Here is a 144,179-nt window from a genome sequence, read left to right as displayed (position 1 = left end):
AACTTTTTATGTGATTTCCGGAGAATTTTGTTCCGGGACCCGGAATCCCGAAAAACCGTGTATTATACACTTCAATTTCAGCCGTTCGGAAGGTAAACTGCACTGTTTCTTTTTCTCCCTGTTTTCCAATCACGCGTCCGAGCTCATTTCAGGAATCAACCTGTTCGATTTCAGCCTCAAATAACGAGCTTTAACACATTTTTCACGATAATCCGAGTTTCGGCGAATGCTGGTTTGTGGCACACCGGCACCCCCAAATGTCTTCCGTTGGTGCTCAAACTTTGCGGGGCCGCTTTATCTGACCCGAGGAACATTCTATGTGATTTCCGGAGAATTTTGTTCAGGGACCCCGGAATCCCGAAAAACCGTGTATTATACACTTCAATTTGAGCCGTTCGGAAGGTCGACGGACCTGTTTCTTTTTCTCCTGTTTTTCAATCACGCGATCGAGCTCATTTCAGAAATCAACCTTTTCGATTTCAGGCTTAAATAACGAGCTTTAACACATTTTTCACGATAATCCGAGTTTTCGGCGAATCTTTGGTTTGGGCATTGGCAGCACCCCCAAATGTCTTCCGTTGGTGCTCAAACTTTGTGTCGCCGCTTTATCTGACCTGAGGAACTTTCTATGTGATTTCCGGAGAATTTTGTTCAGGGACTTCGAAATCCCGAAAAACCGTGTATTACACTTTAATTTACCGTTCGAAAGGTAAACGAGGACCTCGTTTCTTTTTCTCCCTGTTTTTCAATCACGCGTCTGAGCTCATTTCAGGAATCAACCTGTTCGATTTCAGCCTCAAATAAAGAGTTTTAACACATTTTTCCCGATTATCCGAGTTTCGGCGAATGTTGGTTTGTGGCACACCGGCACCCCCAAATGTCTTCCGTTGGTGCTCAAACTTTCCGTGGCCGCTTTATCTTACCCGAGGAACTTTCTATGTGATTTTCGGAGAATTTTGTTTCGGGATCCCGGAATCCCGAAAAACCGTGTATTATACACTTCAATTTCAGCCGTTCGGAAGGTCGTACCATACCCTGTTTCTTTTTCTCCCTGTTTTCCAATCACGCGTCCGAGCTCATTTCAGGAATCAACCTATTCGATTTCAGCCTCAAATAACGAGCTTTAACACATTTTTCACGATAATCCGAGTTTCGCGAATCTTTGGTTTCAGGCACACCGGCACCCCCAAATGTCTTCCGTTGGTGCTCAAACTTTGCGTGGCCGCTTTGTCAGACCTGAGGAACTTTCTATGTGATTTCCGGAGAATTTTGTTCCGGGACCCCGGAATCACGAAAAACCGTGTATTATACACTTTAATTTCAGCCATTCGGAAGGTCGTACCGTACCCTGTTTCTTTTTCTCCCTGTTTTTCAATCACGAGTCTAAACTCATTTCAGGAATCAACTTGTTCGATTTCAGCCTCAAATAAAGAGTTTTAATACATTTTTCACGATAATCCGAGTTTCGGCGAATGTTGGTTTGTGGCACAACGGCACACCCAAATGTCTTCCGTTGGTGCTCAAACTTTGCGTGGCCGCTTTATCTGACCCGAGGAACTTTATATGTGATTTACGGATAATTCTGTTGCGGGACCCCGGAATCCCGAAAAACCGTGTATTATACACTTCAATTTCAGCCGTTCGAGAGGTCGTACCGAACCCTGTTTCTTTTTCTCCCTGTTTTTCAATCACGCGTCCGACCTCATTTCGGGAATCAACCTGTTCGATTTCAGCCTCAAATAAAGAGCTTTAACACATTTTTCACGATAATCCGACTTTCGGCGAATGCTGGTTTGTGGCACAACGGCACCCCCAAATGTCTTCCGTTGGTGCTCAAACTTTGCGTGGCCGCTTTATCTGACCTGAGGAACTTTCTATGTGATTTCCGGAGAATTTTGTTCCAGGACCGGAATCCGAAAAACCGTGTATTATACACTTCAATTTCAGCCGTTCGGAAGGTCGACTGGGACCCTGTTTCTTTTTCTCCTGTTTTTCAATCGCGTCTCGAGCTCATTTCAGAATCAACCTGTGTTCGATTTCAGACCTCAAATAAAGAGTTTTAACACATTTTTAACGATAATCCGAGGTTCGGCGAATGCTGGTTTGTGGCACAACGGCACCCCCAAATATCTTCCGTTGGTGCTCAAACTTTGCGTGGCCGCTTTATCTTACCCGAGGAACTTTCTATGTGATTTTCAGAGAATTTTGTTCCGGAATCCCGAAAAACCGTGTATTATACACTTCAATTTCAGCCGTTCGGAAGGCCGTACCATACCCTGTTTCTTTTTCTCCCTGTTTTTCAATCACGCGATCGAGCTCATTTCAGAAATCAACCTTTTCGATTTCAGGCTCAAATAACGAGCTTTAACACATTTTTCACGATAATCCGAGTTTCGCGAATCTTTGGTTTGTGGCACAACGGCACCCCCAAATGTCTTCGTTCGTTGCTCAAACTTTGCGTGGCCGCTTTATCCGACCCGAGGAACTTTATATGTGATTTCCGGAGAATTTTGTTACGGAATCCCGAAAAACCGTGTATTATACACTTCAATTTCGATCGTTCGAGAGGTCGACGGACCCTGTTTCTTTTTCTCCTGTTTTTCAATCACGCGTCCGAGCTCATTTCAGGAATCAACTCGTTCGATTTTGACCTCAAATAACGAGCTTTAACACATATTTCACGATAATCCGAGTTTGGCGAATCTTTGGTTCAGGCACAACGGCACCGCCAAATGTCTTCCGTTGGTGCTCAAACTTTGCGTGGCCGCTTTATCTGACCCGAGGAACTTTCTATGTGATTTCCGGAGAATTTTGTTCAGGGACCCCGGAATCCCGAAAAACCGTGTATTATACACTTCAATTTTAGCCGTTCGGAAGGTAAACAGGACCTGTTTCTTTTTTCCCGGTTTTCCAATCACGCGTCCGAGCTCATTTCAGGAATCAACCTTTTCGATTTCATCCTCAAATAACGAGCTTTAACACATTTTTTCCGATAATCCGAGTTTCGGCGAATGGTGGTTTGTGGCACACCGACACCCCCAAATGTCTACCGTTGGTGCTCAAACTTTGCGTGGCCGCTTTATCTGACCCGAGGAACTTTCTATGTGATTTCCGGAGAATTTTGTTCCGGGACCCCGGAATCCCGAAAAAACGTGTATTTATACACTTCAATTTCAACCGTTCGAAAGGTCGTAACGGACCCTGTTTCTTTTTCTCCTCGTTTTTCAATCACGCGTCCGAGCTCATTTCAGAAATCAACCTGTTCGATTTTGACCTCAAATAAAGAGTTTTAACACATTTTTCCCGATTATCCGAGTTTGGCGAATGTTGGTTTTGGCACACACCGGCACCCCCAAATGTCTTCCGTTGGTGCTCAAACTTTGCGTGGCCGCTTTATCTTACCCGAGGAACTTTCTATGTGATTTTCGGAGAATTTTGTTCGGGATCCCGGAATCCGAAAAACCGTGTATTATACACTTCAATTTCAGCCGTTCGGAAGGTCGTACCATACCCCGTTTCTTTTTCTCCTCGTTTTCCAATCACGCGTCCGAGCTCATTTCAGAATCAACCTATTCGATTTCAGCCTCAAATAACGAGCTTTAACACATTATTCACGATAATCCGAGTTTCGGCGAATGCTGGTTTGTGGCACACCGGCACCCCCAAATGTCTTCCGTTGGTGCTCAAACTTTGCGTGGCCGCTTTTTCTTACCCGAGGAACTTTCTATGTGATTTTCGGAGAAATTTGTTCCGGGACCCCGGAATCCCGAAAAACCGTGTATTATACACTTCAATTTAAGCCGTTCGGAAGATCATACTGCACTGTTTCTTTTTCTCCCGTTTTCCAATCACGCGTCCGAGCTTATTTCAGAATCAACCTGTTCGATTTGACCTCAAATAACGAGCTTTAACACATTTTTCACGATAATCCAGAGTTTCGGCGAATCTTTGGTTTGTGGCACACCGGCACCCCCAAATGTCTTCCGTTGGTGCTCAAACTTTGCTTGGCCGCTTTATCTGACCCGAGGAACTTTCTATGTGATTTTCGGAGAATTTTGTTCAGGGACCCCGGAATCCCGAAAAACCGTGTATTATACACTTCAATTTCAGCCGTTCGGAAGGTCGATAGGACCCTGTTTCTTTTTCTCCTGTTTTTCAATCACGCGTTCGAGCTCATTTCGTAAATCAACCTTTTCGATTTCAAACCTCAAATAACGAGCTTTAACACATTTTTCACGATAATCCGAGTTTCGCGAATCTTTGGTTTTGTAGGCACAACGGCACCCCCAAATGTCTTCCGTTGGTGCTCAAACTTTGTGTGGCCGCTTTATCTGACCTGAGGAACTTTCTATGTGATTTCCGGAGAATTTTGTTCCGGGACCCCGCAATCCCGAAAAACCGTGTATCACTTCAATTTCAGCCGTTCGGAAGGTCGTACCGTACCCTGTTTCTTTTTCTCCCTGTTTTTCAATCACGCGTCTGAGCTCATTTCAAAAATCAGCCTGTTCGATTTCAGCCTTAAATAAAGAGTATTAAACATTTTTCACGATAATCCGTGTTTCGGCGAATGCTGGTTTGTGGCACCACGGCACCCCCAAATGTCTTCCGTTGGTGCTAAAACTTTGCGTGGCCGCTTTATCTGACCCGAAGAACTTTCTATGTGATTTCCGGAGAATTTTGTTCCGTGACCCCGGAATCCCGAAAAACCGTGTATTATACACTTCAATTTGGTCGTTCGAGAGGTCGTCAGGACCCTGTTTCTTTTTCTCCCTGTTTTTCAATCACGCGTCCGACCTCATTTCAGGAATCAACCTGTTCGATTTCAGCCTCAAATAACGAGAGCTTTAACACATTTTTCACGATAATCCGAGTTTCGGCGAATGCTGGTTTGTGGCACCACGGCACCCCCAAATGTCTTCCGTTGGTGCTCAAACTTTGCGTGGCCGCTTTATCTGACCTGAGGAACTTTCTATGTGATTTCCGGAGAATTTCGTTCCGGGACCCCGGAATCCCGAAAAACCGTGTATTATACACTTCAATTTCAGCCGTTCGGAAGGTCGTACCGTACCCTGTTTCTTTTTCTCCCTGTTTTCCAATCACGCGTCCGAGCTCATTTCAGGAATCAACTGTTCGATTTGACCTCAAATAACGAGCTTTAACACATTTTTCACGATAATCCGAGTTTCGGCGAATCTTTGGTTTGGGCACACCGGCACCCCCAAATGTCTTCCGTTGGTGCTCAAACTTTGCGTGGCCGCTTTATCTGACCCGAGGAACTTTCTATGTGATTTCCGGAGAATTTTGTTCAGGGACCCCGGAATCCCGAAAAACCGTGTATTATACACTTCAATTTCAGCCGTTCGGAAGGTCGTACCGGACCCTGTTTCTTTTTCTCCCTGTTTTTCAATCACGCGATCGAGCTCATTTCAGAAATCAACCTTTTCGATTTCAGGCTTAAATAACGAGCTTTAACACATTTTTCACGATAATCCGAGTTTCGGCGAATGCTGGTTTGTGGCACAACGGCACCCCCAAATGTCTTCCGTTGGTGCTCAAACTTTGTGTCGCCGCTTTATCTGACCTGAGGAACTTTCTATGTGATTTCCGGAGAATTTTGTTCAGGGACTTCGAAATCCCGAAAAACCGTGTATTACACTTTAATTTCAGCCGTTCGAAAGGTCGTCGAATCAGGACCTGTTTCTTTTTCTCCCTGTTTTTCAATCACGCGTCTGAGCTCATTTCAGGAATCAACCTGTTCGATTTCAGCCTCAAATAAAGAGTTTTAACACATTTTTCCCGATTATCCGAGTTTCGGCGAATGTTGGTTTGTGGCACACCGGCACCCCCAAATGTCTTCCGTTGGTGCTCAAACTTTCCGTGGCCGCTTTATCTTACCCGAGGAACTTTCTATGTGATTTTCGGAGAATTTTGTTTCGGGATCCCGGAATCCCGAAAAACCGTGTATTATACACTTCAATTTCAGCCGTTCGGAAGGTCGTACCATACCCTGTTTCTTTTTCTCCCTGTTTTCCAATCACGCGTCCGAGCTCATTTCAGGAATCAACCTATTCGATTTCAGCCTCAAATAACGAGCTTTAACACATTTTTCACGATAATCCGAGTTTCGGCGAATGCTGGTTTGTGGCACACCGGCACCCCCAAATGTCTTCCGTTGGTGCTCAAACTTTGCGTGGCCGCTTTGTCAGACCTGAGGAACTTTCTATGTGATTTAGGAGAATTTTGTTCAGGGACTTTGAATCACGAAAAACCGTGTATTATACACTTTAATTTCACCATTCGGAAGGTCGTACCGCACTGTTTCTTTTTCTCCTGTTTTTCAATCACGAGTCTAAACTCATTTCAGAATCAACTTGTTCGATTTCAGCCTCAAATAAAGAGTTTTAATACATTTTTCACGATAATCCGAGTTTCGGCGAATGTTGGTTTGTGGCACAACGGCACACCCAAATGTCTTCCGTTGGTGCTCAAACTTTGCGTGGCCACTTTATCTGACCCGAGGAACTTTATATGTGATTTACGGATAATTCTGTTGCGGGACCCCGGAATCCCGAAAAACCGTGTATTATACACTTCAATTTCAGCCGTTCGAGAGGTCGTCTGCAGGACCCTGTTTCTTTTTCTCCTGTTTTTCAATCACGCGTCCGAGCTCATTTCAGGAATCAACTGTTCGATTTCAGCCTCAAATAAAGAGCTTTAACACATTTTTCACGATAATCCGACTTTCGCGAATCTTTGGTTCAGGGCACAACGGCACCCCCAAATGTCTTCCGTTGGTGCTCAAACTTTGCGTGGCCGCTTTATCTGACCTGAGGAACTTTCTATGTGATTTCCGGAGAATTTTGTTCCAGGACCCCGGAATCCCGAAAAACCGTGTATTATACACTTCAATTTGAGCGTTCGGAAGGTCGTCAGGACCCTGTTTCTTTTTCTCCTGTTTTTCAATCGCGTCTCGAGCTCATTTCAGAATCAACTGTTCGATTTCAGCCTCAAATAAAGAGTTTTAACACATTTTTCCCGATTATCCGAGTTTGGCGAATGTTGGTTCAGGCACACCGGCACCCCAAATGTCTTCCGTTGGTGCTCAAACTTTGTGTGGCCGCTTTATCTTACCCGAGGAACTTTCTATGTGATTTTCGGAGAATTTTGTTCCCGGAATCCCGAAAAACCGTGTATTATACACTTCAATTTCAGCCGTTCGGAAGGTCGTACCATACCCTGTTTCTTTTTCTCCCTGTTTTCCAATCACGCGTCCGAGCTCATTTCAGGAATCAACCTATTCGATTTCAGCCTCAAATAACGAGCTTTAACACATTATTCACGATAATCCGAGTTTCGGCGAATGCTGGTTTGTGGCACACCGGCACCCCCAAATGTCTTCCGTTGGTGCTCAAACTTTGCGTGGCCGCTTTTTCTTACCCGAGGAACTTTCTATGTGATTTTCGGAGAAATTTGTTCCGGGACCCGGAATCCCAGAAAAATCGTGTATTATACACTTCAATTTAAGCCGTTCGAAGATCATACTGCACTGTTTCTTTTTCTCCCGTTTTCCAATCACGCGTCCGAGCTCATTTCAGAATCAACTTTGTTCGATTTCACCTCAAATAACGAGCTTTAACACATTTTTCACGATAATCCGAGTTTCGGCGAATCTTTGGTTTCAGGCACACCGGCACCCCAAATGTCTTCCGTTGGTGCTCAAACTTTGCTTGGCCGCTTTATCAGACCCGAGGAACTTTCTATGTGATTTCCGGAGAATTTTGTTCCGGGACCCGGAATCCCGAAAAACCGTGTATTATACACTTCAATTTCGGCCGTTCGGAAGGTAAACCAGGACCCTGTTTCTTTTTCTCCTGTTTTTCAATCACGCGTTCGAGCTCATTTCGTAAATCAACCTTTTCGATTTCAAAGCCTCAAATAACGAGCTTTAACACATTTTTCACGATAATCCGAGTTTCGGCGAATCTTTGGTTTAGGTACAACAACGGCACCCCAAATGTCTTCCGTTGGTGCTCAAACTTTGCGTGGCCGCTTATATCGACTCCGAGGAACTTTCTATGTGATTTCCGGAGAATTTTGTTCGGGACCTCGCAATCCCGAAAAACCGTGTATCACTTCAATTTCGGTACCGTTCGGAAGGTCGTACCGTGCACTGTTTCTTTTTCTCCTGTTTTTCAATCACGCGTCTCGAGCTCATTTCAAAAATCAGCCTGTTCGATTTCAGCCTTAAATAAAGAGTATTAAACATTTTTCACGATAATCCGTGTTTCGGCGAATGCTGGTTTGTGGCACCACGGCACCCCCAAATGTCTTCCGTTGGTGCTAAAACTTTGCGTGGCCGCTTTATCTGACCGAAGAACTTTCTATGTGATTTCCGGAGAATTTTGTTCCGTGACCCCGGAATCCCGAAAAACCGTGTATTATACACTTCAATTTGATCGTTCGAGAGGTCGGACGGACTGTTTCTTTTTCTCCTGTTTTTCAATCACGCGTCCGACCTCATTTCAGGAATCAACCCGTTCGATTTCAACCTCAAATAACGAGCTTTAACACATTTTTCACGATAATCCGAGTTTCGGCGAATGCTGGTTTGTGGCACACCGGCACCCCCAAATGTCTTCCGTTGGTGCTCAAACTTTGCGTGGCCGCTTTATCTGACCCGAGGAACTTTCTATGTGATTTTAGGAGAATTTTGTTCCGGGACCCCGGAATCCCGAAAAACCGTGTATTATACACTTCAATTTCAGCCGTTCGGAAGGTCGTACCGGACCCTGTTTCTTTTTCTCCCGTTTTCCAATCACGCGTCCGAGCTCATTTCAGAATCAACCTGTTCGATTTCGACCTCAAATAACGAGCTTTAACACATTTTTCACGAAAATCCGAGTTTCGGCGAATGCTGGTTTGTGGTACACCGGCACCCCCAAATGTCTTCCGTTGGTGCTCAAACTTTGCGTGGTCGCATTATCTGACCCGAGGAACATTCTATGTGATTTCCGGAGAATTTTGTTCCGGGACCCGGAATCCCGAAAAACCGTGTATTATACACTTCAATTTCAGCCGTTCGGAAGGTCGCACAGGACCTGTTTCTTTTTCTCCTGTTTTTCAATCACGCGATCGAGCTCATTTTAAATCAACCTTTTCGATTTCGGCTTAAATAACGAGCTTTAACACATTTTTCACGATAATCCGAGTTCGGCGAATCTTTGGTTTGGCACAACGGCACCCCAAATGTCTTCCGTTGGTGCTCAAACTTTGCGTCGCCGCTTTATCCGACCCGAGGAACTTTCTATGTGATTTCCGGAGAATTTTGTTCGGGGACTTCAAATCCCGAAAAACCGTGTATTACACTTTAATTTTACTAGTTCGAAAGGTCGACAGGACCGTTTCTTTTTCTCCTCGTTTTTCAATCACGCGTCGAGCTCATTTCAGAATCAACCTGTTCGATTTCACCTCAAATAAAGAGTTTTAACACATTTTTCCCGATTATCCGAGTTTCGGCGAATGTTGGTTTGTGGCACACCGGAACCCCCAAATGTCTTCCGTTGGTGCTCAAACTTTCCGTGGCCGCTTTATCTTACCCGAGGAACTTTCTATGTGATTTTCGGAGAATTTTGTTTCGGAATCCCGGAATCCCGAAAAACCGTGTATTATACACTTCAATTTCAGCCGTTCGGAAGGTCGTACCATACCCTGTTTCTTTTTCTCCCGGTTTTCCAATCACGCGTCCGAGCTCATTTCGTGAATCAACCTATTCGATTTCAAACCTCAAATAACGAGCTTTAACACATTTTTCACGATAATCCGAGTTTCGGCGAATCTTGGTTTGTGGTACACCGGCATCCCCAAATGTCTTCCGTTGGTGCTCAAACTTTGCGTGGCCGCTTTGTCGACTCCGAGGAACTTTCTATGTGATTTAGGAGAATTTTGTTAGGGACCGGAATCACGAAAAACCGTGTATTATACACTTTAATTTTGACCATTCGGAAGGTCGTAAACGTGCACTGTTTCTTTTTCTCCTGTTTTTCAATCACGAGTCTAAACTCATTTCAGGAATCAACTTGTTCGATTTCAGCCTCAAATAAAGAGTTTTAATACATTTTTCACGATAATCCGAGTTTCGGCGAATGTTGGTTTGTGGCACAACGGCACACCCAAATGTCTTCTGTTGGTGCTCAAACTTTGCGTGGCCGCTTTATCTGACCCGAGGAACTTTATATGTGATTTACGGATAATTCTGTTGCGGGACCCCGGAATCCCGAAAAACCGTGTATTATACACTTCAATTTCAGCCGTTCGAGAGGTCGTACCGGACCCTGTTTCTTTTTCTCCCTGTTTTTCAATCACGCGTCCGACCTCATTTCGGGAATCAACCTGTTCGATTTCAGCCTCAAATAAAGAGCTTTAACACATTTTTCACGATAATCCGACTTTCGGCGAATGCTGGTTTGTGGCACAACGGCACCCCCAAATGTCTTCCGTTGGTGCTCAAACTTTGCGTGACCGCTTTATCTGACCTGAGGAACTTTCTATGTGATTTCCGGAGAATTTTGTTCCAGGACCCTGGAATCCCAAAAACCGTGTATTATACACTTCAATTTGAGCCGTTCGGAAGGTCGCACAGGACCTGTTTCTTTTTCTCCTCGTTTTTCAATCGCGTCGAGCTCATTTCAGAATCAACCTGTTCGATTTCAGCCTCAAATAAAGAGTTTTAACACATTTTTAACGATAATCCGAGGTTCGGCGAATGCTGGTTTGTGGCACAACGGCACCCCCAAATATCTTCCGTTGGTGCTCAAACTTTGCGTGGCCGCTTTACCTTACCCGAGGAACTTTCTATGTGATTTTCAGAGAATTTTTTCCGGACCCGGAATCCCGAAAAAAACCGTGTATTATACACTTCAATTTCAACCGTTCGGAAGGCCGTACCATACCCCGTTTCTTTTTCTCCCGTTTTTCAATCACGCGATCGAGCTCATTTTTAAATCAACCTTTTCGATTTCGGCTCAAATAACGAGCTTTAACACATTTTTCACGATAATCCGAGTTTCGGCGAATGCTGGTTTGTGGCACAACGGCACCCCCAAATGTCTTCCGTTGGTGCTCAAACTTTGTGTCGCCGCTTTATCTGACCTGAGGAACTTTCTATGTGATTTCCGGAGAATTTTGTTCGGGACTTGAAATCCCGAAAAACCGTGTATTACACTTTAATTTCACTGCCGTTCGAAAGGTAAATCGGACCTGTTTCTTTTTCTCCTGTTTTTCAATCACGCGTCCGAGCTCATTTCAGGAATCAACCTGTTCGATTTCAGCCTCAAATAAAGAGTTTTAACACATTTTTCCCGATTATCCGAGTTTCGGCGAATGTTGGTTTGTGGCACACCGGCACCCCCAAATGTCTTCCGTTGGTGCTCAAACTTTGCGTGGCCGCTTTATTTTACCCGAGGAACTTTCTATGTGATTTTCGGAGAATTTTGTTCCGGGATCCCGGAATCCCGAAAAACCGTGTATTATACACTTCAATTTCAGCCGTTCGGAAGGTCGTACCATACCCTGTTTCTTTTTCTCCCTGTTTTCCAATCACGCGTCCGAGCTCATTTCAGGAATCAACCTATTCGATTTCAGCCTCAAATAACGAGCTTTAACACATTTTTCACGATAATCCGAGTTTCGGCGAATGCTGGTTTGTGGCACACCGGCACCCCCAAATGTCTTCCGTTGGTGCTCAAACTTTGCGTGGCCGCTTTGTCAGACCTGAGGAACTTTCTATGTGATTTCCGGAGAATTTTGTTCGGGACCAGGAATCACGAAAAACCGTGTATTATACACTTTAATTTCAGCCATTCGGAAGGTCGTACCGTACCCTGTTTCTTTTTCTCCCTGTTTTTCAATCACGAGTCTAAACTCATTTCAGGAATCAACTTGTTCGATTTCAGCCTCAAATAAAGAGTTTTAATACATTTTTCACGATAATCCGAGTTTCGGCGAATGTTGGTTTGTGGCACAACGGCACCCCCAAATGTCTTCCGTTGGTGCTCAAACTTTGCGTGGCCGCTTTATCTGACCCGAGGAACTTTATATGTGATTTACGGATAATTCTGTTGCGGGACCCCGGAATCCCGAAAAACCGTGTATTATACACTTCAATTTCAGCCGTTCGAGAGGTCGTACCGGACCCTGTTTCTTTTTCTCCCTGTTTTTCAATCACGCGTCCGAGCTCATTTCGGGAATCAACCTGTTCGATTTCAGCCTCAAATAAAGAGCTTTAACACATTTTTCACGATAATCCGAGTTTCGGCGAATGCTGGTTTGTGGCACACCGGCACCCCCAAATGTCTTCCGTTGGTGCTCAAACTTTGCGTGGCCGCTTTATCTGACCTAAGGAACTTTCTATGTGATTTCCGGAGAATTTTGTTCCGGGACCCCGGAATCCCGAAAAACCGTGTATTATACACTTCAATTTCAGCCGTTCGGAAGGTCGTACCGGACCCTGTTTCTTTTTCTCCTGTTTTTCAATCGTCTCGAGCTCATTTCAGAATCAACCGTTCGATTTCAGCCTCAAATAAAGAGTTTTAACACATTTTTAACGATAATCCGAGTTTCGGCGAATCTTTGGTTCAGGCACAACGGCACCCCAAATATCTTCCGTTGGTGCTCAAACTTTGCGTGGCCGCTTTATCTTACCCGAGGAACTTTCTATGTGATTTTCGGAGAATTTTGTTCCGGGACCCCGGAATCCCGAAAAACCGTGTATTATACACTTTAATTTCAGCCGTTCGGAAGGTCGTACCGTACCCTGTTTCTTTTTCTCCCTGTTTTTCAATCACGAGTCTAAACTCATTTCAGGAATCAACTTGTTCGATTTCAGCCTCAAATAAAGAGTTTTAATACATTTTACACGATAATCCGAGTTTCGGCGAATGTTGGTTTGTGGCACAACGGCACCCCCAAATGTCTTCCGTTGGTGCTCAAACTTTGCGTGGCCGCTTTATCTGACCCGAGGAACTTTATATGTGATTTACGGATAATTCTGTTGCGGGACCCCGGAATCCCGAAAAACCGTGTATTATACACTTCAATTTCAGCCGTTCGAGAGGTCGTACCGGACCCTGTTTCTTTTTCTCCCTGTTTTTCAATCACGCGTCCGACCTCATTTCGGGAATCAACCTGTTCGATTTCAGCCCAAATAAAGAGCTTTAACACATTTTTCACGATAATCCGAGTTTCGGCGAATCTTTGGTTTTCAGGCACAACGGCACCCCCAAATGTCTTCTGTTGGTGCTCAAACTTTGCGTGGCCGCTTTATCTGACCTGAGGAACTTTCTATGTGATTTCCGGAGAATTTTGTTCCAGGACCCCGGAATCCCGAAAAACCGTGTATTATACACTTCAATTTGAGCCGTTCGGAAGGTCGTACCGGACCCTGTTTCTTTTTCTCCCTGTTTTTCAATCGCGCGTCTGAGCTCATTTCAGGAATCAACCTGTTCGATTTCAGCCTCAAATAAAGAGTTTTAACACATTTTTAACGATAATCCGAGGTTCGGCGAATGCTGGTTTGTGGCACAACGGCACCCCCAAATATCTTCCGTTGGTGCTCAAACTTTGCGTGGCCGCTTTACCTTACCCGAGGAACTTTCTATGTGATTTTCAGAGAATTTTGTTCCGGGACCCGGAATCCCGAAAAACCGTGTATTATACACTTCAATTTCAGCCGTTCGGAAGGCCGTACCATACCCTGTTTCTTTTTCTCCCTGTTTTTCAATCACGCGATCGAGCTCATTTCAGAAATCAACCTTTTCGATTTCAGGCTCAAATAACGAGCTTTAACACATTTTTCACGATAATCCGAGTTTCGGCGAATGCTGGTTTGTGGCACAACGGCACCCCCAAATGTCTTCCGTTGGTGCTCAAACTTTGCGTCGCCGCTTTATCCGACCCCAGGAACTTTCTATGTGATTTTAGGAGAATTTTGTTCAGGGACTTGAAATCCCGAAAAACCGTGTATTACACTTTAATTTCACTGTTCAAAGGTCGACTAGGACCACTGTTTCTTTTTCTCCCTGTTTTTCAATCACGCGTCTGAGCTCATTTCAGGAATCAACCTGTTCGATTTCAGCCTCAAATAAAGAGTTTTAACACATTTTTCCCGATTATCCGAGTTTCGGCGAATGTTGGTTTGTGGCACACCGGCACCCCCAAATGTCTTCCGTTGGTGCTCAAACTTTGCGTGGCCGCTTTATTTTACCCGAGGAACTTTCTATGTGATTTTCGGAGAATTTTGTTCCGGGATCCCGGAATCCCGAAAAACCGTGTATTATACACTTCAATTTCAGCCGTTCGGAAGGTCGTACCATACCCCTGTTTTTTTTCCCTGTTTTCCAATCACGCGTCCGAGCTCATTTCAGAAATCAACCTATTCGATTTCAAACTCAAATAACGAGCTTTAACACATTTTTCACGATAATCCGAGTTTCGGCGAATCTTGGTTTGTGGCACACCGGCACCCCAAATGTCTTCCGTTGGTGCTCAAACTTTGCGTGGCCGCTTTGTCGACCGAGGAACTTTCTATGTGAGTTCCGGAGAATTTTGTTCCGGGACCCCGGAATCACGAAAAACCGTGTATTATACACTTTAATTTCAGCCGTTCGGAAGGTCGTACCGTACCCTGTTTCTTTTTCTCCCTGTTTTTCAATCACGAGTCTAAACTCATTTCAGGAATCAACTTGTTCGATTTCAGCCTCAAATAAAGAGTTTTAATACATTTTTCACGATAATCCGAGTTTCGGCGAATGTTGGTTTGTGGCACAACGGCACCCCCAAATGTCTTCCGTTGGTGCTCAAACTTTGCGTGGCCGCTTTATCTGACCCGAGGAACTTTATATGTGATTTACGGATAATTCTGTTGCGGGACCCCGGAATCCCGAAAAACCGTGTATTATACACTTCAATTTCAGCCGTTCGAGAGGTCGTACCGGACCCTGTTTCTTTTTCTCCCTGTTTTTCAATCACGCGTCCGACCTCATTTCGGGAATCAACCTGTTCGATTTCAGCCTCAAATAAAGAGCTTTAACACATTTTTCACGATAATCCGAGTTTCGGCGAATCTTTGGTTTTCAGGCACAACGGCACCCCCAAATGTCTTCCGTTGGTGCTCAAACTTTGCGTGGCCGCTTTATCTGACCTAAGGAACTTTCTATGTGATTTCCGGAGAATTTTGTTCCGGGACCCTGGAATCCCGAAAAACCGTGTATTATACACTTCAATTTGAGCCGTTCGGAAGGTCGACAGGACCCTGTTTCTTTTTCTCCCGTTTTTCAATCGCGTCGAGCTCATTTCAGAATCAACCTATTCGATTTCAAACCTCAAATAAAGAGTTTTAACACATTTTTAACGATAATCCGAGTTTCGGCGAATGCTGGTTTGTGGCACAACGGCACCCCCAAATATCTTCCGTTGGTGCTCAAACTTTGCGTGGCCGCTTTATCTTACCCGAGGAACTTTCTATGTGATTTTCAGAGAATTTTGTTCCGGGACCCGGAATCCCGAAAAACCGTGTATTATACACTTTAATTTCAGCCATTCGGAAGGTCGTACCGTACCCTGTTTCTTTTTCTCCCTGTTTTTCAATCACGAGTCTAAACTCATTTCAGGAATCAACTTGTTCGATTTCAGCCTCAAATAAAGAGTTTTAATACATTTTACACGATAATCCGAGTTTCGGCGAATGTTGGTTTGTGGCACAACGGCACCCCCAAATGTCTTCCGTTGGTGCTCAAACTTTGCGTGGCCGCTTTATCTGACCCGAGGAACTTTATATGTGATTTACGGATAATTCTGTTGCGGGACCCCGGAATCCCGAAAAACCGTGTATTATACACTTCAATTTCAGCCGTTCGAGAGGTCGTACCGGACCCTGTTTCTTTTTCTCCCTGTTTTTCAATCACGCGTCCGACCTCATTTCGGGAATCAACCTGTTCGATTTCAGCCTCAAATAAAGAGCTTTAACACATTTTTCACGATAATCCGAGTTTCGGCGAATGCTGGTTTGTGGCACAACGGCACCCCCAAATGTCTTCCGTTGGTGCTCAAACTTTGCGTGGCCGCTTTATCTGACCTAAGGAACTTTCTATGTGATTTCCGGAGAATTTTGTTCCGGGACCCTGGAATCCCGAAAAACCGTGTATTATACACTTCAATTTGAGCCGTTCGGAAGGTCGTACCGGACCCTGTTTCTTTTTCTCCCTGTTTTTCAATCGCGCGTCTGAGCTCATTTCAGGAATCAACCTGTTCGATTTCAGCCTCAAATAAAGAGTTTTAACACATTTTTAACGATAATCCGAGTTTCGGCGAATGCTGGTTTGTGGCACAACGGCACCCCCAAATATCTTCCGTTGGTGCTCAAACTTTGCGTGGCCGCTTTATCTTACCCGAGGAACTTTCTATGTGATTTTCAGAGAATTTTGTTCCGGAATCCCGAAAAACCGTGTATTATACACTTCAATTTCAGCCGTTCGGAAGGTCGTACCGTACCCTGTTTCTTTTTCTCCCTGTTTTTCAATCACGCGTCTAAACTCATTTCAGGAATCAACCTGTTCGATTTCAGCCTCAAATAACGAGCTTTAACACATATTTCACGATAATCCGAGTTTGGGCAATTGCTGGTTTGTGGCACAACGGCACCGCCAAATGTCTTCCGTTGGTGCTCAAACTTTGCGTGGCCGCTTTATCTGACCTAAGGAACTTTCTATGTGATTTCCGGAGAATTTTGTTCCGGGACCCCGGGATCCCGAAAAATCGTGTATTATACACTTCAATTTCAGCCGTTCAGAAGGTCGTACCGGACCCTGTTTCTTTTTCTCCCGGTTTTCCAATCACGCGTCCGAGCTCATTTCAGGAATCAACCTGTTCGATTTCATCCTCTAATAACGAGCTTTAACACATTTTTCACGATAATCCAATTTTGCGAATCTTTGGTTTGTCAGGCACAACGGCACCCCCAAATGTCTTCCGTTCGTGCTTAAACTTTGCGTGGCCGCTTTATCTGACCTGAGGAACTTTCTATGTGATTTCCGGAGAATTTTGTTCCGGGACCACGGAATCCCGAAAAACCGTGTATTATACACTTCAATTTGGCCGTTCGCTCGGAAGGTCGTAAATCAGGACCTGTTTCTTTTTCTCCCTTTTTTTTCAATCACGCGTCGAGCTGATTTCAGAATCAACTGTTCGATTTCAAAGCCTCAAATAAAGAGTTTTAACACATTTTTACCGATAATCCGAGTTTGGCGAATCTTTGGTTTCAGGCACACCGGCACCCCAAATGTCTTCCGTTGGTGCTCAAACTTTGCGTGGCCGCTTTTTCTTACCCGAGGAACTTTCTATGTGATTTTCGGAGAAATTTGTTCCGGGACCCCGGAATCCTGAAAAACCGTGTATTATACACTTCAATTTCAGCCTTCGGAAGGTCGTACCAGACCCTGTTTCTTTTTCTCCCTGTTTTCCAATAACGCGTCCGAGCTCATTTTAGGAATCAACTTGTTCGATTTCGGCCTCAAATAACGAGCTTTAACACATTTTTCACGATAATCCGAGTTTCGACGAATCTTTGGTTTAGGCACACCGGCACCCCAAATGTCTTCCGTTGGTGCTCAAACTTTGTGTGGCCGCTTTATCTTACCCGAGGAACTTTCTATGTGATTTTCGGAGAATTTTGTTCGGGACTCGACTCAAAACCGTGTATTATACACTTCAATTTAAGCCGTTCGGAAGATCGTACGGCACTCGTTTCTTTTTCTCCTCGTTTTCCAATCACGCGTCCGAGCTCATTTCAGGAATCAACCTGTTCGATTTCAGCCTCAAATAACGAGTTTTAACACATTTTTCACGATAATCCGAGTTTCGGCGAATGCTGGTTTGTGGCACACCGGCACCCCCAAATGTCTTCCGTTGGTGCTCAAACTTTGCGTGGCCGCTTTATCTGACCCGAGGAACTTTCTATGTGATTTTCGGAGAATTTTGTTCAGGGACCCCGGAATCCCGAAAAACCGTGTATTATACACTTCAATTCCAGCCGTTCGGAAGGTCGTACCGGACCCTGTTTCTTTTTCTCCCTGTTTTTCAATCACGCGATCGAGCTCATTTCAGAAATCAACCTTTTCGATTTCAGCCTCAAATAACGAGCTTTAACACATTTTTCACGATAATCCGAGTTTCGGCGAATGCTGGTTTGTGGCACAACGGCACCCCCAAATGTCTTCCGTTGGTGCTCAAACTTTGTGTGGCCGCTTTATCTGACCTGAGGAACTTTCTATGTGATTTCCGGAGAATTTTGTTCCGGGACCCCGCAATCCCGAAAAACCGTGTATCACTTTAATTTCAGCCGTTCGGAAGGTCGTACCGTACCCTGTTTCTTTTTCTCCCTGTTTTTCAATCACGAGTTTCAACTCATTTCAGGAATCAACTTGTTCGATTTCGGCCTCAAATAACGAGCTTTAACACATTTTTCACGATAATCCGAGTTTCGACGAATGCTGGTTTGTGGCACACCGGCACCCCCAAATGTCTTCCGTTGGTGCTCAAACTTTGTGTGGCCGCTTTATCTTACCCGAGGAACTTTCTATGTAATTTTCGGAGAATTTTGTTCCGGGACTCCGGAATTCTGAAAAACCGTGTATTATACACTTCAATTTAAGCCGTTCGGAAGATCGTACCAGACCCTGTTTCTTTTTCTCCCTGTTTTCCAATCACGCGTCCGAGCTCATTTCAGGAATCAACCTGTTCGATTTCACCTCAAATAACGAGCTTTAACACATTTTTCACGATAATCCGAGTTTCGGCGAATCTTTGGTTCAGGCACACCGGCACCCCCAAATGTCTTCCGTTGGTGCTCAAACTTTGCGTGGCCGCTTTATCTGACCCGAGGAACTTTCTATGTGATTTTCGGAGAATTTTGTTCAGGGACCCCGGAATCCCGAAAAACCGTGTATTATACACTTCAATTCCAGCCGTTCGGAAGGTTTTACCGGACCCTGTTTCTTTTTCTCCCTGTTTTTCAATCACGCGATCGAGCTCATTTCAGAAATCAACCTTTTCGATTTCAGCCTCAAATAACGAGCTTTAACACATTTTTCACGATAATCCGAGTTTCGGCGAATCTTTGGTTTAGGCACAACGGCACCCCAAATGTCTTCCGTTGGTGCTCAAACTTTGCGTGGCCGCTTTATCGACCCGAGGAACTTTCTATGTGATTTTCGGAGAATTTTGTTCGGGACCCCGCAATCCCGAAAAACCGTGTATCACTTCAATTTCAGCCGTTCGGAAGGTCGACTGCACTGTTTCTTTTTCTCCTGTTTTTCAATCACGCGTCTGAGCTCATTTCAAAAATCAGCCTGTTCGATTTCAGCCTTAAATAAAGAGTATTAAACATTTTTCACGATAATCCGAGGTTCGGCGAATGCTGGTTTGTGGCACCACGGCACCCCCAAATGTCTTCCGTTGGTGCTAAAACTTTGCGTGGCCGCTTTATCTGACCCGAGGAACTTTCTATGTGATTTCCGGAGAATTTTGTTCCGTGACCCCGGAATCCCGAAAAACCGTGTATTATACACTTCAATTTCAGCCGTTCGAGAGGTCGTACCGGACCCTGTTTCTTTTTCTCCTTTTTTTTCAATCACGCGTCCGACCTCATTTCAGGAATCAACATGTTCGATTACAGCCTCAAATAACGAGCTTTAACACATTTTTCACGATAATCCGAGTTTCGGCGAATGCTGGTTTGTGGCACCACGGCACCCCCAAATGTCTTCCGTTGGTGCTCAAACTTTGCGTGGCCGCTTTATCTGACCTTAGGAACTTTCTATGTGATTTCCGGAGAATTTTTTTCCGGGACCCCGGAATCCCGAAAAACCGTGTATTATACACTTCAATTTCAGCCGTTCGGAAGGTCGTACCGTACCCTGTTTCTTTTTCTCCGTTTTCCAATCACGCGTCCGAGCTCATTTCAGAATCAACTGTTCGATTTGACCTCAAATAACGAGCTTTAACACATTTTTCACGATAATCCGAGTTTCGGCGAATCTTGGTTTGTGGTACACCGGCACCCCCAAATGTCTTCCGTTGGTGCTCAAACTTTGCGTGGCCGCTTTATCTCGACCCGAGGAACTTTCTATGTGATTTCCGGGAATTTTGTTCAGGGGACCCCGGAATCCCGAAAAAACCGTGTATTATACACTTCAATTTCAGCCGTTCGGAAGGTCGTACCGGACCCTGTTTCTTTTTCTCCCTGTTTTTCAATCACGCGATCGAGCTCATTTCAGAAATCAACCTTTTCGATTTCAGGCTCAAATAACGAGCTTTAACACATTTTTCACGATAATCCGAGTTTCGGCGAATGCTGGTTTGTGACACAACGGCACCCCCAAATTTCTTCCGTTGGTGCTCAAACTTTGTGTCGCCGCTTTATCTGACCTGAGGAACTTTCTATGTGATTTCCGGAGAATTTTGTTCAGGGACTTCGAAATCCCGAAAAACCGTGTATTACACTTTAATTTCAAAGTTCGAAAGGTCGGGACCTGTTTCTTTTTCTCCCTATTTTTCAATCACGCGTCTGAGCTCATTTCAGGAATCAACCTGTTCGATTTCAGCCTCAAATAAAGAGTTTTAACACATTTTTCCCGATTATCCGAGTTTCGGCGAATGTTGGTTTGTGGCACACCGGCACCCCCAAATGTCTTCCGTTGGTGCTCAAACTTTGCGTGGCCGCTTTATCTTACCCGAGGAACTTTCTATGTGATTTTCGGAGAATTTTGTTCCGGGATCCCGGAATCCCGAAAAACCGTGTATTATACACTTCAATTTCAGCCGTTCGGAAGGTCGTACCAGACCCTGTTTCTTTTTCTCCCTGTTTTCCAATCACGCGTCCGAGCTCATTTCAGAAATCAACCTGTTCGATTTGACCTCAAATAACGAGCTTTAACACATTATTCACGATAATCCGAGTTTCGGCGAATCTTTGGTTTTCAGGCACACCGGCACCCCCAAATGTCTTCTCGTTGGTGCTCAAACTTTGCGTGGCCGCTTTGTCGACTCCGAGGAACTTTCTATGTGATTTCCGGAGAATTTTGTTAGGGACCGAATCACGAAAAACCGTGTATTATACACTTTAATTTCACCGTTCGGAAGGTCGTACCGCACTGTTTCTTTTTCTCCTGTTTTTCAATCACGAGTTTAAACTCATTTCAGAATCAACTTGTTCGATTTCAAACCTCAAATAAAGAGTTTTAATACATTTTTCACGATAATCCGAGTTTCGGCGAATGTTGGTTTGTGGCACAACGGCACCCCCAAATGTCTTCCGTTGGTGCTCAAACTTTGCGTGGCCGCTTTATCTGACCCGAGGAACTTTATATGTGATTTACGGATAATTCTGTTGCGGGACCCCGGAATCCCGAAAAACCGTGTATTATACACTTCAATTTCAGCCGTTCGAGAGGTCATACCGGACCCTGTTTCTTTTTCTCCCTGTTTTTCAATCACGCGTCCGACCTCATTTCAGGAATCAACTTGTTCGATTTCAGGCTCAAATAACGAGCTTTAACACATTTTTCACGATAATCCGAGTTTCGGCGAATACTGGTTTGTGGCACAACGGCACCCCCTAATGTCTTCCGTTGGTGCTCAAACTTTGTGTCGCCGCTTTATCTGACCTGAGGAGCTTTCTATGTGATTTCCGGAGAATTTTGTTCAGGGACTTCGAAATCCCGAAAAACCGTGTATTACACTTTAATTTCAGCCGTTCGAAAGGTCGTACCGGACCCTGTTTCTTTTTCTCCCTGTTTTTCAATCACGCGTCTGAGCTCATTTCAGGAATCAACCTGTTCGATTTCAGCCTCAAATAAAGAGTTTTAACACATTTTTCCCGATTATCCGAGTTTCGGCGAATGTTGGTTTGTGGCACACCGGCACCCCCAAATGTCTTCCGTTGGTGCTCAAACTTTGCGTGGCCGCTTTATCTTACCCGAGGAACTTTCTATGTGATTTTCGGAGAATTTTGTTCCGGGATCCCGGAATCCCGAAAAACCGTGTATTATACACTTCAATTTCAGCCGTTCGGAAGGTCGTACCATACCCCGTTTCTTTTTCTCCGGTTTTCCAATCACGCGTCCGAGCTCATTTCAGAATCAACCTTTTCGATTTGCCTCAAATAACGAGCTTTAACACATTTTTCACGATAATCCGAGCTTCGGCGAATGCTGGTTTGTGGCACAACGGCACCCCCAAATGTCTTCCGTTGGTGCTCAAACTTTGCGTGGCCGCTTTATCTGACCCGAGGAACTTTAAATGTGATTTACGGATAATTCTGTTGCGGGACCCCGGAATCCCGAAAAACCGTGTATTATACACTTCAATTTCAGCCGTTCGAGAGGTCATACCGGACCCTGTTTCTTTTTCTCCCTGTTTTTCAATCACGCGTCCGAGCTCATTTCAAGAATCAACTTGTTCGATTTCAACCTCAAATAACGAGCTTTACCACATTTTTCACGATAATCCGAGTTTGGGCGAATCTTTGGTTTTTGGCACAACGGCACCCCAAATGTCTTCCGTTGGTGCTCAAACTTTGCGTGGCCGCTTTATCTTACCCGAGGAACTTTCTATGTGATTTTCGGAGAATTTTGTTCCGGGACCCGGAATCCCGAAAAACCGTGTATTATACACTTCAATTTCACCGTTCGAAGGTCGTCACGGACCTGTTTCTTTTTCTCCGGTTTTCCAATCACGCGTCCGAGCTCATTTCAGAATCAACCTTTTCGATTTCAGCCTCAAATAACGAGCTTTAACACATTTTTCACGATAATCCGAGCTTGGCGAATCTTTGGTTTCAGGCACAACGGCACCCCCAAATGTCTTCCGTTGGTGCTCAAACTTTGCGTGGCCGCTTTATCTTACCCGAGGAACTTTCTATGTGATTTCGGAGAATTTTGTTCGGGACTCGAAATCCCGAAAAACCATGTATTACACTTTAATTTCGTACCGTTCGAAAGGTAAATCTAGGACCTGTTTCTTTTTCTCCCTGTTTTTCAATCACGCGTCTGAGCTCATTTCAGAAATCAACCTGTTCGATTTCAGCCTCAAATAAAGAATTTTAACACATTTTTCCCGATTATCCGAGTTTCGGCGAATGTTGGTTTGTGGCACACCGGCACCCCCAAATGTCTTCCGTTAGTGCTCAAACTTTGCGTGGCCGCTTTATCTTACCCGAGGAACTTTCTATGTGATTTTTGGAGAATTTTGTTCCGGGATCCCGTAATCCCGAAAAACCGTGTATTATACACTTCAATTTCAGCCGTTCGGAAGGTCGTACCATACCCTGTTTCTTTTTCTCCCTGTTTTCCAATCACGCGTCCGAGCTCATTTCAGGAATCAACCTATTCGATTTCTGCCTCAAATAACGAGCTTTAACACATTTTTCACGATAATCCGAGTTTCGGCGAATGCTGGTTTGTGGCACAACGGCACCCCCTAATGTCTTCCGTTGGTGCTCAAACTTTGTGTCGCCGCTTTATCTGACCTGAGGAGCTTTCTATGTGATTTCCGGAGAATTTTGTTCAGGGACTTCGAAATCCCGAAAAACCGTGTATTACACTTTAATTTCAGCCGTTCGAAAGGTCGTACCGGACCCTGTTTCTTTTTCTCCCTGTTTTTCAATCACGCGTCTGAGCTCATTTCAGGAATCAACCTGTTCGATTTCAGCCTCAAATAAAGAGTTTTAACACATTTTTCCCGATTATCCGAGTTTCGGCGAATGTTGGTTTGTGGCACACCGGCACCCCCAAATGTCTTCCGTTGGTGCTCAAACTTTGCGTGGCCGCTTTATCTTACCCGAGGAACTTTCTATGTGATTTTCGGAGAATTTTGTTCCGGGATCCCGGAATCCCGAAAAACCGTGTATTATACACTTCAATTTCAGCCGTTCGGAAGGTCGTACCATACCCTGTTTCTTTTTCTCCCTGTTTTCCAATCACGCGTCCGAGCTCATTTCAGGAATCAACCTATTCGATTTCAGCCTCAAATAACAAGCTTTAACACATTTTTCACGATAATCCGAGTTTGGGCGAATGCTGGTTTGTGGCACACCGGCACCCCCAAATGTCTTCCGTTGGTGCTCAAACTTTGCGTGGCCGCTTTGTCAGACCTGAGGAACTTTCTATGTGATTTCCGGAGAATTTTGTTCCGGGACCCCGGAATCACGAAAAACCGTGTATTATACACTTTAATTTCAGCCGTTCGGAAGGTCGTACCGTACCCTGTTTCTTTTTCTCCCTGTTTTTCAATCACGAGTCTAAACTCATTTCAGGAATCAACTTGTTCGATTTCAGCCTCAAATAAAGAGTTTAAATACATTTTTCACGATAATCCGAGTTTCGGCGAATGTTGGTTTGTGGCACAACGGCACCCCCAAATGTCTTCCGTTGGTGCTCAAACTTTGCGTGGCCGCTTTATCTGACCCGAGGAACTTTATATGTGATTTACGGATAATTCTGTTGCGGGACCCCGGAATCCCGAAAAACCGTGTATTATACACTTCAATTTCAGCCGTTCGAGAGGTCATACCGGACCCTGTTTCTTTTTCTCCCTGTTTTTCAATCACGCGTCCGACCTCATTTCAGCAATCAACTTGTTCGATTTCAGCCTCAAATAACGAGCTTTACCACATTTTTCACGATAATCCGAGTTTGGGCGAATGCTGGTTTTTGGCACAACGGCACCCCCAAATGTCTTCCGTTGGTGCTCAAACTTTGCGTGGCCGCTTTATCTTACCCGAGGAACTTTCTATGTGATTTTCGGAGAATTTTGTTCCGGGACCCCGGAATCCCGAAAAACCGTGTATTATACACTTCAATTTCAGCCGTTCAGAAGGTCGTACCGGACCCTGTTTCTTTTTCTCCCGGTTTTCCAATCACGCGTCCGAGCTCATTTCAGGAATCAACCTTTTCGATTTCAGCCTCAAATAACGAGCTTTAACACATTTTTCACGATAATCCGAGCTTCGGCGAATGCTGGTTTGTGGCACAACGGCACCCCCAAATGTCTTCCGTTGGTGCTCAAACTTTGCGTGGCCGCTTTATCTTACCCGAGGAACTTTCTATGTGATTTCCGGAGAATTTTGTTCTGGGACTCCGAAATCCCGAAAAACCATGTATTACACTTTAATTTCAGCCGTTCGAAAGGTCGTACCGGACCCTGTTTCTTTTTCTCCCTGTTTTTCAATCACGCGTCTGAGCTCATTTCAGAAATCAACCTGTTCGATTTCAGCCTCAAATAAAGAATTTTAACACATTTTTCCCGATTATCCGAGTTTCGGCGAATGTTGGTTTGTGGCACACCGGCACCCCCAAATGTCTTCCGTTAGTGCTCAAACTTTGCGTGGCCGCTTTATCTTACCCGAGGAACTTTCTATGTGATTTTTGGAGAATTTTGTTCCGGGATCCCGTAATCACGAAAAACCGTGTATTATACACTTCAATTTCAGCCGTTCGGAAGGTCGTACCATACCCTGTTTCTTTTTCTCCCTGTTTTCCAATCACGCGTCCGAGCTCATTTCAGGAATCAACCTATTCGATTTCAGCCTCAAATAACGAGCTTTAACACATTTTTCACGATAATCCGAGTTTCGGCGAATCTTTGGTTTTCAGGCACACCGGCACCCCAAATGTCTTCCGTTGGTGCTCAAACTTTGCGTGGCCGCTTTATCTGACCGAGGAACTTTCTATGTGATTTCCGGAGAATTTTGTTAGGGACTTTAATCACGAAAAACCGTGTATTATACACTTTAATTTCCGTTCGGAAGGTCGATCGGACCTGTTTCTTTTTCTCCCTGTTTTTCAATCACGCGTCCGAGCTCATTTCAGGAATCAACCTGTTCGATTTCAGCTTCAAATAAAGAGTTTTAACACATTTTTCACGATAATCCGAGTTTCGGCGAATGCTGGTTTGTGGCACAACGGCACCCCCAATTGTCTTCCGTTGGTGCTCAAACATTGCGTGGCGACTTTATCGACCGAGGAACTTTCTATGTGATTTAGGAGAATTTTGTTCCGGACCCGGAATCCAAAAAACCGTGTATTATACACTTCAATTTCAACTGTTCGGAAGGTCGTACCGGACCCTGTTTCTTTTTCTCCCGGTTTTCCAATCACGCGTCCGAGCTCATTTCAGGAATCAACATTTTCGATTTCAGCCTCAAATAACGAGCTTTAACACATTTTTCACAATAATCCGAGTTTCGGCGAATGCTGGTTTGTGCCACAACGGCATCCCCAAATGTCTTCCGTTGGTGCTCAAACTTTGCGTGGCCGCTTTATCTGACCCGAGGAACTTTCTATGTGACTTCCGGAGAATTTTGTTCCGGGACCCCGGAATCCCGAAAAACCGTGTATTATACACTTCAATTTCAGCCGTTCGAGAGGTCGTACCGGACCCTGTTTCTTTTTCTCCCTGTTTTTCAATCACGCGTCCGACCTTATTTCAGGAATCAACCTGTTCGATTTCAGCCTCAAATAACGAGCTTTAACACATTTTTCACGATAATCCGAGTTTCGGCGAATGCTGGTTTTTGGCACAACGGCATCCCCAAATGTCTTCTGTTGGTGCTCAAACTTTGCGTGGCCGCTTTATCTGACCCGAGGAACTTTCTATGTGATCTCCAGAGAATTTTGTTCTGGGACCCCGGAATCCCGAAAAACCGTGTATTATACACTTCAATTTCAGCCGTTCGGAACGTCGTACCGTACCCTGTTTCTTTTACTCCCTGTTTTCCAATCACGCGTCCGAGCTCATTTCAGGAATCAACCTTTTCGATTTCAGCCTCAAATAAAGAGTTTTAACACATTTTTCACGATAATCCGAGTTTCGGCGAATCTTTGGTTTTAGGCACAACCGCACCCCAAATGTCTTCCGTTGGTGCTCAAACTTTGCGTGGCAGCTTTATCTGACCTGAGGAACTTTCTATGTGATTTCCGGAGAATTTTGTTCCGGGACCCCGGAATCCCGAAAAACCGTGTATTATACACTTCAATTTCAGCCGTTCAGAAGGTCGTACCGGACCCTGTTTCTTTTTCTCCATGTTTTTGAATCACGCGTCCGAGCTCATTTCTGGAGTTAACCTATTCGATTTCAGCCTCAACTAACGAGAATTAATAGATTTTTCACGATTATCCGAGGTTCGACGAATGCTAGTTTATGGCATACCGGCGACCCCAAATGTCTTCTGATGGTGCTCAAATTTTGCGTGGCCGCTTTATCTGACCCGAGGAACTTTCTAAGTGATTTCCGATGAATTTTGTCCCGGGACCCTGGAATCCCGAAAAACCGTGTATTATACACTTCAATTTGAGCCGTTCGGGAGGTCGTACCGGACCCTGTTTCTTTTTCTCCCTTTTTTTCAATCGCGCGTCCGAGCTCATTTCAGGAGTTAACCTATTCGATTTCAGCCTCAAATAGCGAGCATTAATCGATTTTTCACTATTATCCGAGGTTCGACGAATGCTGGTTTATGGCATACCGGCACCCCCAAATGTCTTCCATTGGTGCTCAAATTTTGCGTGGCCGCTTTATTTGACCCGAGGTCCTTTCTATGTGATTTCCGAAGAATTTTGTTTCGGGACCCTGGAATCCCGAAAAACCGTGTATTTATACACTTCATTTTGAGCCATTCGGGAGGTCGTACCGGACCCTATTTCTTTTTCTCCCTGTTTTTCAATCACGCGTCCGAACTCATTTCTGGAGTTAACTTATTCGATTTCAGCCTCAAACAACGAGCGTTAATCGATTTTTCAAGATTATCCGAGGTTCGACGAATGCTGGTTTATGGCATACCGGGAGCCCCAAATGTCTTCTGATGGCAGTCAAATTTTGTGTGGCCGCATTATCTGACCCGAGGACCTTTCTATGTGATTTCCAGAAAATTTTGTTCAGGGACCCTGGAATCCCGAAAAACCGTGTATTTATACACTTCAATTTGAGCCGTTCGAGAGGTCGTACCAGACCCTGTATCTTTTTCTCCCTGTTTTTCAATTACGCGTCCAAGCTCATTTCAGGAGTTTACCTATTTGATTTCAGCCTCAAATAACGAGAATTAATAGATTTTTCACGATTATCCGAGATTCGACGAATACTGGTTTATGGCATACCGGCACCCCCAAATGTCTTCCGTTGGTGCTCAAATTTTGCGTGGCCGCTTTATTTGACCCGAGGTACTTTTTATGTGATATCCGAAGAATTTTGTTTCGAGACCCTGGAATCCCGAAAAACCGTGTATTATACACTTCAATTGGAGCCGTTCGTGAGGTCATTCCGGACCCTGTTTCTTTTTCTCCCTGTTTTTCAATCACGCGTCCGAGCTCATTTCAGGAGTAAGCCTATTCGATTTCAGCCTCAAATAACGAGCATTAGTCGATTTTTCACGATTATCCGAGATTCGACGAATGCTGGTTTATGGCATACCGACACCCCCAAATGTCTTCTGTTGGTACTCAAATTTTGTGTGGCCGCATTATCTGACCCGAGGAACTTTCTATGTGATTTACGGAGAATTTTGTTCAGGGACCTGGAATCCCGAAAAACCGTGTACAATACACTTCAATTTGAGCCGTTCGGGAGGTCGTACCGGACCTTGTTTCTTTTTCTCCATGTTTTTCAATCACGCGTCCGAGCTCATTTCAGAAGTTAACCTATTCGATTTCAGCCTCAAATAACGAGAATTAATAGATTTTTCACGATTATCCGAGGTTCGACGAATGCTGGTTTATGACATACCGGTACCCCCAAATGTCTTCTATTGGTACTCAAATTTTGCGTGGCCGCATTATCTGACCCGAGAAACTTTCTATGTGATTTCAGGAGAATTTTGTTCAAGGACCCTGGAATCCCGAAAAACCGTGTACTATACACTTCAATTTGAACCGTTCGGGAGGTCGTACCGGACCCTGTTTCATTTTCTCCATGTTTTTGAATCACGCGTCCGAGCTCATTTCTGGAGTTAACCTATTCGATTTCAGCCTCAACTAACGAGAATTAATAGATTTTTCACGATTATCCGAGGTTCGACGAATGCTAGTTTATGGCATACCGGCGACCCCAAATGTCTTCTGATGGTGCTCAAATTTTGCGTGGCCGCTTTATCTGACCCGAGGAACTTTCTAAGTGATTTCCGAAGAATTTTGTTCCGGGACCCTGGAATCCCAAAAAACCGTGTATTATACACTTCAATTTGAGCCGTTCGGGAGGTCGTACCGGACCCTGTTTCTTTTTCTCCCTTTTTTTCAATCGCGCGTCCGAGCTCATTTCAGGAGTTAACCTATTCGATTTCAGCCTCAAATAGCGAGCATTAATCGATTTTTCACTATTATCCGAGGTTCGACGAATGCTGGTTTATGGCATACCGGCACCCCCAAATGTCTTCCATTGGTGCTCAAATTTTGCGTGGCCGCTTTATTTGACCCGAGGTCCTTTCTATGTGATTTCCGAAGAATTTAGTTTCGGGACCCTGGAATCCCGAAAAACCGTGTATTTATACACTTCAATTTGAGCCATTCGGGAGGTCGTACCGGACCCTATTTCTTTTTCTCCCTGTTTTTCAATCACGCGTCCGAACTCATTTCAGGAGTTAACTTATTCGATTTCAGCCTCAAATAACGAGCGTTAATCGATTTTTCAAGATTATCCGAGGTTCGACGAATGCTGGTTTATGGCATACCGGGACCCCCAAATGTCTTCTGATGGCAGTCAAATTTTGTGTGGCCGCATTATCTTACCCGAGGAACTTTCTATGTGATTTCCAGAAAATTTTGTTCAGGGACCCTGGAATCCCGAAAAACCGTGTATTTATACACTTCAATTTGAGCCGTTCGGGAGGTCGTACCGGACCCTGTTTCTTTTTCTCCCTTTTTTTCAATCACGCGTCTTAGCTCATTTCAGGAGTTAACCTATTCGATTTCAGCCTCAAATAACGAGCACTAATAGATTTTTCACGATTATCTAAGGTTCGACGAATGCTGCTTTATGGCATACCGGCACCCCCAAATGTCTTCCATTTGTACTCAAATTTTGCGTGGCCGCATTATCTGACCCGAGGAACTTTCTATGTGATTTCCAGAAAATTTTGTTTAGAGACCCTGGAATTCCGAAAAACCGTGTACTATACAATTCAATTTGAGCCGTTCGGGAGGTCGTACCGGACCCTGTTTCTTTTTCTCCCTGTTTTTCAATCACGCGTCCAAGCTCATTTCAGGAGTTCACCTATTTGATTTCACCCTCAAATAACGAGAATTAATAGATTTTTCACGATTATCCGAGGTTTGACGAATACTGGTTTATGGCATACCGGCACCCCAAAATGTCTTCCGTTGGTGCTCAAATTTTGCGTGGCCGCTTTATTTGACCCGAGGTACTTTCTATGTGATTTCCGAAGAATTTTGTTTCGGGACCCTTGAATCCCGAAAAACCGTGTATTATACACTTCAATTTGAGCCGTTCGGGAGGTCGTACCGGACCCTTTTTCTTTTTCTCCCTTTTTCTCAATCACGCGTCTTAGCTCATTTCAGGAGTTAACCTATTCGATTTCAGCCTCAAATAACGAGCATTAATAGATTTTTCACGATTATCTGAGGTTCGACGAATGCTGGTTTATGGCATACCGGCACCCCCAAATGTCTTCCGTTGGTACTCAAATTTTGCGTGGCCGCATTATCTGACCCGAGTAACTTTCTATGTAATTTCCGGAGAATTTTGTTCCGGGACCCTAGAATCCCGAAAAACCGTATATTATACACTTCAATTTGAGTCGTTCGCGAGGTCGTACTGGACCCTGTTTCTTTTTCTCCCTGTTTTTCAATCACGCGTCCGAGCTCATTTCAGGAGTTCACCTATTCGATTTCAGCCTCAAATAACGAGAATTAATAGATTTTTCACGATTATCCGAGGTTCGACGAATGTTGGTTTACGGCATACCGGCACCCCCAAATGTCTTCCGTTGGTGCTCAAATTTTGCGTGGCCGCTTTATTTGACCCGACACACTTTCTATGTGATTTCCGAAGAATTTTGTTTCGGGACCCTGGAATCCCGAAAAACCGTGTATTGTACACTTCAATTTGAGCCGGTCAGGAGGTCGTACCGGACCCTGTTTCTTTTTCGCCCTATTTTTCAATCACGCGTCCGAGCTCATTTCAGGAGTTAACCTATTCGATTTCAGCCTCAAATTACGGACATTAATAGATTTTTCACGATTATCCGAGGTTCGACGAATGCTGGTTTATGGCATACCGGCACCTCCAAATGTCTTCCATTGGTACTCAAATTTTGCGTGGCCGCATTATCTGACCCGAGGAACTTTCTATGTAATTTCCGGAGAATTTTGTTCCGGGACCCTGGAAACCCGAAAAACCGTGTATTATACACTTCAATTTGAGCCGTTCGGGAGGTCGTACCGGACCTTGTTTCTTTTTCGCCCTGTTTTTCAATCACGCGTCCGAGCACATTTCAGCAGTTAACCTATTCGATTTCAGCCTCAAACAACGAGCATTAATAAATTTTTCACGATTATCCGAGGTTCGACGAATGCCGGTTTATGGCATACCGGCACCCCCAAATGTCTTCCATTGGTACTCAAATTTTGCGTGGCCGCATTATCTGACCCGAGGAACTTTCTATGTAATTTCCGGAGAATTTTTGTTCCGAGACCCTGGAATCCCGAAAAACCGTGTATTATACACTTCAATTTGAGCCGTTCGGGAGGTCGTACCAGACCCTGTTTCTTTTTCTCCCTTTTTTTCAATCACGCGTCCGAGCTCATTTCAGGAGTTAACCTATTCGATTTCAACCTCAAATAACGAGAATTAATAGATTTTTCACGATTATCCGAGGTTCGACGAATGCTGGTTTATGGCATACCAGCACCCCCAAATGTCTTCCGTTGGTACTCAAATTTTGCGTGGCCGCTTTATCTAACCCAAGTAACTTTCAATGTGATTTCGGAGAATATTGTTCCGGGACCCTGGAATCCCGAAAAACCGTGTATTATACACTTCAATTTGAGCCGTTCGGGAGGTCGTTCCGGACCCTGTTTCTTTTTTTCCCTTTTTTACAATCGCGCGTCCGAGCTCATTTCCGGAGTTAACCTATTCGATTTCAGCCTCAAATAGCGAGCATTAATCGATTTTTCACGATTATCCGTGGTTCGACGAATGCTGGTTTATGGCATACCGGCACCCCCAAATGTCTTCCATTGGTGCTCAAATTTTGCGTGGCCGCTTTATTTGACCCGAGGTACTTTCTATGTGATTTACGAACAATTTTGTTTCGGGACCGTGGAATCCCGAAAAACCGTGTATTTATACACTTCAATTTGAGCCATTCGGGAGGTCGTACCGGACCCTGTTTCTTTTTCTCCCTGTTTTTCAATCACGCGTCCGAACTCATTTCAGGAGTTAACTTATTCGATTTCAGCCTCAAATAACGAGCGTTAATCGATTTTTCAAGATTATCCGAGGTTCGACGAATGCTGGTTTATGGCATACCGGGACCCCCAAATGTCTTCTGATGGTACTCAAATTTTGCGTGGTCGCATTATCTGACCCGAGGAACTTTCTATGTGATTTCCAGAAAATTTTGTTCAGGGACCCTGGAATCCCGAAAAACCGTGTATTATACACTTCAATTTGAGCCGTTCGGGAGGTCGTACCGGACCCTGTTTCTTTTTCTCCCTTTTTTCAATCACGCGTCTTAGCTCATTTCAGGAGTTAACCTATTCGATTTCAGCCTCAAATAACGACCACTAATAGATTTTTCACGATTATCTGAGGTTCGACGAATGCTGCTTTATGGCATACCGGCACCCCCAAATGTCTTCCATTGGTACTCAAATTTTGTGTGGCCGCATTATCTGACCCGAGGAACTTCCTATGTGATTTCCAGAAAATTTTGTTTAGGGACCCTGGAATCCCGAAAAACCGTGTACTATACACTTCAATTTGAGCCGTTCGGGAGGTCGTACCGGACCCTGTTTCTTTTTCTCCCTGTTTTTCAATCACGCGTCCAAGCTCGATTCAGGAGTTCACCTATTTGATTTCAGCCTCAAATAACGAGAATTAATAGATTTTTCACGATTATCCGAGGTTTGATGAATACTGGTTTATGGCATACCGGCACCCCCAAATGTCTTCCGTTGGTGCTCAAATTTTGCGTGGCCGCTTTATTTGACCCGAGGTACTTTCTATGTGATTTCCGAAGAATTTTGTTTCGGGACCCTGGAATCCCGAAAAACCGTGTATTTATACATTTCAATTTGAGCCGTTCGGGAGGTCGTACCGGACCCTATTTCTTTTTCTCCCTTTTTTTCAATCACGCGTCTTAGCTCATTTCAGGAGTTAACCTATTCGATTTCAGCCTCAAATAACGACCATTAATAGATTTTTCACGATTATCTGAGGTTCGACGAATGCTGGTTTATGGCATACCGGCACCCCCAAATGTCTTACGTTGGTACTCAAATTTTGCGTGGCCGCATTATCTGACCCGAGTAACTTTCTATGTAATTTCCGGAGAATTTTGTTCCGGGACCCTGGAATCCCGAAAAACCGTATATTATACACTTTAATTTGAGTCGTTCGGGAGGTCGTACTGGACCCTGTTTCTTTTTCTCCATGTTTTTCAATCACGCGTCCGAGCTCATTTCAGGAGTTCACCTATTCGATTTCAGCCTCAAATAACGAGCATTAATAGATTTTTCACGATTATCCGAGGTTCGACGAATGCTGGTTTATGGAATACCGGCACCCCCAAATGTCTTCCATTGGTACTCAAATTTTGCGTGGCCGCATTATCAAACTTGAGGAACTTTCTATGTAATTTCCGGATAATTTTGTTCCGGGACCCTGGAAACCGAAAAACCGTATATTATACACTTCAATTTGAGCCGTTCGGGAGGTCGTACCGGACCATGTTTCTTTTTCTCCCCTTTTTTCAATCACGCGTCTTAGCTCATTTCAGGAGTTAACCTATTCGATTTCAGCCTCAAATAACGAGCACTAATAGATTTTTCACGATTATATGAGGTTCGACGAATGCTGGTTTATGGCATACCGGCACCCCCAAATGTCTTCCGTTGGTACTCAAATTTTGCGTGGCCGCTTTATTTGACCCGAGGAACTTTCTATGTGATTTCCGGAGAATTTTGTTCCGGGACCCTAGAATCCCGAAAAACCGTATATTATACACTTCAATTTGAGTCGTTCGGGAGGTCGTACCGGACCCTGTTTCTTTTTCTCCCTGCTTTTCAATCACGCGTCCGAGCTCATTTCAGGAGTTCACCTATTCGATTTCAGCCTCAAATAACGAGAATTAATAGATTTTTCACGATTATCCGAGGTTCGACGAATGCTGGTTTAGGGCATACCAGCACCCCCAAATGTCTTCCGTTGGTGCTCAAATTTTTCGTGGCCGCTTTATTTGACCCGAGATACTTTCTATGGGATTTCCGAAGAATTTTGTTTCGGGGCCCTGGTATTATACACTTCAATTTGAGCCGTTCGAGAGGTCGTACCGGACCCTGTTTTTTTTTCGCCCTGTTTTTCAATCACGCGTCCGAGCTCATTTCAGGAGTTAACCTATTCGATTTAAGCCTCAAATAACGAGCATTAATAGATTTTTCACGATTATCCGAGGTTCGACGAATGCTGGTTTATGGCATACCGGCACCCCCAAATGTCTTCCATTGGTACTCAAATTTTGCGTGGCCGCATTATCAAACCCGAGGAACTTTCTATGTAATTTCCGGAGAATTTTGTTCCTGGACCCTGGAAACCGAAAAACCGTATATTATACACTTCAATTTGAGCCGTTCGGGAGGTCGTACCGGACCATGTTTCTTTTTCTCCCCTTTTTTCAATCACGCGTCTTAGCTCATTTCAGGAGTTAACCTATTCGATTTCAGCCTCAAATAACGAGCACTAATAGACTTTTCACGATTATATGAGGTTCGACGAATGCTGGTTTATGGCATACCGGCACCCCCAAATGTCTTCCGTAGGTACTCAAATTTTGCGTGGCCGCTTTATTTGACCCGAGGAACTTTCTATGTGATTTCCGGAGAATTTTGTTCCGGGACCCTAGAATCCCGAAAAACCGTATATTATACACTTCAATTTGAGTCGTTCGGGAGGTCGTACCGGACCCTGTTTCTTTTTCTCCCTGCTTTTCAATCACGCGTCCGAGCTCATTTCAGGAGTTCACCTATTCGATTTCAGCCTCAAATAACGAGAATTAATAGATTTTTCACGATTATCCGAGGTTCGACGAATGCTGGTTTAGGGCATACCAGCACCCCCAAATGTCTTCCGTTGGTGCTCAAATTTTGCGTGGCCGCTTTATTTAACCCGAGATACTTTCTATGTGATTTCCGAAGAATTTTGTTTCGGGGCCCTGGTATTATACACTTCAATTTGAGACGTTCGAGAGGTCGTACCGGACCCTGTTTCTTTTTCGCCCTGTTTTTCAATCACGCGTCCGAGCTCATTTCAGGAGTTAACCTATTCGATTTCAGCCTCAGATAACGAGCATTAATAGATTTTTCACGATTATCCGAGGTTCGACGAATGTTGGTTTATGGCATACCGGCACCCCCAAATGTCTTCCATTGGTACTCAAATTTTGCGTGGCCGCATTATCTGACCCGAGGAACCTTCTATGTAATTTCCGGAGAATTTTGTTCCGGGACCCTGGAATCCCGAAAAACCGTGTATTATACACTTCAATTTGAGCCGTTCGGGAGGTCGTACCGGACCCTGTTTCTTTTTCTCCCTTTTTTCTATCACGCTTCCGATCTCATTTCAGGAGTTAACCTATTCGATTTCAGCCTCAAATAACGAGCATTAATCGATTTTTCACGATTATCCGAGGTTCGACGAATGCTGGTTTATGGCATACCGGCACCCCCAAATGTCTTCTGTTGGTAGTCAAATTTTGCGTGGCCATATTATCTTACCCGAGGAACTTTCTATGTGATTTCCGAAGAATTTTGTTCAGGGACCCTGGAATCCCGAAAAACCGTGTACTATACACTTCAATTTGAGGCGTTCAGCAGGTCGTACCGGGCCCTGTTTCTTTTTCTCCCTTTTTTCAATCACGCGTCCGAGCTCATTTCAGGAGTTAACCTATTCGATTTCAGCCTCAAATAACGAGCATTAATCGATTTTTCACGATTATCCGAGGTTCGACGAATGCTGGTTTATGGCATACCGGCACCCCCAAATGTCTTCCATTGGTGCTCAAATTTTGCGTGGCTGGTTTATTTGACCCGAGGTACTTTCTATGTGATTTAAGAAGAATTTTGTTTCGGGACCCTGGAATCCGGAAAAACCGTGTATTTTAAACTTCAATTTAAGCCGTCGGGAAGTCGTTCCAAACCTTGTTTCTTTTTCTCCCTGTTTTTCAATCACGCGTCTCCCTTTTTTTCAATCACGTGTCCGAGCTCATTTCAGGAGTTAACCTATTCGATATCACCCTCAAATAACGAGCATTAATAGATTTTTCACGATTATCCGAGGTTCGACGAATGCTGGTTTATGGCATACCGGCACCTCCAAATGTCTTCCGTTGGTACTCAAATTTTGCGTGGCCGCTTTATTTGACCCGAGGAACTTTCTATGTGATTTCCGGAGAAATTTGTTCCGGGACCCTAGAATCCCGTAAAACCGTGTATTATACACTTCAATTTGAGCCGTTCGTGAGGTCGTACCGAACCCTTTTTATTTTTCTCCCTCTTTTTCAATCACGCGTCTCCTTGTATTTCAATCACGCGTCCGAGCTCATTTCAGGAGTTAACCTATTCGATTTTAGCCTCAAATAACGAGCATTAATCGATTTTGCACGATTATCCGAGGTTCGACGAATGCTGGTTTATGGCATACCGGCACCCCCAAATGTCTTCTGTCGGAACTCAAATTTTGCGTGGCCGCATTATCTGACCCGAGGACCTTTCTATGTGATTTAAGAAGAATTTTTTTTTCGGGACCCTGGAATCCCGAAAAACCGTGTATTGTACACTTCAATTTGAGCCGTTCGGAAAGTCGTACCGAAACCTGTTTCTTTTTCTCCCTGTTTTTCAACCACGTGTCTCCCTGTTTTTCAATCACGCGTCGGACGTCATTTCGGGAGTTAATCTATTCGAAATCAGCCTCAAATAACGAGCATTAATAGATTTTTCACGATTATCCGAGGTACGACGAATGCTAGTTTATAGCATACCGGCACCCCCAAATGTCTTCCGTTGGTACTCAAATTTTGCTTGGCCGCTTTATCTGACCCGAGGAACTTTCTATGTGATTTTCGGAGAATTTTGTTCCGGGACCCTGGAATCCCGAAAAACCGTGTATCTTACACTTCAATTTGAGCCGTTCGGGAAGTCGTACCGAACCCTGTATTATTTTCTCCTTGTTATTCAATCACGCGTCCAAGCTCATTTCAGGATTTAACCTATTCGATATCAACCTCAAATAACGAGCATTAATAGATTTTTCACGATTATCCGAGGTTCGACTAATATTGGTTTATGGTCGGCACCCCAAATGTCTTCCGTTGGTACTCAAATTTTGCGTGGCCGCGTTATCTGACCCGAGGAACTTTCTATGTGACTTCCGGAGAATTTTGTTCCGGGACCCTCGAATCCCGAAAAACCGTGTATTATATACACTTCAATTTGAGCCGTTCGGGAGGTCGTACCGGACCCTGTTTCTTTTTCTCCCTGTTTTTCAATCACAGGTCCGGGCTCATTTCAGGAGTTAACCTATTCGATTTCAGCCTCAAATAACGAGCACTAATAGATTTTTCACGATTATATGAGGTTCGACGAATGCTGGTTTATGGCATACCGGCACCCCCAAATGTCTTCCGTTGGTACTCAAATTTTGCGTGGCCGCTTTATTTGACCCGAGGAACTTTCTATGTGATTTCCGGAGAATTTTGTTCCGGGACCCTAGAATCCCGAAAAACCGTATATTATACACTTCAATTTGAGTCGTTCGGAGGGTCGACCTAGGACCTGTTTCTTTTTCTCCTGCTTTTCAATCACGCGTCCGAGCTCATTTCAGGAGTTCACCTATTCGATTTCAGCCTCAAATAACGAGAATTAATAGATTTTTCACGATTATCCGAGGTTCGACGAATGCTGGTTTAGGGCATACCAGCACCCCCAAATGTCTTCCGTTGGTGCTCAAATTTTGCGTGGCCGCTTTATTTGACCCGAGATACTTTCTATGGGATTTCCGAAGAATTTTGTTTCGGGGCCCTGGTATTATACACTTCAATTTGAGCCGTTCGAGAGGTCGTACCGGACCCTGTTTTTTTTTTCGCCCTGTTTTTCAATCACGCGTCCGAGCTCATTTCAGGAGTTAACCTATTCGATTTAAGCCTCAAATAACGAGCATTAATAGATTTTTCACGATTATCCGAGGTTCGACGAATGCTGGTTTATGGCATACCGGCACCCCCAAATATCTTCCATTGGTACTCAAATTTTGCGTGGCCGCATTATCAAACCCGAGGAACTTTCTATGTAATTTCCGGAGAATTTTGTTCCTGGACCCTGGAAACCGAAAAACCGTATATTATACACTTCAATTTGAGCCGTTCGAGAGGTCGTACCGGACCATGTTTCTTTTTCTCCCCTTTTTTCAATCACGCGTCTTAGCTCATTTCAGGAGTTAACCTATTCGATTTCAGCCTCAAATAACGAGCACTAATAGACTTTTCACGATTATATGAGGTTCGACGAATGCTGGTTTATGGCATACCGGCACCCCCAAATGTCTTCCGTAGGTACTCAAATTTTGCGTGGCCGCTTTATTTGACCCGAGGAACTTTCTATGTGATTTCCGGAGAATTTTGTTCCGGGACCCTAGAATCCCGAAAAACCGTATATTATACACTTCAATTTGAGTCGTTCGGGAGGTCGTACCGGACCCTGTTTCTTTTTCTCCCTGCTTTTCAATCACGCGTCCGAGCTCATTTCAGGAGTTCACCTATTCGATTTCAGCCTCAAATAACGAGAATTAATAGATTTTTCACGATTATCCGAGGTTCGACGAATGCTGGTTTAGGGCATACCAGCACCCCCAAATGTCTTCCGTTGGTGCTCAAATTTTGCGTGGCCGCTTTATTTAACCCGAGATACTTTCTATGTGATTTCCGAAGAATTTTGTTTCGGGGCCCTGGTATTATACACTTCAATTTGAGCCGTTCGAGAGGTCGTAACGGACCCTGTTTCTTTTTCGCCCTGTTTTTCAATCACGCGTCCGAGCTCATTTCAGGAGTTAACCTATTCGATTTCAGCCTCAAATAACGAGCATTAATAGATTTTTCACGATTATCCGAGGTTCGACGAATGTTGGTTTATGGCATACCGGCACCCCCAAATGTCTTCCATTGGTACTCAAATTTTGCGTGGCCGCATTATCTGACCCGAGGAACCTTCTATGTAATTTCAGGAGAATTTTGTTCCGGGACCCCGGAATCCCGAAAAACCGTGTATTATACACTTCAATTTGAGCGGTTCGGGAGGTCGTACTGGACCCTGTTTCTTTTTCTCCCTTTTTTCTATCACGCTTCCGATCTCATTTCAGGAGTTAACCTATTCGATTTGACCTCAAATAACGAGCATTAATCGATTTTTCACGATTATCCGAGGTTCGACGAATTTTGGTTTATGGCATACCGGCACCCCCAAATGTCTTCTGTTGGTAGTCAAATTTTGCGTGGCCGTATTATCTGACCCGAGGAACTTTCTATGTGATTTCCGAAGAATTTTGTTCGGGGACCCGGAATCCCGAAAACCGTGTACTATACACTTCAATTTGAGGCGTTCAGCAGTCGCACGGGCCCCTGTTTCTTTTTCTCCTTTTTTCAATCACGCGTCCGAGCTCATTTCAGGAGTTAACCTATTCGATTTCAGCCTCAAATAACGAGCATTAATCGATTTTTCACGATTATCCGAGGTTCGACGAATGCTGGTTTATGGCATACCGGCACCCCCAAATGTCTTCCATTGGTGCTCAAATTTTGCGTGGCTGGTTTATTTGACCCGAGGTACTTTCTATGTGATTTAAGAAGAATTTTGTTTCGGGACCCTGGAATCCGGAAAAACCGTGTATTTTAAACTTCAATTTAAGCCGTCGGGAAGTCGTTCCAAACCTTGTTTCTTTTTCTCCCTGTTTTTCAATCACGCGTCTCCCTTTTTTTCAATCACGTGTCCGAGCTCATTTCAGGAGTTAACCTATTCGATATCACCCTCAAATAACGAGCATTAATAGATTTTTCACGATTATCCGAGGTTCGACGAATGCTGGTTTATGGCATACCGGCACCTCCAAATGTCTTCCGTTGGTACTCAAATTTTGCGTGGCCGCTTTATTTGACCCGAGGAACTTTCTATGTGATTTCCGGAGAAATTTGTTCCGGGACCCTAGAATCCCGAAAAACCGTGTATTATACACTTCAATTTGAGCCGTTCGTGAGGTCGTACCGAACCCTTTTTATTTTTCTCCCTCTTTTTCAATCACGCGTCTCCTTGTTTTTCAATCACGCGTCCGAGCTCATTTCAGGAGTTAACCTATTCGATTTCAACCTCAAATAACGAGCATTAATCGATTTTGCACGATTATCCGAGGTTCGACGAATGCTGGTTTATGGCATACCGGCACCCCCAAATGTCTTCTGTTGGAACTCAAATTTTGCGTGGCCGCATTATCTGACCCGAGGACCTTTCTATGTGATTTAAGAAGAATTTTTTTTCGGGACCCTGGAATCCCGAAAAACCGTGTATTGTACACTTCAATTTGAGCCGTTCGGAAAGTCGTACCGAAACCTGTTTCTTTTTCTCCCTGTTTTTCAACCACGTGTCTCCCTGTTTTTCAATCACGCGTCGGACGTCATTTCGGGAGTTAATCTATTCGAAATCAGCCTCAAATAACGAGCATTAATAGATTTTTCACGATTATCCGAGGTACGACGAATGCTAGTTTATAGCATACCGGCACCCCCAAATGTCTTCCGTTGGTACTCAAATTTTGCTTGGCCGCTTTATCTGACCCGAGGAACTTTCTATGTGATTTTCGGAGAATTTTGTTCCGGGACCCTGGAATCCCGAAAAACCGTGTATCTTACACTTCAATTTGAGCCGTTCGGGAAGTCGTACCGAACCCTGTATTATTTTCTCCTTGTTATTCAATCACGCGTCCAAGCTCATTTCAGGAGTTAACCTATTCGATATCAACCTCAAATAACGAGCATTAATAGATTTTTCACGATTATCCGAGGTTCGACTAATGCTGGTTTATGGTCGGCACCCCAAATGTCTTCCGTTGGTACTCAAATTTTGCGTGGCCGCGTTATCTGACCCGAGGAACTTTCTATGTGACTTCCGGAGAATTTTGTTCCGGGACCCTCGAATCCCGAAAAACCGTGTATTATATACACTTCAATTTGAGCCGTTCGGGAGGTAAACAGGACCACTGTTTCTTTTTCTCCCTGTTTTTCAATCACAGGTCCGGGCTCATTTCAGGAGTTAACCTATTCGATTTCAGCCTCAAATAACGAGCATTAATAGATTTTTCACGATTATCCGAGGTTCGACGAATGCTGGTTTATGGCATACCGGCACACCCCAATGTCTTCCGTTGGTACTCAAATTTTGCGTGGCCAATACACGGTTTTCGAGATTCCAGGGTCCCGGAACAAAATTCTCCGTAAATCAAATAAAAAGTTTCTCGGGTCAAATAAAGCGACCTCACAAAAATTGAGAAGACAAGGAAGACATTTTAGGGTGCTGGTATGCGATAAACCCGCATTCGTTGAACCTCGCATAATCGTGAAAAATAAAGTAATACTCGTTATTTGGGACTGAAATCGAATAGGTTTACTCCTGCAATTATCTCGGACACGTAGTTGAAAAACCGGGAGAAAAAGAAACGTGTTCCAGTACGACCTCCCGAACGGCTCAAAATGAAGTGTATAATACACGGTTTTCGTGATTTAAGAGTATCGGAACAAAATTCTCTGAAAATAGCACAGAACGTTTCTTGGGTCAGATAAAGCAGACACACAAAACTTGAGGAGCAAATTAGGACATTTGGGAATTCTAATATGCGATAAACCAGTATTCGGCGAACCTCGGATAAGCGTGAAAAATGAATTAATAATCGTTATTTGGGGCTGAAATCGAATAGGTTTACTCCTGCAATTATCCCGGACACGTGGTCGATAAACCGGGAGAAAAAGAAACGTGGTCCGATACGACCTCCCGAACGATTCAAAATAAAGTGTATAATACACGGTTTTCGAGATTCCAGGGTCCCATAACAAAATTCTCTAGAAATCAAACAAAAAGTTTCTCTGGTCTAATAAAGCGACCACACAAAATTTGAGGAGAAAAGGAAAACATTTGGGGGTGCTGGTATGCGATAAACCAGCATTCATTAAACCTCGGATAATCGTAAAAAATGAAGCAATACTCGTTATTTGGGACTGAAATCTAATGGGTTTTTTCCTGCAATAACCTCGGACACGTGGTTGAAAAATGGGGAGAAAAAAAAACGTGGTCCGGTACGTTCTCCCGAACGGCTCAAAATGAATTGTATAATACATGGTTTTCGAGATTCCAGGGTCCCGGAACAAAATTCTCTGGAAATCAAACAAAAAAGTTTCTCGGGTCAAATTAAGCGACCACACAAAATTTGAGAAGCAAAGGAAGAAATTTGGGGGTGCTCGTATGCGATAAACCAGTATTCGTTGAACCTCGGATAATCGTGAAAAATAAAGTAATATTCGTTATTTGGGACTGAAATCGAATAGGTTTACTCCTGCAATTATCCCGGACACGTAGTTGAAAAACAGGGAGAAAAAGAAACATGGTCTGATACGACCTCTTGAACGGCTCAAAATGAAGTGTAAAATACACGGTTTTTGAGATTTCAGGGTACCAGAATAAAATTCTGTAAAAATCGCACAAAAGGTTTCTCGGGTTAGATAAAGCAGCCACAAAAAACGTGAGGAGCATAGGAGGACATTTGGGAGTGCTAATATGCGATAAACCAGCATTCGGCGAACCTCGGATAAGCGTGAAAAACGAATTAATAATCGTTATTTAGGGCTGAAATCGAATAGGTTTACTCCTGCAATTATCCCGGACACGTGGTTGAAAACCGGGAGATAAAGAAACGTGGTCTGGTACGACCTCTTGAACGACTCAAAATGAAGTGTAATTACAAGGTTTTCGAGATTTGAGGGTCCCGGAAGAAAAATATACGGAAATCACACTGAAGGTTCCTTAGACGATGCAAAGCGGCCACTCAAAATATGAAGAGGAACAGAGGACATTCAGGGGTCCCGGTATGCAATAAAACAACATTTGTCGAACCTCGGACACGTGGTTTTCCAGGGTGGCCTGTGTCGATCCATATGATATTTCCGATCATATGTGCAGCAGTTGTTTACAGGTTAGCCTTGGTAGCATGCGGGAGACGGGACGAGCCGTGATGACATTTGAGTCGAGCATAGTTGATTAGATTAATTAGTAGTCATGAGTTGTATCATTCATTTCATTTATTCACTTATGTTTATGTAATCCACTAAATATTTCATTTATGTTAATTGTTTCTCAATTACGACTCCGATTTCACCGCCTCGGAAAACCGAGAAGGTAACAACTCCCAATTACCTTGGTTGGGTAAGAAGGGGATGTTATAGTTTAGGAGGCCTTACCGGGCCGTGTTTCTTTTTCTTTTGGTTTTTCTACCACGTGTAAAGGGTCGCTTTAAGAGTTACCCAATTCAATTTCAGCCCTAAATAACAAGTATTAAAGCATTTGTAACGACTCTCTGATTTCCGCCCAAGACTCATTTATCGAACACCGGTTGCCTCAAATGTCCTTTGTTGCCTCTCAAATTTTGTGAGGCCGCTTTGTCTGACCCGAGAAATGATCCGAGTGATTTACAGAAGATTTTTTTCGGGGGCCTTAGTACCCCGAAAAACGTGTATTATACACTTCAATTTGAGCCGTTCGAGAGGTCGTTCCGGGTCGTGTTTATTTTTCTTCTGGTTTCTACCACGTGTTCGGCTCACTTTAAAAGTTACATTATTCATTTTCAGCTCCTAGTAAATTGTATTAAACTATTTTTAACGAATATCCAAATTCCTCCTCTCTCTTAATTATAGCACACCGCCAACATCAAATATCATCCGTTATTCCTCAAAAATTTTGAGGCCTCTGCTTCATCTGACCCTAGATACCGTCTGTGCGATTTACGGACATTATTGTTTCGGGATCCTGCAATGCTGAAAACTGTTTTATACACTTCAATATGCAGTTCAATTTGAGCCGTTCGGGAGGTTGTATCAGGTCGTGTTTCTTTTTCTCTCGATTTTTCTACCACGATTCTGGGATCGCTTCAAGAATTACCTTATTCAGTTTCAGCCCCGGCCAAGTGACAAGTATTAAACCATTTTTTAACAAGTATTCGATTTCCGCCCGAGACTTGTTTATCGCACACTGGTAGCCTCAAATGTTCATTGTTCTTTCCCAAATTTGTGAAATCGCTTAGTTTGACCCAAGAAATCGTCCTTGTAACTTGATATGTACTTATTTAGCCATGATTTTCTCCCTCTTTTCTATGCGTTTTGATCCGTTTTGAGACGGTTTATATACCTTTGCTTGTATTTTGTGTCCCAATTTATTGTTCTATGAGTTTGTGTTTCCTTTTGTAGGATTTGAGACGAAATTGAAGAAACGGGAGCAAGATAGGTCATTTTGAAGATAGCATTGGAAAGAAGAGGAGAAATAGCTGAAAAAGGAGTCTCCGTCGGACCGGCTGGGAACCCCTTCCCTTGAGCCAAAGGAAGAAATTGTGAGGAAAGAATCAAGAGGTCACCAGCCGGGTAGGCAACCGGCAGCCGCCCCACCGGTCAGGAGCACCTGATGATGCTTTGAAGTTGAAGTTTGAAGAGAATTTACAGGAGGTTCCCAACCGGGTTATCAACCCGCAGTCGGCCCACCGTCCCTGCATACCTGCTGATCCAAGAACTGAAGAAAAACTTATAGCAACCCGTGAGCGGTCAGGCCACCGGCGGCCGGTCAACCGGCTCAGCCTCTTTTCATCCGCATTTCCTCTCCTTTGTAACTTTTGACCTAAATTTTGGAGAAACTATAAATACTCCCTCCCTAATTTCATTTGGACACAATACCCTAGATCCAATAATTTTACTTTTCAAGTTTGAAACTTTCTTAATTACCTTGTTAATCTTTCCCTAATTAGACTTAATCTTTCAATTAATTAGCTTGTTTAGATCTAGAAATTGGGTTGTAACAAGATTGAAGGTTTCCTCCATTCTTATTCAATACAAGCTTACTTCTTTTGCATCCTTGTTAGTATAATCTCCTTCCTTTTGCTCATTTGTTTACATTTGTCTTTGTTCTTGTTTAATTAATAGTAGTTGTTGGATCTCTCTTGTTTGTTGCTAAAACAGAAATTTTAACTCTCATATTCTACTTGTTCATGTTGTTGGGTGTTGTTCCTTTAGTAAAATTTGAATCTTTGATTAGTTGTGTCAAAGTTTACTCTTTTTACATTAATCTATCTTAATCTTAGTTTAATTAGTCTATACTCTTCTTTCACATAATTAATTGCATGCTTAGTTGTAAGAATCAATTTAATACCATGACTAATTGCAAAGTTTCATCCTTTATCAATTGTTTAGTCATGAATAGTGAGTAGTCTCCTTACTTGGGTACGATTAGGCACTAACATGAATAATTAACATAATTTATCCATTTAAATTAGTTGTCAAGGGGTGATTAGTGGGGTTAACCAAGGAAATTATCTTGTTAATGTTCTATTTGAGGATTTGGTTGATTGATGACTCTTGTCCACCAATGGAAATTGGTTAGGTCCTAGATTAACCACCTACTTACATCCTTAGCCGAATTGAACCCGGGAGGGAAAGCCTAAAGGAGGCGCCTTTGGAAATCGGTTTGACCTTCACCTTTGGGAAAAGGGTTGGGAAGACCGGGAATCCATCGTGACCTTGATCGATACTTGGGTACTTAATGAATAGCGTGTGTTCTCTTTTGTATTAAAGTGTCGAGTTGGGGAGTCCGAGTCATGAACCCAGGAGGGAGGTGAGTCGGGATTTTTAGTGTCCTATTATGAGCCCGAGAGGGAGTTAATAGGCGAATTAGAGGCGTTTTCCCCTACTTGATTACCCCAAGATGACTAATTGGCCGAATTAACATGGTGATTATGGATTTTTGTAGCCTAATCGTGCCTTAGGCCTTTTATCTATTGAGTAAAGCCGCATTTTTTCTAGCTTGCCTTCTTATTTAGAATTTACATTAGTTAATTTAATTACTTGTTGTCTAGTCTAGTTTAGTTAGAATACCAACCTTACAAGTTTTATTTGGCTTAGCTAAACACATGAACATAACAACTAGTAATCTATTTGCTCCTCGTGGTTCGACCCTCAGATGTGCAACGATTCTCGTTCACTTGCGAGGTAATTAAACTCACATCATGACCTACAAACATTTTTGTTTTGAGACCCTGGAATCCCGAAAACCGTGTATTATAGACTTCAATTTGAGCCGTTTGTGATGCCTTACCGGGTCGTGCTTCTTTTTCTCCTTGTTTTCCTACCACGTGTCCATGGTCGCTTCTGAAGTTATCCTAATCGATTTCAGCCCCAAATAACAAGTATTAAAACATTTTTAACGAGTCTCCGATTTTCACCTAAGACTCGTTTATCGCACACCGGCAGCCTCAAATATTTTGTGTAGCTCCTCAAATTTTGTGAGGCCGCTTTGTATGACTAGAGAAATCATCCGTGTGATTTATGGACATTTTTGTTCCGGGACCTTAGAATCCCGAAAAACGTGTATTATACATTTGAATTTGAGTCGTTCGAGAATCCATTCCGGTTCGTGTTTCTTTATAATCGAGTTGGACGTTGGGCGTGCCGACTCTATGTCGCATGTTAAAGATTTATGACCAATATACGCAAAATTCCATCCGTTTTAGGCAAAATTCCGTTGGAAAATCCTTCCAAAATTGCATTGACTCACATAAGCACAACGTCAAAAATTTATCTTTAAGTTTAGACCGTTATTCTAGACCATATAATCGAGTTGGACGTTGAGCGTGTCCACTCAATGTCGCCCGTTAAAGATTTATGACCAATTTAGGCAAATTTCATCCGTTTTAAGCAAAATTCTGTTGGCCATGGTTCGTGTCTGGGTCGCCATTTCATTGCACCCGGCACAAAACCCACACTCGTGAACATAACTCATGCCATTTTCTCCTCAGACACGGTGGACCAGCATGAGAGACGACCCAATACAAACCACTTCCATCTCTACTAAATCGTCATCATATAGTGATTGGACATTTTGCCAAAATGAAGTCTTGTTTGTCCAACCCACAAAATCATCCAAGCCTAGATGCACAAAAGTGGGCTACTATGTTTGATCCTGGGGTCTATACTCTATAGCTAGGTCCATGTTCCAGATATGTGTTAGGGCTTGACTTCCTTTGCCCGGTTTAGTCAATTTAATCATTTAATCAAGGCCGATTACTCCTCACCTAATAGCACATGGTATTCTGACTTTTAACAAAAAGTGAGGCCCCAATTATAGATTAAAGTCCATGATAGCCCAAAAAGTCGATTACGGTCGAATCAGTGGCGGATTCAAGACAGGACATAGCAGGAACGCTCATCTCTCCTGACAATAAAAGTTTTGAATTTTGCCAAAATATCTGTATTTACCTTATTTACTAATTGTATTACTCATTTGAACCTCGAAACTTTTTCACCCACCTAACTACAAATTTCGGCTTCCCCAAAGAGCCGGACTTGAGTCGACCAAAGGGAGGCAAATTTGGCCCGGCCTTGCCTAACCAGTTTTCGCGGTCTAAGTTAAAACCTCTTCAATATGAAAACAAATATTAATATCATCAATAAACTTAAGAAAAGTTTCAATACCTTGAAAAACAAGTGACCTTGACAACTATGACAAGTACTACTATAATCACAATAACAAATTACACAACATCACGGTTCAAGCCCTGAGAATGCAGCAATGTTAAAACTCATGAGTAAGAGCTTTACCACCTTAATAATCCTACCAGCTCGAATCCAGACTAAACCAGACAGTATACACGAAAAAAAATGATTTTAAGGATTACCCATATCATTATACAATTGATTAAGAATACCTAAAACAACACCACAAATCTTCTTCAACCCATCTTCCCTAACCTTAAGTGCACTAGGATACGCCACACCGCGATATCGTCTAAACGCATTATGACAAACATTAGGGTAATCAGCAGCAGCAGTAACATGCATTATAGCATAATCATAATTATCAAAACTTAAATCATCATTACAAGAATTAAGAGAGTCATTAGCATTATAATACTTTTGTGCACATAACGTTACTACCTTTTTCAACGTTGCATCACTTGTAGTAGTACTAGTACTACTACTTTGAAGTTGTGTCGATAAATACGAGTATGTATCGGTCGCGTTAAGTATGCCGACATTTATCATGATGGTCGCTAGGCCTTTGAGGTCGGATTGTGAGCTTGTTGGGTCGGATTTGAGGGAGGAGATGCATAAGTCTATGTATTTTGTTGTTTTGCATGTTTTTCGGATTAGTTCGTCGTCGGCTGTGGCTAAGTTGGTTGATGGATTGATGGTGGTGTAGAGGATTAGGAAGATGGATAGTATGTAGAAGTTGTTTGGGATTTTAGGAGACATTTTTGGAGATGGAGGAGATAAGGAAATCTAAGTTTTCAAGTACTCTTACTACATATACAAGTATAGACCATAGTACGTTGCTTATATATATCATGACTTTTTTTTTTTAGGGGAAATGAAATGACATGCATTATCAGGTGATATCGAGTCTTGATATCATTCTCTTTTAAATTAAATAATGGGTTCTATGCCACTATATAAATTATACGAAAATGTGATACTAAGACTCGGTATACATCTGAAACTGTCATTCGTGTCTAACATTTCTTAAGTATATTTGTGCATATTATTATTATATTAAAAAAAGGAAAAATAATATATATAAAAACGATGTTTTAAATATTTTCACACCCTTTGTCTCGAATCATTTATTTACTTTTTAAATTTTTTATAAAGAATATTTTAATTATATTTAAGCAAATGATTGAGAGGGAGAACATTTTCTATATATTTTTTATCGGATTTTCTAAAATGTGCCCTTAGGGCACATGTTAATAAGTTAATTAGAGAAAGTTTGTTGAGAATATTTTACTAATTATGGTAAATGTAAGTTTGTACATCTATCTTTCATGATTTATTCTCACGAAACTTTCTATATTTTTTATATAGTGGAAGTGGAAAGTGTTGGGGCCAACTGTAGGTCACTTGATCAACCTAATTCAAGACAAAAATCATAACGTGTCCAATTTCTCTCCATTTCCTAAAAAGAAATGGAGAGGCAAGTTCCTATTAATGGTCCGGATCGCGTTCTGACAACATCTAACGGTTCTAAATTTACACATAAAAATAAAGGAAAATAAGGGTGAAGTGAGAATTATTATTTAAAGAGATTTGTGAGAGGAATTGGAGAGAAAGGAAATGGAGAGGATCCAAATCCTATCATAACGTGGCTAATTTGGCTCAAAGAAATATAGGGTTATTTTCAATAATATTACAGTATAGTTTGAATTATTTTTATTAAATTAATCTTCGTATTACTTATTTCTTAAGAAATTACTTACACTATTGGAGGGGTAAATGATTTACTGTAAAATGTAAGGTAATACATTATATGGATGAATTGGTAAAGTATATTAACCGATGACCATATATTAGTTATGTCAGAAGGGTGTCCGATTCCGTTGATCATTATTTAAACCCGTACATATTTCAGTGACCTGATGATCACACATCCCTTCTATACTCCGATGATTTAATGTAAGTATTCATTCACGATATAAAGTATTTATATTTTAGCTACGTTACTTTTTATTTCAAGATCTGTCACTGGATAGTCCTTCGACGGTGTGGAATGCAATTATTGGATCCGAGTGGTGGGCTTAGATTTTCATGCAATTGACAAACAATGGTGACTAATTAAATGTATACAAAATTTAACATGTAGCTGTTTTGGTTGGTTTCACATTATTGTAAGAGAGGCAATACATGGCAAGTAGCATTGAGATTAGAACACATATTTTGGAGCTTACGTAGAATGCAAATGCAATAGTTCACGGGTTAATAGGGACAAATCATTTGAGGCCTAATACACAACTTTTAACCATGGTTTGTGTTTTGTTCCTTTTCCCCACCTGACTGACTTTGTCATTGACAATCTTGGGTTGCTTTCAAACTAAAGTCATTGGTATCCGTCTTAAGTTAAAACGGATATAATGTTCTTTCTTCATTCCATTTAATTTTATACATTTACTTTATACACGTGAATTAATGCTCGTTGTCTTTTATTCATATCTTTAGTTATATATTAATAAAAATTATAAAAATATAATATTCACAATACACTCAGTAAGATAATTTAAAGAAGATCTACATAAGACATGACTATCTTTTATACTATATATTACAAGTTGTATCGAAAATTCTTCTCAGCACTTATGAATAGTGCTCAGAAAGCAAACATATAGGCTCTGTTTGGTAAACAGCGGATTAAAATTAACAGAAACAGATTTAGAAAGCAGATTTGACTAGAATAATGATTTAGCAGGTTTGACTAGGAGATTTATTTAGCATAATTGTTTTAAAAGTGTTTGATAATTGACAGTTTTAGATTAGTAAATTGTTTAAATCCTTTGTAAAATGACAAATAAGGATATGAATAAATTATTTATTAAATATATAAAAGGAAGGTTAGTATTTTTAAAGGAGGTAAATAAGACAAATTTTTTTTCTTTCTATTCCGCTAACCCAATATGCTGGTAGGAGCAGCATATTTGAAAATAGCATATTGGATCCCAATATGCTATTTCAATATGTCATTAACCAAACGCTCTAAATAGCATATTTGTAAATCAAACATGCTAAATCTCTCCAATATGCTGAAATTTGGCCAATATGACATTTACCAAATAGAGCCATAGAATTGAATGAAATGGAGAAAGTAATAATTTGATAATAAAATGTGATTATTTTGATGTTGTTCGGGTTCAAACCCATGTCATGAGTATCACCCCGCTTATGATTTGGGGTGTTTGATAAACAACGGATTGGTAAATTTTTAACATGTTTGACTTACCAATCTACTAATTTGAGTGTTTGGTAAATGACATATTAAAACAGTAGATTAAAGCTCAATCTACAGTTTTCCAATATGTTGCTCCCTCCAGCATATTCACATTAGTAGATTGTGAAAAAATGAATTTGTCCACCCTTTACACATAAATACAACAAACTATTAACCTAAATCCGCTAATTACCAAACACTTCTACTAAATCTGATAATTGAAATGTATTCAAATTTGTCAATCAAATTTGTCATTTATAATCTGTTTGACCAATCTGCTTCTACTAATATTAATCTGTTGAGTACCAAACAGGACCAATATAGTTTCAATCTCCTTCCGAACTGATTTCAAGCTTATTCAAGCTCGAGCTCAAACCTGTTCGATTATACCTAGAGTAGGCAATGGGCCGTGCTGGGCCGGCCCGTCGTGCCTTCCTCCAAAATTGGCCCGGCCCAGGCACGGATATTGGCTCCTCAGGCCGTGCCGTGCCAGGCCCACTGATCCAAACTTACGCTCGTGCCTGGCCCATAGGCTTTTCGTGCCTTGTCCATGGGCCGACCCATGTGCTTTAATATTTTTTTATTTTAAAAAAATTGTTATATAATTGATATATTTTAGTACTTTTTGTTTAATAAATGATGATTAATGGTTTAAATATATATTTTATTAAATATTAGTGTACGTTTTGTTTAATAAATGATGATCAACGGGCTATACTTCGGGCCAGACCCGCCGTGCCTGGTGCGTGCCCGACTCCACCGTGCTTGGGTCGTGTCGTGCCTCGGCACGAATTTCTGAAGAAAATCGCGTCGAAGCCCGTCTCAAGCCCAGCCGTGCCGTGCCCGTGCTTCCTCGATTTTCTCACCGGGTCGGGCCGGGCCACCCACCAGCCCGCGGCCCTTTATGCCAACTCTAATTATACCCCCGTTATTGGTGTTCTATTTTACATTGTACTACAAAACGGAGTGTCCATGCCGGACCAAAATCAAGGACAAAGGCCCATACTTTAGCTAAATATGTATATCGAGTCTTTAAAACTGGGCCATGTGTTGTTTTGCCTAATCAAGGGCCCAAATACATGGGATATGGGTCATTTAAAAAAGCAGCCCTTTCAATTCCATTTTGTACTCAATGGTGTCCCCCACTTTTCTTTCGTTCCCTACTTTCTTTCAATCTATTTGCATTGTACAAATGTGAGCAAGTTACTTGTGATTTTCAACAGTCAATGTCCATGACATAAAATCTGCAAAATTTATGTTTGTCATGAGTATATATGAGGTAGAAATAGACCTGGTAAAATGATCTGACCCGAATAATTTGATTTGTACTCGATTCGACACCTACACTGAGAATTTGAGCTTGACCCATAATTCAAATTGATCTGGTTATGACCCGAATGTTTATTGTTGCACACAATCCATTATTCTTAAATAACTTGAAAATAGTTGGCCCGAACACAACCTGATCTGACCTGAATTATTGCAAACTCATTAATGACCCGGCTCAAACTGGCTCGATCTGAACTCGACCCGGTTGACTTGTTTATTAGGTCTAGGTAGAAGCAATACTTGTAGTGATGAAGTCAAAGGGAGTAGTATATACAGTCGTTTCCTTGAAACATAAGTTCTGTTTTTTTTTTTTTTTTTTTTTTTTTTGAAATTTTCGGCTTTTTTAAAAAATTTATCTTATTACTCGTATATTAGTAATTTGCCCTTCCTAAATACTTTATGCCACCTAACAACAAATTTTGGTTACGCCACTGGACAATTGTATCTACGATTAATTTTGACGACGAAATATTCTTAAGGAGGATGGCTTACAGCCTAAGGTTACCTTTAAAGAGTGGGCATGCTATGTGGTCATATGGTCCATAGTTGATGATAATAAGGGCAGAAAGCCCTGGCCCCTGGGCCTTAGAGGGAACAATGAACGTCTTTTCTAAGGTGCATGGCCTGTTTTAGGTAATGAAATGACTCCTCCTGTCCTTGATTGTTTAGCCAGTCGCAGACTTTTAAAGAACAACAATTCTCCCTTGTGACGGTCAAGCACCTATATAACAGTAATTATTGGGTGAGATAATATTACGTTATGAGACTGACTCATTTTGTAAAATGATAATTTATTTATTAATAGTAAATAAATAGTTTTTTTTTATAAAAATGGTTATCTCACATGCAGTGTGAAACTATCTTATTTTATAATTGATGTCTATATAATTATTATATTTTTTTTTATATTGAGGGAGCAACAAGCCAAATATAAAGTCGATGTGGCAAATCAAGCTACACTATGTTATAGCTGTCCATTGGAGATGCTCTAATTAAGCCATTTTCTTGCCATTCTAAGCAACTCCAATGGCAAGCTACAAGGTCTTGTAGCTTGCCTTATCCCATTTTTTTCCAAGCTACAAAGCTTTCAAGTTACATTACACTCTAATGGCAAACTACATTATATTGTAGCTTAAAATCTCACATAACAATAAATAATTTAATTAAATTTTCTTATTATTTTTTAATTACCTATTTTATTCATTTTAAGTTTCAAGCTACGTAGCTTGACAAAGCTACACCTGCTTGCAAGCGGGTATAGCGGGTATATATTTTTGTACTCCAATGATGAGCATACTGCTTGAAAATTAACAATAATTGCAAGCCGGTTCCCAAAAACAACCATTGGAGTTGCTCTTTGTATTATTATTATTATTATTATTATTATTATTATTATATGTTCATGATTTGAGCATGTAGATGTTAATGAGTTCTTCCACATGAAAAAATAGTTAAAAAAAGTGAAGAAAGAGAGAGTAGTAAATAAATAGTGAAAGGGAAAGTGGAAAGACAGAAATGTAAAGGAGAGGTGGTGGTTGTGAGTTGGGATTGTACCCAAAAAGTGACACTCTCCCACATTTTCTCATCATCATTTTCTCCCTTTCACTCCCTTTGTGGTCCGCTCTTCTGCCGCACCATTTGCCAACTTTTATATACGTTTCTTCCGTCCATATTAGGGTCATTCATTTATTTACACTAAAATATTGAGGATGAGGTCGAACCTGAAACCTATTATCCACTATATTTCCATCTTAATCACTAGATTAATACCTTAATAATAATGAACGAGTGGTTTATTACAATTCTGAGTCGATTTTAGGATTTTACGACCTAAAATGTGTAGATCGACCATGATCCTAAGTAAAATAATCATATACTCGTATTTATTTACATTATTGAAGAGATTAATGATCGAGCTAACATATAAGGCAAAGTAAAACAATTTAATGAAAAGTATTCATGTCTTTTTTTACATTTTGTAATTAAGTGTTTATACACTAGTATAGGCCCGTGCAATGCATGCACGGTGTTTATAGAATATTACCTTTTAGTATATTATATGTATAGAGTGTAAATTGACAATTCATTATTTTTTAACATTTTTCATCATGGTATTTTGATTTGAGAGAAACAAAAAAAACAATTTAAGTAATACTCATAACATGAATTGTGTTATTTAATGAAAAAAAGTTTTTTACGCAGATTTAATGATATCGTTTTATAACTTTTTTTAATTAATAGCATACAATATCTTTTATCTACAACTTATCTTATCGAGAACGAAATTTTTATCATCAAAAAACCTAGAAGCAAATCTTAAATAGAGAACTATATTAAAATGGGAAAGAAAATAATCGATTATATCAAAATAGGGGAAATATTTTAGGCGGGAAAACTTGAGTTTTTCCTATTCATTTAGTATATAGGGGATTTTTGTCCAGACACTTACAATATTTTTTTTATACAGGAAAAACAAAAGCTAGCAATATACTCCGTGCTCGTGTGACAAACAATTTGTAAGGACTAAGGAGTAATCACTTATGATTATCATACATCCATTTTCAACGAAAAAACTGCATCTGGCTAGTTGTTAGATCTAAAAAGATATGTGCATTTCAATATATATTGCAATCCAATCTAACCTGAATTCAATCTTTAAGGTACGTATTAAAGTCTGAAAAAAATTTCCCGCTAAATTTCTCCTATTTTTACGCATCTAATAAAAATCGGGTCCATCACATTTCACGTTAATATTTATTTCAAAATGATGCATATATTTGACCTATAAACGTCTTGCATGTCGTTGACATTCCTAATTGCTAGCAAGAGTGCAAGATCCACCGTTTAATATAAAGACACAATCACACAAGTATCCCATATTCCCATCCCATCACATTCTTCTACGGTGCACCACCATTAGTGTGAAATTACGTAACGTTTCATATATGTACGTCTCATATAAATTGTAAATGCACGCTTCATATAATTCTATTTTTTTGTGGCAACAATTAATTTGTAGAATAAAAATGGTCCAATATGAAAAAAATAATAATAATAAATTGGCTTCATACTCCGTATAAACCAAATAACTTTCGACAATCTTGTATTTTTGATTTTTGTGGGCACATTTGTTTTGAAATTTACTAATTATTATATATTGTAACGCGAAATATCACTTAAATTGAATAACAATTTTGCTCTGAAAACTAGCTATTCTCTTAACCTAAAAAAAGATGGCTAAAACGATATCATCCGATGATAATATGCTCATCAACGCTAAATTTACTAAGGTAAAAATGTATGAAATAACGGTGTAGAAAAAATTTTGTCGACTCTCATTTTAGGCTGTCTATATCGGATATCCCAAACCCAAAACGTATTTGTGGACAAGACTTATGCATGTCTGAAGACAAGTTTTGAGATAATGTATATTTCCTATTGCAAAATTTTAAGTTGAGTATTGAAAATCCAAAACTCAATTTTAAACTTATGAATTAATAGTTATAATAAGGTAAAAAAATGTACTCGGTAATAAAAAGAAAGAAAAATTTGCAAATGTAACTTTGTACAGTTTTATGTAGATAAAGGTTATGCTTTAGGGTTGTAAAATAGATAGATCCGTTTAAGGACCAACATGTGGTATTAAAGGCAGGCTAATGATCATCCCATATGATTTGTTTGTGATTAGGGAAATTGTTAACGAGGATTGCATTATTATACAACTAATTATCTCCAAAAATATACTACTATCAAATTGAGGACATTATTTATAGCTTACAATTATGTACATGGGTCATCAACGCACGAGGTTCTTTATATTTGATAATTAAGTTATTAAGTTAAAAGCTTAGATTTAACGAAACAATAATTATCAAGTGTAAAATTGGTTTTCTTTTAAGACAACGGTTATATACGTTTTAAGTTTAGAACGGGTTAAATACTACTGTCATATTGTTAGACGGGACAAATTTTTTATCATTTCCAAAGCATTCTTCTAATTATTTGACCTGTTTTATGTTTAAAACGAATATATTTGTCTTAAATAAAAACTTGTTTAGTAATAATCATGACGAGTAAAGGATTGGTATTCATAACTTGGGTTTAAATCTCGTCAACTTAATATTTGTCCATATAACTCTCTTTATACAAAAAGTAAAATAAAAGTAACGAGAATGATCATAGTTCATATCAATCATATCTTTGTGGCTTTCATGGAAAAAGGAAAGTGGTAAAAGTTAAGATAAGAAGAGCATCCAACCATAAATAAACTCTATTCAAGCCGACAATTTTTTAGATTAAACTAATCAACTTTTAAACCTAAGATTATATTCGTATTATTATTTGTACTATCAACAATTTTCAGGGACATATTTTGATTTTGGAAAAAGTACTAGGTAGTAATGTAGTATATTTGATGAATCTATATCATAAATTCATAACTAATGCAGAGTAAGAAATAATCGTAATATTAAGTTATTAACAGTTGATAGACTATACATCTGAGGTAATACCTTTTATTGTACAGATTACATTTGCCAAAGTTAATTACGGAGTAGTATGTTTTTTTTGCAACGATTTCAGTTTGTGTTGTGTTGTGTTGTATTGTGAGGTGAAGTTGTTTTGCAATTGGGGAAAATGGGGTCTCGAAACAATATGTGTGATTGAGATTGAATTGGTGATGGTGGGATTGGATGGTGTCGTTGGCCGTGGTGGCTGTGGGGTCGCGCGTGGTGGTGTGGTGGTGGTAGAGGGGATGAGTGAGATTAGGCTTGAAGATGAGTGAGATTAGTTGTGTTATGGGTAAAAGCAAGAGGTATAGTGTTTAGGAGATGTAAACTAACGGTGTGATAACGGAAAGTCTGGTAAGGGTATTTTGGGAAAGAAAAAGGTAAACACAGGGGTACCATATGTAGAAACTTAAAATGAGGGGTACCATGTGTAATCTGCCAAAGTTCGAGGGTACCATGGGAAAAAACCGTTGTTTATTTTCTGAGTTTTATTTTAAAGTTTTTGAGTTCTGCTTTAGTATAAAGTTTTTGAGTACATTTAGTAAAACATTACACTAAAAAAATATAATATTGCTCAAAAACTATATTTATAAATGATAATATCTTTCGAAAAAAATGTGTATATCTTTCAAAAACTAGTGCGAGTAATCCTCAAATGCATAATCCTTTTTCTCTAATATTAACAATACGACATCTATAATCGATATCAAATTAAATTGACAAAATACATAGCTATAGAAATCAAATAAATTTCAACCTCTCTAAAACATAAAACATAGATTGCTACATCAAAATATAATGCTTCTGATGAATATAATTTAATATAGGGTTATTTAACGAGAATACTCTAAACTATTAGGCACCTTCTCAAATTACTACAAACTTCAATTTAACTAGCATTATAACAAACTATTACACCCATTGTCATGGAATAGAATTGTGTTTTTATTAACCTGAAGTAGTAGGTTATCCTCTTAAAAGGTCCCACTTTCTTTCTTTTAATCCCATTTTCTATTCTTTCTCTTCCACTTATTACTTCAAATTCCCCCCCTCCATTTTATATTTTCTTTCTCTTCTCTTTCCTTTTAATTTTCGCCATTGTCATATTCATCTATTGTAATCAAACCCAATCATGCTACTCCAAAAACATCACCTGCTCCCACCAAAACACCATATAATCCTCCAATTGTCAGTAACAACTAACATCACATGTCATTATATCTCCAACAAAAACATCAAAAAGGCTCGTTCAAAAATATGATTTGTCTGGCATAGGGTAAAAACTCTAATAAAAAACATCAAGCCTGGATAGTTTGAAAACTCTTAACTTGTCGGGATTTGCGTAAACTCCAATTCTTTAAGAAGCTCTCCTATATTTGGCACCTAAAACAATCTATTTTAACAAGAGTTATTTATAATAGAAACTGCAAACTACAATCCGTATACAAGGATAGTACAAGAAGATGATGTTCTACTACTTACACATAGGCCAACAGTTCTATGGCCGAAAATAAATACTGTTGATTTCTCATATGGTTTTAAAACTCTAACAAAAAACCTCAAATGAATCAATATTAAGATTAGCAAGAGCACTGTGACAATCTTGACATCCATCTAATGAAAAAACTGAAATTAAGAAATAGAACTTGAATTTAAAAACAGATTAAAAATTGATGAAAGAGATAAAAATTAGTTTAGCAATAATTGATGAAAGCGAATCAATAAGTGAAATCAACTCTTCGAATAATGAATCAACTTAGAATGCAAATCATAAAGAGTTCTCGTATAATACAATAAACATAGAAGCAACACAAAAAAGCTTAGTACAACAATTGTAATCTCATCTTTATATAATCGTAAACTTATCGTTAATAACAACGGTAAACAACAACAACGCCTCTCTGATCCGAGGTTGTGAAGGAGCACAAAGATAGAAGAGCATAACAACTACAAACATCAATACCAGAACTCCATTATCATCGAAAATGCAGTCGTCGTCTTCCGATGAACAACACAAAAGGACAAATAAGTTGGAGCAATAATTGATGAAAGCGAATAAAAATTGAGGAATTGGTTGTTAATTGTTGATATTAGGAAGAAATTATTGCGCTACCTTATTTCCCCCAAATTTTAGGGTTCGTCTGATGGAATTTTTAACTGGATCGAATGAGAAATCCAATGAACTAATACAATGGTGTTGATCCATGGTTTATGCGGGAGGTAATGTTATGATTAAGTGTGATGGTAATGGTGTTATAATGGTGAAGAAAGTGATAAGATTGATGTGTGGTCGACGGTTGTTAATGGTGAAGGAGGTGATAATAATGAGAGATTTTTTTAATAGATGACCTGATTAGCAGGTAGGAGGTCACCTAAGTCTATTATGAGAAGAAGAGTTAATAGTTGGGTATATTCTGAGATTAAATGAAGTTTAGAGTATTTTGAGAAGAGTACCTATAGTTTGGAGTATTCCTGTTAAATAACCCTTTAATATATTACTGATTGTTGTTACATCTTTCCACGGGGGTCAATGGATACATCGTTGCTTTGAAGAGACTTAATTTGACTTAACTTCATAGATTGTAAATGAAAATCTGATACCTTGTGGAACACCATAGGAAAAATTCACTCGTGCTTTTACTTTTAAATATAGATTCACCATAATTTTTTTGTAAAACAGTATTTAGGGAGGCTTAGGTGATTTTTTTTTGGACTAAAATTATTTGAATTTAACTAACTAAACAGAACTTATAGGTTTAAATTGAATTGAACTTTAAAACTGTTAGAGTAGAAAAACGATGGTTGAAGTTCCAAGATCGGTTTTATACTCTAACAAAAACTAAACTAAAACTAAATTGATGTAAACATGAATTAAACTCGAAACAATCAGGCCTCACTCATTGTATCAGATTTATATTGAATAATACTAAAACATTGCATAACATCAACACAAGATTATAATCTATCGTCTGTAAGATAGAGTTTAGTGGTTAAAATTGGTGAAATTCCCAAAGATTTTTCAGGTTCAAATCTCCCCAAGAGCAATTTTGTAAAGTATTTTAGTCCTGAGGCAATGTTGTTAGGATAGTGATTCTACTTTGAATCCATGGGGGACGGTAGTAAAATCGAATCGATAGAATCCGATCATATAACCTCACTAAATATAGTTTTTTATTTGGTAAAAACATATAATTGAAGATCAAAACACTTAATTATTAAAGTAATATTTATCAATAAAATATTGATAATTACCGATTTTTGTATCATTGTATGAACATATATCTACAACTTACACGAAATTTTGGGTTTAGATGTCATTATATAAAAATATCTATTAATATTTTACTATGTAATCGGTTCGTAGGATCGTATTATGATGATCCTATCTTTAGAAATATTGATCGCAAGATTCTATAACCATGATAGAATCTTATGATCCGTGATCGATCATCATTTTTGGATCGTAAAATCGAATCGGAATTATGAAAACAATGGCCTGAGAGTGAGACTATGCCTTCTAGATTTCAAGCCAGGTTTAGTCATTTTGACCTTTTAAAACAGGTTATTTTCAGCTCAACTATTATTAAACTATCAATACTATATATTAAATCCAGAAACCAAGGGATTTCAATGTAATTAAAGTAAGTTATATAAATTAATTATACTATATAGTTTTAAATCACTAGCATCGTGTGATGGACCCGATTAAGGGATCTCAAATGCAAATATTATATAGTTTGGGTTAAAATTAAATTATATAGAAGCTTGGTAATTTTCATAAATATTTGTAGGAGATTAAAACATGGTCAATTTCCTTAAAATAAAATAATAAATTAGTATAAACATGCACACTTATGATATTAATTATTATCATCATAAAATTATATATTAAATTTAAAATTTATACAATTTTATTAAACTTTATAGTTTATTAGATGTATTAATTATTTTAACATACAAAAATATAATATAAGTAGATTATAAATAATTCAAGTTAGATTCCATAATATATAATACTAGTATTGGTGCCCGGCTTTGCCCGGGCTACCTCTACTTACCATTAATTTTTTTTTTCATTAAATAAAATTATTTAAAGTTGCATAACCCATAAATTTATCATTAATATATTTTTCTATGACATATCCTAAAATTACGATAAAATAAATTTTGAGACAAATTCACTACCCCCGCTATTAATATTTTACTCGTATTAATGAAATAATAGTAATAAAATTTCACTACTTGCCCGTAATCATTGTTACTCTCACTACTCCCGCCGTAATTATTATTATTGTCACTACTGCCGCATTAATATTGATAATTTCACTACTCCCACCGTAATTATTGTTACTTTCACTATTGCCGCATTAATATTGATTATTTCACTACTCTTGTTGTTGTTTCTACCACTTTCACTAATCTCGCTGATAATATTGTTACTTTTACTATTCAAAAGAGTGATTATTATCATATAACTATATCCAATGTTACTACAATTCTTTTCTTTCTTGTGAAATTATAAAATTGCATAGATTTTAAATTTAATATATAATTTTATGATGATAATAATTAATATCATAAGTGTGCATGTTTATACTAATTAATTATTTTATTTTAAGGAAATTGACTATCTTCTATAAATATTTAGGAAAATTACCAAACATGTTTTTTCTTTTAGTCTCCTTGAAATTGACTTTTTTAATTAATTATTTTTATTTTAAGGAAATTCATCATCTTAATTAATTAATTTATTTTAAGGAAATTGACTATGTTTTAGTCTCTTACAAATGTTTAGGAAAATTATCAAGTTTCTATATAATTTAATTTTAACCCAAACTATATAATATTTGCATTGAGATCCCTTAATCGGGTCCATCACACGGTGCTAGTGATTTAAAACTATATAGTATTATTAATTTGTATAACTTTCTTTAATTACATTGAAGTCCCTTGGTTTCTGGATTTAATATATAGTATTGATTGCATAATTCTTTCGATTTGATTTAATGCATATATATAATATATTTATATAAATATATAATTCTCTTAAAATTGCATGCCTAAGTAGTAAAAGTAATTTCGTCAGTAATATGATACTAATCACTCATTTGAATAGTAAAAGTAACAATATTATCAACGAGATTAGTGAAAGTGGTAGAAATAACAACGGAAGTAGTAAAATAATCAATATTAATTCGGCAATAGTGAAAGTAACAATAATTACGGCGGGGGTAGTGATATTATCAATATTAATGCGGCAGTCGTGACAGTAACAATAATTACGGCGGGAGTAGTGAAAAAAACAATGATTACGAGCAAGTACTGACATGTTATTACTATTGTTTCATTAATAAGAATAAAATATTAATAGCGGGAGTAGTGAATTTGCCTCAAAATTTAGTTTATCGTAATTTTAGGATATATCATAGAAAAATATATTAATGGTAAATTTATGGGTTATGCAAAATTTAATGGTAAGTAGAGGTAGCCCGGGCGAAGCCGGGCACCAATACTAGTTTACCGATAATGAAGAAACCCAAAGGCCCACATGTGAGGGTTGTCCCACATTGATAAAAGAGGAGAAGAATTGACACTTTATAAGGCAAGGGGCTACTCACTCTATTGTCAATTGGTTTTAGAGTGGAGCCCTCTTGAGTCTGCGTTGTGGACTCTTTCTCCTCCGTTTGGGTGCGGCCCAGACCCGTTGTTAAATTTAAGATGGTATCAGAGCCCATGGCTAAAGACCTAGGTTTCATAGGCCAAAGTTTGCAGACGGACGAGCAAAGTTGTTCAGTTGAATTTGTCCAGATGTGAGTGTTGTCCCACATTGACAAAAGAGGAGAAGAATTGGAGCCCTTTTGGGTCTGCGTTGTGGACTCTTTCTCCTCCGTTTGGGTGCGACCCAGACCCGTTGTTAAATTTAAGAGATAATAGTAACGTGTAACTATTAACACTCGGGGCTATCAACTCGGATTCAAATCAAACCCAGGTGTCGGGTTGATAACGAGTCGGGTTATATTCTTTTAGTCGAACAATTAATTGCCCGGTGTAATTCACTAATTCCAATTGTAGTCCAACATTATAAAATACACTTAACAAAGACAAGATAGCGTGAATGGCAGGTTTGCCACATTCTTACATGAGCTTTCCTAACACATTCTTCTCTCTTCAAAAAACACACTCAACACTTCACTTCTCTCTCTTTCTTTGGCAATTGCGCTCTTCAATCAAATTTCACACAAACCAATAAAAATTAAATTACCCAATTTCTCAATTCTTACTTCCATTACATTTTCCAATTTTGTTTTTTTGTTTGTTTTAAACCAAACAAATACTGTTTTTTAATTTATATCAAATTTCCCGCTTCTTATAATTATTATTGCTCTGCTACTTATGTTATCTGATACATTCAACACTTCCCTTAATTCTCCATTTCCTCATATTTTAGGTGAATTTTTGATAAATTTTTATTCATTTTTATTGTTTTTATGATCATTGATGATATATTTGATGCGAGTATTTTTTGTTTTTGTAATTTTGAATTGAGTTTTAGAATTTTTTTTGGAAATTTGATAAATTTCAGTTATTTTTATTGCTTCTATGATTCTTTGATGCTAAATTTAATGTGGGTATTTTTTTTTTTTTTGTTATTATGAATTGGGGTATTGATTATTTTTGGAAATTTGATAAATTTCATTTCTATTTATTGTTTTTATGATTATTGATGCTAAATTTAATGTGGGTATTTTTAATTTTTGTAATTATGAATTGGGTTTTGGTTTTATTTGGAAAATTTGATAAATTGCAATTCAATTTATTGGTTTTATGATCATTGATGCTATATTTGATGTGGGCAATTTTTATTTTTGTAATTATGAAATGGGGTTTGGTTTAAATTTATGTTTATAGTTGAATGTCAGTGATGTACGAAGTTGAAGATTGAGGAATGAATTATAGAGATAGAACAATGGTGTTAGTGGGAATAATTTATGATTTAATCTCAGATAAATCATGATTAAGTAAATGTGGATTATCCCAATTGCTTGTTTTTAATTGATTAGGTTTGCAATAATTTGATTGATGTAGAAGTTTGCCAATTTTTTTTTTTTTTTTAATAATATTACAAGAATAGTGGAAATTACAAAAATAATGCAATAATTTGATTGATTAGGTCGTATGCAGGAGCCATTGAGACACTGCGGTAATGCTGTTTGTTTGTTTAATTACAAAAATAGTGGAAATTCTCAAGTGGGATTTTGACATTTTACCCAAAAGAATTGTTTTTGATGGATGAATATCCTGTTTGATTGAGTTTCATTTTATATAGACAAAAATTAGTGCAATTTTCATTAAAATTAATCTACAAATTTGGAAAAATACAAAATTATGCATTTTATGTTGTGTGTAATAGTATCTTGTTTGAGGTGGTTTTGGATATCCTTTATCTTTTTTAGGATCACTAAATCAGAATTGTAGGAAAAAAGAATCAGAATTGTAGAAAAAGTTGAAATTAAAGTTGATGTGTGTGTATTTTTTTATCAAATAATACAAGATGTGATGTATCTTTCTTTTATTTGTGTTTTAGCTTTTTTTGTGGGTCACTACTTTTGTAGAATCTATTCTTTTCTTGATAAGCTTATAGGTGTAGCAAATGTTGTTTCCAACAATTTGTCATTTGCTCACTTACTTCAATTGTCAAGTGTAGGGAAGACTACTAGGAATGCAAAGGAGTAAAGCAATGGATGCTCATAGAGCAGTCACAATTCGACGAGTTTCGAGTAGGGAGCGAAAATTGGCTTTATTACAAGATGTATGAATTCCATCTTCGGTTTGTTGAATGTTGAATGGGTGATTATTTGGTACTCCCTCGGTTTCTTAGGAATTGAATTGCCCCATCTGATTAAAATACTTCTCACAAACCTTAAAAAGCGGGACAATTCCAAAGAAACGGAGGTAATATTGGTTTATAAGTGATTGGTGAATAATGTTGGATGTGTTTTCAGGTCGATAGGCTAAAGAAGAAACTTAGACATGAAGAGAATATTCATAGAGCTCTTGAACGGGCATTTACGAGGCCACTTGGGACGCTTCCTCGTCTTCCACCGTATCTTCCACCTTATGTTAGTACTTGAGTCAAACTCCGTAATTCTTACCTTATTATTGCTAGATCAGGAATCATAATCATGTTTCTTGGAGTTAAGTCTTTGTTTTTTTGTGGCATGCCTCCTATATGCATATTTAGTTTATTCATTTGTGCTAGTTATAGAATGATAATTGACAATTCTAGTCTTCTAACACAATGTTAGATAAGTATATACAAAAAGGACCGTAAGAGCGATAGTGATCTGGCTTGTTCCCTCCCTATCAATTATGGAGTCATTTGTCTTTTACATCTTAAAAAAACTATGGAGGTTTCGGAAAATACAAATTCTCGTAAGAAACCCTCATTATGATGTTTTCCATGAGACGGGTCCTTGAATTAGCGAGTTGATGGGTTTATGGATGTCTATTTGGTATAAATAGATGTTAAACTTGTTGATTATGGGTAGGTTGGTTGATTGAAACCTTCGAGATAAGATGATGGTTGTTGAATCGATGATGTATATAAATTCAATGCCGATTCTAATTACTACATCACCATCTTTCAGTCAGATTCAATCCAGCTGAGAAAACTGATAGACTGACGTAGTGACGTTTACGGAAAGTGGTCCTAAATAGATGATGATCTTGTTATTGCTGTCATTTCTTTAGACTCTGGAACTTTTGGCTGAAGTTGCTGTGCTGGAAGAGGAGGTTGTTAGGCTGGAAGAACAAGTTGTACAGTTTCGAAAAGGACTATATCAAGAAGCTGTCAATATCACTTCCTCTAAAAAGACTGTCGAACATTCAAGTGATTTAAATGACCTTTCTCCGATGAAAGTTACAAGCCAGGACGAAGATAATAATAATCTCCTTAATTTTGCTTCAAAGCCGCAGTTTGGTAATCTACTTGACTTTCGTTGCCTATAGTTTCCAACTTATACAATTGAATTCATGACTGCTGTTCAAACCCCGTCAGCATTAAAACTGCTCTTGTAGTTCCCTTTAAAAAAAATCTCGTTGTTGAGGTGTGCGTTCACCCATGGACGGTTCCAAAGGATGATTCATGTCAGCCGATCCCAAATCATTTTGGGATTAAGGCTCTGATGTTGTTGTTGTTGTTGTTGTTGAGCTCCTACTGACAGTTTTGTTACTGTTTATGCTCTGAAGAAAACAAAGACGATGAAAAAGGAAAGGAAAATCAGTCATGTACAACCCCAATAAGAAACAAGCAACATTCACCGAGTCAAAAGTCGCAAATAGTGAGAACCCCTCTGAAGAGACCGCCAATTGAGAAGAAAACTGTCGAGAAGAAAACATCAGAGAATCGGTCTGACACACAAATGTCGCAGGTTGGCATAATTGATAAAGTAAATTGAAATTCAGTTTTAATTTTTCACACAAACTGTTATGAGACGGTCTTACATGTGAAGCCAACCTCTGAACAATTTGCGGCTGTCTCATATGTTAGACTGTCACAAACAAGACGTGTTAGTAGTTTCAGACATGAAATGTTGAATTGAGATAATCAGGCGTTGGATTTTCTGAATCTTCAGCTCGATTGCAGAGTGAACGGCCAAGACAATGCAGAACCTAGGTTACCTGTTCTTCCAGATGAGAGGAAGTCAGGAAACGAGAGTCCAAATGAATTATCCGAGAACATCCTTAAATGCTTGTTGAGTATTTTCTCGAGAATGAACAAATCTAGGAGAACTTTGAGCTTGGAAAGTTTCACTTCAGTGACTACATCACCTTCTCAAAGCGCTGGAGAGCCCGAGCTTCTCGATCCATATAAAATTTGTTCACGATTTAGTGAAAGAGATGTGGGTCCTTACAAGAACCTGTATTCAGTTGATGCCCGTTCAATAAACCCGAAAAGAACAGCTAACTGTTTGTTTTTAATTCGGCGACTCAAGTAAGCTTTTCATCACCTTTCACTATTAAATATTAATGTTCTATATGATTATATTTATCTACAATGCGCCCATTATGATTTGTCGTATTTATTTGCAATTTCAGAATTCTTATCGCAAAACTTGGCTCGCTCAAACTGCAAAGACTCACCCATCAGGAAAAACTGGCATTCTGGATAAATATCTACAATTCATGTATGATGAATGTATGTCTGAACTATGTCGTACACCTAAATTTTCACGCCGTTTCAATGATGTATGAACTAGAGTAGCTTTTATTTCAACCTATTTTAATTACTAGCAGTAAGCCCTGAGCTTGGTACTTTGGTTCAGACATTTCTTGAACATGGAATACCAGAAACTCCGGAGACTGTCGTAGCATTGATGCAAAAGGTACTTGCTTGAATATAAATACAGTCTTCTCGATTGAATTAGACGTAATTGAGTAATTCATATCTTCTTTGAGCATTAAATTAGATGAAATCTAATATGAGTTTTCATAATGTAAATTAACTTGACTTATTTCGCAGGCAACAATAAATGTGGGGGGACACCAACTAGGCGCCTTAACAATCGAACACTTCATACTGAGGTTACCTTACCACTCAAAATATGTAAGTGAAGTCGTTTTCGCTGAATTAATGGATTTTATTCTTGCTATAGTTACTGCATTTTCTTTACTTTTCCTTAACTATGTGATATTAAATCAATTTTTTTCCTCAGACGTTCTCGAAAGGAGTGAAAAATGATGAGATGATTGCAAGAAGTACATTTGGATTAGAGCTCTCAGAACCTTTGGTTACATTTGCACTGTCTTGTGGAAGTTGGTCCTCTCCTGCTGTAAGTTTTAATGATCAGTGCAGTAATTGTTTTAACTGTTTTCTAAATTGAACCATGTCTGTGTTAACTATCATTATCATTGTTATTACCATATTGCTCATAAGAGGCCCCCGCTCAAAGCGAGTAGGGGGTCAGATGTATGTAATATTTCCCCCACAAAGACCGTTTTCGTGAGATAAAGAACTGAAAATCAGTGGTGGAGCGAGGGGGGCTAGCAGGGGCGCCCGCCCCCGCTGGTGTTGGAAAATTTCGAAATTTTTAGTTAAATTTCGCTAATTGTTTTGAGGTTTCCTTATAGAATAACCTCTTTGCCCCCGCTAAAATTTTTTGCCCCCACTGCCTTTAAATCCTAGCTCCGCCACTGCTGATAATGGAATGATCATCTACTGCTTTATGAAAATGAAACTCATTAGGGTTTTGTGAGCCACTTTTATTCAGTCCATTATATTTCTTATCGCAAAGAAACTACTCCCTCCATTTCCATCAATAAGCTCCACTTGTCAAAATCCTTCTCACGGAAAAAAAAAAAAAAAAAAAAGGTAACGGGGCTTATTGACTGAACTGAAGGGTGTATATCTTTGGCTCCATAAGAAATAGGTGGACATAAACAGTTTATTTTCGACACTGACGGTTTTTGAAAATTCTGATGTTATATAGTATAAATTATACAGCTGACGGTTTTTGAAAACACTGATATTATACATACATTTCCGTCAATAAGCAATTTTGACACCAACGGGTTTTGAACTAAAGTCATGAGTTCCACCACTCAATAACTTTACCGATTAACTAGCTGATGTTTACATTGATTTTGAAAAGACTGATGGTATATTTACATTATACAGGTGAGAATCTACACGGCAGCTCATGTCGAGAAAGAGCTGGAAGTTGCGAAAAGGGAATACTTACAGGCAACAGTCAGTATCTCAAAAAATAACAAACTAATCATCCCAAAACTTCTTGATTGGTATCTTCTTGATTTCGCTAAAGACTTGGAGTCGTTGCTAGATTGGATTTGCCTTCAATTGCCAAATGAACATAGGAAACAAGCTTTGAAGTGCCTCGAGAGATCGAAAGACGAGCCTATCTCTCAAACTGTCCAAATTATGCCATATGAATTCAGTTTCAGGTATCTACTGCACAGATGAATCAATTTGTTTCCCCTTTTTTTTTTCGTATAAATATAATTTATATTTTGTTTACTCTTCCTTGGGTGCTTTACTTTAGGATGAAGAAATTTGGATTGTTAGTGTTTATTGTGTCTTAGTGTGTATACCATTAGAGCATATGTAAACTTCAGAATAAGTGTAAAATAAATTAGATATGTTTCTTCAGATCAATGAAAATTTTCCGAGTTCTTTCGATTTGTCATTCCAAAGATTCATTACTCTTTCATTCTAGAACATGGTCGAATAAAGCAAAACGACTCACTAAGCTCTTTATTCTTACCTAACATGTAACACTTTGTTTATCGCAATTTTTTTACGGGTCATCCATCATTCTCTCTATATTGTTTCAATCTATGTTGCTGATTGCTGAGACTTGCTTAGAAGTATCTGACACTGGTGCATGTCATCGGTTATTTTTATGAAAAATATGCATATTTTGGCTTAAATGAGGCGTCTAAGGGTCATAGAGTCATAGCCTTGTCTGAGTGTCCAGTGTCGGACATGAGTATGTGAGGGAATAAGAAGAGTCGGATTAACATAGGTTTCAGTAATCCGACACCCTCTTAACTTGTCGTAAACGGAAACTTTATACCATTGTCAACTGACAAGTACAGTATAGTTTCTGGTTTAGGATACTACTGTAGCATGGTACAGAAACAGGCTGGCATAAAAAAAGTGTACTTATAATTCTGTTAAAATTTAGACATGAAACAGACAATTTGTGTTTGCATGATTAATGGCTTTTAGAGTTTTTCTTTGTACTTATATGCCAGTAAAGTCTTCATTAATTATTGTTAACAGAAGGAATGCACTCCTAACAGTAAGTTGGTCTCCCTTAAGACGACCATATCTGTCATAAGTGTAAAACGGACCAAATACTATCCAATATAGGTGGATGAGTCAAGACTCAAGAGTAGACCTAGCAAACGGGTCAACCGGGTTGGGCCAGTTCAGGCCGGGTCAATTTCAGGTTTGCTAGCTTTGGGTCGGTTCGGGTTCGGGTCATTTTCGGGTTAACTATTATCGAGTTATTTATGAATAATAATCAATTTGCAGCAATAAACATTCGGGTCGGGTTATAGTGGGTCGGGTCAATTCGGGTTTCGAGTTAAGCTCGGGTCTTGAGTTCGGGTGTCGGGTCGGGTTATCCGGGTCGGGTCGATTTTGCCAAGTATAGTGAAGAGTTTGCCATTTCCTTGGCATTTTGTTTTCTGTCTCGTCCATCTATTTGCCCGTTTTACTGTTTAAGATTAATATATCCGAATTAAATAAGAATTTGTGCAGTTCTGAATAGAACTACTAGTATGAATTAGACATATTGTCATATTTATAAGTTTTGATGACTTATTCAAGGACACAGTTGGATTGATAAAAAGTGGTGGCCCTTTTAAATGATTTTTTCTTGAATTGAAGCCACCCAACTAATGTAGGAGGATTTATTTTTGTCTTGAGTATAGTTTTGGATGGCAATAATTCTTGCAAATTATATAAATTGTGATATAGTTGGCTGGATTGATTTGGAATTTTGGGACCATTTTTGTTAGGTAGTTCATCTATGACAAATTAAGGGTGACACTGTTGACATGTGCGTATCAGCGAGCTTTCATGGTGACGATTGTTTTGGATTATGATTAAATAAAAGTATAATGATATAAATCGTTGCAATTCTGTATTATTGCGAATTAGCGGTCATTAGAGGCAATTTTCTTTTTGAGTCATCCGAAAACTACTTACAAGTGTTACTAACGAAGTGTTAAGGCTGCTTACGTTGAGTCCCCTTAACTTGCTATATGTGAGAGTCGTTGAGGCACTGAAGTAGTGTTGTTATCGTATTGTTGTCATGGGTGGAATATACATGTGGTGAAGTATATATTGTGCCCTTGCTATATTTCATTTGTAGTGTTACATGCTCTCAAAATTAGCGAGTCTATGGGAAATGACATCGCTAAAGACAAGGTATATATTTCGGTCCCTTACTATATTTGCAAGTTGTTGAGGCACTGGAGTAGTGTTATTATCATATTATTGTCACGGGTGGAGTATACATGTATACATACGGTCCCCTTGCTATATGATTCTTGTATAATAGTATTCCACTTGTGCTGTTACTGCTCTCCAAATGAGCGCTTCTCTAATATAAGGGAATAACAACGCTAAAGAGAAGGACATACATTACCACTCGTTAAGTGAAATCATTAATTTAATACCTGATCTTTTCTAAGGCGTATAACGAGTGGGCGAGTGGCAGAGTACATTTCCGAATGGCGTAATAACCAGTCATATATAGGTCATCAATAAGCTTGTATTCTTTGTTTCCTAAAATCTTGGAGTAGTTCATGTGGTGACATTTTTAGCTATGCAGAGGGTACTCAAAACTGATGGGTGTAAAGTACATAATGTACATAATTTTAATTACAATGTACTCTAATCCGATGTATTAGTTATTAGTGGTTATCATCAAAATTGAAGAGGAATCAATCTCATCCTCTTCAATTTGCATTTATGGATTTCATCAAACTTCTTCCTTAGAGACAACTCACTAGCATCTTTTTCGGACCACTTCCCACGTACCGCATATATAATTACCGCATATATAATTATATGTCTCGGTTATTTGTTTATCTTTTTTTCTTTATTAGAGGTGTTTTAATCAGATATGAATCAATAATTATCACAGAGACAGTCTATCTAGTAATTAGACCTTGTTCTTAAGTTCTTTTAAGCTAAATGCATGGAACTAAACTAAACTTAATTGAACTAAAGTGAACCAAAGTGAGCTGAAAAGGCGAGGGGATTAACTGTAGAGGTTGCTAATGGATAACGAGTGGACAATAATGGATATGGAAGATCAAATTACCCATTAGAAGTCTTCCTAATATGAAAGATAAACAAATAAACGAGATAACAAAAATGAAATAGGTAAATAAATGACAGAGACGAAGGGAGTAGTTTATAAGGTTAATTTTGCATGAAACCAAAAAATTTTTTAATATTAAAGTGACATACTCTTAACAAAATTACAAAAACATGATTATTTGCAACTTCTTTTTGTAATAATGTTAAAGATCAAATGGTAGTTAGTTTTAGACAATTTTTGTGTAACACTATCATATACAGAATATATATAGTTCACATACAAATTCTTGTGTAAGATAACCTTAACAAGAATTAGTTAAGAATTTGTAAAATCGATCTTTTTAAGTAACTTTCATTTAAATGTGTCATTATTTATATTTAGTAGATCTGTTTTATATAATTGTTGTATTTGAATTTATGGGTGTCCGACAATTTTTTGCAGGGATGAAGTAGTAATAACATAAGTTATAATAGAGAAAATCAAAAATTTTAATTAAAAATTTCAACCATTTCAATGTTCAAGGTAGAGTTGGAAGTGCGTCAGTGCTCGTGCTGACATGCCGTGCTAGGAGAAGAAAATGGCACGGCCTAGGCACTGAAAGGTGGGCTTTGTGTCGTGCCGGCGAATATAAAAATGCGGCCTAGGCACGACTCACAGCCCATTACGTGTCGCGCAGTGCTTGAACGTGCCCAAGCAATTACTTCACTTTAACCTTATTTCTATGTATTTTGAGCGTGCGAAAGCGTGTCGTGCTCAGGTGGGTCGTGTCGTGCCTGGGCTAGGCACTGTCTTTTTTTCTCAAGCTTCGGCCTAGACACCTCCCATGGTGTGTCGTGTTGTGCTGGGTCGTATTAATCCCGTGTTGTGCAAAAATACGCATAGCTTGTGCTGGGGCATGTCAGCCCATTGACCCGCATGCTCACTTCCATCTCTAGTTCAAGGGTACGAGCGTCCCCATTGGCCTTCTCTAATCCGCCACTGAAGATGGCCTTATTGGAGAATAACCTAGTTTACAAGCCCATTGAAGGGTTTCCATTTCTTGCAAGAAATGCATCCCCAAATATTCAGTTGGAAGTATTGGGCTTAAGGAATGGGCTTTGGAAATGTAAAGTGTGTGAGTGTGTGTCATTTAGTTTGGGGGGTGATTAAATGAATTTAAAGGCGTTTTTTCTTTTGTGATTTTGTTTGTCTATTAAATTAAATTAACCAATTGACGACTTTGGGGTGGGAGGGGGTATTTTAGGTAGTGTAGATAAAATGTAGACGATAATTAGTAAGATCTTGTTTTTTTGGCTAAAATGAGCTCAACTAAATTGAATGTTGAATGGAGCTGAGATGAACTAAACTGAATGAAATTGAGCTTAACTGAATGAATAAGAGTTAATTTGTGAAGAGATGAGCTAAATTGAATGAAGTTAGACTGAACAGAACAGAACTTAAACTGAGTTGAACTGAAATGAGCTCAAATTAAGCTAGAAAAAAAAAAGGCCTTATTCCTCAACGACAAATAGCGATGGGGAATATAAAGTGCGATGACACATTGTTATTAGTTTGGGATAACAAGCATGCATCATAAACACCGTAACTATTCTCAAGTGTGAAATACAAGGCCCAAATTAGATGGAAATAGTCATCTGAACATAAGTTGGGAGTAGTTAGCAACTTAGCGGCCACCAGATCAAATGACATAGGCGTTAATATGGAAACGTGGGAATAGAAAACATCGACATTTGAAAAACAAAAATGATTTCTAGAACACGAAGAATTAAATACCATCTCTAGATATATAGAATTAACAACATTCAACAACATTTTTATACATTGTGGTTAGAATTAATCGACAATTAATATGTTCATTACTCGTAGGGCCGTAACTGATGTGAACCGACTTATTGAGATCTTGGAATCGGTTTAGTCAAAACTCAGCTCACATTTGGTCAAGCCGATTTTGAGTCAGAGCTCAAGCTGGGCTTGACCAAATCTAAGCCGAGCCCGAACTTAAGAGGGCTCGGAATTAGAAATTCATTTAAGTTCATTTACTTTTCTTTTGTATACTTTTCCTTTGTTTTAAATTATACTCCTTCCATTATTTTATACTCCCTTCGCGGTTAATTGTTGTCATTTGGTTTTGGCACAAAGACCAAGAAAAGAGGAAGGGACCAATTACCAAATGACAAGTGAAACTAATTGAAAGTAAATTATCAAATTGCTCATCAAGTTCACTCTTAAAATTGAAAGGACAACAAATGACTGAGACACTCAAAAATGGAAAAGGACAACAAATGACCGGGATAGGGACAGAGGGAGTATATGTCAGTATCACATTTTGAGACAATCACTTCTCTCTTCAATATCTCTCAAAATATATGAGCTAATAATATGAAATGTATACTCATATGAAAGCAAATTTCATGACGAATGACGAATCTAACGATATGATTTTTATAATTTTTTCTCGAGTATTTTTTCATAAAAATCAAAGACAAAAGCTTACCTCGTAAAACGAAAACGTCATATATAAAATAATGGAGGGAGTATCTTACTTTGGTATTTAGAAGTATATTATAATAATTACGTTATTATATTTTATAACTACATTTATTTTTAGTTATATTTGAAAAGTGAATTTTTTTTAGAAAAAGGAAAAGAAAAGGAAATATATAACGATAAACCAAACTCAATTCAGGCTCAAGCTTTAATTTTTTAGACTATCCGAGCTCAGAGACTATCCGAGCTCGAAGTTTTTAATTGTTAGATAGTGTTGATTACATCATTACACCCGTAGTTACACGCTTAAAGTCCTACCTTATCTGAAAAATACAAAGAGCTTCCCTTAAAACATCACACCAATTTTGGCCAAAACAATAAAATTTTAGGCAAATTTCAATCTCAAGTTGATCTTTGCCAAACTTTGTTTGGACTAAAAGAAGGTGGTTCTGATCGATATATACATTGTTAGGATATTTGTGTCGAATTTTCTTAATAAAAAATGACTCCAGTAGGATAAATTTCACAATTTTTATTTAAGACGGAAATATTCATCTTAAACCTAAAATGTGTCGAGTATGGTAGCTGAGACAAAATAAGGTGCCTAGAAACTAACAAAGGGTTTCGGTCTTATATATGTAAGTGAAAGCATATTTAACCGTTTCATCTTGAGACAGATACTGCCGATCTAGGAAAGACTTGCTAAATGAAGTTATATTTAGTTATATTTACAAGTCCATAGTTGTTTGCCTTTAAGTAGTCATATTAGTCTCGATTACCATTTATAACAAATTTTAGATTAGATATTAGGCACTTCAAATCTGATCAAGTTGAGTCATATCTATCTGAATTGCCAAATAACAAACATTAGTTCAGGTATCAAGCACTTTCAAATTAGGTTTTTCATGTCTCATTAGCTTCTGCCCATTGTCTTACAATTACACTAGCCTCATTTAATATACTCCGACATAAATATCCTATATAAATATCTCATATATTAATTACCATCCATATAAACATAGAGAAAATTGTTGGTTACAGTCTTTTATAAACCACTTTTTGAAAATTACAGCCTTATATAATTTTTTTTGAAAATTACATCCAAACTTTTACTTCTGATGAGAAATTACAACCAAAACTTTAACTCCGGTGGAAAATTGACTCCAAATTGAATTTTTGTCACTTAAGTTCATCTTTTATGACCAAAATGCCCTTACCTTCCTCCTTTCTATTCCCTTTATCTTCATCTCCTTCATGAGATTTTGACAACTTCTTCATCTCTCTAATTCCTCATCAAACTTCAACAATATTCCTAATTAATCATTCTAATTCAATTCAACCCTATTTCCATTTGCTCTTTTTTATACGAAATTGAATTCTACCCTATTTCCATTTTATACGAAATTGAATTTTACCTTATTTACATTCTTCATCTCTCTTTTATACCTTCTAAATCAATTTTCCCCAAATTGAAAATAATTAGGGTTCTTCAAAGTAGGAAGCCCCTACAAATTCATACCAATATCTAATACAATCACATGCATTAAAAAAGGAATTTAAGATCAAAACCTGAATTGGGGAATTTGACCAAACCCTAAAAATTCGATTCAATCAATTGAAAAACAACAAATTGGGGAAAAACCAGAAATTTGCAGTGACATTAACAACAACAAACTGAAGATAAAATTAAAGCAAACAACGGTGTATGAATCCTTACTCTGGAGCCTTTTTTTGACAACGGAGAATGAATTACGGTAGAGGAATGAATTACAGTACAAATTAGCGAGTAATTTGGAGATAATTTTAGAGATAAATATTGAGAAAGATGGATTTAGATGAGGTTTTAGAAATGAGTGGTAAATTGATATCATCTGGGTAGGTAGGCAAACAATTAAGCAAGGGCATTTCGGTCACATTTTAACAAATTTCACCGGAAACATGGTCGTGGTGCAATTTTAGAAGAAAAGTAAAATTTTGGATGTAATTTTCAAAAAAAATTATATAAGGCCGTAATTTTCAAAAAGTGGTTTATAAAAGGCTGTAATTAACAATTTTCTCATAAACATAATAGAAAATATATATCAAATTTTGTGATTAATTAGATTACCTATTTACATTATATTAACATAGCAAAATTTCCAAGTCATAAATGGGTAAAATGCATTAAGTATAACGGTTTTTCTAACCCCTAGCTTAGGGCACACATTAATAAGATCATTAGAGAAAGATTGTTAAAATGCACATAGTGCCCTTGAGATTTGCCATTTTGCACGAAATACCCAAAATTTTGATTCGGAAAACTTTAAAAGGTCAGAACTCGCGTTTACGAGATTGGAATGTGACGATTTTTTTTCTTCAAATAAATCGTCTTTTCGAGAACTACGATTTAAAAAGAAAAATTGAGTTTGGAATTCGGTAAAAAAAAACTCACATACAAAAACTCCTAGCCACAGTATCCAAATAAGACATTTTTTTTTCCAAATCGTAGTTTTTCTAACATGTAGCCTAAGGGCACACATTAATAATTTTGGGTATTTTGTGCAAAATGGCAAACCTCAAGAACACCGTGTGCATTTTCTGAAAAATTAATATACAAACTCATACTTACTTGAAAACAGTATTCAAGATGTTAACTAGAAGTTCATAATTTTCATTGCTTAGGAGACGACAGCCCTACCCAGTGCTTACGGTCCCCCACTCCAAAGTGGATATATGAGATGCGAAACAAATAAAAACAAAAACAAAGTCACTATATTTTTCTGCGTATACCATTTAATTTAGTCCAAATTCAAGCCGATTACTAAGGCGATAAAGCTATCCCTCATTAGTTTCTAACACCACCACATTCCCAGGACAGCTAAAACAACCTCTTTTAAGTCCTTATAAGTTGTTCTAAGTGCTCACAGGTATAACAAAGTCACTATTAAACTCGGGAATTATGTCGGAAAATACATGTCGACAACTAACAATCTAACAATGCTATAATTGAGCAGGCCAAGGACAAGACAAATAAAATAAATGCACCAGAAAACCAACAACGAACAATTACTTGCATAGTAGCATCATATGAGAGAGCACGTCATCTTATAATTGACTTTAACTGATGAGAGTCTAGAAGACTAAAGACTTGACCGTTTTTATAGACAGCAATTAATATTTAATATTTAATAATAATATTAATGGAGTATTTATTTTAAGGAAATTTTCCAAGAAATGGGAAGGTGCTCTTAGCTGTAGTGTGACGAAAGGCAGGCATCTAGAAACCCAATATTATTTTAAACCATAAAAATGATTAAGAAAACATACCCACGATTGTTAATTTCAACCATAACGTGGAGAAAGGGCATCAAGTGATGGAATCAATTACGCACGCAAATTAACTTTGTGTGTTCTCAATTAGATCTCGAAATGATACTCCTACCTTTCTTTCGGAGAAAGATAACGCGGAGAAACGTATTATGTCACTCGTTATATTGTAGGTTTCTTAATAGCTTGACTTTTTTAAAGATATTTTTGAGTGGCAAAAAAAAACATTTTATAGTGGCTTTATATTTACATAGCTTATTTTCATTTCGAATAATCATTCATCTTTCAAAAAGACATAATTCTTCTTGAAGTCGGATTTGTTTTGAGAAGGTGGTTTTAAATTTCAACCGAATAAAAGTATAATTTGAGCAAAGTTGTAAAATAATTTGATTAAACTAGGACACACAAAGTATGTATTTTTATCACTAAATGATCATTTTCATAAAAATACAATCGGTTTTCTATCCTATGCCCAATGGGATATATCTGTTTTAGGATTAAAATGAATCAATTTCACTTCACTTGCACAAATGTGACAAGCATTTTACTAATCCATGGGCGTTCAACTTTTATCTCATTTATCCTATTTAAGTTCAAGGCGGATATATCCACTTTAGACAAAAATTGGCGATAAAAATATGCATTTAAAAATTTTAACTTAGGGACAACAAGACAAAAATGTGAAAATGGGAGTATAAAAGGTAGGAATTAGTAATTAAAATCAAATATACTCATTTTATGTATTTTTCTTACATGAATCTAATGACTTTCATAATTTTCGAAATGTAATTTTGCTAGTTTAAATGTCAAAATCACACCTCACAATGTGAAAACACGTTATCTTAAACAAAACCAATGAATCAAAGTTGGCTATTGTGATTTGTGAGTGGTAAGAACTATTATCTCTTAAACAAGTGGTCAAGGGTTGGGTTCGATTCCTGTCTCTTGCGAATGAAAAAGTCAAACTTGGGAGGGGCCAACCCATTAAATTGACTCCAATATCATTATATATATATGAAAGAACTTTTTGTAAGGAACTAATCGGTAATTTTTATAATTTTTGAAAAAATATTTTTAAATATTAAAGTCAAAGGCTTATCTCGTAAAAACAAAACGTCATATATAAAAAAAACACTGAGGGAGTAATAAAATTTTTCAAAATGCAATTTTGCTAGTTAAAATGTCAAAATCATTACCTCAGAATGTGAAAACACGTTATCATAAACAAAACCAATGAAGTGAATTTAAGATCCAATTAAGCCAAATAGTCAGCTTTAATCACAAATATTAAAAACCAAAATGAAGATACCACCATGCTACTCCTATTAAGTGAGACGACAAATTCGGGTGTACATGAAGTAATAAAAGGCGGCCTTTTAAAGTCAACATTTATCCTCCACCAATTCCCCTATTTATACCTCTCTTCACACATCAAACAAGCCTTAAGTACCCCCACAATATTTGAAAACTTTCATTTACCACAACACAAACAAAACAAAACAATTTCAATGGCATTAGAAGTACAACTACCACCTCTATTAGATTTTGATTTCAACACGGGACGAGAGTCGCCATCTGTCGAAACTCGTCCCTCTACGCCAAAACGGTTTGGTGAAGTCTATTTTAGTGCCCCGAGTAGTCCTGCTCGGGGTTTTGGTGTTTATGGCGGGTTTGATGGTGAGTTATCTTTTTCAAATTATGAAAGAGGTGATGTTTCTACGTCTTCATCGCCGTTATGTTGGGATAGAAGTTCGTGGTTTTTTCCATCGCCAAATAGAGCGATAGATAGAATTAAGACGATGGAAACTATAAGGAGTCCGTTTTTATCACCGGAAACACCAAGTTCGAATAATTCACGACGGAAGAAAAGTTTTTGGAGCACTTTTTCTCCGAAAAGAAGGAAAGATAACAAACTCAACCCTTTTCAGGCTTTAGATAAGGGAGAAACAAAAACAGAGAAAGTGAGAGGAAGAGGAAGAGAAAGAGAGTCAGATGTACCTGCATCGAGATCAGGACGAAGGGTAACACGGTCACTTTCGCCACTTCGTGTGTCCAAGTATCCATGGGAAGAACACCAAGAAGAGGAAAGAGGAGCACAGAATACAAATCAATCTTCATCAAATACGAAACCACCCCTTTCTGCAAAAGGAAGTCGGAAATGGAGGTTGAAAGATTTCTTACTCTTTAGGAGTGCATCCGAGGGACACACAACGGAGAAAGACCCTTTCAGGAAGTACGCAGAAATGTACAGGAAACATCATGTGGTGAAAAGCCCGGCCCCCAAATCAGCAGATGGTTCACCCATTGTTCCTGCACCACGGAAAGGACAGATTTCAGCTCATGAGTTACATTATACAGTAAACAAGGCAATCTCTCAAGACATGAAGAAGAAAACTTTCTTACCATATAAACAAGGGATTCTGGGTCGGCTGGCTGTTAATCCCGCAGTCCATGCATTAGCGTATGGGTACGGATCTGTACCCAACACTTATGGTTGAATCATCAATTTTGACACTAGTCAAAGAGAAATATCTTTATTTGTAAATATTTTACACACGTTTCAGCAGAATGTAGCAAGAAGCTTATAAAATAAATGCTTATGCAGCAAAGAAAGGCTGATATGCATGTTTATGTGCAATCTCTCATGGCAATTGCAGTGATATGTGTGTCCATGAATAACCATGATGAGCCCAAGGAAATGTAATTCAGAAAGTTCATGGCTTAAACTTGAATTTTCGACCTCTTCAATATGCTAAGCGCTAACCATTTATTTCAATCATTTTACCATACAACACAACTCGAATTAGAGTCTCACTATTGTTGAGCTTTGGGATATAATAAATAAGCAAAAATGACTTACTAAACTATTTGCATTTGTTCAGTCGTCTGATAGAGTTGTCTGTCGATGCACGGTATCCAGAAATAGCCCCTTCTGCGTTTCCAACAGGTTTTAGGCTACCCATCTGAAAAATGATAATTAGAGCACTCAAATTTCAACAAAATTATAATTTAACGTATGCTATCGTCCTGTTGTGTTCAAAAACTGTAACACAGTGCATCCAAACAAAGTAAAATGAAAACAATAGTCAACATAGATAAATAAGGATGATGTTTGATTTAGACCAACAGGCTACAGAGAAGCATGTTATAAAATGAATATAGAAAGCCTCGTGTTCGTTGGTAAGTATGACACAGGTCCGCTATGCCAAAATTTTATACTGCCTCTAAATCAAATTAAAAATCGAGTTAAGACTTTACGCAGTCCTCCAGTCATCACTTTAAGCAAAAAATCCTTCATGACAAGGCAAAAGTAGAACACTTCTCGAATAATGCATATAACAGATCTTATGTCCTTCAATCAATCGGGATGATACAAGTTGTGAATTGTGCAAGATGCCGAGTATCTATTTGATGTTGTCATTCAACCACAGGAAGGAGCTTTCATATTCATTAATCTCTTCTCCAAGTCCTCTGCCGGTCTTTCACCAACGTTGTCTTGTCTTTCCTGCATTTGGACTTTTCAAACTCATTTACTTCCAAGTCCTATTCAACTGTATATAGACCACCTTTTTCTAGGCCAACAAGGAAGAAACTATATTTTTGGTGGGTTAATTTCCCTATAGTCTAAAAACATTTTCTGCACACAAAAAGATTATGACGATAAGGTTCAGGTCATCTAGAGTTTCTAGACTACAGATGGTTGTTCTTAGTTTCGCAGTATGCGCCATCGTGACTATTTTTGGCAACTCATTACTGCCACCATGTCCCGATCACGAGAAATTTTCCTTGTTCCACTTGAAGGAAAGCTTCCTCATAGATTGCACTGCCTCAGCTTTTGATCCGTCTGCTTATCCAAGAGTAAAATCATGGGATATTGCCAATAACTGTTGTCTGTGGGATGGAGTCGAATGCAGCCAGAACACGGGTCATGTGATTGGGCTCGATCTTAGCTCTAGCTGCCTTCGGGGCACAATCACGGGTAATAGCACACTCTTTAGCCTTACTCATCTCGAAACCCTTAATCTGGCCTTCAATGACTTCAACTATTCTCATATACCACCGGAAATTGGTCATTTTATCATGCTAAAAAGCCTTAACCTTTCCAATTCGGCATTTAGTGGCCAAATCCCATTAGAAATCTCGCAACTTTCAAGACTTTCCATCCTTGATCTTTCCTGGAATGGCCACTCTTCTGCTAACACGCAGCTTGACCTGAGACTCAAAGATCCCAGTCTTGAAAAGATTTATCGAAACTTGACCCGCTTGACCCACCTCGATCTTACTTTGGTTGACATATCTTCCACAGTGCCAACCACCTTGGCTAATCTGACTTCACTTAAAGTTATCGTGCTCACGATTTGTAATCTGTACGGTGCACTTCCAACCAGTATATTCCACTTGCCCAGACTTGAATTCCTTCGTCTAGATGGCAACCGGGAACTTACCGGCACCTTTCCTCAGTTTAATTTCGGTAGCCCTCTCAAGGAGTTAGATCTCTTCTCGGTAGCATTTTCCGGTCAACTGCCTCCCTCAATTGGAAATCTGGCAAGTTTGGAAATACTCGAATTAATGAATTGCAACCTCACCGGGTTCATACCGCCTTCTCTAGGCAACCTAACAAACCTCAATCACTTGGGGCTTGCTAACAACTATTTCGTAGGAAATTTCCCCCCTTTTCTCACAAATTTAACCCAACTAAGGCAATTAGATCTATCAAACCTTCGTGTAAGGCAGGGAAATTTGATGTCTCAGCTACCTCAGCTACACAGACTCACCATCCTAAGACTTGCTGGCCTAAACTTAGCCGGTGAGGTTCCGTCTTTCCTTGCTAACTTCACTAGTCTCAGGTTTTTGGACCTTAACGGAAACCAACTTACAGGCCCCCTTCCACATTGGTTCACCAATCTAACCAGACTATCTAGCCTCTACCTGAAGGACAACCATCTGGAGGGGCCGATCCCAAACTGGTTTTCTCAGCTTTCCAACATCCAATCTCTAGAAATGTCCAACAACAACTTGTTTGGCACAATTAACACCTTCTTAAACCTCGAAAAGCTCTTGTTTCTAAGTCTAGATGGTATCAACCTAACGTTCCCATCTATTTCAAACACTAATTCATCTCGTCTTAAGTTGAATATCTTGAACCTCGGCTTTTGCAACTTAGCCGAATTCCCACAGTTCTTACGTAACCAAGATAAGCTACAAGCCATATCACTCAAAGGGAATAACATTCATGGCAAAGTCCAAGAGTGGTTTGTGAATATAACTAAAGAGACTCTCCTATCAATAAACCTATCAAACAACAAACTTACTGGCTTTGAAAAACCTACCTTAGTCCTCCCATGGAATAATCTTGAGATCATGGACCTTAGTTTTAACAGGTTTGCTGGGCCCCTTCCTCGCCCACCAAATCACAGCATAATGATGTATAGTTTCTCTAATAACCACTTAACCGGAGGTATTCCCGATCATATTTGTGGTTCAAGCTCATTGGCTTTATTGGATTTGTCTAACAACAACATGAGTGGCCGAATCCCCCCATGTGTAGGTGAATGGCTTGGTAAGACTCTATTAGCTCTAAATTTGCAAGGGAATAACTTCCATGGCAGAATACCTCCAACATTCAAGAAATCATGCAAGCTAAAGATGATCAACTTGAGTCAAAATCGACTCGACGGTCAACTTCCGAAGTCACTGCTCAACTGTACGATGCTTGAGATACTTGACCTGGGCAAAAATCGAGTCAATGACACTTTTCCAGCATGGTTAGGAAGTCTCCATGCTCTTCAAGTTCTTGTCCTAAATCATAATAATTTCTACGGGAGAATTGAGGGTCAGGAATCTGACCTAGATTTCAGCCAGCTTCACATTTTAGACATGTCCTACAATCATCTTACAGGTGGTTTACCAGCTGGGTACTTCCAGAAGTGGCCTGCAATGAGAGAACCAAGTGAAGATAGATCAGAAATTGACAAAACCATGATTTATTTCTATTTTGAGATGAATATGCATTCATTTTTTTACGCTGATAAGTCGTACAATTACTCCATAACCATAACAAATAAAGGAAGAGAGAGTTTTTTCTCGAGGGTATTGAATGTGTTCCGAGTCCTGGATTTCTCGAGTAACAATTTCATCAATGAGATTCCTGACAGCATTGGGGATTTAAAGGGGCTTCAAGCACTCAACCTATCAAATAATAATCTTAATGGGGGAATACCGGTCTCAGTGGCCAAAATTAGAGATCTCGAGTCACTAGACCTTTCACGGAACATGCTCATAGGAGAGATTCCTCGAGAGCTCTCCCAGTTGACATCTTTGGAGGTATTCAACGTTTCCTTCAATCATCTAATCGGGCCTATACCACAAGGAAATCAGTTTGATACATTCGATGATAGCTCCTTTTATGGTAACTCGGAATTGTGTGGTAGTTTACTGACCAGTAAGTGTGAAATTTCTGGCACAGAGCTGCCACTGAAGCCAGTGACAAATGAAAAGGGAGAAGAAAACTCCAAGTTGATTGATTGGGTCATTAGAACACTAGGCTGTGTAAGTGGGTTTGTTGTTGGCTTTGTTATTGGCAAGTTTCATGTCACTGACAAGCATCATGATTGGTTCATAGATACTTTCGGAAGGAGGCAGCGATGAAGTATAGGCAAATGAGTGAGGGGGACGCCAAGAGGTAGGTGTTGAGTGTTCCCAGTTTTCTCTGCAGAAAATTGTATACGATATGATGTTCATTACCTCTTTAATGGCCCATATCATCCGGTGGTCGTAATTTGAATAAAAAAGAAAAGGATTACCAAGTGATATAGATATATATATATTATAGTATTCCTCGAGAGGCAATAGACCAATAAGTAACGGAGAGGATCCTCTTCCGTTTGTATGATGCAGAGGGTGGTACACCTGATATTTTCCTTCATTATGTCTTTAAGTATTAAATTTTATGCTGTCAGGCTCAGAGAGAATTTAAAAGGCTAATGTTTGTGGGCAAGTATGACACAGGTTCGCTATGCCAATATTTTATACTACCTCTAAATCAAATTAAACATCATATTTGACATTATGCAGTCCTCAAGACATCACTTTAGGCATTACTCTTTGTTCCTCTTCTAAATTAATAATAATTTTGTAAAAGATTTAGCATATTAAATGCAAAAAAAATGGTATCATGTTTCAATTGGTTTACATCTAAATAGATTTATGGTCATAGTTATGAAACTTTGACCTCAAATAAGTTAAGAAGTTTATCTGAGAAGATGGGATATTTACAGTGAAAGTTGACACAAAAGGCATGAATCCATAGTCTATGATGCAAGTGTGTTCATCTAAATAGATTTATGGTCATTAAGGCATGGCCATTTCTATTTTCATTTCATCTTTAGTATTTTACTATGCAAATAACTAAAAAAGAAAGTGTCTTCCATCTAGCCATGGAAGCAAGCCAAGAAGCCCAAGAATACAAAAGTCATGCGTCAAACTTAACACGAAATTTAGGAACCATCAAAGACATTACTTACCTCGCAAAGTGAATGCCATGCTTCTCACCCACAAAGTAGCTTCATAGACCGCTTGGCGAGACTTGATGTGATGCGTGTCAGTCAGTGTACTCCTGGCTTCGCCTAAATGGCAATGGATTTGTAAAGTTCCTGATTAATTGATTGGAAATGCGGCCTTTGATAGAAACACGTCCGGTAACAGAGTATCAGACAAAAAGCATAACCAGCAGAAAAGAAAATATCTAATTCAGGAGATAGTGAAAGCATGTTTGAGCTTATACAGGTAGTGCCTGTAAGCCCCCAAACACCACTTCACCTCTCAATCAGTGGTACTAAATCTCAATTTGAGTTTGAGACTTCTGATACTTGGAATTAGAGGTCGCGTCATTCTGTGGCCAATACTGCCTCAAAATTCAATCTCCGTAACCTTGATAACCCAGTTTCAGTATGGATCATAACTGATATCTAATGCCATACATCTTTGTCACATGTTCGATCCTCGGACATGGATGCGGCTAGTCAGTTTGTTAATTTAAAGTCAGAAGTGCAGAACAGACATTAAATTAAGGACACTGATGGTCCAATCCAAAAATTCACAAGAATGTCTGATGGTGGAACCCATGTCTGTGTAAACTAAGGACACTGGAAAGTTAATACAGAGAAAGTGATCCACTAAAACAAAAACATCCATGAGTCACAAACTTCATCCACATAAAGCATTTTATCTGCTTAAATAAACTGCAGATCAACATGTCTAGAAAGCTGCAAGCATCTCATTGTCAAAAGCCATCAGTTTTATTGTTTCCGTGTTTTTTTAACATACATAAGAAAGTGATCAAACAGGTTTCTGCAACAAGCCATTTAATCAAAATTGTCGATATTGATTGGTACAATATCATCAGCCACTTTGAAGTTCCCTATTGTACGGGCAAAGAAGACCATTTGTTGTTCAATCGTGAACTTGATATTCTCGGCCTATGGAAAATCAAAAACGCGGATCAGAACTCTTCTACTGCTGGCAACAAATTTTAAGTTAGGTATAGGCTTTTACCTTTCGAAAACCATGCTGTTCACCTTCATATTCCACAAGGGCAACAGGCAAACCCTTTTCCTTCAATGCTTTGTAGATTACACGAGCTTGATCAGGGGGTACAACCTGAAATATTAACAAATATGAAAGATATATTTTACTTCACAGTGAATTCATAAACCTTGAGACATGAAACCATATTTTCAATGGCATCTATCATGAATTTTCTGAGAGAGAAAAATACACTCCTATAAGAACAAATGTAGGTTGAAATCCCAGCGGAAGAAACATCGAGCAAACAATAATTATAAATGCAAACATTCAAAGGCATACCTTGTCTTCCAGTCCTTGGAATAAAATAATAGGACAAGAAAACTTATCAACAGAGTTGATGGGTGATCGCTCAACATAAGCTTCTTCAGTCCCTGCAATGATATAAAAGGTTGATAAATTAACTTGCAATCGTTCATAACCATGTCACTATCCCACAAAAAACAAAGTAAAGAAATTTAAACTCCTATTCCTCACATGAAAATCACATCAGATGAAGTAAGATTAATTACCAACAAGGTTGTCAATGTAACGTGATTCAAATTTGTGTGTTTCAGCTCTTAGAGAGTTTAAATCTGCCACCTGTATAAACAAAGTATATAAACAGGTTGATGATCATAAATACAAAAATTGAATGTATATCTTCGTATTATAATCAATCAGCTGCAACTCCTAGAGTGACAAATCTGACAATCAAAGTTACAAATTTACAATTGTCATTACAACATCAAAGCCTTATTATAAAACAATTTAGGGTCAGAAATCATTAACCATCAGGGCTCGGTTGGAATGGGGGTAATTATTAAGGGAGGAATGGGAGCTAAAATGAACTAAAAAATGGAGGGAATGGATGAGGATGAGAGATAGAAATGGATAGAAATGGGGAAATATAGTGTAATTGTTCCTCCATTAGGGGAGTAATAATTACTTGAGGGGGAGGTAGGTAACAATTACTCCCCTAATGGAGGAACAATTACACTATATTTCCCCATTTCTATCCATTTCTATCTCTCATCTTCATCCATTGCCTCCATTTTTTAGTTCATTTTAACTCTATTACTCCCTTAATTATTACCCTCATTCCAAGCGAGCCCTCAATGTAGATTGAACAAAGGAACAATGTTAAAACTTAAAAGGGAGTAGAAGAAAAAGTCAAGAGAGGGAATTAAAGAGAGAAAAAGGTAAAAATAAAAAGAGGCGGAGTGTAATGTGGCTAAAAACATGAAAAACCTAGCCAAGGTGGGATGCAAAGGGGTGTGAAGAAAAAACTAAGAACAAGTATAGAAACACCTTAGGAGAGAACAAAGAAAGGTCCCAAAACAGGTAAAAAAAAGTTTTGAAAAATCAACACAAGGTAAAAATTCAAGGAATCAAATGAGATAAAACAAACAACTAAAACAAAAGGAATAAAATGAGGTTATTCTTGATGGATGAAATACCCTGAGCTTTCCAAATTATTCATATATCAAAGCAATACTGTATACCTCTTTTACAGGCTACGTGGATGCTAGTCAGGGCATGGAGATCAAGATGACATCTCAATTCAAGATACACTAGAAATGAAACACTTACACCATACAAGGAAGCCCCTGCTTTGAAAGTCTCCTTGAAAGCAAGAGCAGCTAAAGTTGTATATCCACCCGCAGAACCGCCAGTTATACAGAGCCGGTCAGTATCCACTTTTCCGTTGTCAGCCTGCCACATTAATTAAGTTGAAGTTGTCTCTCAAGGAATGTCGGCAAAAAAAAGACGCAAGGATTAGAATTAACTCTAATTAAAAAAAAAAAAAAAAAAAAAAAAAAAAAAAAAAAACTTGCCAGGAATTTAGCACAGCTGCAACAATCATTAACATCAATGATACCCCACTGCCCCAATAGACGTTCACGATATTCTCTTCCATACCCTACAAGAAAGAGGTGTTAGATTTCTCTAATGGTAATTCATTTTGTAAGATTAATGCTTAATTTACCCTTCATGGACGAGTAAAGCATACCAAAAGTTTTACAAATAAAAAAATAAAAGAGGCATTAGTGAAACAGCTACATTGTTGTCTTGCGAAGATAATACAGATCTAATGCATCCATGTAGATCTGTAGATTTAAGCATAAAAAAACTACTAGTACTGGGTTACTGGATTCGCCAAAACCGTGAATCAGTGCAAGTGATTCCAACATGGTGCTTGCTTAAAAATCTACATATCAAAAACAATCTATTAAGAGCAAGTCGTATATCATAGATGCCGCGTTCATTATCAAATTAGGCGATCTTGGTTAATCCTACTGAATAGACACTGCTAAATTGTCTACAAGGAAAGGCGGAAAAGGACAAGCAAATGAGATCAACTGTATCTTATGGACTCTGAACAAGGAAATAGCTACCATGCAGAACAAACCTGTGCTTCCACCGTAATTTACATCCACAACTGCCCAACCACGACTAGTCCAGTATTGTATGCTAAGATTAAGAACTCCATTGGTTTCCGCGGTGGGTCCTCCTAATAAAATCAGAAGGTAACAAAAAGGAAAGGAACTAGTTAGAAGATGTACATACTATAGTAGATGTACTAGCATCAACTTAATAAAAGCAAACTTCTAATTAAAGCCTCTGAATCAATAATAACATGTGATCGAGTCTAAGAAATGATGTCCTTCAAGGCTTCAAAGGTAATAAGAAATTTAGCAGTTCAAACATCACAAGATGTCATTTCATATTTCTATCAAGGATCATCTTCAATGTGTGCGAGATAGTAGATTAAGTAATTTTATAGACACTCACTGCAATTTTCTATACCTTATTTAAGAAGATAGACGATATAGACTTTTGATCTCAGATGATGTGACGTCCACAGAAAGTAGAAAAATAAGATTATTAATATATGATAATCAGCGCCTCAGTAAGTACTATACAAGATATATGATTGTAGAGTATTGTAAACTTCTGATTAATCGTGCATCTGACACAATTCACAGGAATGAAAATAAAACGGAAAGTTCAAACTTCAAACAGGACAGGTGGTATATAAGACTTTTATTGTGTTGAAGCAAGTAATCACGCGGCTTTTTAACATACGCAGAACAACATTCACAAACCATGACTTTTCAGCAGCAATGGCGGCTTGTCCTCAGAACCAGCTTCGTAAGTAGGGTTGGAGGGAGGATAGAAATATGCATAGGCAACTTGTCCAGGTACTTCTGTTGGAAATTCAATCAGCTCTGGCAAGCTGAAATAAGACTCAAACTTTGCACTATCTGGTGATGACGACCACATAACTTTAAAGTTCACTGCTTTTGATTTCTGATCGTCTAAAATCACCTGCTCAACAATTAAAAAAAAAATGAAAATTTTCACAGCAAGGAATAGAAACAGAAAGCAAAAGAAGTCACCTAGAATCCAAAAAACAGAAGAAATGGTTGCCATAGTCATATACTTCCTCTCACATTTGTATGCTCACTTTATATCTTCATGACTTAACATTACTTTTTTAAAGAAAATTATTTTGTGAAAGATTTTCTGATAGCAAGAATAAATATTTTAATTTCAAATTAAATTTCTCATACATTGCTTTTTAACATATATAGTCAAAGATTAGAAATTCTTGACCTCAAAAAGTCGAAAGGGAAGATATAGTTTAGCAGTTAGCACTGTAAAAGAGGGAGTAACATCTTAAATAACTACAACAAACAAAAAATGTGAAAAAAAAAAATGTTTTGAAAGACCTACTGTACCTTTGCCACCGATGAAGGATTCAAAGCAGATCCACCCTCAATATACAAGCAATTGGGACCCATTACCTGCTTAGCAAAAAAGACACATGTGACAAGACGATCATCCAAATTCAAATCATTAATAAGACAAATTTCATAAGTGAGACAATACAATATTGCTTATATCTGTGAAAGGAGTGTCGAGGACAGTCAAACGGCTCTGAGCATCGTCAAGGACTCCAAGATATGACCTTCCTTTCTTCCTGAAACAGGTTAAAAAAAACCTCATTTCAGCATTGACTAACTAAACCGAAGATTATCATTGACATGTCATATCAGAACCAAGTCGTCCAACCCACTAAAGATTACGCCCCCAGTAGATATTAGGGTGCAATGACAAATGATTCATGTTTTGTGTTTGACGATAAAACAGACAAATAACGAAAGATCCATAGAAGGCGGACCACAGGTCCAGAATACTTTCAGATCCATACCTATAGGTACAAGCAATCAAGTTTCTTTGCTCATTATTATCCAAGATTTCATAAGAGCTCGTGCCGAAAACCCACAAAGGGCTCGAAAATTCAGCTTCCATGGGATAAAGAGCTATAACCTCATTTTTAGATTCAATCTGTTCCAACAACAACAACAACAAAAAGCAAGGCATCATTAAATGGATGGCTCAGTAATTTGCCCTATGGCCACAATTAACAAGAAGAGGAAAAGATGCTATACTTTCAAACCAGGACATAACTGTTCTAAAATAATATGATTATCTACTACTTATTACTTTTGCTCTTTATAATCAGTATTCCCCATCGCTGATTTGAGTGCAATTTGTCCAATGCTCAAAAGTCAAAACAACAAAATGTATTACTTCTCTAAGAAAAAATTAGACTAGAGATCTCTAAAGGCTGCAACAACAACATTACCACAATGCCTCAATGCCTCCGCCTGTGGTTGGGGGGGGTCGTCTACGCAACCTTACCCATGTGTATTTCTGGATGAGTCAACACGAAAATTGCAGTCATAAAATGCATCAATATTTTGCTGCTTAACGAAGCATACAATTTAATGAGTTATTTTGCCTTATTCCATAATATTCCAAAGCCGGAGAATAGTGAGTCACTGGCCTTGGAAAAGGAAAGAAGTAATCTTTAAAGGCTGGTTTTGAATGAATGCATGTCAATATCCAACTATCCACTTGCCTCTTATTGTCTTCCTCAACATAAATATAGAAATAAACTACACAGCCGACTCACATTTTATAGCCTCTCTACAAGATATAGAACTTACCCATTTGTAGAGATTCCAGAACCCATTTTTACGGTCAGTAACGAAAAATAAATCCCCTGCACAAATTGATACCCAGCATCATAATTCGGAGTGAAATAAACGCGCTAACTACTTCAGATCAGTTGATAACAGGAAGGGTTAACTTGATTTAAGCAATCTAAATAGGTACACACTGACTAGAGCGCCACCAGTATCCACTGGTATAGCCAGAAGGCATTGAATGAGTGCACTTTCGACTTTCGAAGCTTACAAGCTTAGTGTCCAGGCACAATGCACAATGAAGCACTAGTCAAAATACCCCAAGGAGTCTTAGCCCTTAGGCGCCTTTTATACATAACATGAACCAAAGGCACAGCTAGCAAGACACATATTGCAGTTTCCATTTTTTTCTCGTAGTTCTGTAGCTATACCTTTTCCCCTTGCTTCATTATTCCTCAATCTTAGTTTTTGGCATGTTAGCAGCTATTTAAAAGCCAAAAAGATGTGTTGTTGCACAAAATTTTGAAAAATACGAGTTTGTTTGCAAAAACAAGTGGCCAATGTGCGAGTGATGTGGGCCATGGGTGCCTTAACCTCTTGCCTTACACCTAGTCATCTGAGTGCGCCGCACGCATTTTAATATTTGAACTAAACTTGCAAACACGATTGCCAAAAAAAAAAAAAAAAAAAAAAAAAAAAGAACATTTAAGGTACCTTTAGATGTCCACTTGGGTTCAGTTGGAGACTCGACAATGTTAGAGTCCCCGCCACAAACACAGATGCGCTTGTACACATCTCTACAGAAAGAACCAGTTTCGTCGTTAGTTGCCAAACATTTCAAGTAGATAATAACTAGTAAATGCCAAATGAAGAAATAAAGACTAGATGGTATTATGGTAATATTTACAAGCAGTCCGAGAATGAATTCACTAGCTTTAAACATTCACCCTTTGTCCCTTTCTTTAGATGGGAGGGACTTTAAGGAAAGATAGGAGACATATCCCTTGTTTGGATAGTAAGTTGGGCTGGAGGGAAGACAAGAGAAGACTAAATAGTACCATATTCCATCCTACAAGCTTATTTAAAAAATCCTACCAAGGAACGCACACTTGACTTTCCCTCTCTCCTCCCCCCTCCATCCCCTCCCCTCTCTTTCCCGCCTAAATTCCTAATACTGTATCCAAACAAACACTTGGAAAACACATGAGAGAAAAAATCGCAAAGTCAAAAGTGTAGTATACACTATAAAGAGTAAACAAAACATGTGACAGAATAATACCTAAAGTTTCTATCATATTCCATTAATTATCAACACTAGAAAGCACAAAATAGATGATCACAAGAAACGGCCTCCTACGACTCTCGAGCAGTCAATGTCAATCAGTATAGATATTGCGAGCTATGTTACCAAGAGCTAAAAAGAAATTAAAAGAACAAGAGTAATGCAAGCACAAGACTTAAGCTAGTCCGTGTTAGCAACTAACGACAGTGGAACTACATGCCAACGGCTCATGTGGGCCAGTCAATCATTGTCTAAAATATAAAAATACTGCACAACAAACAGAAGTATTACAGATGGCACTACGATCTGCAGTCCTGTACAACAAAAGGTTAAAACTTTCTTCACTGAACTTTAACAGTCACCATTAAATAGATCTAACAGAGTCTCAGTGCACTGGAGAATTGTGAAACACAGTGATTGAATAATACTCACCCATTCTCAGATATGTAGCCGACCCAAAGCTCTGATTTGTCCCATGGCATGTTTGGGTGACCCCATTCAATCCACGCCATTCGCTCCCCTTTGGCATCTAAGCGAGGGAAAGCATAGAAATCGTTTCCGCCAACAATAACTCTTGGTTCTGCAAGGCACAGTGTAAAAGTTACGAATTTCTGTCTGTAGTAACGATTATTCTTGTTTTCCGTTAACCTAATAGCATAAGAGTATAAGACTAACAGAATGTACATTCAGAAGATAAAGAACACATGCATGCACTAATTCATGCGTAAGCTTCGCGCGTGCACACATAAGCTACACGTTGTGAACATGATCACAATAAAATAAGTATCCCGCATCCTACCTCCCTCCTTTTTCAGTTCTCACCTTGTATTAGTATCTCATCACGTCCAAGGTTTATTGCTGCAATAGAGGTGGTTGGATTCAACGTACTTTCACGCTGATCTGAAAACACATGTGGCAAGAAAACAGTTACATCCATGTATAATGTGCAGAAAGAACAAGGTAAAATTTCTAGTACAAACAATTCCTGCAAGGACAACCTTAACTAACCCTACATGTAAGAAGATGATGGGTGGGGCATTTACCTTCCATAACAGTAATGTAACGAGGGAAGCGGGAATCAAAAACTCCATCAGCATAACATACAAGTGGTCCGCCATAATCTGGAGTGATTGGAGACGGAGAAGAATCTACAAATAAAGAAACACAAGTCAGCTTTCTCATTGAGCTCATCCTCAGCCCACCAAAAAAGGACGTGGCAAATGGGGTAAATAGAGGTAACCTCCATGAGAAATTGTCTGCTGATAGAGCCTCTGATCCTTGTAGTTGGAGAATACTATAGTATTTCCTGAAATTGTAAAAGCACCACCTCCATATTCCTGAGCACGTGTTCGAACTGAGAAGTCTTTAGGGGTTATATCTACTGGTTCTGCTCCAAGATCCTCAGGTTCTTTAACAAGGACATATCGTCTGCACAATTAAGTTTAAACGTATATTAATACTAGATCACGCTAGTCACTTTATAATAATATACAGTAATAAAAGGAGCCTAATTGGTCAAATGAGAAAATAAAGAGAAAAATGCCCTTAAAATTTCAAATGTACGAAGAAAACACCCAGATTGATTCTGCCAGTTAAAAAAATAGAACTTGGTGGAGTTCTATAATTGGCATGATTGAAAGTCGTAAGATCATCGTTATATGATATCATGTATATCAATGGCATACAGCATCGTACACTGATGGGCCATGGGTCCACTGCTCATGAATCAAACCTATGTTACCCCACACTGGGTTACAAGTATGCAGCACGGATGCATGCTGAAATGTCAAAGTCATGTATATTTTATGAAGAGTGCTCATGTTCTGGTATAAAATGAACTAATGAAGTGCTCAGGTGGTATAATCGTGTCCAAGTATCTGGTGTCCGACAAGGATACGCCAACGTAATACGAAGAGTTGGAGTAACATAGTCGATAACCATTCTACCACATACACACGAAGACTAGTATGATGCAGACATAGAAACCTAGCAGTTTATGAAGTTAGCTGAGAAATCGAAAATTTAAGCACAATTAGCAGGAAGAACAGAGCAAATTAGGCATGTAATTCCTGCTTCAGTAGTGCCACATAATATCTATATATAGTCATATTAGTCAATAATAACCATTCTAACTATAACATACACAGACCTAGCTGAGAAGCATCATCTATATAATAAAAATAGTCTAACTTACTAAATTGCTCAAAACCTCCGTCCCTCGGACAATTCGTTTTACAAAGATATTTTAACCAAAGATACACAAATGACAGAATCCGAGCGAGTAACATTTGTATTACTGCCTACAGTTAATTAAATTGCTCAAAAGCTCAAATTAGGAAAACCTAACCACGATTAGCGGCAAGAGTTGACCAAACTACACATATACTCCATCCGTCGCAGTAAATTATTTTCACACATATTTTAAATAAAGATAAACAAATGACATAAACGGAGCAAGTAACAATTGTATTACTAGCCTACAGGCTACAGCTATTTTGAACAAATTAGGAAAACCTAACTACAATCTGCAACAAGAGTTGACCAAACTACGGCCTATAGTCCATCCATCACAGTCAGTTGTTTTCACAAACCTATTTTAAGCAAAGATAAACCAATGACGGCGACAAAGCGAGTAACAGTTGTATTACTTAGCCTACAATTAATCAAATTGCTCAAAATCTCCAATGAGGAAAACCTAACCACAATTACCAACAAAAGTCGACCAAACTAAGCATATACTCCATCCATCACAGTCAACTGTTTTTACAGCTTACTAAACAAAGATAAACAAATGACGGAGACGAAACTCCGTCCGTCACAGTCAATTGTTTTTACGAGCTTATTTTAAGCAAGATAAACAAAATAATAACAAATGATGGAGACAAACAGCGCAACAATTATGTTACTAGCCTACAGCTAATCAAATTGCTCAAATTACGAAAACCTAACTAAAACTAGCAACAAGACTTCATATCACAGTCAATTGTTTTACGAGCTTATTTTTGTAAAACAATTGACGGAGACGAAGCGCGTATTACTAGCCTACAGCTAACTAAACTGCTCAAGTTACAATAACCAAACTACAATCAGCATCAAGACTTCCTCCGTCACAATCAACTGTTTTTACGAACCTATTTTAAACAAGGATAAACAAATGACCGAGACGAAATGCGTAATAATTATGCTACTACCCTACAGCTAATCAAATCGCTCAAATTTTGAAAAAAACTGACTACAATTAGCAACAAGACTTCATCCATCACAGTCAATTGTTTTTACGAGCTTACTGTAAACAAAGATAAACAAATGATGTAGATGAAGTGCGTAACTATCTTAATACTAGCCTACAGCTGATTAAACTGCTCAAATTACGAAACCTGGCTGTAATTAACAACAATACTTCAACCATCACAGTCAACTGTATTTACGACACGATTTTAATCAGAAATAAACAAACGACCGAGACAAACCGCATAACAAACTATATTACCAGCCTACAGCTAATTAAATCGCTCAAATTACAAATAGCTAACAACAATTAGCAACAAGACTTCATACGTCACAGTTAACTCCTTAACTGTTTTTACGAGACGATTTTAACCAAAGATAAACATATTACTGAGACGAACCGCGTAACAATTATATTACTATGGTACAGCTAATCAACTCGCTAAAATTACGAAAAACCTAACTACAATCAGCAACAACACTTCATCCATCACAGTCTGTTTTACTATGCGATTTTAATCAAAGATAAACAAATGACGAGACAAACAAACAATTGTACTACTAGTCTACAGCGAATTAAATTGCTCACATTACGAAAACCTAACTACAAATTAGCAACTGTTTATAGGAGGCGAATTGAATCAAAGATAAACAAATGACGGAATACTCACCCGGCCTCATTAGGCCTAGACTCGAGCCAAACAAGCCGTCCGGAACCGTCAACCGAGAATCCACCAAGACGTTTTTGACCACCGGAGATGACGTCAGCGGTGATCGGAGATTTCCAGGAACCGTACGGCGCCGTCAACTTTTCCGGCGAAGAGGACGCCATTGTTACGGAGCTTCGGCGACGGATGAGAGAATAGGAATGTGGAAGAGAGCGAGTGAATAAGCGTGGGTTGTAGAGAGAGAGTCCGCGGGTTAGAGTAGCGGGGTTTAGTACGAGTGATGATAATAGTGTTGACATTTTATTTGGGAAGTAGAAGTCGTTACTCGTTACGTGACCTTCATATGATATCCTTTTGACTTGATGATAACTTGGCTTGCTCTTTTCGATTTTAGGTGTCGTTTTGTTGTCATGGCGGAATTAATTTTCCGTTAATTTCAAAAACACGTGAATTAGGTAATTTATATGAATTACTAAAAAGACGTTTGGTTGATATGTAGGAATTGAATGGACATGAGAATTTCAAACTACTTAGGGGACCTAGGTAATGGAGGAGTTTGCAATTCCCAGGAAAAAGTAAATCATAACCAAATATCTTCATTTTTTTCAATTCATGGGATTTTCGAATTCCCCCACATTTCTAGTGGCAACCAAACGATGCTTTAGTTTAGGCTTTGTTTTTTTTATTGAAATGGAATGAATTTAGAGGTCGTTTGGTTCACTACTTAGGAATGGAATGGATTGGAATGAGAAACCATAGGAGTAAGATCTAAAATAAAATGAAGAAATTTTGAACTAGAGTAAGAGTTTGGTCTTTTTTTCTAGATTTAATTTCAACTTATTTAACTCTATTAAGGGGTTGTTTGGTTGACACTTGAAAAACACAATAATTGGAAAATCCCATGAATTGCAAAAACATAGGTTGTTTGGTTGCCATATTTTTTGGAAAATGAGGGAATTAGAAGTTCCCAGGAACTTCCAATGCCTACATGATGTAGGAATTGGCTTACCTACTCCCCCCTTGGTCATTGGAAGTTCCCATGGAATTTGATTCCTACTTGAGCAACCAAACACTTTTGTCAAATTCACCCGAATTGGATCCAGGAACTTAATTCCCATGAAATTGAAGTTCCTAGGAAAATTAAGTTCCTTGATCAACCAAACGACTCCTAAGTTCAATTTAGCTTCATTAAGCTTAGACTTGTTCTTTTGGACTGAAATTGACTGAATTGAACTTAACTTAATATACCTGAACTGAACTTGCAATACAAAATTGTACTAATCTGAAATGAACTAATTCAACCTGAACTGAACTATTCTTATAAGAACTGAAATTAAGTCCAAAAGAATAGGACTAGTTCAGCTCACCCCTTCGAAAATTAACTCTTACTTCAGTTCAGTTTAGTTCAGCTCCATGAAGTTCAGTTCAGTTCAGCATATATGAGCCAACAAGAACATGGCCTTACTTTCGGCCGAAAAGAGCCGAACTGAACTTAATAGAAGTGAACTAAATTAAACTAAAGTAAAAGTTAATTTGTGAAAAAATGAGCTGAACTGAATAAAATTAAATTGAATTTAAATGAGCTGAAATTAAGTTAGAAAGAACATGATCTTAATCTCTGAACGAATAAGTAGAGTTTAATTGAACTAAACTGGATGAAGGTGCTTTATTGAATTGAATAGATCTAAACCGAGGTCAAAAGAGCTGAAATTAAGTCAGAAAGAACAGAGTTTTGGTCTTATTTAATTTAATGTTAGAAGTTAGAACGAATGAATATCTCCATCTTAAAAGAGACTAACCGTTACTTAGTTGAGTTAAGTTTAATTTTATTCATATTTACTCATGCTCGTTTTACATGTTTGTCAGGGCTAGGCTAAGTTCATTTTAAAAGAATATAGTTTTGGTAAAAATAATACGCGTTGATTTTCACGGTACGTGTTTTACTTAATGCAATATAGATTTTTCTCATATTATCCCTCCAATTTCCCCTATTATTTTTTTCTCCTCTCTCGGCCTCCACCACCGTCGTTGGTCCTACACACGCACTACCACCCTCGTACACTATGGTGGTGTACTAGCATACTACAAAGATGGAAAAAGGAGGAGGAGCCATAACATGGGAGTCTGAACCATCCTACCACGCAACTCTCAACGGAGCGGCTAAAAGCTTGAAAAAATGAACCCCCACCCGCCCATAAACAAAAATAAAATGAAAATATCATTATCAGGATGGGATCGGCCCCATATATCTCTAACTCGCCCGAACTAATGGGTTGATTTCCAACATGGCCACAATAGGTTGGCCAGTGGTCAGGGCTGCCTCAATTTCCTACCGTGCCCTCATTTTGCCAACATAGTTGATAGGGAAATGAGAGAGTATTAGCTAAGAAAGATAATACTCGGATGTTGCTAAAAAAATAGATGTTGAAGAATTAAGAATGATGTAAAAAAATATAAAAATAGATGTTGAAGAATTAAGAATGTTACAAACAATAGTTTTATTTTTGTATTTAAACTATCAATTAATATACTTATTAATTTAATAAAAATAAATATAAAATCTAGATATCTCTTATAAATGAATACTTCTCCATGGTCACAATATGTATTCGTTAATAAGATTAAGTTATGTTTTATCCTCCTTTTTAAGACTCTCATGACTCGTTTGATTGATGGATAAATTAAATTCATGTGTTAGTTTGCAATTTACATGAATTTAATAACTACGTTACAATTCGCATGAATTGTACTAAGTATGTTTGGTTGTCATGTGGGAATCTGTTTTTCCCATGAATTAAACTCGCATGGGTTGTTTGGTTATACTATTTCAGTTCACATGATTTTGATCAATAAATACAAATATACCCTTATATAATATAAATTTCTTTATTTTTAAGGGCAAATGATTAAATTTCGTAGGAAAATAGCGCAAGAGTTCTCAATGACCGGCCATGAGAGGGGGTTCGTTGGTAATTAAAGTCCCCTATTATGTCGGAGTTGTAAATTCCATCATTTTACAGGAATCAGGGTAACCAAACAAGCATTAAAAACACAATTTATGGGATTCTAAAATTCTCATGAATTAGAAGAGTAGCCAAACGAGGCCTTAAAAAGTTTTATTTTCAAATGACAGTCCTTCAGGGCCAGGTTACTTTCAATGTTTTACGGGAATTAACTTCAATAATTATCTTAATTATTTTTTGCATTATTAAAAAACAGTATGTAAAAAATGAGATATAATTAAATAATTTTGATATTTTTTTATACGGTACCCCGGTAATTATTCAACTTTTAAATGGTACTAGTAGGGTTTAGGAAGTTTGATAAGTCCAATTTATATACATTTTATCCCCATATTTTAGCTCCAATTTAAACATCATTATGCACTACCTTAGTGATATTGAACTAATATTTGCTTTCTAGTTCTATTTGTATGTTTTGTCATGTTTTGTAGGTATAAGCGTTTTTAGGAGCTTAATCCTACACATTTGCAAGTAAACTAGAAGCTTGGCTAACAAAGAAGTAAGATGGACTAGCATGAAGATAATCCATGGACTTGCATAAGCAAAAGTGATGGATTAAATGAAGAAATGCACAACAGAGTCAAATGGAAGTCAAGCCCAAAATCAAAAGTCCAAATTGTGGTGGAAAACTTTGGATGCTAAGGGAACATTGGGTGCCAAATAGAGCTCTTAATCGGGTGCATAATTGAGCATTAAAACACAAACTTTGGATTCCGTAAGCATTTAACCAAGAATTTAGGAGAGCGGACCAAGAACACCACGACCCCGATCGGGTTGATAGGCTATCGCACACCTATGTAAAGATAATATTTATACCCTAGCAAAACAAATGAATGTAGTACGTAGGGGTCGAACCACAGAGAGACGAGAGTTGTTAATTAGTTGTTATGGAGTGAATTTTATCAAGGTCGGTTTATCGGTTGTTGGTTGGTTTGTTGGATAATGGAAGAAAACAATAATGATAAAGAAATAGTCTAGGGAGGTCGGGTCACACATGCAAATTGTTTAAATGCTTAAGTTAAACATAGGATTTAATGAATCGTTAATTGTTTAGGCTTAGAGACACCCACCTCACGATATTAGTGACAACCATAGACCGGGTTCTAGAGAAACTCTCGTTTATGACTAGGTCGTCCTACTACACATGCTTAGTCTAATCCGATTTCGTGTCTCTCGACTTATAGAACGAATTAATAAACTTAATCAATGAATAAGGCCTTTAAACAAAGATTAAACGTTAAGGTGCAAACATGTGATAGAAACAATTAGACAATATTATATCAACCTAATTTAACATTTTACAAATACTTTGTATGCATGGCTCCCTTCATTCCCTAGACAAAAGAAACTACTCTAACATAATGTAAATGTAAACTAAACTAATGACAATTGAAATGATAAACATAATGAAAATAGGAAAAGAATTACCTTGAAATGGAAATGGAAATAGAACTAGGAATTGAAGAACAGTGCTTAATAGAAATAACCTTGAAATTTAACTTAAATATGACTTGAATGGAAATTATATTGAAATGCTTAAGGTAGAATGTTTGTAACATAAAACTAAAAGTAATTATAATCTAAACTAAACCAAACTAAAGACTAAACTAAACTAAGACTTAGAGAGAATTTAGATGGAAAAATATGTGTAGAAAGATGGTGTCAAGGTCCCGGATCAACACCCTATTTATAGGAACACAAAGTGAAACTTAAACAATTAAGATAGAGGTAACCCCGATCGGGGTCGTGGTGTTCTTGGTCCGTTCTCTTAAATTCTTGGTTAAATGCTTAGGGAATCTTAAGTTTGTGTTTTAATGCTCAATTATGCACCGGATTAAGAGCTCTATTTGGCATCCAATGCTCCCTTATCATCCAAAGTTTTCCACCACAATTTGGACTTTTGATTTTGGGCTTGACTTCCATTTGACTTTGTTGTGCATTTCTTCATTTAATCCATCACTTTTGCTTATGCAAGTCCATGCATTATCTTCATGCTAGTCCATCTTACTTCTTTGTTAGCCAAGCTTCTAGTTTACTTGCAAATGTGTAGGATTAAGCTCCTAAAAGCTCTTATACCTACAAAACATGACAAAACATACAAATAGAACTAGAAAACAAATATTAGTTCAATATCACCAAGGTAGTGGATAATGACATTTAAATTGGAGCTAAAATATGGGGATAAAATGTATATAAATTGGACTTATCAAAGTTTGTATGATATATTTGTTGTACTTGAGATTTTATGTGGTACTGTAAAATTCCGTTTCCTGTATATTTTCTATATTAACACCAAAACAATACAAAATCTGTTAATTACACATATTTACTTAATGCATTAACATCCTCTTCTACACCATCTTCATCTCGCTTCCATCACACAACATTTCATCATTTTTATCTTTTCCACTTTTCCATTTTTGTTTCGTTTAATGGAAATTCAATGTGACGAGTATGTGTGAAGGTCATAACGAATATTGCTTGATGAGTGAAGAGTGTAAGTGGTGTTTTCTTGTAGTTTGGTAATGATGGTTAAAATGGCGGGTGTATAACTGTATAAGGAGGAAGGTGATAACCATTTTGATGATTTGGTGATTGACAAAGAAATTAACATTTCCTCAAATTAGGTTATAGAGGTAATTGGTCAACTTGCTTTAAAAAGTTGACGAAAAACTCGGTGATTTACATACTTAAGGTTGTGGTTGAAACTAGTAATAAACTTCAAGATACCGTGTAGATTAGGCAAACGAGGTATTTTTTTTTTTTTAAAACCATTAAAGTACCAAATAGAATAACCCTAAACTAATTTGAGTTCTATATTAACTACCATAACAAAATTCGAACTAAAAGTATTAGTGAATAAGAGACAAAATCAGAGTGAAGAAAAAATATAACCCTTATTTCTTTATGCGGTAGCTCCATAATCCATACAAAGAAAAAAATGGATACACAAACCTAACAACCACCACAACCATGCAAAACTACCACCGCCATCCCAAAATCACCGTCCACCTCATCAACCCCCCACGGGTGATTCCCCTGGACGTCCACCCAACAGCTTTACCAAGCACGCCACCAGAACCTTATAGTAACCCGTTAACCAAACGTCTCCTTATTATAAACCCAACAAAGTGACCTGAAAACATTACTTAAAAGAAAAAAAGAAAAAACAATAAAACAAAAAGAAACCCACACTCCAACTCCAACAACTTTTCTTTTACTCTTGTTTGATAGACGCACTCCGTTGTCGCCTCTTTCTTCGACCATACAAAATCGTTTCGTTGCAGAAAAAAACACCTCCAAAACCCTAGAAATTTCTACACGATAATCCCCGATTCAAACCTACAGATCGCTAAAACCTTCGTATTTCTCCATCTTAACTCGGTAATTTCTTCATTTCTTTTATCTTTTTGCTTTTTTCTTTGTTTTTTTCAAGTTGAAAATCTGTGATTCAGCTGTAACTCTCGGCATTTCCCCCAAATCAGCCGTTTTAGGGTTTTATTGACGTTTTTATTGATTTTTTTTGCTTGTTTTTTGTGAAGGTTATGTGATTGTGATGAAACGGTGTTTGCTGCGGTGGTTCGGTAGCTAGAGAGTGTAGGCCCTAGTGGCAGTTATGGCCTCTAAAGGCCCGAGGTCGAAGCTCGATCACGAGACGAGAGCGAGGCGTCAGAAGGTTAGTTTACGCTTTCTTGTGTTTGTTAATGGTTTTGCTTTTTGCCGTAGGCAGAAATGGTGGACTATGTGAGTCTCTTTTGGTACGACATTCTGGTGTATTTTAGTGTGGTGCCGGTTTTATGGCGAATGAGCGTAGTTTCTTGTGGATTTTAATCTTGAAGTAAGCGGGGAATAGTGTCCTAAAGGGTGTGTTTGGTTAATGTATGAAGGGGGAGGTGTCCTTTCAAATCTAACGTACGTGGAGGGAGTTTGATTAGACTTGGAGGAGGGAATTGGAGCATTCGAGCTTTCCGTCCAAATATTTCCTATGTTGGAGGAAATTTGATTAGATTTGGAGGAGGGAAAGTGGACCCTCCATTTCCCGCTAACCTAATTTGCTAACTGTAAAAGGGATTTATTCTCCTCCCTCCCCCCCCCCCCCCTTCCCTCTTCTCCCTACCCTTGCCCTCCAGTTCTCTACCTCCAAACAAGCTCAAGATGTTATTAAGTTATTGCTCAGCCTGAGTGTGGCCACAAATTCCTTTCCTATGAACTTAATGGACTGAAACCCGAGAGTGTGGCATGTGGAATGTGTCTTGATGGTGTGGGAGTGCTACAAACCTTGCTGAGGCGGTTTTTACTTACTTTGTGGTGGTGGACTGGTGGTTGTCGTATAGGGAAGGGAGACTACATTGGTTTTAGGTTTAGAAGAGAAGTATGTTACAAGTTATTACCGAATATTTATAGTGGATGGAGTGAGGTTTTTTGTGAACCAGATGCTATTCCCGGCTTACAGTAGGGAACAACTTCAGATGTGATGTTTCCGGAACTGGTGGAATTTCTTATTGTGGGGATTGATGCTGAAGTTGTTTTGAGTTTTATAAACCATGGTGGAATTGGGTACTAATGGTTAAAGTAAATATCAAGAAACATATCCTCTTGAGGTTTGTCTTTCCAGTAGTGTGGGTGCATCGCAGTTGGAACTTGGAAGAGAGAAGAAAATGAAAAGAGAATAGATGTCCCTTATGTGACGAAACGAAATTGGTCGATCTTACTAGACATGAAGATAAATTTGGTCACTGAAACAGTGAAACCTACTGAGCTAACTGGAAAACAGCACAGGAATTTAATAAATGCTTGCTAATTTAATAGGAAGCAGTGGCTAATAGCTCTGTTTAAGTATCGAGTTGGTATCTGTAATTTGTGCTTGATGGATCATAAGTATATTTTGCGAATGGGAGAACTATATTTAAGTAACAATAGACATTTTTTTTTGGAAGTTTAAGCAACTATAGGTTATGGATTTTTGTGCAGTTACAAGTATGTGATGAAGTAATCCTATTTATTTATTTACGGTGAAGCTCATAGTCCCTTTTTATTCATTGTAAAATCTTGCTCTAAATTACCTTTTTTTTCCCATGTAAACTTGTAAATAGAATTGGTTGCTTCATTTTAACCTTTTCAAGTCAAGCTCGAGGGTCCTTTAGGGCTAAAAAGTCCTTTGAGCCGTAGAATCCCTTTTGTCTTGATTTAGGAGAATAGGCGCATTTATTAGGTTACGTGCTTTGAGCAATCTGCAGGCAATGCCAATTGACTTCCTTTTATTTTTGTTTTCCTAGCTTTGCATATACTTTGAACACAAACTTTTCATGAGACGGCTATTAGAAGCTCATTCCTTTACTGCAACTAGTTTAGGACCCGTGCAACGTTGCACGGGTATATATAAAATAATTTCAGAAAAAAAAATATAAAAAAGGTAATTATTTGAGGGTATTTGAGTAGAGTTTTATGCTGACTATTTACGTTATAAGTAACCGTTGTTGCATTGGATTAAATTAACCTTATAGAAAGGAGTTCGTGGTGACTAAAAGTCAGAGATGACTTCTTACTGAAAAAAAACTGGATATTGAAAAAACATAGTATAAACTAACACACGCAGATTAGATACCAAAGTAATTACTAAGAGAAGAAAACACACCAGCTTATTTATTTGAGGGGTTTTCTATAGGTTGGAACTCTTACACTGTTACACATACCATTTACAAAACTCAAGAGGACAAGTGGCATTCTTTCCTAATTGTATTTCCATAGCTTAAAATATCATCCCACATAAAATCAATATCAATGCACAATATTAATGTTTCCGCAAGTTACAAGTTACAACTTGGTAACTCTCTGCCAGTTGGTTTTATGATCGAAAACTGCCTTTTGGTGTATTGGCTACACCGTTCATTCTTTGATTGATGGTTTAGATCCCATGAGTTCCAATTTTACCCTGGTTTGATTGAATGTGCTTGGAAGTTTTTCTTATCACAACATGACTATTTTGTTGCAGGCGCTTGAATCTCCTAGAGAACCTCGCCGTCCTAAAGCACATTGGGATCATGTTTTGGAAGAGATGCTCTGGTTATCAAAGGTGATCATCTTGTGTTTTTCACCTCACAATTTGACTTCGATTGAAACACTCCTAATCATTGGTTTGAATACCTTAAATGGTGATGGTAGGACTTTGAGGCTGAGAGGAAATGGAAGTTAGCACAGGCAAAGAAGGTTGCTTTACGAGCAAGCAGAGGCATGCTTGATCAGGCAACAAGGGGAGAAAGGAGAATTAAGGTTACTGGCTTCATATTTTCTTTCAAATTTTAGCATCGTGTAGTTGATGCAAACATGATATGTCTAGTTCATGCATGATACTTGTACATGTGCTGAGACTGTTGATAACAATTTCTGACTTCCTAAATAACATTTACTAGTTGTACTTTTAGACGAATTGCAGGGTAAGGACGGTTTATTCAAAAAGACCACACTTAATAATATATAAAGAAAAGAAAAAGTATAAGGAACTCACTCGCTCTTCGACATTAAATACCCCCTGCGCTATTACTTGGCTCTTCCCTTGCTTACCCTCTCATTGTCATGCTCACAAGAGTTGCAACCAACCATTGATGCTGGCAATTAATATCGGCACTCCAGTGTCAGCTTTTCGGTGCCGAGCACCTCACAGTGATGAGTGATCCAAAGAACCACCTCAAGAACCACTGCTCTTGTTTAGTCACTTTCCAAAAAGGATTATGTAAATCCCTTCTAAGATGCCATTTAGTTCGGGATCTAGTGGTGAAGCCGGTTCTCGGGAAATGATATAGGGCATGATTTTCTGGTGTCGCACGGTAGTAGTGGAACCTAAACCCTTTTCCGCTAAAGATATTAGATTACGGGTGTAGGGGTTGGTGGTTCTTGTTGGCAAAAAGTTGTGTTTGGGATCACCAGAGAATGATTGGTTAGGTGGTGGCTGCTAAATGGGACTGGGTGGTGTCAGAGTGGAGGATGGTGGTGGGTTGGATATAGAAAGAGGGTAAGTGTCTTTGGAGTTTATGAAGAGGTATGGGAATTGACGTGTAACAAGTTAAGCCGCATAAATAAACGTTTATAATAAACACAGGGAATACCTCCACATTTGATCCCTCCCCCACATACCGTTAAATTATCATCTATTAATTTTCACTCAATTTCTACCGTGACATCAAACAGGAAGAAGAGCAGCGCATGAGAAAAGTTGCTTTGAATATATCGAAGGATGTGAAGAAGTTCTGGACTAAAATTGAGAAGCTGGTAAATTAAAATTAATGACACAGAGACCCTCTTTCATATTGTCCTCTAAGGCCTAGGATATACTCAATCTGTAAACTTTGCGTAATTGCTGATGCAGGTTCTTTATAAGCATCAGCTGGAGCTAGATGACAAAAAGAAGAAAGCACTCGACAAACAATTGGAGTATCTCCTGGGTCAAACTGAAAGGTTACTATAACATGACCTTTGCTTTTACCCTTTAGTATTCATGATCTTATCTTTCTATGTGAAAAATATTATGTGTTTTAGACTTGTTGTACATTTGACGAGTTGAAGCATAGAATTTGGTGTATTTCTCAGGTATTCAAATATGCTAGCAGAAAATCTCGTTGGTGCATCAACCTCGTGTGCTCCAGGACGGCCATCTTTAACTTTTAACAATCAGCAGAGAGACAGTGATGGAAATACGGTGGATAAATCTATGATGTTACTTGGTGGTAAGTGACATGCTTTACTTGTTTGACTTGTCTAGAGACAGCGCTTAAGTGTATCTGTATGTCGAGTTGGTAAAGTTAAAGTGGTGATATGCATGACCTATGTTCAAAACCCCGTCATCAAAATTTTTTCCTAGCGGATCCCTTTACATAAAAGAAAGGGTATCTATATGTGGCTTGTATGTTTGATCAGTAATTGGATGCAATATTCCTCAGACTCGAAGTCAGATACTGAGATCAAAGCCACTGAAATGGAGGTTGATGCAAATTCAGTCATCCTATCCCAGAATGTTTTGGACACATCAAAGTCCTGCCCATCAGAGCTATCTATGCAAGAAGACACGTCTCTCAGTCAGGAGAAGACTGATGAAATAAAAGCCGTGGAGTCCTTGAAACTACTTGCTGGTTAGTGGCTCTTGTCCTTGGTGAACTTGATGAGGAGTAAGCATTAACTATATGGTGTGTATATGTTTGACAAACAGTGTAATGCAGCTTCTACAGAGGTGAAATTGGACTCAGATATTAAAACAGATAACGTGGAGGGTGATGAAGATTATAATGTTTTGTCTGTGGATGAGTCGGTGAGCCACCCACTTTACTCCTATCATGTAGTAAGAATCTCTTGTGCAAATAACCATTGAAAATAATCAGAATGAGTACACAGTTTTTTTCTGATTCTTTCATAATACTGACTGTTTTTTAATTCTAGCCGAGCCAAAGGATCAGTATTTTTTGGTTTGGAGAATGATGGAATGAAGCAAAATGACTTGCTAAGTAGGTTACAGTGTTACACTTCTTTTTTACAAGTACAATCATTCAATAGAACTCTCTTTGCCATTTTAAATTTAGGTCATCTGGACATAACCTCTTTAGGTTGCTTACACAGGGGGTAATGCTAGGTCCCCTGGCCCTGCTTTAACCCGCTATTTGCGGGAGCTGTTAAGACACTTAGGTAATGTTGTTGATGCAGCTGTTGTTATGTGACACTCTGACCAACTATTAAGTCATATCTAAATTATTGTGCTGTTGTTTTTTTCTACCTGGAAACGCAAACATGTCATTACTCTCTAAATCATTACTCAACAACGTTAGAAGAGATAATTATTCACATTACTTACATTTTATGTAAAATTGCGTGTGAGAGATGGCGTCCTCTTTGCCTCTAAGTGTGTGGCAGAAGTGGGAGTGTGGGACACCGGTACACTTCAGCACGCCTAGATGTATCTCTTTTTTCTGTGTAAATTTTTTTTTCTATAAATTTGATGATACAATGTGATGCTCAATTTTTTCTGGCTCACCTTCATCGATGCGATTGCAGGACGATGACGAGCGTACCATTGAGCAAGATGAGGCTTTGATAACTGAAGAAGAAAGGCAGGAGGAATTGGCTGCTTTAAAGAATGAAGTAGATTTGCCTCTAGAGGAGCTACTCAAACGCTATTCCACGAGTGAAGGTGACTGATGTGACACAAATTTTAAGTTTGCTTTCTTAGTTCCTGTGCCTTTTGGAGATCATCAGTACAGTAGATAGTTTCTTATCTAATTTGTACTCATTTTAATTATTTCCCGTGGTTTGTGGACTATTCATTCTTTGGATGTTTTCAGTCAATGGAGAAAGTTGTCCAGACAGACATGGTGTTGACACAGATGGCCTCCATGAGGTAGTTCCTGATAGTCATAAGAGTGGTGAGTTGACCCCTTTCCTTGGGGAATTATTTTCATTAGCAATAATAAATTCTTTTGGCAGTTAGTAATGCCACTGTGAATATTTGTTTGATTTGTATCATGTGTGCTATTTCTTGGCTAATAGTGCTGGTTGACTTTGTGCAGAAGATAACTACGACTCTCTCCATGTGTTAAAAACAAATGGTGTTGTCTCGACAGGAATGGTTAGTTTCATTGTAAGTCAATATGTTTATTAGCTATCATCATTGGTTTTGGGGTCCTAAGTGATGTGAAGTTGTTATTCCAGGGAAAAAGCAATGGTGTCTTAAAGGTCGTCAACCATTTTTCTGAAATTGAGGCCTGTCCACACAAAAATGAATCAAATTGCATGAATGGTTCTGGCTTTGTAAATATGGACTATGACTCTAGTGATGAACAGGTAACGTATTCCTTGTTTCATGCAGTTCATTTGTTTCTTTTTAAATTAATAATAAATGGATGGCTGACAGCATATTGTTACTTTAATTATGTTTGGCATATTCGTGGATTGTTGTTTGCGTATTTAAATTTAAGTATATTTTCAAAATATGATGCAACTTGATTCATCAAAGAAAATCAATTGAGCATGCAATGCTTCATGGCTTGATTCGTCAGGAGAATGTTAAAGGATGGTAGCCTGGCAGATGTTATGTTCAGAGAACTTCGATTTTTGATTGCTTTAATGTTATAAGTCAATGAAGAATTTTAGTTTAATAAACTTTTGCTCATATGTCTTGTGCTTTCCAGGGAGATGATGAATTCGATATTGCCACAGTAGAGGAAAAGGTATAGATCTTCCCATGGCATGACTCAACTCTTCCTTCATAGTTCCCTTCATCTTAAACTTAGTTGCCCTGGTCCAGTCAAATGAAGAATTTGTTGATTTGGTACTATCTTTTGCATTGCATTTGGACTGACAAAATGAGGATGCTATTTTGTGTTCATTTTGATGTCTTTGTTTGTGCTGCAATGCTTTCATTCTTTCTCCGAAATAGAAGTATTTGTTTCAGCAATGGGTTGTGTACGGCAATTGGTTGCCAAATCTACTCTGTCTCTAACATACACAACACACAATGTATGAGGTATACGAAAAGGTCACTCTATGAGGGTATTATATTACACCATTACCTTTATTAGGCTTTAATGAAAATATTCCAGAGTCCATTTGTTGGGGATATATATCATACTTGAAAATACCAAGTCATATTTCTTCGAATCATACGACTGTAATGTAAAATGTGCTTAAGAAAGAGCATACCCAAAAACAATCAATTAGAAGCAGTGTAAACCTCTCAAAGCTATAGAGCTACTAATAAAAAATAATGGAAAAGTAATTCGATTTTAGTAGCTCAAACAAAATTCCAAACTATAGGTTAGAGCGTTCTCTGTGTTTTGCTTTTATTTCTCTCTTCTTCTCTGTTTGTGTATTAAATTGCTAACTTAGAATTTAGAAGTGGGAACTAGCCTTCTCTCTTGAGGTGGATGGTTACTTTTTATTTTTTACTTTGACGGAAGTTGGATGCTCACCATTTCAGTTGCTTCTACTACTTACCAATATCACCGCTCACATAGGTACGGTTCGGAACAAGTTTTTGTGTTGTTTTGGCTGAAAAATATGATAATGTTTGCACGGAAAAGTTTCTCTAGAAGTGGCCGGTGATGATTTTTTTTGTTATACAATGACTAGAGAATATTCTGGGCTTTATGCACCGCGCCTAATAGTTTTTTCCCACAAGAGTTTTATGTTTTTTTTAAATGATTTTCTATATTAGTGATTTTTCGCTTTTCTTATTATGATCAAGTTAGAGAATCAAGAGTTATCTATTGCATGATTATGCATGCATCAACCAAGGACCAGCGGAAGTAGATAGTAGCATGATTTCATATAAAAAACAGTTAATAGTATTATTCTAACATTATTTGGACAAGAAAAAGTGTCTGCTATCTTTTGCCCTTCTGCGTAATATCAGCTAGCTGTGAGCAATATGAAGCAGATATACTGGGTAATGTAGCCAACTTTAAATGATATCTCACATTAACCTTTGAATCATATTGTGATTGGTGGTTAAAGAAAATTTGGGGCACTACTAAAGGAAAGCAATCTAGAATATAAATTTAATATTGATTCTGGAATTGTTTTTTTCTTCACAAGGTAGATATATTGATACATAGACTTGCTCATATTCTACTGCTCTAGCACTTCAAAGAATATCGCATATCTTAGGACTCTTCCTATTTTGTTGTCCTAGCAAACTGATGGCACTAGTGCTCTAATATCTTTGTCTGTGACTCCTTGCCAATTGTGTGATTCCTTGGGGTTTTAAGAAATTTATGGTTTTTACCTCATTTGTGGTCGGCTTTGATTTTCATCTACATCTGTAGGATGATGAGACAACCTTAGCGGAGGAAGAGGAATTGGCAAAGGCAGATTCAAGTGAGCCTGCAGATGAGGTATTGGCAAATATCTTTCGTCTTAAGGGTTAAAGACTGTCGATAAATTTGAAATGTATGGGTATTAATTTTGGAATATTTGTTTGCATGTGGTTAGATTTCCTTACTGCAGAAGGAAAGCGAAGTTCCTCTAGAAGAATTGCTTGCAAGATATAATATGGTCAGTATTAATACATCATTTTTTATATTGAAAGTCAATTCTAATCCCTCTTTCACTTTTTATTTCGGATGATTCGTGTACATGTCTTTGATATATGGGCATTACTGTGTTCTTTTATAGGATTTTGCCAACCATGATTCTACTAATGATGAGTCAGATTCTCTCTCTGATAACTCTGACGTTGAGAGTTCTCCAGTAGTTAAAAAGCTTGAACGGGGGGTACGTGATAATGTTTTAGTTGAAGGGGATATATTTCTTGAGGCAAAACCGGCTTCAACCTCCTCCCCAGAAGCAGTTAATTCGTCACAATTAATTGAGCCTGAGGAAGAGAGTCAGAGAGATGCTAGAATTGCTGATGCAGCCGCCGCCGCTAGGTCGGCACAGCCAACAGGGAACACTTTCTCGACGACTAATGTGCGAACAAAGTACCCCTTTCTTATGAAGCACTCTCTGCGGGAGTATCAGCACATTGGTCTTGACTGGCTAGTGACCATGTATGAGAAAAGACTCAATGGGATTCTTGCTGATGAGATGGGTCTCGGAAAGACCATCATGACAATCGCATTACTCGCCCACCTGGCATGTGAGAAGGGCATATGGGGTCCCCATCTCATCGTGGTACCCACCAGTGTCATGTTAAACTGGGAAACCGAGTTTCTGAAATGGTGTCCTGCTTTTAAGATTTTAACTTACTTTGGGGGTGCCAAGGAACGCAAATATAAGAGGCAAGGTTGGATGAAGCCCAACTCTTTCCATGTTTGCATAACTACTTACAGGCTTGTTATCCAGGATTCAAAATGTTTCAAGCGCAAGAAATGGAAATATCTGATATTAGATGAGGCTCATCTTATAAAGAACTGGAAATCTCAGCGGTGGCAAACTCTTTTAAACTTTAATTCAAAACGACGCATATTACTTACTGGTACTCCATTGCAGAACGATTTAATGGAGTTGTGGTCTCTAATGCATTTTTTGATGCCCCACATCTTTCAGTCTCACCAGGAATTTAAGGACTGGTTTTGTAATCCAATATCAGGCATGGTGGACGGTCAAGAAAAGGTGAACAAAGAAGTGGTTGATCGCCTACATAATGTCTTGCGGCCATTTTTACTCCGTCGATTGAAAAGAGACGTTGAGACACAACTTCCTATGAAAAAAGAGCATGTTATATATTGCAGACTCTCAAAACGGCAAAGGAATTTGTATGAAGATTTCATTGCTAGTGCAGAAACACAAGCTACTTTAGCTAATTCAAACTTCATTGGTATGTTGAGTGTTATAATGCAGCTTCGCAAAGTTTGCAATCATCCTGATTTGTTTGAAGGCCGTCCCATTGTAAGTTCTTTTGACATGGTGGGGCTTGAGATGCAGATGAGCGCTAATGTGTGCTCACTACTTTCCTCCCATCCATTTTCTTCTCCAGATCTTTCAGGTTTAGGGTTTGTATTTACACATCTTGATTTCACCATGACATCTTGGGAGAGTGATGCAGTTCAGTCTATTGCCACTCCCTCTAGATTAATTGAATCTCGTGCCAGCTCTAATATGCTTGACTTGGTAAGGCCTAGCTTTAAGTATGGGAAGAAGTGTCCTGGATCAAACATCTTCGAAGAAATACGGAATGCAATCTTTGAGGAGAGATTAAACGAAGTAAAACAACGTGCATCTGCCATTGCCTGGTGGAACTCATTGAGGTGTCGGAAAAAACCCGTTTACTCAACAACTTTGCGTAAACTTCTGACTATAAAGCATCCCGTACAACTCCATAAGGAAAATTCAGTGTCATATGATTTCTCTTCAAAGCTTGCTGACATTGTTTTGTCACCCGTGGAACGTTTCCAGAAGATGATAGATCAGGTCGAGGCTTTCATGTTTGCTATCCCAGCAGCTCGAGCTCCTCCCCCTGCTTGTTGGTGCAGTAAATCCGAGACTTCTATTTTGATTGACCCTGTCTATAAGGAACAATGCTCTAAGATCATATTGCCTCTTTTGACTCCTATACGACCTGCTATTGTTAGGAGGCAGTTATTTTTCCCAGACAGGCGCTTGATCCAGTTTGATTGTGGAAAGCTCCAGCAACTTGCTGTTTTGCTCAGGAGATTGAAATCAGAGGGTCACAGAGCGTTGGTATTCACTCAGATGACAAAGATGCTTGACATATTGGAAGCTTTTATAAATTTGTATGGGTATACATACGTGCGTTTGGATGGGTCCACACAACCCGAGGAGAGACAAACGTTGATGCAGCGGTTTAATACTAACCCGAAGATATTTTTATTTATCTTGTCTACTCGTAGTGGAGGTGTTGGGATTAACCTTGTTGGGGCAGACACTGTAATATTCTATGATAGTGACTGGAATCCCGCTATGGATCAGCAAGCTCAAGACCGTTGTCATCGCATTGGACAAACTCGTGAAGTCCATATATATCGTTTAGTCAGTGAGAGTACCATTGAAGAGAACATCTTAAAGAAAGCAAATCAGAAACGAGCTCTTGATGACCTAGTAATTCAAAGTGGTGGGTACAACACTGAGTTTTTCAAGAAACTTGATCCAATGGAACTGTTCTCTGGTCACAAAATTGCTCCCGTTAGAGATGTAGGGAAAGGAAAGGAAGGTGATGGGGGTGAGGTTCTTGTTTCTAACGCTGACATAGAGGCTGCTCTGAGAAATGCTGAAGACGAGGCTGATTACATGGCTCTAAAGAAAGTTGAAGAGGAAGAGGCTGTTGAAAACCAAGAATTTACAGAGGAAGCCATTGGAAAATTGGAAGATGAGGACTTCGCAAATGAAGATGCTACTAAAATTGACGAATCTGTAGATCAGGGTGCCTTGATTGTTGCTTCAAACAGTGCAATGGATTCAAGAACAAATGATTTAGAGGGAGAGAAGGCTCTTACTTTGGCTTGCAATGAAGATGATGTTGACATGATAGCAGATGTCAAACAAATGGCGGAGGCAGCTGCAGCTGCTGGACAAGAAGTCTTGTCATTCGAGAATCAATTACGTCCTATAGATAGGTATGCGATTCGTTTCTTGGAGCTTTGGGACCCAATAATCGATAAAAATGCGGTTGAGCATCAAGCTCAGTTTGAAGAGAGAGAATGGGAATTGGAGAAAATTGAGAGGTTAAAAGAGGATATGGAGGCAGAGATTGATGATGAGGATGAACCTCTGGTTTATGAGAGTAAGTTTCATTTGATTATGACCTGCAAATTCTGTTATACACGTTCAATCTTCTGTCATAAAATTTCATCTGCCTAAAAGTAGTTGATTTTTTGGGTTAAGCTTTATATTTCAAAGTTCTTTTGTGGGTAATAGCTGACTGCAAGCAAATGACACATTTCAATACACCATGTTAATGATCATAATGGAGGAAACTAAGTATAGTTCTGGGTCGATCTGTCTTCTCATGAAGTACTTAGTTCAACTAGATTTAAGTAAATCCATGGTGAATTAGTGACTACTTAATAGATTTATGATATAGCGTTTGTCTTCTGCTCCATCTATCCCCGCTATGTTATGTGGTTGCCTGAAATTGCATTTAGTTTGTGTCAAGTTTTATAGGCTGATGATTGTCAGTTCTAGTTTATTGACTAATACATGATGCATCCTGTATTTGTATTTATCTTCATCTTTGTTACACTGTAATTTCGGGTTTCTAGTCTGGGTATAACCATTGACAGAAGTTATCTATCATGCATCATATTCTGTACTTGTATTTATTTTTTAATTACTTTTACCAGAATGGGATGCTGAGTTTGCTACCCAAGCATATCACCAGCAAGTTGAGGCTTTAGCTCAGCATCAGGTCAGTGTTTGACTCTTGTAAAAACCAAGCAATGCAAATTCATTGGCTGTAATTTCATCCTACTTTGTTGTTGGGTTAACATTATGTGTTTTTTGTAGTTGATGGAAGAAATGGAAATCAAGGCCAAGGAGATGGAAAATGAGAACGTTGATGATGATTATCTAATGAAGTAAGATTTCTCAATTGCTGGAACTGTGTAAACCCATGTTAATTTACTTGTTTGTGTTTTTGAGCTGATCAATTCTTGGTTTTGCTTTCTTCATTTATTGGAATGCAGGAATCAAGCCTCTAGCAGTTCTAAAAGAAAGAACAAGAAAAAGAAAACGAAGAAAGCAAAGTTCAAATCTCTTAAGAAGGGATCTCTTGCTTCTGCAACCAAAGTTTTCCACGAAGAGGATGATGTAGAGTACGTGTCGTCAGACAATGAAGATAATTTTCATGAAACAACTCCTCGCTCGGAGATTTCACCGACTGGTATCATATTACTTAGAAAACGAAAGAAAGACGAGATGGCCCCTGCTGCCGTAGAAGAGAAAATCACAAAAATCAAATTCAAAAAACCGAAGAAGACTGCTCTTGTGACAAAGCTGGGTCCTACAGAGTCGAATGTGTTGAGCATCTCACATGAAGAATTAAAAGATGCAAGGCCTGTAGAGGATGGGGGAGAAGATCTAGAGCCGAAACTCACCGGCAGGGCCAAGATGGGTGTGAAAATCTTAATTCCTGCTTCGCCGATGAAGAGAATTTATACTATAAAACCTGAGAAGCTGAAGAAAAAAGGAAATATGTGGTCAAGTGATGGTTTCCCGTCGCCCGATTCCTGGTTGCCACAGGAGGATGCAGTATTATGTGCTCTTGTCCATGAATATGGCCCAAATTGGAGCCTGGTAAGCGACGTTATCTATGGAATGACCGCTGGTGGGCTTTACAGAGGAAGATTTCGCCATCCAGTTCTGTGTTGTGAAAGATTTAGAGAACTTGTTCAAAAGTATGTTCATGCTGTGGCCGACACTCCAAATAGTGAAAAACCAAGCACAACCGCCCCTACAAAAGGGCCGCTGAGAGTCACTGAGGTAATAGACTATTTGTGAAATTAGTGTAATGTTGACACTAAGGAAGAGAACTTTCCTGTAATGCTTCTCTATTCAATAATACTCTCTTCTTCCCAACTCCTTTGTTTGGATGCAGGGAAAGGGTTGTGAGTGAAAAAGGAGGGGTTGGGGGAATTTCTCCCTTGTTTAGTTAGGAGGTTAGATTGGAGGGAATTGGAGAGGAGTGGAATGGAGGGGTCCATTTTCCCTCTCATAAATCAAATCAAAATTTCTCCAACATTCCCTTGCTCTTCCGCTCCCCCTTCTTTCTTCTGTCTCCAAACAAAGGGTAATATTCTTTTTGCTTTGCACCAGCTTATCTAGTCCGGATCCGAGATAAGATCACAAAGGGGGCAAAACTTTTTATTATTATTTCAACACGCCTGCATTCTCGAGCCTCGAACTATATAAGGAAATATGCTAGATACATAATGTGGTCAACCATTGTGGGACTAGCCAAAAGGGAAAGGTGATAAATCGTTCCGGGACAGTGGACTATGTTTAAGTGGCTTCATTTTCATTGACCACGTTCACGATATAGATAGGAAGTCTAGATTTCTTGGTAGAAGATAGCCGAGTCAGTAATGTTAATAAGTAATGTTGTTTCTTGCATATCTACAACTTTCAGCTTCCTCTTGTGCTTAATCTACATCTGTTTAGGGATTGTAGCTGAAAGGATCTAATGAAACCTGTGCAGCCACTGATGTTCTTACTTCTTTTGTTTGCAAACATCTTTTTCTGTCTAAAGTTAACATATGACATGGCAGGATAATATTCGAGTCCTATTGGATGCTGCAATGGAGCAACCAGATCGTGAGTTACTTCTTCAGAGACACTTTACTGCCTTGTTGACTTCTGTTTGGAGGATGACATCCTCCCTTAACCAGCAAAGGAATCGTTCAATTACCCCTAACCACCTTTCTCCAAGTATAAGGTTGTTTGGTACATCTGTCAACCCGAATGCCCAAACTCCAGCCATTGGGGGATCTAAAAAGAGCTTCAATCGGAGTCATGTTAAACTGATTACTACAGCATTGCACGATGCTGAAAATTTGGGTCCAGACGGGCCGGTTTCCAACCTGATGGAAGAGGATCCGCCTACCATTGAGAAGTTGGATGTGGTGGTAGAATTTGGAAAGGAGGAAAGTGAGATGGGTGACTTGACCGTTGGTTTTCCGTCGATGGTATCATTGTCAATATCAAATTTAGAGGCTTTGTCGCCTTTGAAGATAGCATCTAAAGAAAATCAACTTAGGTTCTCACAACAGTTGGCTGAGAGTCGTTTGAGGTATGTATTTTGTGAAAGTTTATGACTTAATGAATGTTCACAAGTTCTGGTTATTCTAATATCTCTTGCATCGAATGTGAACACTTCATTGAGTGAATTAAAAAATAAGAATCTCCTGGAGGAAGGCAGAATGCAAGGTTAATGTGTTGATAAGTGGCTTAGGTAGAAGTGTAGGACTGCAGTTCGTGTCAAACCTTAGTACACAGAACTCAGTGTACATTTCCCATAGAAGTGTCAGCTATCATGCTCTTCGGATTGCATGGTATCAAATATGTTCATCAACTGCGCATTTCGACCAAGTTATAGAGTTTGGGAACATAGTATTAAATCTCGTGTTTAGACTTGATCTTGAACCAATCATCGCTGCCTGATTGCAGGCGTCGTGCTATAAATATGGTTGGTATTGCCTTAATGCAGTTATGACTTATGATAACTTTCAAAACATTTAACATCATGGTCTTGACAATAACATTTTGAGGCAGTGTCAACTCTATTTATGGCGCAACAATCAAATTCCAAACCTGGTTTTCGATTCTGAGATCAAAACTGAAACCGTGGGGACAATAGACCCACAAGGGCAGTTTTGATGTTGACGGGGTTTGTATCCTGGTCATGATTACCACCCTTACACTTAAATCAAGATGTACTACCATGCCTGGAAGTATGATGATCATTGTGCTCTCAAGGCTATTTCTGATTAATCTCTAATGGCGCAGTGGCTTTCTTTCCCTCATTGTTTTAAAATTTAAAGTATGTATGTATTTGTACACGGGTGCACTAATCTCATTGTGATCTCAGGGCCACAATTTAAAAAAATTGCTGTCAAGCCGCTTTTGCGTTGCTTTTTCTAGTTGCATATTTCAATCTCTGTTTTTGCTTTTGGTGTGATGTCATTCAGTTGTATTTCCTGTAGATTCTTTAGTTTGACTCTTTATTAATTATTATTGCAGAGATTCCTCAACTGCCTGCCTTCATGGTGTCCTTGGCTGGGCATCGTCTGTATTTCCAATAATCGAGCATCGGTCACGCTCATCATTCAAGTCTCCCTCATCGGGAAAGCATAAGCTGGGTGTTGGTGAATCTAGCCGATCATCAAAGTCAAAGGTCAGAAAACTTATGGGAGAACAACCCGATACTAATTTAGCATTATCCGACCTATCACTTCAGTTACTGCCTTCGCTTTCAGAGAAGAACCCAACTTCTACTTCTGGGTCATATATTACCCAACCTCTCGATGGCTCTTTTGAGAATTTGTTAAATGATATTCCAATTGGCCTTGATGATACGGACAATCCTGAAATGGTCCCTCATTGCTATAATCCCGATTTTCTCTCCGGCCTTGATGATTGCTCTTTGCTTGAATCTATGGATATTGGGTAACCATTTGAGCGAAGTTACTGAAACAGCATGAGTTGATATATACTCTTGGTAAGCCCTTCAACAATGTTGCCCGGCTTAAAAAGCTGTCTCTCGGGCACTTTTGGGCTTCGAAGATTGATTGTGTTTTCGGGCCCACCCACGAGGTGTGCATTTCACGCCTTTTCACTTGCAGCCGTTTTTTGTGGGAGCTGCTTATCGTCTAACTTAGCAAGTTCTTTATTACGGCTATTTCCTACAAAGGATTTTACTCCGATATGCAAGTGTTTGCTAAATGTTTATTCGAGGCCATTGACTCCACAAGCGGATAAATTGCCCAAGGTTTGAGTTGGTCTCACATCATGACAGGTTTGTCAACTTGTTCTCGTAGCTTCAGATCATTAGTGCCATTTTGTAAAGTGATTAGAAAAGGTGTATCATGTACATATGAATTAAATAGTTATCTCAATTTAATGGTTGGTTAGTTCGGAAGCAAGCTTGGGGCGTATATTTTCTTAAAGATAACTTGTAGTTATTTAGTTAATCAATTTTTCGTTCCTTTCTCACTATTAGTACATTAATTTGCGCCCTTCTAATGCTGAATAGAGCAAGTTTTATGTGCCAGTTCTCATGTTTTATTTGCCAATTCACATTATCTGTTTTAGCTTAAATTCACTGCTTCGACTGAAAGCTTATGTTTGCAGTGATAGCCCCTCTTATAGTGGCCTTTCCAAAATGGTCCTCTTGGATAAGCCTATAGAGACGATGAAATTAGGGTTAGATCTGACGTGAATCGAGTCTTAACTTGAACTTGTGATGCTTGGACAAGCAGACTAATAAATTTGAGATTGGTTAGTGGACGGAGTCTGTAGATTTTTGAACCATCGTTTGCACCCGCTACATTCTCGGGCTGGGCAGTCAATGTCCTATGGGCATTATGTGCTGCCCTGTGTTAAATGTACTAATAAAGTTACACATTATTATTGTCTTTTTGTTGCCCCTCATTTTTAATCGGAATTAGAGCTGATCGAGTTACAAGACTGCATTCTCTTCTACCCCGTCTTTGATGCAATTACAGTGCTAGAATGTGCTAAAATACCGTTGTGTGTTGGTTCACGATGAAGTTGGGGGGGACATCTCCGTTCAAAATCGGATTTATGATTTTTTTGTTTTGTGATGAAGATGCTATCCAAGCTATATATGGCTTTTGTTCCCTATTGGGTTGTCTCACGACGGCTTATAATGTATTGTTGCTTGAGGTTCAGAAGCAGAGTGCATATGCTATTGCTAGTATTTTGGAGGATATCTTTTGATTTCTGCCCTGTTTCATTGCTCCAGTTTAAGTTTTACTCCGTATACCCATTTTTTTTTTAACGTTTCGGTGTCTGATATTCAGCAGTACGCATATAACCAGTGGCTTCGTTGCTGGTGAAAGACTTGGCAATGAAAGGGGTGGTTCTATTTGACGTAATGGTTATTATATGGAGCATATTTTTCCCTTGGTGTTAATGAAGTAGAGATGGTCGAATGCGGGCTTAGGCTGGATGTGGGCCGGGTTACCATGATTTTTTTGGCCCCTGGATATGCGGGTTTGCGAGTTTTAGGCGGGTTTGTGGGCTGGGCCTTGTAAATCTTGAAAAATATAGTCCAAGCCCGCTTTGTTAGCTGGCCGGATGGGACGGGCCTTGATTTCCGATCATATATAGATTTAAGAACGTCGTTTACCAATGCAACTCGTAAATCCCGACATAAAATTTGGTATGAATACATCCTGGCAAAAGTTAATCTAATTGTCAAAATAATACGAGTAATTGTCAAAATACATCGATTCCGGCGCAAATAAGAAAGTACGCGAAGCACGAGGATGGCCCAGTGGATAAGGGTCGTATGAAAACTGGCAAAATCGTTGAAAATTAACTCGATCTGAATTACCCGTCCTCTTACAAATACGAAATTGACCTGATCCAAACGCGGTCAAGTTGACCCGTTTGTCAGGTCTACTTACCTACTTGTCCAAAAGCATTAGACTTAGAAATCGTCTGTATGAGCGTGTACTCTAGACTCCCGTATACTTACACTATAGCTAACCAAATACAGTATGTTTTGACTTTGGTCGTATCCGAATTACATTTAATGAATCCGGTAATTCACAAAATCACCAGCATATATCTCGTCAAAAAAATATGTCCCAAATAACTTCATCGCACCTGTCAAAGTAAAAGCTATTAATAGCTAGAGGTGATCAAATGGCCCAAGCCGGCCCAGCCCGCTTTTTTAAAGGGCTTGGGCCTTTTATTTTGGCCCAAAAAAGCCCAATGTACTTTTAGGCCGGGTTTGGGCCAAGCGTTTGGCCCAAATTTTGGCCCGGCCCATATTTATTAATTAAGGAATATTTTTCTTATACAATTTGTTTAAGTTGCGTAAATTTTATATATAATTCCTTATAAACTCATGTATATATTTATTGAGATTTAAAAGCGATGTTCACGTAACATAAATCATATCTATTAGATATGATTAAGCATTATAATGTGTCGATGATTGTCTTTTATTCTATTTTTGGAGATTAATTCATATGTATTTCATCATACTTTGTACGATTTTTTATACTAAGTGCACATTTAAAGTACAAGTTGAAGGTATTATACTACTTATCTCGTTCGGTAAGTCGTAAATTTTAGGGCCCGAAAAGCCCATATAGGCCCAAAAGCCCGATTTAGGCCATAAGGGCTGGGCTTGGGCTCGCTAAATAGGCCCTCTCATTTGGCCCGGTCCAGCCCAACCCGCACATGTGGGCCATTTTTATCATCCCGACCCGGCCCAAGCCCGCATAGGCCCGGCCCATGATCAGCTCTATTAATAGCCCACTATTTTTACCGATTTTCGTTTTAAGGCCAATACGTGTTTTAATTAGATTATACAACTAACTTAATTATATTATTAATATCATAAATTAGTTGCATGTAATGATTTTAACATTATTTTTAATAATAATAAAATAACTTAAGTGTTTTTTTGGTAGTAAACTTTTTTTTTTTTTGTAGATATTATATTTAGTAAATTATACGGAGTATCATCTAATTAAAATTACTTTTTATTTATGCAAATAATTTAATTGGAAACCTCTCTTTATATATAAAACAAATCTAAAAAACATTATACTTTCACGCGGAAATATACTAATTTTAGTCTGTCAAAGTAAAGTACCGTCTCAAAGACCACTCAAGACTCGAGACCTGGTCGAAGTCTCGAGTATCAACTCTTATCATTATACTCTCAAAGAGTCACCTTGTCAAAATAAAACCTCAATGGAGAATCCCTCAAAACAACAACCACCATTGTTATGCTTAAAATGGCCATGGGACATCAATCAACCAACCCACAACACCAAAACTCCATCTCCATGCGAATTCGACACGCCATGGATCTTCAAATCACTCCAAACCCTAACTAAACTCCCTTTCAATTTCTTCAATTCAATCACAAACAATGCAATTACTCCCAAAATTAATTCTTTAACAGTTAATCAAAACAATAACAATGGTTTAATTAAGGGTTTAAGAAAAAAGGTATTAACAGCTGAAGAACAAGGTGAAATTGAACAAAGAGGTTTAGCTAATGCATTAGCAAGTGGGAAAGATGCTACTGTTATTGAATTTTATTCGCCGAAATGTAGTCTTTGTAATTCGCTTCTTGGGTTTGTTTTGGATGTTGAAACTCGTAATCTTGATTGGCTTAATGTTGTTTTTGCTGATGCTGAGAATGATAAATGGTTGCCTGAGGTATACTACTTGTTTTCGGATTCTCTCCGTCTTAATCATTTGTTTACATTTTGTATTCTTTGTAAGCTGTATTTTAATTAAAGTTACTGAGGGAGTGTTTGATATCATGTATATTTAGTGGCGGAACTAGAATTTGTAGTTTGGGGCGGAACTGTTAATGGTATCACAAATTCTTGTTTCAGACGGACACTTTTGGTCTTATTTGTCAGACGGATAAAATGTTGCCATTTTTTAAGAAAATGTAACCAATTAATTCACAAAATGTTATGACTAGAGGTGTCATTTTTTACCCTGAAAATGATGTGAACAATAATGGTAACATGTTATCAAAAAATAACAACATTTTATTGTAAAATGATGACATATTACCCGTCTTATTTCAGACCAAAAGCAATAGTCTTAAGAAAAACGGACCGTAATGGTATAAGTTAAATTGTTGGGAAAAAGTTCGAAAATTTTAACTAAAAAATTCAATTTTTTCGATGTTTAGAGGGGGGGGGGTTGATCTCCTCTGCTAGCTCCCCTAGTTCCGCCACTGTAAGTATTTGATTTTTGTTTTGGTAGATGGTTTGTTTGTTATGATTGTAATGTGTATGAGACAATTAGGGTGGGTTTGGATAGCGAAAGTGGAGGGAAAGGAAGGGGAGGAGGAAGGAGGGAAGAGAAAGGGAGGTAAGGGAAGGGGAGGGCAAATGGAGAGTGGGTGTTTGGATACAATTTCCTCCCAAATCTTGCCTATTGTGGAGAGATTTTGATTTGCCTTGGAGGATGGAAAATGGATTCCTCCAAATCTCTCCCCCTCTATTTCCCTCCACCCTTATTTGCTGTCCAAACTCCAAACAAGGGATTTTAAATACCCTACTCTCCCTCCCTTTCTTTTCCCTCCAAATCACTCAATCCAAAACTACAAGCACTGGCGGAACTAGGATTTTAAGTTACTAGGAGCGAACTAGTAAAATCATGAGGTAAAATAGAAGTCTTTTTTGGAGATTTGAACAAACAATTTCTAAATCTTTACTGCTCAGTGTTGGCGATCGCCCCTGCTAGCCTCCCTTAGTTCCGCTGCTGCAAGAACTGGTGTACATAAATGTTTTATTAGGGAGTGGGATACTTACATTGGTACTATTGGCACTCGTTGGTTAAGTCTGATTTGGGTTCTACGTATTTCTGTTGAAATTGGTTACAAGATTATAATGTAGCCAAATCGCCATTGCCATTTGTCTGAATATACAATCGTAGTGTTGTTGTCTGTGGAGTTTTAACAGTAAGGTGGATAACTTAAGCTGATTTGGGTTCTAAGCTGTCTAGTTCATCAGTTGTCTTCGGTTTCCATAGACTTAGTGTAGGAGACATAGGTGTATTCGTCAACTTTGGTGTTTGATGGTTCAGCATGTCCACCTCTGATGGAACCGCAGATTCAGTTATAGTGAATTACATAAATGTCTCATTGTACAGTGTGTTTTTGTAAGGAGTACTCGGGTAATTGATGATGCTCTCAATTTCGGTTAATAGGATCTCTAGTATTTTCGAAGCATAGTCCTTATAATTGTTGGTGCATATGTCGGACCCTCTTGCCTCTCCCCCGAGGGTTACTCTAGGCAGTGGACCGATGACGTTATTCATGATTTGAATAGCCATCCTATAGTTATTTTCCCTGACTTGGAGCAAACCGTCTTCTAGTGTTACGAAAATTTACTAAAGATGGAGCGAACAAACAGTCTTTCTGTTGGGAGGCAGTTATGTTGCTATATATCTTCTGTAGATTAGTATGTGAAGCACCAATTTTGAGGTAGAATCTTCAACGGTTCTAAGATATGCGAATGAATTTCCGACTCCTGTTGTAATACTGAAGTGTAGTCGGGACAATATATTCATGATTTTTTTTTTTTTTTTTTTTTTTTTGAGGCTATTCATGAAAATTTTTAGTTAGCTTCTTGGAAACTGAACCTTTTTCTTTCCTGGTTATATGGAGGACTGAAGTTATCATATGATTCATACTCCGTATTAGTTTGTTGCGTTAGACACTCAACATAAGGCGAGTGTTCGTTGGCTGATGTGCATATCCACGTATATATTAGAACAGCTACTGGTTATACGATTTAGTTGACTGAAAGCAGCAGTTGGTTGATGCAATTTTGGACAGAGTTTTCATCATTTGAGACGTAGATCAGTTTTTGTGACGTTTTTTTCCCCTTCTTTGATTTGGATTTGGTTCGGCAAAATCTAATTTTCATATTAGCAAATCTAATGTGGTGGTTAATTGTGTGTTTGTGTTGGTGCAGCTTCTTCACTATGACATAAAGTACGTTCCATGCTTCGTGATCTTGGACAAACATGGTAGAGCATTGGGAAAGACAGGCGTTCCTCACAGTCGGCTACATGTTGTTGCAGGTGTTTCCCATCTTCTGAAACTGAAACGTCCTCAAAAGAAATGAACTCTGAACATAGCGTAGCCGTATACTACGAATGTCATTAGGTCTAGACTTGCATCTTTTCCATGGGTTGCATAATGTTATGGTAGTACATTTTCCATTGAAGTTTCGCTTTGGTAATCTCAGTATGTTACTCATGTATACATGTTCTTCGAAAGAGCCGCTGTTTGTTACTGCCTTACTGGTATATTAAAACCTTTCAGATTCGAAAGAAGCGGTACTTTGTTAGAGGAAGTATAAAACCTCATATGGTGTCTGATGTAGATATTTTTTTTTTTTTTTTTTTTTTTGGCAGCTGTAAATAAAGATATACCTAACTAGGTTTATACAAATGGCATTTGACTCATTTGGTCAAATGCACTTATTTTAGGAATACCACCATAAGCAAAAACAACAAAGTAGCTACATCTGCTAACATAAGAGTGTTGATGGCGTACGGCTAACTGCACACAAAGAATATCTTCAACATCCCCATCATCCATGAAGGGGGAGCTAGAGCTGGCCAAATGGTCGATCATACCTTTACTCATCTTAACAGACAAAGCTTCGGAGAAATACCTGCAACAAGACACAAAAATGTGTCTCGGAGATTCATCCCCTTGGCTATGAAAAAGGGTATCTGAAGACCAACGAGTAGCTTGAACCATCAAGAAAGCACAAAGTGCACTTACGTGAAGGAAGAGGCGGAAAGCAGACCAAAATCTGTCTCCAAAGGAGCAAAAACTCCTGCACTTTAGACGACAATCCCTATAGACAAGAAACTCGTAGCCTAGAAAAGCGAGAAAGTATGTAACCAGCGATAAAAAAAGCAACTTGCAGAGACCCCTAACCAAAACCATCTCAAAGAACCAGAAAGAGATGGACACAACACCAGCCGAATGCAAGATTACATTTGTTGTAGATATTGAATGCTCTTTTTTATACAAAATTCATTGAAACGGAGCGAGTATTAGATATTGATTTCAATCTTATCAGTACCATAGTTTTCGTTGCTGTAGTATGGTGGCAAAGATTACCCTAGAAACTCGTTCAAGAATGAACTACATCCGAAATAACGGACGTCACTCGTATATTTACCTCAAAACACTCATTCCCTCATCTCTCTCGGTAGTAATTAGTAAAGATTCAGCACGAATGCGCGGTTTTTAGATAGGAATATTAAAGAAAATAACAATTATACAACTGATATTTAACTTAATTTGAAATTTAATTGTAAAATTTATTATTATTAATGTTTTGCATTAATTGATGGAAAAGGGAAAGTTCAAAATAATTTGGTTATTGTAGCCAAATTCACAGAAAACCCCTTATCAGCAAACCGATTAATGTTTTGCATTAATCGCTGAGATGAATCTTTTCAGAGAAAACCCCATATGAGCTTCAAGCCAATAAAGACTAGGGTTCGTCAAAGGACTAATTTATCGTCAAAGCGCACATACAAGGCAAGGCCTGTAAAGTTGTCTTTCTACAAAACCACTTTCTCATATACTCTTCTACCATTCACTTTCAATAAAATAAATATTCTCAATAAAACTTACAAACGGGGCAGGGTAAGAGTGCGCGGAGCCAAAAAAAAAAAAAAAAAAAAAAAAAAAAACACACATTCTACAAAGGTTTAACATACAGTACATAGCATGATAGTATCAAACACTGGTTTCAGATCTGAACTCCAAATCAGTTGTCACAGCTGGATCTCAGTTGGCGATACCGGCTTAAAATGCAGTCGCGAATTCGCGATGACCTTTGAAACCTTTTATAACCCGGCCGCCGATTTGGCGTTCCAGCCTAGATTTATTACTATGATACAACCAAATGCAAACCTTAATGTACAGGCAGGATTTAAGGATCATCTCATCTCATAAACCGAGTAGGCATGAACTCGTTTATTCTGAGAGGAAGACTGTAGAATTCTTCGTTCCTTACTTCTCCCCTTCTATTTTGGAACGGAATCCACCATGGAACTCCTCTTTCGGCAGCAGTATCCCTCGCTTCTAGGGTGTTATCGAGCATGATCCCAACAATTATGGCCACGGTAGGGGGTGATGAAAATATCGTATTCAGTATGTCATTAAACTGAAAAACGACAAACAGACAATTGGGTTAAGTCGGGATTATATTTCTCATAAAAGGGTTTGTCACAAAACAAAGATGCTCATGAAAATTTGATGCGAAGTTTTAATCAAAACGACGTGAAAAGTAGGTGTCAATACTTACCCATCCTCCTCCAGTATTAACGGGTCCATGATTTGCCGTCATGGTATAACTCAAAAAGTAATACGGTATAGATATTCCAAGGAAGAGACTCAGCCCCAAGACGTACATATTCCTCATAGAATTGTTGTTCGTAAATTGAATAAACGAAATCCCATTTGCAGCTGCAAGTAAATTTAGTATTTTAGTGTGCATAGACATTAATTACAAATTAACAACCGATGTATCCCTGAACTCGATAAATATAGAATCTACTGAAAACGAATTGGCAAAGAGAAGTGAACTAACCAACAATTCCGAATAGAACGCAATATATAGCAGCGAAGATTGGAAGAGGGATAGATGCAAAGAAGGCTCCAAATTTCCCTAACAGTGAAACACCGTAGACAATCATTAGTTTACGGATATTTTTGCAACTGCTTTCGTGTTTTAAGTAAAAAGCACTCACCAAATATAGAGAAAAATATCATGAAAGATGTGGATACTTGAACAACTCTTCTACTTCCGACACGGGTTAGTCCAAGCAGCCCAGCATTCTCACTGCATGCATACTAACACGTCATTCATATCTTTTTTTGTGACAATGACAATAAGAAAATAGGTTCGAAGAAATAGAAAAATCTCAGAGATAATATGTTCTTACACAGTAGCAGTCGTCCCGACAATAGTACCAAACAGCCCATCAAGCAACATACTTATACCCTGCATGCTCGATAAGCACAAGTGAAACCATAGCTCATAATATTTCATGGTCAAGTAGCCCAAATGCTAATTATTACGGCAATTCTAACCTGCAAACCTATGCTTCGACTCAGCACATGAGCTGGCGGAGGAGTAGCACCTGATAAACGGGCGGTTGCATAATATGTTCCTGTAGTCTGCAAATAACCAAGCAATAATTATACAAGAAGGATATTGCATCATAGACCACAACAACAACAACAACATCAGAGCCTTAATCCCAAAATGATTTGGGGTCGGCTGACATGAATCATCCTTTAGAACCGTCTATGGGTGAACACACACACCTCAAAAAGCGAATAGAAAAGGGAAAATGAAAAACAAAAGGGAGAGCGAAAATGTAATGGAAAGTCGAGGTAAACTTACAGGTTTTAAAATCGAATTCCGGATTTCTTTTATAAAAACTTAAAATTTAAATCGTAGACCCCTTCCGTTTTTTTTTTTTTTTTTTTAAAAAGTTTGTTTAGTTTTTTCTGAAATTATGATTTCACTTCAAATTAACAAAAAAAAAATGAGGAAAATTCTGAAACTTGAGTATATACTTCATGCCTTCATGGTATTTACTCGCATATTTTAAGAGATTTTTTTGAGGAAAATTCCGAAACTTGAGTATATACTTCATGATAGTTACTCGCATATTTTAAGAGAAACTGAAGATTTATGTGAAGTGTCTTCAAATATTAAAAACGTTGCGAATACAGACAAAAGAAAAAGTACTAATTAAAAAAGGACAGATTCAAAACCTCTGCTGATGAAACAAGAGCTGCACCCATCATGCCAAACACACTACTAGCGCTGAATATAGGTGTACCCCACTGAAACGGATAAGGAACTCTTACCCTAAAATTGCCAACAAAGACGGAGTACAATCAATGGAAGGATCGGTTTACAAAATAATTAACGCATAATTATGTTTACATCCAATGACAGACAGTTGATACTGTGATAGGCCTACTTTTAAACACATACCATGAAGAAGAAGAAATGAGACCCGAGTAATCAGTGCGGCAACTCAGCTTAGTCTGCAGTTTAACTCTATTGTAGACTCCGCCGACTGTAAGTATGGCAGCGAAAGCCCATACAAACCCAATGCAAAGAAGCAACGCATATCTCTCTAAAATGGGATGTGCTCTTGGGTGAAGGTGCTTTGCATACTGAAAACAACACGACAGATCACATATAGTTTGTCCTCTCAATTAATCCGAAACCTAATAGTATCAGTTAAATCGATATTACCTGTTGGACGAGAATGAGTAAAACTAGCATTGGCAGACCAATCTCCGTACAGTTTGCTAGCTTTAAGAGCACAAAAAAAAATTCACAGAAAAAAAAAAAAAAAAAATCAATCACTATCACAAATGACAAGGGAATACCACGTTAGGAAAATATCTAGACGATAAACGTACCTGAGGAAAGCCTCTGGTGAACAGACCAAGCCCGACGAGTGAAACTATCGGCACAATGATAAGGGGACTAAAGAGCCTGCCATTTATTTATCATTATAAACGAAAAATCATTTTAGATAAATATGTGAGTCAGGAGTTCAGGACAATATATATGTATGGAAATCATGAACTTCTCAGAATCTCAGGACTTGAGAATCTGAAACGGACAAATTTGTAAATAAAGATATTCACCTCGTCAAATTTCCCCACGCTTTGCTATAGCCGAGAATAATGCTGACGAAAGATGAGACTATTAGAGATCCCTGAATGGTTCTAATGTTCTGAACAAATCTCTGCAAATACCAGTCTATAAACAGTAAGCATGATGTAACCTTACCTTACACGAGGGAGACGACGTTTCATAGACAAAAGAAGCGGAACTAGTCTGGGTCGAGTTATTTTGATTTATTCCATTACAATCCAGAACCCAAGAATATTGGTAATTGGCTCCGTATAACAGAAAGGAATAAACTTATTACATATTCCGAATAACTTTGTACCTGATGCTCACTGTCAAAATTTCCGTTGTTGCTGTCGTTGATAATCGTCATAACAGGTATGAGGTACGCATATGACGGGCCCATCACTGCAGGCAGTCTAGACCCAATCAAGGTTTGCAGAAGCGTATTGATCCCCGACATAAATAGCAACGTTTCGATCACACGGGCTTTATCCCCCTTAATTCGAAAAACAACTAAAGATGTAAGAGGACACACACTAGGATTCAAAAGAAACGACAAGATGACATCATAACACGATCAGTACTTACAGCGTTTCCACCCATTACAGGAACTATGGAGCTGGCAATCAGGACCGTAGTTCCCAGCATCACAATATAGTGCTGAAAAGCCAATATACATGTTTGGTCTGCATTTTTTCGAGTAAATCAACAATTTAGTGTACCAAACATAACATTCCTTGGAATCAAAACGGACTACTCCTGATAACAACATCGTCCCACTTGAAGAACGCAACGTCCTCGTTGCGCCTGGGAGCATAACCGCTAACCCAGAATCCTCCCCGTTAGGTGTGTGATGACAATGGAGCGTATAACCACTGTATAACCACTGCCTCCGATCACCACACGGTCGCAGGATTCTTAGCAATCACTATTCCCAAGAGAGGGATTTTCATTTATTCTGTTCAATGATTTTTCTAAAACCCGATTCTAGTAATCAAAAGCAAAGCACAATGAAACCGAGATCAGCCATTCAGCTAAAAAAAGTTGAACACGCAGTAAAGCGGATTCAAATCTCAAATTGACAAATAAGTCTTTGAATTAATTGAATAAGAGCAATCAACTGAAATCAAGTAAAAGGAGGAATTAAAAATAACAAAATACCTAAGAATTGATTCCCAATTTATTCCATGGTATATACTATAGAACCCCAGAAACAGAAAAAAAGTGATCAAATTCAATATACCATGAGGCATGAGCAAAAGAGCTAAAAGGAATCACTTCTTTATTCTAAAGTATACTTCATAAAACTAAAAGCATCATAAAGAAACCTTAAACATATGAAAATCATTGAATCATCATGAAACTTTCTGTTAACACATGAATAATTCATGCCCTTTTTCTTCTCACTCGCCCACCTCCGTCTCAATCATTTATTTAAAATACGTCTCACAAACAATACTTAACTTGCCCACCTCCTGAATCATTTATTTAACTTTGATTAACATCCGTCTTACAAACAATACTTAAACTTCCCCATCTCCTTGATCATTTATTTACTTTTGATTAAAATATGTCTCACAAACAATACTTAACTTGCCCACCTCCGTCTCAATCCCATTCATTTATTTACCTTTGATTAAACTGCATCTCACAGGCAATACTTCACTCGCCCACCTCCATCTCAATCATTTATTTACCTTTGATTAAAATACGTCTCACAGACAATACTTAACTTGCCCACCTCTGTCTTAATCATTTATTACCTTTGATTAAAATACGTCTCACAGACAATAAAAAGTAAACAAATGAATAAAACAGACGTAGTACTAATAAACTGAAATCAGTAGCGGAGCCAGGATTTATAGATAAAGTCATATTCTACATAACTAAGTACTAGGTACAGTAATAGAATAAGGTAAACTAGAAAAAATCGAAACTTTATTAGTTTATCATGAAGGGGCGACCGTCCCTGCTAACCCCTTTAGTTCCGCTACGGATCCGAAACATAAAAAAAAAAAAAATAAATAAATTAAAACTTACGCCAAGAAGGATTAGAGTGGATGCAATAGTGAAGAGATTGAAGTTGTTCTTGAGGAGCATAAACAGGTCCTTTTGCTGCACCAAGTGGCATATGTGGGCCAGGTGGTGGGGCCATCACCGGTTGCTGAGGTGGGCCCTGGTGGTTGTTATGGTGGTGGTGGCCCCCGCTTTCTCCCATCTTGTTCATTATTTAAATAATAAAGTTGCGATCTTTGATATGTGTGAAAAACGTTACAAAGTTTACAAAGTGTACAAAGTTTGATGAGTAAACCGACAGTGAAAGGTTGAACTTAGTTGTTGATGGTGTTGTGCTTTGCTGGAATATGTACTTATCAATGAGCCTTATCAATGTGAAGTATTGCCTAATTTTTCACTCACCTAGTCTTGTTATAGACAGATATATCCGTCTATAGTTAAAAGACGGGTCAAATAGCTTGAAAGTGGTGATATTTTTGGCCTCCATCATCCCACTTGTTGCTTGTCCTATTAGGAATATGGTATTGTATTTGGCTCGTCTTTTGTTATAGACGGATATGTACCGTCTATAATTGTGTTTTTCACTTACTTTCTTTGGTTTGATTCTAAATTTCTAACCATAATTATTGTTTTTTGTAGTACTATAGCTAGACCTGATAAACGGGTCAATCGGGTTCATATTAGGTCATTTTGGTTGAGTTATTTTCGATTTGCAAGAATTTAAGCCCGGGTTAGGTTGGGACATTTCGGGTAGTTTGTTATCAACTTATTTGGAGAAAACTGTCGGTAAGCAATAATAAACATTCAGATTGGATTGAAAGAGGTCAATTCGAGTTTCGGAGTCAGATTAGGGTCCTCAATCGAAGTGTGGGTTGGGTTTCGGTCGGAACAGTTTTGTCAGGTTTAATGATGACGGAGTTGATAAAATTGATCCGATTGATGGCAATTGCATTACATAAGTTGACCTGAATACTCGATTTAAAACGGTCCATTTATTAAAGATATATGAGTAGTTATAAGAAAAAGTTATAAGAAGTATGATTAAATATTAAAGTAAATATGTAATATCGCCTGAGTAGGTATCCTGAGAGATGGTCTCTCAATAAGTTTATTGAGAGAATATTTTACAATTTTAAGAAAAAGTGGTACTACAGGTAATAAAATAGATACAAATCATAAAAGATAAAATGAGTACATTTATTGTGTAAGTAGGTATGAAATTACTATGTCACAATCAACAACAAAAGGGTCAAGAAATACAAATAAAATGGTACGGAAGACTGATCTCTCAATAACTTATTAAAAGATCGTCTCTCACAGGTTTTAGTGATATCACCTTCGTACGTATTTGTGTTCAGTGACTCGGTCATAGTAACTAGTCTTGGGAAAGTATTTTCATAGTACGAAATAGAAGCCGATAAAACTGATCTGATTTGAGTGATATTAGTCGAGTTAACCCGACATAATCAATGAACTCGTATACGGTCTAATATACTATCGTCATCTAAAAGACCTATACTCTTTTATGTTCTTTTAAAGATACGGGTTGTTATTAAACAAACTTATAAGAAACCGTATTCATTTGGTTATAGTAACTTGTCTTAGATAAGTCATACACGAATCTAAATTGGACCGGTCCAATTCAAACCCGAAAAAATAAAGTGGTTTTCGGGGTAGTTTCGTAAATACGGAGTATTTTCCATGAGCTTTAATTAATACTCCTATAAAAAAAAAAATTTATTAATGGAGTAATTTAATTTAATTAATATTAAAGGTAAAAATTTAAGATTAGCAAGAGGTAGATGGGGGTTGATAACGTGAGCATGGGCAGATAGTACGAAATAGGAAGGTACATAGAAAGTCGGGGGGTGAGACGTACGAGAAGCTTGGAACTTGCGAATTTTGGATTTGTTTTTTGTCTTTAAAATGAAAGCATTTGGTCCGTCTTCATTTGTAACAAAAAGTCTTGAAAGAAAAAGGAAAATGATAATGATACTACACGTTTTCTAAGAGCATGATGTTATTTTCTGTCTCATAAACATACTTATTAGTAATTTTAGAATGACTTGTGCCTTCCCTAAAAATTACTGAATAAGATTATTTTGGAGAATAAAACTATCTTGACGGTTTCATATAAAAATATAAAAAAAATACGAATAATGACGTGGACACTATGAACAAAAATAGTTTCAAACGAACACTAATTACCTAATTAATTTGCTCATAAACACTCATTATCCAAAAAATTCTATAAAAGTATTGTCTCAAATTGCAAGATTATGTTACACACTACGGAGTAATTAGTACTTTCTCCATCCCGGCCATTTGTTTATCTGTGTCATTTTAGGGTGTCTCATTTATTTGTTAACTTTCTATAATATGTTTTTATGATTAATTTGATCACTCAATGACACTATCACGCGCTTGTCAGTTGTCAACACATATAATCCTCTTCTTTCTTCTAGGTATTTGTGCCAAAAACGAAGGTAAACAGAATGAGTACGACAGAGGGAGTATCACTTTTAATTACGAAAGGTATAACACAATTCCGAAATTACTAATGTCACTCATGTTTGAGAAACGATTAACAATAACATGTCCTTAAACTTAACTTGTATTGTTGTGACATTAACAAAAAGTATAATGACATATGATTATGAGAGTTGGTTTCCCTTCAGACGGGCTATTTTGGTCTGAAATAATAAGACATGAATTTGAGACCATTTTACAGTCAAATGTACCACTTTTGGAAAATAAGTTATCATAAGCTGTAACACTAACTTGACCATTGTAGTTACATTTGAACATAAAATACAAAATCTGTCTTATTTGTTCTAGACAAAATTGTCCGTTTGAAACGAGAATTTGCGTATGATTATTGATTCAAGATGAGTGAAAGTAAAGAGGAAAGACTAGAGGATCAATTGATACTTAGTTAACACACAGCAGAAGACGAGCAATAAAACATTTTGTCAGTAAACTTGAAATCTTTTCCTAATTCTTAAGAGGATTCACGACATGTCCGACGAATAACACGACTCCAGTCGTGTTCTCTCTGATCAAATAGATGAATGGATGATCAGCCACAAAGTCTACTCTCGGGACTCTTATAGCACACATAAGTTGAAATTTTATGGCAGAAGCTGCAGCGGCTTCTGTGCCTTCCTCGTTCACCTTAATAAATGCTTTATGGAAAATATTCGAAACATAAAGGTCTTCAGCCTCGGGAGAGTCTACCATCTCGGTTAGGTCACCCCCCGAGAAAGCCAAGTTAATTCCTAAACCCTTCAAGACCTTAGAAGCTTCAAACCCAAATGATATTTTGAACCGCGGTAGTCTAAAATCCCCAACTTTGACTTTCTCAGTTGGAAGGTGTTTGTCTAGGAAACCGGGTTTAGAAGCCACTTTCTCAGATAACGCTAACAATCCGTCTTTTTTATTTGGAAGAAGGAAAATCATGGAGAATTGGCGGCGCTTGTCCTTGCCTTGCTTGTAAGGCAGTTCAAGGACTTTGAAACCATGACAAGTTCTGATAAACTGTTTTTTGTAGCTGGTCATGAAGGGCACTTTGACCGAGGTGCCATCGAGGAGATGGAAGTCGTTTTCTTCTGTTTCCGATCGATCAAACTTCTGATTCCATTCTCCTTTAAAGTACAATGCATTTGCGAATATAAGCCTCGTCATGTTATCAACTGATCCAGGAGGTAGCAAATCTTTAATGAGGCCGCCTGTTTGTTTCTCCGCCCATGAATTCACTTCAGAAGCTACTTCATCTGCCTTTTAATCGGAAAAATAACAAAAATGTTAATATGATCAGTATTCTACTTTATTTATGTTTTCATATTACCCTCTGTCCCAGTCAGTAATTTACTTTTTTCTCTAATTTCACCTCACAAAATAAAATAAACGTAAATTATTCACTAGGACCAAAATTTAATAGTTTCATATAGCTCTACAATCACAATACTTCCGAAAATTATTCCGACTAATCAATTAACAGTTTCATATAGCTCTACAATAATCACAATTCTAGACCACCATAAAAAGCCTCTACAAATAAAGGAATTGGATACAAAAATAACTGACTCACAGTAAGATCGTCTTATTCTATAATGTGCGTAAAATTAATTAATATGCAAACCTTTGTGCCATTTGAATTAAGGCTTCTCTCAATGATTCTCCTCTTTTGCCTCCTTTCCTCTCTTCGACGGGCTCTTCTTTTTCCCTTTGAAGTGAGAACCAATGATTTGCTCGATTCCGAGTCCTCTGTCTCATTCAAATCATCCTCGGTTTCAGTTCGAGTTCGCTCTTCTTTGTTACCCTCCGATTCTGCCTTGTTCTTTTTGTTATGAGCCTAGAAATTTAAAACACAATTTAAAATACGGTACTTTGAAAATAAACTACGTAAATTGCGTATTTAGATTGCATGTTTAGTTTATTACGTCCTTTTATAACATATCGACTAAGGTAGCTGACATCTACAACCGCTACCGTATTAAAACGCACAAACTAGAGACTTACATTGTTACCAGCAAAGTTCACTTGCGTACAAGAAGCCTTATACAAATCCTCAACGACCCGTTTAAACTCGGGTTTAAACGGCAAACTTTCATCAACCCAAACTCCATTAGCGAACCTTAATCTGGGCCCACCTGACGTAGTTCCATCTGCGAACACAAGCGGCACGATTTTCGAGAAAAGCTTGTTGAGGTCATCAATTGAGTTCGACCCAAGAACTGATAATAACTCGTCCCGGGTCGACCCGGACGACCCGGCAGCGATTAGACCGAGTATCACGTGGAGAGAGAGTGGGGAGAATACTGAGTTGGTCGGTGTTGACTTTGTTGATGCCACGTGGTGTGCGATTTTGAGTGACACGTGGGTTTGGTCTGTGATCAATTGACGAAGGTCGTCCATGTCACCCTTGTCCATGTCGTTGAGGAGTAAAGACTAAAGACGTATAGAGGATTAGAGGTGAGAAAATTTAGGGCACGCGTTAAAAAAATCGTCTTTATCAATCATGGTTAAATACAAGGGAGAACCTCTAAATTAAGGAAAGCTAAATACGTATGTAGTATGGAAAAGATACAATTGTAGAAATAATAGGTAACTAGAAAGATTACAATTGGAGAATATGGAAAGGGATATGATACGAATATTGTAATCAACTTTCCTTAATACGTTTTCGCAAGTTGGACGATCTCTCAAGGAGACTTGGGCCATGTTTGGTAAACAGCGGATTAATATTAGCAGAAGCAGATTTAGAAAGCAGATTTGACTAGCATAATGATTTAGCGGGTTTGACTAGCAGATTTATTTAGCAGAATTGTTTTAGAGGTGTTTGGTAATTGACAGTTTTAGATTAGCATATTGTTTAGATTCTTTGTAAAATGACAAATAAGGATATGATTAAATTATTTATTAAATATATAAACGGAAGGTTATTATTTTTTAAGGGGTAAATAAGACAATATTTTTTCTTTCTAATCCGCTAACCTAATATGCTAGTAGAAGCAGCATATTGCAAAATAGCATATTGAACCCCAATATGCTATTTCAATATGCCATTAACCAAACGCTCTAAATAGCATATTCGTAAGTCAAACATGCTAAATCTCTCCAATATGCTGAAATTTGGCCAATATGCACCATCCTCATTAATACGTTGACCCTGAACTCCTCAAGTTGCTTATTTCGAACTTGTTCATGCAGAGATCTCATATGTTTTATACGAGAGTGAAATACGGGATTAGCCAAATTTTATATCCCATCCAATTACCCAAATTATCGCAATACAAAAAAATGAGAGACAGGGAGAATTAGAGACTAAGATGACGGAGCTGATAAAACTGCTCCGATTTCAATGAAATTACTTAATATAACTTGAGTACCCGACTATCCGACTTAGTCGACGAATTCAAATATGAACAAAAGGTGAGCAATAAAACATAAAACTGAATAAACGTATACAAGGGATGTTAGTACCATTATCAGTTCCATATTTGTAAGCAAACTTGAAATGTTTTTCTATTTCTTAAGAGGGTTTACGACGTGTCCGACGAACAACACGACTCCAGTCGTGTCCTCTCTGATCAACTACAAGAATGGATGATCGGCCACAAAGTCCACTCTCGGACCCCTCATAAGACCAACGCGCATTCCAACGCCAGCGCGAGAAGCTGCAACGGCTTCTGTGCCTTCCTCGTTCACCTCAATAAATGATTTATGGAAAATACTCGAAACACAAAGGTCTTCAGCCTTGGAAGAGTCCACCATCTCGGTCAGGCCACCCCCCGAGAAAATCAAGTTGATTCCTAAACCTTTCAAAAGCTTAGAAGCTTCAAACCCAAATGATATTTTGAACCGCGGAAGTTTAAAGTCTCCAACTTCAAATTCCCAAATGCGAAGATATCAAGTTGATTCCTCGTTCACCTCAATAAATGATTTTATGTATTCGTTATTAATCTCATACTTTCTTTACGTATGTATTTTATGTATTCATTATTAATCTCATACTTTGTTCTTTGATAACAGGATTGTACGGTGTACATCGAGTCGGATTTATTGATTGTGCTCACGACATTTGTGCTATTAGTTTTGATATTATAGTTTATTTGCACGTACTATTAACATTCAAAGCAAACAAACTTGTTATTTTGTAATTCTCACATTGATGGGATTGAAATTAATCCGTCTTACATAATGTCCGTATGAACACAATTAATCCGTCTTACATAATGTCCACATAGATCATTAAAATTGTTTTCTCATAATTTTTTATTCCCATATTCAATCAATTCTTTGACCAAATTTCGTATATAAATAAATTTTTAGTGATTTTCCACACAATCACCCGTTCACCAAATCACCACCACATAATTAAACCATAGTGTTACTATATAATTAAATAGTACTACTATTTGTTCGTGGGTGATCTCAGGCATTGAGATTTGGCAATTCTTTTAAATAAAATCTAACACAAAAATAAATGGAAAGACAATTACTCTGCAAACGAAGATGGGATATTTCCGTCCCGGTACAACAGCCACCACAAGTGATAATAAAAAGAAGCATAAGAGTTCATTCGTTCGGTAAGTTGTTCTCTTTGTGTTTATGCTACTAATTTAATCAAACATTAATAAAAATTGACAAAACTTAACAGATTGCTATTTTCTCATTAAAATTGGAGTAAAAATCTATATATCAACTTCAAATTTTGTTTCACAAGATCTGTTCCAATATCTATATATAATTGATGGAATTTATTTTCATTTAGTGAAAATTATACAAAGTACTAATTAAAAGGGTGAGTGATATAATAAAAACCAGGCATTAAATTACAAAGAGGGATTGTCATTTTTTTTTGTGTGTCATTGGAAATTAGAAATTAAAGCATAACTCAATCCATATTAAAGTTTACAGATAAGGACCCCAAACCTCAAAACAGTCACTTCTGCCATTATCTTTTGGTTTTCTGTCAAAAGACGTTCGAGTTTCCTATCAATTTAAATATTCGTGTTTTTGTTATATGTTAATAATATGTATTTTTTTGTAAAGTAGCCAAGTAGGAATTATCTAATTTACTTATGGATTTATGTCTGCCCTTTCGCTTGCGTACTACCCTCTAAAGTTTCAATAATATTTTTTTTTATCATGGTTCACTTGAAAATAAAAGCAAAACAATACTAATACGGTATACGGAGAAGCATACGGAAATAACATGAACATCTATTTCAATAGAGGTCTACCCTATCATAAAAACCCTTATGTTCATTTATTTGCAATAAAAACAAAGATTGTCATGATTCACACACAAAATTTATTTGTTTTCTTTTGACCAGAGGATTGGTCATAAAATATATTGGAGAACTACGTTTTTGATCGAGTGATAGATTTGAAAAGAATCAAAGATAGAACTACGAAAACATAAAACAAAAATATGACGATTATTTTCGAAGAGTAGGTGACTACGTGAGTGATGGAGTATAAGAAAAAGAAAGTCAGTAATATAAAAGACATTTTAAAGGGTGTTGAGTATGCGAGTTTTTTACAGCAATGCCGAAAGAAAGTAGGTCTCATGAGAGACCGTCTCCCACTAAAATTTCCACTAAAATTAGTGGGAGACATAATAGGGAAAACAGAAATTCAGTGGGTCCCTCACTCTATCATGTGAGAGGTCTCTCAATAACGTTATTAGGATACCGTCTCTCTGGAGTTTTGTGGCCGAAAAAAACAGAAAATTAATGATTAACGGAATGGCTAACCGAATGGGGGTTGGGTCCTTAACTTTAAACTTTAATAGTTGAATCCCTTAACTGGAAAAAATGTGATAATTTAAATCCTTTTCTTGGTGATAACTCCCGAAAAAATTATTATTACTAATTATTTAAGTAATGATTCCACTATAATTAAAATGACTTGAATTTAGTAAGTTTACTTCGTCATCAGAAGTGTTTAATCAATCGAGCATGAAACGAGGAGGCATGTGTTCTGTTTTATTTTTCTTTACAATGATTAGTGAGAAACTGTGCAAAAATGTCTAGATTGAGGTGTGTTTAATTTGCATGCAATGTATATGCCTCCCATACATTTATTAAAAAACAATATTTACAGATAAATGACTCAGATAGATAATGTCAAGTTTAGACAAAGCATTACAGTGACACACAATACAAGAGTTCTTCAAATTGAACCTATATAAAATTTTATTAATAATGAAGAATTTTAACATTTTTTCAGAACTTGAAGATGACATGCAGTATAAAATAGCAAAGAAGATAACGAAACGCGATTCAATTGTTCTACTATGCATGTAAGTTTTTAATTAAAAAAAAATACAAATCCTAATTGTGTTACTATCGTACCATTATCAATAAATTATTTTTTTACTTCTCTCCGATAAAAGTTATCCTAATATATTTTGTTTATATAGTTCTAAAGATATGAAGAATATTTGCATGGAGGAGGAGATTAGAAACAAGATTCATACAAAATATTTCTCCCATGTAATCAAAGGATTTACAAAGTGAAGACCAAATTGTACTAAGAGTTTATTTATATAATGGAAATTCAATGGACTTTTTAGTTTTATAGTAATTATCATTGTCTTTTTTAATTTTATTATTTGAGTTGTTTCTTTTAAATTACCTCATAAATTATGGGGTATTGTTGATTTGTTATATTGTAACAAATTTCTCCAATTTTTTGCCTTAATATGTTATGACAACAATAGTCAATTATTAATCAATATAGTTATCTTATCATTATTGTATTTTTTTAGATAAATTGGATAATTTATTATAAATATCATCTTTAGTAATAATAGATATAAACTTATAATTTAAATAAAATAACATATAAAAACAGGCCGTGCGAAGCACGGGATACTACCTAGTATAAATTTAAAATTTAGAATGTAAAGCCGTTTATACGGTAATTTGTATATTGCTACAGTCATACTCGCTAATACTCAATTTATTTCGGTTTCACAATATATGTACAACTTTGAGCATGAATAAAACATGACACGTGTCAAACGTATATTGTTTTCTTAGATAAGAGGGAAATAATTTAGTGCAAACTAATTACAACAAATAAGCTTAGAATTGTTCCACTGATTAATTATATCACAGAAAGTACTAATTGATTTCATTTTCAAAGTTGTTTTCGTATAAGACTGTTTTCCCATAATTGCGACATAACAAAATGTCATTTTAGTAAATATTGAACAATCTCATCAAACTAATATAGAAAATCTTACATGAGGAGTACTATTATATTATCTTAGATTCTTAAGTTAAAGATATAACATAATAAAATGTATGATAGATTTGTAGTTAGCTGATCAAAAAATTAATCTCATACATGGTTTGAACACCACACAAAGTAGCATATAATTTTAATCGTGAACACATTTTTTAGTTACTACGTCTGCAAGACAACGCATTACAAACAAGCCCGTGCATCGCACGGGCATAAAATCTAGTATATATATAAAAGAGAGTTTTTTCGAGCGATTCTAGAGCGTCCACATCATCAAAAATTAATTTTGAAAAGTTTCATAAATAATATTTTCTACATGAAAAATAAAGTGGAGAATCTTTTAACTATTATAATATGTATATTTCCTATTTTATATTCATGGGAAATTTCTAATTTTTATATAAAACTTTGACATTCCATTTGGTAAAAAAATGTTGTTATAAAAATTATGAAAATAATATAATTAAATTCGTGGTAAAAAAATGCTTTCATTAGAATATTTCATATGATTTGCACATACGGGTATTAAAGATGGTGTACTTCTTAATATGTTTTTTTTTTGAAGAAAAATGCCTAACGGCATTACTCAATTAATAAACGATCAAAAGCAACAACAGCGTTAACAGAGGGTGGAAGACCATCCTCCCATACAACCTTTCCTACGACACGTGGAACACAATGAGCTAAACCATGTGCAACACAGTTATTGACTCGACTTACATAAGACCAAATAACAGACTCGAAATTCAAACTAAAGATAACTATATCATCTAGTAGTTGGTGAAACATGCTTCGACCCAGCTGTTTGTCGCGAATAGCTTCTATAACCGTCAAGCAGTCACTTTCGATTTCCACCTTTCGGATTCCGCGTGCAGCTCTTCTTCAAGGCCATCAAGAATCGCGGTAGCTTCTGCAAACTGAACCTCCCAGCACTGGTCCCTTCCTAACGACACACCCCATATTACATGGCCATTGCTGTCCCGACATACAACACACGTACCAACTCCTTCACCCTCTTTCACTCCCGCATCCACATTGATTTTGACAAGCCCACACGCAGCGGTCTCCAACTCGTATCCTCCTCCCTTCGAGCTCCCCCCTGCTCATGTCTCACCCCCTTTGACCTCGTCCCCACATCCCCAACACCCTCATGAATGACATCGGTCGCTCGCCTAATCACGTCCTCCGGAATCATATCCGCCTTATCAAACACTACCTTATTGCGATGTTCCCAAATAGCCCAACACCCTACCATCAAAGTCGCACCCTCCTCCATGCACATATTCTTCCAACACCCTTTCACCCATTCCTTCACGTCCTCTCCCCTACCTTCTGTCACCTCTCCCAAGCCCAAGCCATCCCAGACCCATTTTGCCACTCCACAATCCCGAAATAAAAGAAGATAGTGTGGCGATTATAATACGTATAAATTATAAAATTGTCCCATATCGAAAGATTAACATAAGGTGGGTGATCCTATGATTATAAATAGGAGTCATCATTGGAACCTATATACCAACCAAAAAGCTTTTGGGTCTCTTAAGTATTGTTTTGGAGAGCTCTAAAGAGTATATCATTATCTTCGCAGTATAATATATACATATTTTTTCTATATTATGTATTATATTCAAGTGATGTTTATAGTATTTATATAAAAACTTATACATCTCATTTGCCAAAAAAGGTATTATAAAAAAGACGTACGAATATTAATAAATAGTATTGATGGGGGATATTCTGCACCCGCTGACCGAGTCAACACATCAAGCAAGGTCAAAGATAAAAGACAGCAAGTCAACATATTAATGACCCTAACCGAGCGTAGCCGGGTCGGCTGTCACTGGGTCTCGGTCTCGGAACTAGCCGGCCGAGAGGCATATCCGCGTACTCACATCCAGTCCCCTCGGCATGGAGTCAACCAGGCCTGCCGGCCCGGCATGGGTCCCTCGGCCGAGGGTAAGATAGTCTTTCCACCTGCTAGCCACTTGGCCACTACGTGACAAAAGGTGAAAGTCTATAAATACTCCACTTCTCTCATTGAGAAAAGGATCCCAAAAACTAACCGAAAATCTGGTATAAACTCCCTTATCTCTCTACAATATACTTTGCCAAGTTAACACACAACTTATCTTTCTAAGTTTACTGACTTGAGCGTCGGAGTGAGTACGCTCGGTACCAAGCCGAGCCCTCAGTTTGTTCATCTTTACAGGAGAGAGCGAAAGGAAGAGACAAGCCAACGACGTCATTCTACAAGCTTACGTGGTCATAAATCCTGCTCCGGAATTACACCCGGAACAATTGGCGCCGTCTGTGGGGAATGTCCAAGTATCTGCCAGGGGGTGCAACATGCAATCCCTCAAAGTGGCGAAGAAATCAGAGAAAGGGAAGAGCCCATCCTTACAGCAGGAGGGCGA

General features: G+C 38.4%; 9 protein-coding genes across 12 annotated transcripts; 5 read left to right on the top strand and 4 right to left on the bottom strand.

The window, feature by feature from the left end:
- Nucleotides 1-48,054: 48,054 nt before the first annotated feature.
- Nucleotides 48,055-48,935, bottom strand: LOC141604725 (cell wall / vacuolar inhibitor of fructosidase 2-like). The gene has a single exon (XM_074423192.1). The coding sequence runs from the start codon at nt 48,863-48,865 to the stop codon at nt 48,278-48,280; it is 588 nt and encodes a 195-aa protein (XP_074279293.1). The 5' UTR covers nt 48,866-48,935; the 3' UTR covers nt 48,055-48,277.
- A 14,340-nt stretch (nt 48,936-63,275) lies between these two features.
- On the top strand, nt 63,276-69,413 carry LOC141604723 (uncharacterized). 4 transcript variants are annotated; one of them, XM_074423190.1, is made up of 11 exons: nt 63,276-63,650; nt 64,908-65,012; nt 65,206-65,322; nt 65,954-66,182; nt 66,452-66,633; nt 66,838-67,196; nt 67,301-67,400; nt 67,528-67,587; nt 67,725-67,808; nt 67,918-68,034; nt 68,880-69,413. In XM_074423190.1, the coding sequence occupies exons 2-11, from the start codon at nt 64,923-64,925 to the stop codon at nt 69,180-69,182; spliced, it is 1,641 nt and encodes a 546-aa protein (XP_074279291.1). In that variant the 5' UTR covers nt 63,276-63,650; nt 64,908-64,922; the 3' UTR covers nt 69,183-69,413. The 4 variants fall into 4 exon arrangements, with proteins under 4 accessions (XP_074279291.1, XP_074279289.1, XP_074279292.1 ...); XM_074423188.1 differs by having other exon boundaries at nt 63,298-63,650; nt 67,722-67,808; XM_074423191.1 differs by having other exon boundaries at nt 63,298-63,650; nt 64,903-65,012.
- Nucleotides 69,414-79,279: 9,866 nt separating this feature from the next.
- Nucleotides 79,280-80,491, top strand: LOC141604722 (uncharacterized). Its single transcript, XM_074423187.1, has one exon. The coding sequence runs from the start codon at nt 79,362-79,364 to the stop codon at nt 80,349-80,351; it is 990 nt and encodes a 329-aa protein (XP_074279288.1). The 5' UTR covers nt 79,280-79,361; the 3' UTR covers nt 80,352-80,491.
- A 1,016-nt stretch (nt 80,492-81,507) lies between these two features.
- Nucleotides 81,508-84,592, top strand: LOC141606963 (receptor-like protein 7). Its single transcript, XM_074426342.1, has one exon. The coding sequence runs from the start codon at nt 81,508-81,510 to the stop codon at nt 84,499-84,501; it is 2,994 nt and encodes a 997-aa protein (XP_074282443.1). The 3' UTR covers nt 84,502-84,592.
- Nucleotides 84,593-86,009: 1,417 nt separating this feature from the next.
- On the bottom strand, nt 86,010-96,981 carry LOC141604721 (uncharacterized). The gene is made up of 18 exons (XM_074423186.1): nt 96,597-96,981; nt 93,938-94,125; nt 93,741-93,845; nt 93,520-93,597; nt 93,130-93,277; nt 92,130-92,212; nt 91,437-91,492; nt 90,635-90,771; nt 90,313-90,403; nt 90,162-90,227; nt 89,526-89,748; nt 88,829-88,930; nt 88,254-88,339; nt 88,009-88,131; nt 86,949-87,018; nt 86,719-86,810; nt 86,407-86,511; nt 86,010-86,330 (listed from the first exon to the last, which is right to left on the bottom strand). Exons 1-18 carry the CDS (start codon nt 96,890-96,892, stop codon nt 86,217-86,219), a joined length of 2,163 nt encoding a protein of 720 aa, XP_074279287.1. The 5' UTR covers nt 96,893-96,981; the 3' UTR covers nt 86,010-86,216.
- A 5,814-nt stretch (nt 96,982-102,795) lies between these two features.
- On the top strand, nt 102,796-119,764 carry LOC141604718 (protein PHOTOPERIOD-INDEPENDENT EARLY FLOWERING 1). Its single transcript, XM_074423182.1, has 22 exons — nt 102,796-103,000; nt 103,159-103,292; nt 105,609-105,689; nt 105,779-105,886; nt 106,802-106,882; nt 106,980-107,068; nt 107,201-107,337; nt 107,551-107,739; nt 107,827-107,915; nt 108,653-108,788; nt 108,940-109,020; nt 109,165-109,223; nt 109,307-109,438; nt 109,786-109,824; nt 111,421-111,489; nt 111,587-111,649; nt 111,770-114,836; nt 115,396-115,460; nt 115,559-115,629; nt 115,738-116,533; nt 117,319-117,839; nt 118,790-119,764. The coding sequence occupies exons 2-22, from the start codon at nt 103,233-103,235 to the stop codon at nt 119,217-119,219; spliced, it is 6,363 nt and encodes a 2,120-aa protein (XP_074279283.1). The 5' UTR covers nt 102,796-103,000; nt 103,159-103,232; the 3' UTR covers nt 119,220-119,764.
- Nucleotides 119,765-122,405: 2,641 nt separating this feature from the next.
- On the top strand, nt 122,406-125,651 carry LOC141604720 (uncharacterized). Its single transcript, XM_074423185.1, has 2 exons — nt 122,406-122,977; nt 125,260-125,651. Exons 1-2 carry the CDS (start codon nt 122,504-122,506, stop codon nt 125,410-125,412), a joined length of 627 nt encoding a protein of 208 aa, XP_074279286.1. The 5' UTR covers nt 122,406-122,503; the 3' UTR covers nt 125,413-125,651.
- A 1,220-nt stretch (nt 125,652-126,871) lies between these two features.
- Nucleotides 126,872-132,332, bottom strand: LOC141604719 (nucleobase-ascorbate transporter 3). Its single transcript, XM_074423184.1, has 14 exons — nt 132,028-132,332; nt 130,576-130,673; nt 130,307-130,483; nt 129,999-130,099; nt 129,768-129,843; nt 129,598-129,657; nt 129,331-129,515; nt 129,105-129,201; nt 128,412-128,498; nt 128,264-128,322; nt 128,069-128,160; nt 127,909-127,986; nt 127,624-127,784; nt 126,872-127,482 (listed from the first exon to the last, which is right to left on the bottom strand). Exons 1-14 carry the CDS (start codon nt 132,212-132,214, stop codon nt 127,261-127,263), a joined length of 1,680 nt encoding a protein of 559 aa, XP_074279285.1. The 5' UTR covers nt 132,215-132,332; the 3' UTR covers nt 126,872-127,260.
- Nucleotides 132,333-134,894: 2,562 nt separating this feature from the next.
- On the bottom strand, nt 134,895-137,151 carry LOC141607031 (serpin-ZX-like). Its single transcript, XM_074426406.1, has 3 exons — nt 136,525-137,151; nt 136,145-136,357; nt 134,895-135,780 (listed from the first exon to the last, which is right to left on the bottom strand). The coding sequence occupies exons 1-3, from the start codon at nt 136,933-136,935 to the stop codon at nt 134,998-135,000; spliced, it is 1,407 nt and encodes a 468-aa protein (XP_074282507.1). The 5' UTR covers nt 136,936-137,151; the 3' UTR covers nt 134,895-134,997.
- Nucleotides 137,152-144,179: the final 7,028 nt, after the last annotated feature.

This window comes from Silene latifolia, chromosome 10 (assembly GCF_048544455.1).
Source record: "Silene latifolia isolate original U9 population chromosome 10, ASM4854445v1, whole genome shotgun sequence".
Taxonomy (NCBI): Eukaryota; Viridiplantae; Streptophyta; class Magnoliopsida; order Caryophyllales; family Caryophyllaceae; genus Silene; species Silene latifolia.
The sequence above is the reverse complement of the archived record's forward strand: the minus strand, read 5'-3'. Positions and strand labels throughout refer to the sequence as shown.

Coding starts and splice junctions, on each gene's coding strand:
- LOC141604725 (XM_074423192.1), bottom strand. CDS start 48,865: ATGTCTCCTAAAATCCCAAACAACTTCTACATACTATCCATCTTCCTA.
- LOC141604723 (XM_074423188.1), top strand. CDS start 64,923: ATGCAAAGGAGTAAAGCAATGGATGCTCATAGAGCAGTCACAATTCGA. Junction 65,013..65,205: donor AATTGGCTTTATTACAAGAT/GTATGAATTCCA, acceptor ATGTGTTTTCAG/GTCGATAGGCTAAAGAAGAA. Junction 66,634..66,837: donor CTGACACACAAATGTCGCAG/GTTGGCATAATT, acceptor CTGAATCTTCAG/CTCGATTGCAGAGTGAACGG.
- LOC141604722 (XM_074423187.1), top strand. CDS start 79,362: ATGGCATTAGAAGTACAACTACCACCTCTATTAGATTTTGATTTCAAC.
- LOC141606963 (XM_074426342.1), top strand. CDS start 81,508: ATGACGATAAGGTTCAGGTCATCTAGAGTTTCTAGACTACAGATGGTT.
- LOC141604721 (XM_074423186.1), bottom strand. CDS start 96,892: ATGTCAACACTATTATCATCACTCGTACTAAACCCCGCTACTCTAACC. Junction 93,278..93,519: donor TGATGAGATACTAATACAAG/GTGAGAACTGAA, acceptor TGTGCCTTGCAG/AACCAAGAGTTATTGTTGGC. Junction 86,811..86,948: donor TTACATTGACAACCTTGTTG/GTAATTAATCTT, acceptor ATATCATTGCAG/GGACTGAAGAAGCTTATGTT.
- LOC141604718 (XM_074423182.1), top strand. CDS start 103,233: ATGGCCTCTAAAGGCCCGAGGTCGAAGCTCGATCACGAGACGAGAGCG. Junction 109,439..109,785: donor ATGACTCTAGTGATGAACAG/GTAACGTATTCC, acceptor TGTGCTTTCCAG/GGAGATGATGAATTCGATAT. Junction 111,490..111,586: donor CAAGTGAGCCTGCAGATGAG/GTATTGGCAAAT, acceptor GCATGTGGTTAG/ATTTCCTTACTGCAGAAGGA.
- LOC141604720 (XM_074423185.1), top strand. CDS start 122,504: ATGGAGAATCCCTCAAAACAACAACCACCATTGTTATGCTTAAAATGG. Junction 122,978..125,259: donor ATGATAAATGGTTGCCTGAG/GTATACTACTTG, acceptor GTGTTGGTGCAG/CTTCTTCACTATGACATAAA.
- LOC141604719 (XM_074423184.1), bottom strand. CDS start 132,214: ATGAACAAGATGGGAGAAAGCGGGGGCCACCACCACCATAACAACCAC. Junction 130,674..132,027: donor CCACTCTAATCCTTCTTGGC/GTAAGTTTTAAT, acceptor GAAAAAATGCAG/ACCAAACATGTATATTGGCT. Junction 127,483..127,623: donor TTAATACTGGAGGAGGATGG/GTAAGTATTGAC, acceptor GTCGTTTTTCAG/TTTAATGACATACTGAATAC.
- LOC141607031 (XM_074426406.1), bottom strand. CDS start 136,935: ATGGACAAGGGTGACATGGACGACCTTCGTCAATTGATCACAGACCAA. Junction 136,358..136,524: donor TGAACTTTGCTGGTAACAAT/GTAAGTCTCTAG, acceptor TTAAATTTCTAG/GCTCATAACAAAAAGAACAA. Junction 135,781..136,144: donor TTAATTCAAATGGCACAAAG/GTTTGCATATTA, acceptor TCCGATTAAAAG/GCAGATGAAGTAGCTTCTGA.